Raw genomic sequence first — 144,179 nt, forward strand, 5'->3', positions numbered from 1 at the left:
CGACATCCACGATGAGCGCAGAGTCCCTGAGCGGCGCGGACCTGCAAACGTTCACCGCCGCCATCGCGGGCCTCGGCCAACCCGGGGAGAGGCCCGCGGAGGAAGAGACGCGGAGGCCGAGGAAGAGCCGCCACCCCCCGCAGGGTGACCGAGGCTCCGATCTGCGCGGAGACCTCGCGCGGATCCGTGCGGCCATCGCCCAGAAGGAGGAGGACATCGCCAGTCTGCCGAGGCTGCCTCCCGACACCGATAGGTGGCGTAGATGTTAACTACCTCGCCTGGTATACAGGCGGTGGTCGTGAACTTGACGGCTGTATATTCGGAGTTTGCATGTCTCTCTCTCCGTGGTCGCGCGGATTTTTACGCGGGTCCTACGGGGTTCCCCTCCACATTTAGAAACACGCTGCTGTAAATTTCCACGTGATAAGTCATTTCGTTGAGTTCATTTGTGGCCAGGTCGCTTCTTAAAAAAAAGAGCTATATAGCCGCATGGACCTTACCTGGTAAAATAAAAAAGAGAATAAAAAAAGAATAGCTTAATATTCTTTGGGTCTTTCGGTAAAGTCACGTAGATAGATTCAAAGAAAAGAACGATCGCTTGTGTTGTGATCGAAACGTCGTAGTTTTTTATTTTATTTGAACCTATCGACGCGAATTTACCGAAAGACCCAAATAACATGAATTCCTGCAGTCACGAAATCTCTAAGTCAAGATTTAATATCTTAATAGTTTAGTGACGAGTGACGGGACCGCCGCGAGAGATTACGTCGAAATTTGCCGACCGCTTCGCTGAGCGATGCCATCCGCCCATAGGTCACCACCACGAACCCCACGCTCACCCGGTGGGCCACCCTTACACGAGCGACGGCTTCCCGTCCACACGGGCAGGGCCGCCATGTGCAGGGCGCCTTGGGTCGAGTGACGCGCAATGACGTCACGTGGGCGTCACCGGCTCCGTCAGACGGCGTGCCGCGTGCCCCGCCCTGCTCGAGGTGACCTCGAAGGCTCCCGTTGTGGGTTTTTCTTCTTCTGTGCACGCTAAAAGTGGTTGGCTTTTGGACGCTAGCGACCCCAAATACATTTCAATTGCGCGGGTCCCCACCAGCACGTGTTGTCTGCGGAGTGGCGAGCTGGCGCACTCGCTCGTCGAGCCGCCGATGTGGGAAGTTTCACGGCGCGGGCTGTGTGTGTGTGCGTGTGTGAGCAAAAAAGATGGTTGCGTAACGCTGTGTGGAAGCTATCTGGTCCGTCTCTCTGCACGAAGCTTCAGGTCTTCTCGGCCACAGTCATTCCCTCCCTTCTCTACGCTTGCGAAACGTGGACCCCCCTAATGGAACATCTTCGCCGGTTAGAAACATTTAGGCTGGCCTGCCTACGATCCATCCTGGGTTTAACCAGGCTGGATTGTGTGAGGAGCTCACAAATCCTTGAAAGATCTGAACAAAGTCCCATCGGTGAGCTCCTCCGTCAGGCAAGGCTGCTTTGGCTGGGTCATGTAGCACGTATGCCCAGCCACCGCATGCCTAAACAGCTTCTGTTTGGCCGGATCGAGGGGGCTAAACGGGCGCGGCACAGGCTAGAGAAGAGATGAAGCGATCTGGTACAGGAGGACGTGGAGCTGAGTGGACTTGCCGATGACTGGGACCAGCGGTGTCAAGATCGGCCTACTAGTCAGTTGGAGGCAGTCGCCCTCCAACAACAACGGAAGGCGGAGGAGCGACGCTCACAACAATGAGCGGAGCGCCAGGTGGATAAAGCACAGCAAGTTAGCACAGTAGGGGGCACAGGTGGTGCATCAGCCAGTCATCTCAGTCAGTCGACCCTTGGCATTTGGGTCTGCCCCGTGACCTCGTGCCTGCGGGCGTTCGACACTTCACGTGGCCTCAACGTGCACATGGCCTGGCACAAGCGTCGTGGTGACGTCACCGCCACTTAGTGGCGAATGGCGGTTGCTGTTGTTGTTGCGTGTGAGCGGGAGAGCCGGTCGCTAGGCTTGAGTGGGGCTAAGCGCCGTTCGTCCTTTGCTCGTCTACCCGCCCGCCGTCGATGCGCACGTGTCGAGCCTTTTGATGTCCGTTGCGTAACGCAACTTGCTGTGGGCACGGGCGGCGATTCACCTCCCGAGCTGGAGGGCGGCGACGACAGTTGCCCAAGATCTGCGGTCCTCTAAATGTTAAGGCGTTACCAGGCCAAATTATCGAGTTCTTACACGTGCAAGGAAACCGGAACACCTGGAGAAAACCCGCGCGTGCGAGGGGGAAGCACTCTATCCCGTTCAGACGCAACTATGTAACAAACACAGAAATGGGAAAGAAAAAAAACATCGATTCTTGCGCGCCACGATTCATAGTATCGATCACGCCGTGAGCTTCAGCATTGCTCTTCGTAAATGAATCCGTACCACCGTTCCACCCGTCTCACTTGTCATAGGGAATCCGCCCTCCGACCAGCAGATGTCGCCGCAGCATTAAGTTGAACATTTACGGAACAACCCAACATCCAAAATCCAACATCATCAATGTGAAATTCTTGGTTTCGTGCCCGGGCGGCGTTATGACGTTCGTCACCTGTTTGTGTCGGTGGAGCCGGAAAATACTCTCGTATCCGGCACACCACATTCAGTACACCTCTCGCATCTGTTTTTTTTTTACACCTGTGCCAACACACCTGTGCCAACGCGCCTTCATGCACACACCTGTGTGAACAAAGACAAATATTCCCCATATAGCCTTAACAGACTGTAGAGGCAAGTGCTGTTAGCGAGCACCTATGAAGGCCTGTGTGAACACACCTTTATACACACACACCTGTGTGAACGCATCTTTATACACACACACATCTGTGTGAACACACCTTTATACACACCTGTGTCAACACACCTTTATGCACACACCTGTGTGAACGCACCTTCATGCATATACCTGTGTGAACGCACCTTTTCCACACACCTGTGTGAACGCACCTTTATAAACAAACCTGTGTGAACGCACCTTTAAACACACACCTGTGGGAACACACCTTTATGCCCACACCTGTGTGAACACACCTTTATACACACACCTGTGTGAACACACCTTTATACACACACCTGTGTGAACGCACCTTTATACACACACCTTTATGCACACACCTGTGTGAACACACCTGTGGGAACACCCCTTTATGCACACACCTGTGTGAACGCGCCTGTGTGAACGCGCTTGTGTGAACGCACCTCTGTGAACGAACCTTCATGCACACACCGTGTGAACGCACCTTTTCCACACATCTGTGTAAACGCGCCTTTATACTCATACGCCTGTGTGAACGCACCGTTATGCACACGCCTGTGTGCCACTCACCTGTGCAGCCTGCAGGTGGAGGAGCGCGAGATGTGGCTCCTGCAGGGCGAGATGGAGCTGCTCGATCTCAAGAAGGAGCTTCTCGGGGTTCGCTCGGCTCTGCAGCTCCGCAGGATCGCGGTGAGCTAAACACTCACCATAGATTATTATTATACACACTCGCGTCGAGTTACACACATAGATTATTATACATACTAGTGTGGAGTTACACACGTAGATTATTATACATACTAGTGTGGAGTTACACACATAGACTATACACACTAGCGTGGAGTTACACACGTAGATTATTATACACTCGCGTCGAGTTACACACGTAGATTATTATACACACTCGCGTCGAGTTACACACATAGATTATTATACACTAGCGTCGAGTTACACACATAGATTATTATACACACTAGCGTCGAGTTACACACATAGACTACACACACTAGTGTGGAGTTACACACATATACTATACACACTAGCGTGGAGTTACACATGTAGATTATTATACACACTCGCATCGAGTTACACACGTAGATTATTATACACACTAGCGTCGAGTTACACACGTAGATTATTATACACACTAGTGTGTATAATTAATCTATGGTGAGCTAAACACTCATAGATTATTATACACACTAGCGTCGCGTTACACACATAGACTACACACACTCGCGTGGAGTTACACACGTAGATTATTATACACACTCGCATGGAGTTACACACATAGACTACACACACTAGCGTGGTTCCAATGGTGAGGATACTTTTTAATGAACAGGATATTATAATTATTAATAAACAGAAGAGACGATATGAGATCTCCGTTCTGCCCCCTCCTCCAGGGTTAAATTGAGTTACACGCATGTTATAAACATTACCCATCTTAACTTAAAGCTTTCGTGACCCCAGGAATTCATATTCTTTGGATTTTTCGGTAAAGTCACCGCTTGTGTTGCGATCGATACGTCGTAGTTTTTTTTGTTATTTTCTTTGAACCTATCTACGTGACATTACCGAAACACCCAAAGAATGTTACTCATGTTACAGAGTTTTAAGTCACACATCACCACTTTGTTCATAACACTCGCTAGATATAGGCTTGGCAACATTTATTAGAATTAATAAATTATAATCTACAAGCCTTTATCCATCCACTGCTGCATGAAGGCCTCTTCACGCCTTCTCATGCCATGACCTCTTTTTTAACCATACTTCACCACGCCGGTCAACGCAGGTTGGTGAAGGTTTGAGCGAGCCCAGGGCCGGTTCAGCTATCACTCGCCACTGATGTTAGCCGTGATCGGTAATCAAACTCATTGTCCCCAGCTTTCACAGCGCACTTGCAATAAACCGCTGCGCCGCTGCTCCTGCCGATGACAAATGTAGCGATAACAGCCTCAATGTTTCGATTGAAAGCTTTCGTGACTGCAGGGATTCATCTTCTTGGTTCTTTCGGTAAAGTCACGTAGAATGGTAATAATAAAAATAAAACATAATAAAATAATTCTCACGACGTTTCGGCCACAACGCAAGCAGCCGTCCTCAGGTGAAAACCAGGTCTGTCGGGGAGACGGCGTCTGAATGAAAAGAGCTTTCAGACGCCGTCTCCCCGACAGACCTGGTCTTCACCTGAGGACGGCTGCTTGCGTTGTGGCCGAAACGTCGTGAGAATTATTTTATTATGTTTTATTTTTTATTATTCTATTATTTCCCTTCTACGTGACTTTACCGAAAGAACCAAGCTGAAGCCTCAATGTTTGTTTTTGCTGCAAAGAACACGCGGTCGAACCCTCACACAATGCGCCAGAGTCACATCACTCATGAAACAAACCATGGCGGCACATCGCCCATGCAATCTGCCCCATTCACGGTGATGGAGTCTGGCACCGTACTCTCGAGGAAATTGGACGGACGAGGCAAATGTTGGCGACTCACAGTTCAGAGACACTGAGCTGGCACTGCTGACACCCTTTGGGTAAAACGTTTGGATTTCAGCCGCCTCTGATTAAACTTGATTCTTGCGTGTAGCAAGTTGGATGATCTCAGCCCGGTCACTCATGGCCGCACAACCTTTGTAATTCAGTTTGGCACTTAATTTGGTAAATTTCTGGCTCCGAGAATGAACAATGTTTGGTTTGATTGTCATGGGATAAGCATCCATCTCATAGCAGATTGTTGTAACAGTGTGCCCCTCACTGAGGCACACCTACCTTCAATTTAATGATTGAGAAGATCAGATCGCAGCAAGAAGAAGATCGTCGTCATCAACAGTCAAGACTTTTCTAACGACCAAACATTGAGTTCTCCCTTTGGCAACCAAAGCAATCTTGGAAGTTGAACCAGCGGCATTGCCCAGGCTGACATTGAACTTGACTTCCTTCACTGCCATCCTGAGAAGATGCCTTTGAATGGGGGTCCTGCTGTTCATTGGGGGGGGGGGGGGGTGTTTGCACCCCCCTGCCATAGAATCACCACTGCTTGCTCTATTCCCTACCCCTTACCAGAGACAAGGTCGAACCTGGTTTTTCGAGCTTGACGGTCGGTGGTTCGTTGCATTTCTTGAGCGGCGGGGACGGTGCGTCCGTCTCTCTTGGCAGGAGGCGGCCCTGTCTGCGGGCTCCCGGAGCCACGTGACCACCTCGTGCTTGGAGCGTGAATGGGCGGCTGCCAGCCGCGCCGGAGAGACCATCACAGTGACACTCTAAGTCACGGCTGGGGTGTGGTGGGGGGGCTGTGTTCTTTCCCGAAGAGGACTTTCAATGACACCTTAGAGTCATCGAGTCTTCTTCTTCTTTTGTACGTCTGCTGATGTAGAGCAACAGCTACAATTTCACATTCAGGTGGTTAGGCCATAATAACCGCGTCTGAGCAGTGGGGTGTATCGCCGTAATGCAAGTGTAGTGACATAGAATGGGTCACTACGGTGCCTCGCGCCGGTTACTGATAGAGGGGGGAACTGGGAGTGTAGTAGCCCTCTCTGCCAGTGGGGCATGCAATGTCATGGAACGGGTCCTTAGGGGGCGTAGTTCTGGTGGCTGGCAGAGAGGGGGCATCTGAGGACGTAGCAGCCCGGTGGGCTGACAAGGGCACGTGACAGGACAGGGTAAGGATGTGGGCCTAAGGTGACAGAAGGGACACGTGGGGTATGGCCCTGAGCCTTCTGGTAGGTTCCAGAAGGGGGCGTGGCCGAGGGCGGAGCCAGGCCACGCTGGGGGGCATAAAAGGGAGGTCCCGAGGCTGGGTCGGGGCTGTCTGCTGGAATGGAGTCCTCCGTGCTGCGTCTTCCCCTGGGTCTTCGGTCTTCGTGCTCGGCATCGTGGGTCAGGCAGTGTGCCGACTGTCCTGACCCTGTTTATGTCGTTATCCCGTTGTGGTCCATAGAATAAACGTGTTGCCTCCTCAGTTAGTGTGGGTCTCTCAGTGAACCCACTACACAAGTAACAGTCATCAAGTAACTACGCGCAACAATAATTAGGCCCGTTTGTCCGAATGTACATTCGCCTAGGGTTAGAGAACCGTCCGCAGAAGGAGTTGTGATGGAACATCTTCTCAAGAGCCCGTTAGGTGATCTCCACTCTGTCGGCAATCACTCTCCCGCACACCCTGCTGCGGAAACGTGTCTGCCGAATGTAATGTGATGGGTTGTTTTTTTGTTATTCTTCTCGTGCCGCCGTTGGTGACCAAGGCTGAGCCCCCATCAACTCGCCGCACTTGAGATCCAGCGCGGCTGAAACATGAGGATTTCCAACCAGCGGTGCTAGTTCAGTGCTCTTACCCGAGCCACGAACCCCCACCTCTCCCAACCACCTCATAACAGCGTCACTTGCGATTTTTGGAACGCGAGTCGATCGTTCCTCTAACTACCGTGCCCACTTTTATGGGTGTCAGTCGCTTGGTGCTCCGTAAGATATTCTTCTGATGGATTGTCAGTCGCTCTGTGTCTGTAAGACATTCTTCAGATGAATTGTCAGTCTCTGAGTGCCCCTAAGATATTCTTCAGATGGGTGTCAGTCGCTCGGTGCACCCTAAGACTTTCTCCTTCGGAGTCACAACATAACAGAAGCACCGAGTGCTAAAATCAACACCACGGAGCGGTGTTGGGGGTTTTGTTCATTGGCGTCCACGACCAGGCGACTCGCAATCCCTGCGGGTCGCCGCGACGCGCAGGTTCATTTCTCTGCGCAAAGACAACGCGCAGGCGACTGGCGCAGCGCCGCTGCACGGAAACACTCGGCACAACGGGCCCGCTGGTCAACCCCCGGTTAAACGTGTGCTTTAGGCGCCATTACGAGCAACGGCCCCTTCATCAGGGCAATGGATGTGCTTGCAGTGTTATTGGTGAAAGTGTTTGAGTTGCATTTTTAGCGGTGCCTGCACACCGTCGCCAACTGTAATTGCAGTGATTGTGGAGCATATGGTCATGGGAGAGATTCATCATCGGGACGACGGCGAACATAAACATATTTTACAGTACGTGGATTTTTGAGCGTGTGCCCTGTGCGTCGAGTTCCGTTGCAGCAAAATAAACGTGGCAAGTTCTTTGGTTCTTTCGGTAAAGTCACGTAGATAGAAAACATTATTTTAAAAATAGAAAAAAATAAATTTTATTTTTTATAATTTTTTTTATTTGTATTTTCTATCTACGTAACTTTACGGAAACAAACAAAGAATATGAATTCCTGCAGTCACGACAGTTTCATGTCAAAATTTAAACGTGGCAAGATTTCCCGCATTCTTCTTCAATGACACGCGGTTCCAGTCGTAATTCACTCCGGGTTTACGTTAATAAGAGACGGATGGCCGTCCCCTTGTAGAGCCCTGGCACTGCGAGCGTTGGTGCCACGACCGCTCATTGCAGAATCTTCCAGACCGAGACGCGGTCAAAACACGGCCTCGCCACCGTCGGCCCTCATCGCCCCACGGCAGCTGCCCACGTGGCCTTTGATAATTCGGAGACCCGGGTCGTCCCATCATTTTCCTCCAACCCGAAGGCAAAATGGGCGACAACTATGGAATCAGTGCGGGAAAACAGAGATTTGGCAAAGTCTTAGGAGGCCCCTCGCTTACACGGCACGGTTGTGGATTGAGTTTAAACTATAACGATTGTATTTCACCAGGTAAGGCCCACTGAACTATGTAGCTCTTTTTCAGAAGCGATCTGGCCACAAATGATAGCCCAACGAAATGACATGAATTTGGAAATTCACAGCAGCCAACAACTCTAACACAGTTCAACGCTGAGGCTTTCGCTAACAATATTATCCATAAGAGGTTTTTTTGGGTTAGATTGCGTAAATATTAATGCGTCGTTAAACCCGTTCTTTCGGTAGAAAAATAAAAAAAAACATAATAATATCACGACGTTTCGATCGCAACACAAGCGGTCGTCGTCAGGCGGAAAAAATAGAACCCAGCAGTGTCACTGAATATGGGGAGGTTACGTCGATTGACAATCGCCTATAGCCCTCGTGTCACGGTGAGGTTATTCGAAGGCGGTTCAATTGCGGGAAGATAGCACTGAAGGCCTAGGTGTCAAATACACGGCCCGCCACTAGTGTCCCTTCACTTAGAATGGACGTTGTAGAGACAGCGCCACTTGTAATGTTCTATGCAAATCATCCTCGGTCATGTGAAGTTGACTTTGGCCACGCAAAAGCCTATGCCGACTTCTGCGTTAATCAGTCACAGCTTTCTGCCCTTTGCAAATAATCCTCAATACATTGACTTCGTGGGAGGAGGCTGCGGTGGCGGTGGTTAGCAACACAGCGCTTTACATCCAGCCCGAGATCGATTGCAGGGCTAACACCCCATTCACCACGCCACAACGACCACGCGTAGCCAATGCCACGTGCCTGAAGCGGGGTAGAAAGGTCTTCTTCTGACGAAGGGCTGTCAATAATTATTTTGGCTACCGTTAAGCGTGGACTCGACTGTCTTTGCGGCAAACGTGTGTCGGCCCTTCAAGCAACAACAAAAAACCCCCCACGAGAATCTTAATCGCTCGTTCACGATCGTCTGTCTGCACGTTGCGCTGGGTGGGACACGTGTGTGCAGGATGAGGGGGCCGATTGCCAAAGACCGGCATTGGAGTGAGTCTCCACGAGTCCGACGATTCGGGGAAAATACGAAGGAGGCATCACAGCGATGCAACCCCGCTGCTCCTGACGCGTGGTTACCTGCCCGTGAAATTGTAGTTGCTGCTCTGCATCTACAGCAGCAGCCGTACGACAAGAGGACGAGGCAGAGAGGACCTAGGGCCGGATGGTGGTGGTCGTGGTGGGGGGATACTGTGAGGGCAGGTCTTGGGGGGGGGGGGGGTCGCCGTGCGTCTACGGCGCAGCGGCTGTCGACTCTGGTGGAGAGAAGAATGCGATGCGCGGTGGCCACGATGACATCTTCGATCTTCATGTTGTTCATACGCGCAGCGATAACGCGGCTGGTTTAACACGCACACACCAGTGGATTCGTGAAGCGTCTTGCCACGTGGAGTCAATGGCGCGCCGCTCGCATCCACTTCGTTCACGACAGCTCCGAGTTGGCTTCTGCGTGGGACGCAGACGCGACCTCCTCCCGCTCGCGACCTCTGGGCGAATAGAATTGACGAGTCGGCCCGGAGCTGCTCGTGCAGCCAAGACGCGTGTCGTGTTTTTGTTTATTTATTAAAAGTACATAGCCGGTATTTGTTTTGTTGTTGTTGTACAGAGTCGTTATTAATACATCGCATCGCGCGGTGCTAGTTACACAACGCAGCTAATTTACATTCCGCGCACGGCATCCGCTCAAGCGAACGATCGCGACGCACCTCCCTAAACTCTCCCCGCGTCGCGACTCCCATCGTCACCAAGGTGGCTGGGGGTGGTGTCCGGGAATCCGGGGTTAGAGCTACGGCGAAGAGGCACCGGTGATCGAGTCCAAATGTCTCACGGTGCGATGGGACGGAAGGTTGCGGGCACCCTCTCCGTCGCCCGTCCTAGTAACGCGTGGACCGCAGAGCCAAACAAACAAAAGCTGAACACGTGTAGGGTTTTCGCGACCGGTATTACGAGGATTCACAATTGAGTTTTATTTTATTCTGGGGGTTAAAAGCACGTGTTGTAAAATGTCGCGTCGTTAACCCTCCGCCACCAGGCACAGCAAATTGATGAAGCTGTCGCGTGATGAACAAACGTGGCTCAATGTATTAACTTCGTCAGCACATCTGGTAGTGTTGGAAATTGCCTGATGATGCTGGTTGTAACTACCAGCGAAACGCCCATACTATCTAATTGTTCCATGTGTTCTGGGTCCACTGAACTATGTAGCTCTTCTTTAGAAGCGACCTGGCCACAAATGATAGCTCAACGAAGTGGCGTATCACGTGGGAATTTATAGCAGTCAATTACTCGAAACGCGTGTTGATTATTAATGTGGAGGGAATAACGTGCAAACTCGAAATATACAGCAGGCGCCAGGGTCGGGTTCGGACCCACGACCTCCTGTATACAAAGAGAGGGAGTTAACATCTCGCCACCCACTAATGGTGCTGCTGCTGTTGCGGCAGTAACAAATCGGCCACGTTTGTTTCACGCAACAACTTTAATAATAACTGGCCGCGTGGGGCGGGTGGCGGAGGGTGTACGACACAACATATTTCTTAGGTGGCGATCTGAACCCAACCCCCCCCCCCACAAATAAAAATCGATTATGAACCAAAATAAAAGCTGGACAGGAGGAAGAGAAAAAGGCAGAAACGATCGAGAAAAAAAATTACAACCCAAAAACAGCGACTAAAAAAAAGACAAACAAAAGACCGTAAGGTCTGCACCACAGGGCAGAGGCCACCACAAGAAACACACATATATCACGGCAGCGCATGCAAAGGTAAACTATACACGGCACAGCAACGTCTTCTGCGAATCTCTGCGCGCGTCAAAGTTTCGGCTGTCTTCTGTTAAAACCACTGATTGGGGTCGGTCGGTTGCCTCTGCGTGCCTCAAACGTCCCGATGAGGACGTGGGATGTTTTAACAAAAGTGAAGTCAAAGTGCCCCCCCCCCCCCGTTCCCCGACACCCCCACCGTACCTAACCACACGACGAACAGTGCTCAACTCTCGTTAGAAGTCTCGCGCACAGTAACAATTGAAATTCCACATTGCTATGTCGGGGACCAGTGTGGCTATAGGACAGTGATGGGGAGACCGTTGCTCTTTAACGAGGGCCGCGATAGACTTCCAAATACCTTTAGGCAGGCAAGCTCGCGGAACGCTCAACACGCATTGGCGTTGTCCAGTAATAATAATAATAATGCAAACATCAAGTTAGGTCACATCTACACAGAAATGATTGGGCGTTCGATTTGGGGTGGGGGGGATAAAATTACAAACAGCATTGGCAGGTTAAATAATACCCCTCTCACCATCCACCTGGAGTGCTCGATTAGTGTGGTTATGATTGCATTGCAGTAATGCCAACTGATTGATTGTGGTGCCATTTATCAGTGGTATGCCTCACGTGGTAGTGGTCCATACCACGTGGGATTCATGGGGCCACCAACTGTTGTGGACTGTAATTCACCCATCCCAGAGGGACGACGACGGGCCCAGTTGACCTCTGACCCAGGATTAATTTATAAAGTGGCAAAAATGATCCTCTGAACTAGGATTAATGTCTTCTTGGTTCTTTCGGTAAAGTCACGTAGAATGGAAGACTGAAAAGTCTGAAGACTCTGTCTTCTCGACAGACCTGTTCTGCACCTGAGGACGGCTGCTTGCGTTGTGGCCGAAACGTCGTGAGAATTATTTTATGTTTTATTTTATTATTTTATTATTTCCATTCTACGTGACTTTACCGAAAGAACCAAGAAGATGAATCCCTGCAGTCACGAAAGCTTTAAATCGAAATTTAAGATTAATGTATTAAAGTGGGATTTGATTTTTTTATATAACCGATTGGTGGAATGCATAGTGTGCCATTTGCTGAATACGAATGATACAGCTGTGAAGATTCATCACCTCCCTTCTCGGAATCGGGGGGGGGGGGGGGCTGGAGGAGGGGATCTAAACTTGAAATCCATTCTAATTTAAACACTTGGGGGGGCGGGGGGCCGGGGGGGAAGAGGGTGACTGTAGCGGCCTCTAGTGGTTGCAAGGGGTCATTTACGAACCGCGTTTACACGCAGCGCTATTCTATTCGAAGCGCAGTGATTCTTACGCACGCAGTTGCTGTCCGTCTGCTGTGTTTTTTTAGCAACGCTGCTGGCGCATAAACCACGCTCGCACGCGTGGCCCCAAAGAAGGCAAAACAAAACAGTTTGCCTTTAGAGGCTTAACCCCCTTTTCCTGATGACGACCGCTTGTGTTGTGATCGAAACGTCGTGGTTTTTATATTTATTATTTTTTCTATCTACGTGACTTTACCGATAGAACCAAAGAAGACGTATATTATAGGCAACGTTTTGGGCAAAGGCCTCGTGTAAATGAAGCACAGGCGACGTGCTATGCAGAAGCGTCATGGCCTGAAAAGCTGCCTATTAACGTCCGCTTCGCTTCCTTGTTGTTAGCTTCAGATCGACATCGACGCGTCGGTATAACCTCTGCTAATAGTTACGCCAAGAAACGGACAAATACGGTGAACAAGGCGCGCGACTTACACTTAGCACTGTACAAGAGTGGCAGTGATTTTGTTGAACTCTCAGAAAAAATAACGCGTGTGAACACACACGTCTGCAATTCATTAACCGTGAACCAAAAACTTGTTTTATTTTACCAGGTCCACTGAGCTATGTAGCACCTTTTCAGAAGCGACCTGGACACAAATGATAGCTCAACGAAGTGGCTTATCACGTGGAAGTGTATAGTAGCCACATACTCTAAACGCACGTTGATTCTAAATGTGGAAGGGAAAACCGGAGGACCCAGAGAAAAATCCACGCGACCACGGGGAGAACATGCCAACTCCAAATATACAGCAGGCGTCAGGGTCAGGATTGAACCCACGACCTCCCGTATACCAGGCGAGGTAGTTCACATCTCGCCACCGAATAAAAGAATTGCGAAGCAAACACACAAACACACAGAATCTCATCGCGCTCCCTGTTCGACAATATCTGCGAAAAAATATAATAATAATGCATTTATTTAATATATATCTGAAACGTATTAACTTGTTTGTGTTTTATTTTTAAATCTTCAATTACCGCACTTGATAACTATACAGACAGCAGGCAGCAGCGTGGTTTATGTCGTGTTTGGGAGTAATACAATTGCAATAACAACATCAACAATAATAATTCATAGGGATGCAGTCTTGGCATTTCATTCAAATAAAAGGGTTTGTTCTTTCAAAAAGTATTCGACTACCCACACACACACACCCATATACTGTACCAAGGTTAGAAAACCAACATTGCGTCGGGTTTCGTGGTCGCTGCTGCCGCATAGCTCGCCGTTGTGATTTTCAGGTTGCGCCGCGCGTAGTTCGCTGTGACGTCCGACGTTTCGCACCCACGTGCTGGGAGCTTCTTTCGGGAACGGGGCCCGCTTCGACTCGACTGAATACATTCGCCCGAATAGACTTGACAGAATCGACCCCCAATGCGATCGAATCAAGCCAACCGAACGAATGCAACAGATGAAATTCAACCGAATCAATTCAAATGAATCTTCAGTTCAAGTGACTCAATTCAAGTGAATCAATGACATTCCACCGAATCAATTCAGTTTCTATCAATAGAATCGATTAAAGCGAACAAAGTCCGTTTCCACCGATTCAGTTCGGTTACCGAAGGATCTGCCAGCTCAGCCAACACAGAACGCGTGGTGCCAGCTTCCGCAGGAAGCGGACTTATTTCCTGAAGGTAGCTCCTGGCGCGTGGGAGTGAAACGTAAGGACATCGAGCCCAACGACCCACGGTACGGACCTCGCAAGCGCGCCGGGCAGAGCTACATCCCAACATTAACAGCCACCTCCCCCCTCCACAACCCCGTGGACGAGCCGGCTGGAAACAAACAAAAAAACCCCCCCAGCGGATTTCGCTTCCGTTCGGAACCTTCCGTCGTTACCCCGGGGGCGGCGGCGGCGGGCGTCTCCGGCAGAGGTGGCGCCGGAAACCCCGTTTGGCTGCGCGTGTGTGCGTGCGTGCGTGACAGAGAGACAGAGAGAGAGAGAGAGCCGTGGGGCACTAGCGGCCGGGCAGCAGGGCCCACGGGATGGGCAGGCACTGGCTGCCCCGCTGCGACGCGATGAAGCCGGCGTCGCACGTGCACCGGAAGGAGCCGTCCGCGTTGACGCAGCGGCCGTTGGCGCAGGGTGCGGGGGCCTCCTCCTCGCACTCGTCGATGTCTGAAAGCAGAAGGGCGACGGGCGATGGGAGGGCATCATCATCGTCGTCGTCGTGGCACCTCCGATTAGCACGGTTGGTTACGTACGGTGTGAAAGAAGTCCTATCGTAGATTTATATAGCGCCTCCTCTGGCCACGAGTGGTTCGTAATCCGTGTGTTTTAATTCTGTTTCTCGATTAGAGGCCGACCGAAATTCGGTTTCGGTGCCGAAAGTTGGCAAATGGCCTCTTTCGGCATACTTTCGGTTTCGGCCGAAAGTAAATTTTTAACTTTCGGTCTGGTTTCAGTTTCGGCCGAAACTGATATTGACTTTCGGTCGTCATTCGTCAACCGAAGATCTATTTTTAGAATATAACGCTAGTGCTACGTCTATCACTCTGCCTATCGGCCGGTCAGTCGGCGCTAGGCAATCCTATGCGATAGGCTGCAAACACACACAGGTCAGCAGCAGCAGCAGCTTGGGAGCGAGGTTACAGCCGCAACCACGGTCTGCTAATGTAGATATGAATGCGGAAAAACTGTTGTTTCTTAACTACAACATTCTTTTGTTTGGATATAATTACTAAGTAAGTAACACCTAAAGATTTGATATTTAGCGACTCTTACTGCAGTCTCTGAATGATTAGTTCTAGATTTCTTTTTAATTAAAGTAGCATTGCATCATGACATATTTCATAAATCTTGTGTTCGGTAACTTCGGTTATATACCTTTCTGTTTCGGTCTCGGTCGAAAGTGGAGTTAAACTTTCGGCTCCGGTTTCGGCCGAAACCAGAAATTCAGTTTCGGTCGGTCTCTACTCTCGATGACATTCCAATTCAAGTGTGCATACTTCTTGCACTACTTCTTTTCTCGGCTTTCATTTCGCTTTCTTTGTCAACGGCAAATTAATTTTCGCCACGTACATCGCAGAGGGCGACATCCATTGAGTAGCACGTGAACACAAAACGGAGATCAGAAGTGGGTGCCACGGTGGCGAGATGTTCACTACCTCTCCAGGTATACAGAAGGTTTTGGGTTCGATCCCGACTCTGACGCCTGTTGCATATTTGGAGTTTGCGTGTCTCTCTCCACGTGGTCTCGTGGATCTTTCTCCGGGTCCTCTGGTTTTTTCCTCCACATTTAGAATCCATGTGCGTTCAGAGTATTTGGCTGCTATAAATTTCCACGTGATAAGCCGCTTCGTTGAGCTGTCATTTGCTCAGTGGGCTTTTACCTGGTAAAATAAATAGAGCTCATAGTTTTTTTTACTTTAGTTTAGGAGTGAGACAACACGAGGAGGAGGAGGGGGCTTCGGCGAATCCAGGGATTAACCCCAACTCGTGGTCGTCACGGCCGCGACGGAACGCGTCGGCGATCGCCGGCCAGCGAGCACCCACCGACGCAGACGACGCTGAGGTTGTCGAGCTTGTACCCCACGTAGCAGTCGCACGTGAAGCCCTCAGGGACTCGAACGCAGCGGCCGTTCTCGCAGCCGTGCGAGATGCCACACTCCTCTGCCTGGAGTCCCTCTCGGTACGGGTACGAGCCTGCTGCTGTCGCCGCCGCCACCGCCAGCACCGCCATCGTCACCGCCAGCACCGCCATCGTCACCGGCACCACCGCCACCGTCGGCACCGCCATCGTCCCCGCCACCACCGCCATCGTCACCGCCACCATCGTCACCACCACCACCGCCATCGTCACCACCACCACCGCGAGCATTCACACGCGGCACACGCAACGCAACCATTGCTCAACGCGAAGCAACCGCCGCTCAAATTATTTCTTTAAGATTAGTTAAAACTCACACCTCTATTAAATTGTCTGTTTATAGTTATTAGCAAACAATTGTTACTGGATATGTCAATGGGCTTTGGCTGGCGAAGAAAAATCTCGTCCTGGAACTTGGTTTCGCTTTACGCCGCTTTACTTCAAGTCGCACTTGATCCATAAAGTAACCACGACGTTAACCTAGGAGTGACCGTACTGGCAGGCATCAGGGTCGGAATCGAACCCACGATCTCCCGTATACCAGGCGACGTGGTTAACATCTCGCCACCTCTGCGCCCTATCTGTGAGCGACGGGGGAAGCTGCTTCCCTCTCTCCTCCGCACCTTCGTCGGGAAGGAAGATGGGGACGTTGTCCTCGTAGAAGCCCACGGAGGCACCGGCGGCGGCAGCTGCGGCACCGCGGTCCAGGAAGTTGGGCTCTGGCTCTGGCAGGTAGTGCGGGCCGGACGCGCCGTCACCGCCAATGCCGCCGTACGGCCCGGAATACCCAAAGGACGGGTCGAGCGAGTGGCCAAAGTTGTCCACGTCCGTCCTCATGCGGATGTTGCACAGCAGCGCGTAGTCGTCTGAGATGGGAGGGGGAGGTGGAGGGGCGCGGGGAGGGATTAGCGGCCAAGGAGAGCAAAGTGACGTTGGTCGAGTTCGTGGTAAGAGATAGGCGGGTGTAGAATATCGAGTTTCACGTTGAGTTTGTCTAGCCCGGGGGGTGGTAGTCGACACATGGGCACAGTCTCATGTGCAAGAGTGACACCTGGAGTCACCAAAATGACGGTTGGCTACGTGCGGCGTGAAAGAAGTTCAACACACGTCCGTGCATACAAAATGAGCGTTGCAACGAAATCAGGGCACCTGATTTCTATTCGCGATGTCAGCATCGTGGGACAGAGAGGGCATTTGGAAATCCGGCAGAGTAGGTAGTTGAATCCCGAAGGTGTAGCGCATATCTATGTATGTTGAACTTCTTTCATTAGTACAAGATTGCCTTTACAAAACATTTTCAGAAAGTTTCAGAAAAATTTATTTTTTATTAGACAATAGTCAGAGCACTCTTCTCGAGTTGCTGCTTTGGGATTGGTGTTTGTCGGATGACACCCAAACCGATATTTTCTTATCCATAATAGAGGTTTTTTTAGGGGTTAGATCGCGTAAATATATAAATGTGTCGTTTAAACCCTCCACCACCCGACACAGCCAACTCGTAAGGGTTGTCACGTAAACAGAACGTGGCCAATTCGTCACTAGTACAGCACACCAGTGTGTTGGAGAGCCAAGCGACAACATTTACAAACTGAGTACGACGTTTCGCCAGTAATTACAACTAGCTTCATCAGGAGAAGTCGAACTGTTTCGTTCCTTATATAGAGGCGTAGATGTGGTGACCACGCTTCTGCGCTTTTGCGTCACGTGGGGGGTGGGTGGGGGGGATTACTGAGGCAACGTCCATCATGCGAGCCCTTTAAACTTGGTTGTGAAAGCCTACGTGTTAAACTGATATTGTGTCATCCTTGGTGTTGGACTTCATCCTAATTAGGTGAAAACCGAAATTAAAACGCGATGATATTTTGCGCGCGGTTGTCGGTAACAGGCTGAGATAATCAACTCACCGCACTGGAGTGCCCAGCTGAATCATTGGGGACGGCCAAAACCCGGATTGGGTCCCAGGGATTCGGCGATGCCAGCTCAGCATCTCTAAGCTTGGCCGACGGCTCATAACTCCCAGAGAAGTTGAGGAATGTCCGCGCCAGCGGTCGGCGCCAGAAACGCACGAAGCGGTCGCACGCGACCGGGGGCTCTGGGTCGCTTCGCGGTGCTCGTCATCGCCGTACGGCACTGGTCATCGTTCGTCATCACCGGTGCAACACTCGTCACCGCCGGAAACGATACTTGCCATCGCCTATACGGTGCTCATCATGGCTCGTCATCACTCGTCATCACTCGTCATCACTGGTACGGTGCTCATCATGGCTCGTCATCACTCGTCATCTCTCGTCATCACCGGTACGGTGCTCATCATGGCTCGTCATCACTCGTCATCTCTCGTCATCACCGGTACAGTGCTCATCATGGCTCGTCATCACTCGTCATCACTCGTCATCACCGGTACGGTGCTCATCATGGCTCGTCATCACTCGTCATCACTCGCAATCGCCTATACGGTGCTCATCATGGCTCGTCATCACTCGTCATCACTCGTCATCACTGGTACGGTGCTCATCATGGCTCGTCATCACTCGTCATCACCGGTACGGTGCTCATCATGGCTCGTCATCACTCGTCATCACTCGTCATCACCGGTACGGTGCTCATCATGGCTCGTCATCACTCGTCATCACTCGTCATCACCGGTACGGTGCTCATCGCCGGTACGGCGCTCGTCATCGCGGACAAGAGTGAAGAATTCACGCGGCGGCGGTAGCGCGGACCGCTTCAATCGCCGGAGACCGAGAGACTAAGAGCGCCCGCCACACTTATGCGAGGAACAGACAGAGTCAGTTATGCTCAGCATGAATGTTTTTGTGTGCAGTCATATTTGGCGACCCGGCTAGAAGGCATCGATTCGCAACGCTCGTGCAGGCGGTTTAATCGCGGGCCCCGGCCGAAATCTGGATTCGAACCCAGGTCAGCGACTTGACCTTTTGCTGCCAACCCGGCCACCTGCAAAGCGTGGAATTTGAAGCGAAACCGAGGACTTAAAGGGCGCGAGGTTAAAAATAAGGAGAGGTCGGACGTATTTTGGAAAACTCTCCCGGGACGATGATAACGGGAGTGGCAGCGCCTCGAGGCAGCCGCGAGCCGCCGTCAAGTTTGCGGATCCTGGTGCAAGTGGAAGGGGGTGGGGCAGAGGGGGGTGGGTGGGTGGCCGTGACGACGACGGTGGCGTTTGATAACTTTCCCCGCCGGTACGATCGCGAGCGGAGCGAGATCCACGTGCGACGTGATCAAAGAGATGATCCGGATGAGGCCACTGGTGACGAGGTTTTAGAAAATAAAGGAAAAGGGGGCCGTGAGCGGTTGGGCAAACCGAAAAATCCAACATTCGTGTTTTGAAGAGAAAAAAATTAGACGTGATGCGGAATTTCCAAAAAATAATAATCCAACGTGAACTTTAAAAAAAAAGGCTTGACAAAAAGCTAAGTCTAAGTATCGCAATTTTAATAACGGGCCAAAAAAATATAATATGAGACAATCGCATCCTCTCTGTGCCGATTAGGGAATCGTGAAATAACATCAGATGTTTAAAATAACCTGAAGAGCGTCCTTGGAAGTTGTAGAAAGGAAATAAACAGATAAACGATGCGGCGAAAATTCCGACGTGCGGAAAACAACCGGCACGCTCAGCGGTGACGCGCTTCTTGGAAGTGCGTGACAAATGTCCCCACGAAGTGTGCTTTCAATTTCCTTTGTATCCGCTTCAAGAATGTTTTCTCGCCTTCAGTTGTCTCTGCCGCGCCTGGCGTTTAGGCGGTGCCAGCCCCCCGAACATCGGTGACGATTCCACAAAGTTATTCAAGACCAAGGGCAGCCACACCCCCCCCCCGCCGCCCCCCCACCCCCCCCCCCCACCCCCCCCCCCCGTGGCCACGGACGACGCCTCACAACAAACACCAAACACCAGCGAGCGACCTCTCGCAGATGACCTTTTGGCTTCGCGCAGCTGACTCGGGTGCAACTGAGAATTATTAGGAGCATTGCTGCTGCTGGTAGCAATTCCAAAAACAAATATTGCAACGCTTGCGTTGTTTTTCTTCCGACGGCTGTGTCCAGAGTTGGGATTTTGTGACTTCCTGTTTTCACGGTCAATGGTAAGCGAGAATGGCCACCAGTTAATTGTCCAGGAAAGCCTCGTCGTGCCTCGAGGCTGATTTGAGGAGGTGCCATTGCTACATTGGGATCTCGGGGCATTTGGCCAACTCCATTCATGGGCGGTTGATTTGACGTGGGAGGAAACGGGAAGACCCCGGAGAAAACTCACCGCCCTATACCAAAGAGGGTGACACTCAGCACTGCCATACCTCCCCCCCCCACCGCACCCTCCCCGTCACGCCTACAACACCTGGCAAGCCATGGTGGTGGTCACCCATCCAAGTACCGAGCAGGCACAAGCCTGCTTAGCTTCTCAGATCTGAGGACACTGCACGCGTTCAGGGTGAGGTCACCCTGGGACACTTCTGAGTGACTGCAAAGCAAGCGGCGATGGACGTGGATGCGCTGCCAGAAATGAAAATGCGACCGTACTGTATTTAATTTCAGATCCAAATGTGCGCGCTTTAAATTAATTTAGAGCAATTTCAATTTTACAATTAGAGACGAAATCCCACAGCTGCCCTTAACTCATAGAAGGCATGCAGAACAACCACACCCCGTCCCTCCCCCACCCAGCCCACCCACGAAACAGGGCCCGCGTGGCACAAAGTCACGGAATTCATTTCTTAAAAAAAAACCCAACGAAAATAGAATCTGTATCGCTCGAATAAATAGTTTTTTTTTTACAGAATAAAAAAAATTGGCCACGGTGGACCGCAGTAGGGGTAAAAAAAAAGAGCTAAAAGAATTCCACACTGCGGTCCGGAGCGGAATCTTCACGTCGCGTCGGCGCGGAGACTCGACGGCCCGATGACGATGTCAATGCGGGAACTTTCGCACCGCGTGCCGTTCGAGGTGAACGTGAATGAACCCCCATCCCCCTCCTCCCACCCAACATTGACGCCACCCATCGCCAATGTGAGAGAAGTTAATTCGCGGAAATACTGCCTGACGCTCGCCGTCGCAAAAACCAATTTTCGTTTGTTTTGAAACGTTTTAGAAAGCCGCGGGGGACGCACGCCAACCGCAGAAAGCTGGCTGGGGAACTCCATCAAGATACCGCGTGGAAATTCGTTCGGTTAACCGCGCGGCGCTCGTAGCATTGTCGGTGACGCGGTTCGAGTTCCCGAGCCAAGGGCCTGTTTATTCGACCCCCGGAATTCTCCGGCTTTCTCTGCCGGTTTGCCGCGTGACTCTTGAGGTGTGGAGGAACTCGGAGCGATTGGCTTCATGCGCTCGCGTCTGGGGGTTGCCAATTAAAACAATTACGGCGTTTCGCGTGTTATTTATGCAACCGCTCGGCGGGTTCGTCGACGGGTTTGGCCTTGGCGGTGTCGCAACGGCGAACGAGACTGACCCGCCACCCCCCCCTTCCCCCCACCCCCACCCACCCACCCCCTCTCCCCTCCACCCCCCCATCCCCAGCCCCCCCGTTCCATGGCACAAGGTCGAGTTTCCCAATGAAGTAATTTCCACCGTTCGACAAACGCTGGGCACCGCCAACTCTTCCGCGCAGCATCGTTAGCGAAACACGCCGGTCAAGGTGCCACTTGGGTGCACTCGCACAATGAGCAACATTTGGGTTGATAAAACAAAAACAAAAAATATATTAAACATGATTTTTGTTCTTCCACTTACAGGAAAGATACATATGTAATAACAAAAATATGTAACCAACTAGCCATCTAGCTAACCACTCACGAGCACTATCACTCCCTACTGACCGTCACCAAATAGCCATCTAGCTAATCATACAGCAGCATTTCCCACTAAACCCACCCAACCATCCAACGCAGCCATTAGCCAGAGCTCCCCCTCCCCTTCACACCCCCCCCCCCCCCGTTGGGAGTCTGCAGAGGCCGGCACCTGAGGACTTGGGGGGGCAGAAGGCGCACTCGGGGCCCCAGGCCTCGCCGTAGAGGCAGCAGCACTCCGTGTAGGTCGTCTGGCGCCCCACGGGCTTGCTGCACATGAAGGAGCGCGACAGCTCCGTCCAGCAGATGTCCACGTGGACGTTGTCCAGGTGCTCGTCTGCACGGGGGCGGGGGATGGGGGGGGGGTGCGGTGCGGTCACACACGGCCATCGGACATCCTTCCCGTAACGCAAACTCAACAGCAACACCGGTGTGTGAGACTCTAACAGTGAATATATACGCGTAAAATAGGTGACGTTTCGAGCAATGGCCCATCTTCAGACGTAGATCGCTAGGGTTTGCCGCCCGTCCCGGCTATCCCAGGATGATTGCCCGGCTTGGTCAGGTGGCTGTACTGGCCAATCTGTAAGTGTTCCCACTGACAAGTCCCGTTGTGGTTAGCTGCCTGCTGGTCGATTGGTACACTCATAAGGCAAAGGTCAGTCGAGAGCTACACGTTGCTCTCTTAGACTAAGCACATACGATCGTACGCCACTGCCCATCGTCAGCAAACCGAGTCATTTGCCTCTGGAGTGTGACGCTAACGTCGGGAGAAAGCCCCTCCCCTCCCACCCAGCGCAAGCCCTAAAGCAGATCGATCGACAGCGCTCGGCACGACCCCCGCGGGAGGGGGGGGGGGGTCTCTCTCTCCGATCCAAACCTCCTAAATCAGCGCGCCCGCCTCGGTTAGCGGGCAGCGGAGGAACGTCCACCGCGGCACGACGATGGGGTCCAAGCAGGGGGCTCAACGACGTGGGCTGAGTTGTCGAGAGCGGAGGGGCAGGGGGCAGGGGGTAGGGGGCAGGGGGTAGGGGGCAGGGGGCAGGGGGCAGGGGGCAGGGGCTTAACCTTGGGAGGGGTGGCTGAGGGGAGACATTGGGGGTTGCCGTGGGGGTGTTTGTGCCGGGGCGATGGTTAGGGCTAAGAATTCGGATCGGCGGGAGGACGAGTACTCGTGGCTGGATGGCTGGACGCCCTAGAAGGGTAGTGTTAGGGGTAAGGCACCTCCGACGAGCACGGTTGGCTACGTACGGTGCGAAAGAAGTTCGACAACACGTACGTGCAGCAGGCGATTGCATGGGTCGCGGTGGTTAAGCGTTTGGGTCAACGGGAGGGCTCGAGCCATTATTGACCTTCCTTTCTAAATCAATCCGACTCAAGGCTTGGCGCGTTCGATCGGCAACAGCTCCCCTCCATTCTGCTGCACCCCAACCCCCACCACCCCCCCCCCACCTCCCACGCCACCTCAACTTTGCGTCGCCGCTCGTCGCTTCTGGCGCGGAGCGCGTACCGGCGGGGCCGCTGCGGTTGACGCAGCGCTTGCCCGTGTCGTCCAGCACCAGCGGCGGCGTGCAGAAGCAGTTGTAGCTGCCCTCGCTGTTGTAGCACTGCCCGTCCAGGCAGCTCCCGGGGCTCTGGCACTCGTCGATGTCTGCGGAGGTCCGGGCCGCCCGCGCGCGGGGGGAGAGGGGCACAACAACAAATGTAATGGGGTCGCAGTCGAACTCGATCGCCGGCTCGCGTGGGTCTCCCCGTGAGAACTCCGCATTCATGTGGCGGGGGTGAGTCTGTCTGCAGGGCAACCACCGATGACTCCCCTCCTCCCCCCGCCCCCCACAAAGTGGTGCTCACAGAAGTCACGTGATTTACACGAGGCTCCAGCTGGTGTCGATAAAGAGATGAGCGGAGAAGATGTTAACCACCTTCAGATTTGATTTGTTGGTATCATAGTCGTTAAAACGTCCAATGGAAATTAACTACAAAAATTTATATGGAAGAGATTAACAAGGAAGGCTGCAAAAAGCAGGGATTGAGATCAAGTACGAGCAAAAACAAAAAGTCTCGTACGACGAGCCCACGAAACATCTCGAGGTATTGACAGGAGGAACACGACGGGAGGAACGCGGCAGGAGGAACGCGGCAGAGGAACAGGGCAGGAGGAACGCGGCAGGAGGAACGCCAGAGCCCAGCATGTGCACCTAGGGCAGCTACCGAAGGTGGAACCTGGGGATCAAAACGGTGAACCGTAGAGGTGGACGAGAGGAAGTTTGGGGTCGCTTTTGGAATAATAATGAAAAGCAACGTGCACGGTGTGCCCAGACACGCATAATCAGTGTGTGTTACCTACTACGACATGTGGATCAGAAACTGGACCACAGCTCACAGATGTACGTAATTGTATATTTCTATTAAATGTCGCAACAACAAAACATTTAAAGAATTCAAATCCATACCGTTTGCAAAAAAAAAGCCAAACCAAATGTGCAGTAAATATTCAATTAAACACGCGCATGGGATTATTTATTTTGACAGCGCGCTTTATTTATCGGACTCCTAGGAGATGAGCCCGGCTTTTAGCTCACGCAGCGCTGGCCCCTCGCTCGCTCGCTCGCCCACTTGCCCGCTCAGCCCCCTGGCAGGCGACAAATAAACCGGGGCCAAAGACAAGGTCGACGCATCGCCGCCCACGCCGCCCACGACGCCTCGACTCTCGCGGCCTCCGCGCCGTGCAGCGGGAGAATCGCGGGCGGCGCTTGTGGAGGAAGCTGACGGTGCGTGCCGACGACGGGACCTGTGGTTCTGTGGCCGGTGCGATGGTCGTTGAATGGAAAGGTGCAGCCATGAAATTATTGTTATTATTCGCTTGCACTGGCAGAAGTGATGGCCTCCGCTCGGGAGCTCTAGAAAGTACCACCCCCCCCCCACTTTCTCTAGAGTGTATTTGGCCTTCTCTTCCATGCCGGCCAGACATCTCGATAAAAGGTGGGAGACCCACACGCGACCTGCCGATGGACCGTCGACTGAGCGCGCGCCGCGACTCCGTCTAGACCACTGGGTGGACGAGTGCGGCGCGGGAGGATTGAAAGGAACTCGCTCCGTCGCCTGAACTGCGTCGTCAGGATATCAAATCGATGGAAGCGGCGACCTCTGGTTCCACAGTACCAGCGCGTCCCGACCGTTACGCCAAAGCAGCACAACGATGACACGCTCTGTGTGTGCTTTTTTAAAGACTCTTTACGGCTCCTGCTGGAGGTCCTGCCGAAAACAAACTCTCTGACCTTCCTCCTCCGGCATCTCCTGACCAACGCCATCCTTGCAACCCCCCACCGCGCCACCCCTGCCCCCCCACCCACGCCAACATCGCTCTTCCCACGTTAAGCCCGGGCGCATAGCACAGCGGCCGTAAAGCGTCGGGGCCGTGGCGCCAGCGAGCCCCCCGCCCCCCCCCTCTCTCTCTCTCGGTGGGGGTCTCTGTTGAGCGAAATCTTGAAGTGCAGACCCGGGGCCTCGAGGCGTTGACTCCGTGGCAGCCACGGCGCCGCCTATCCCCACCACCCACTCTCTCTCTCGCTGTTTGTTTTAACGGGCGCAGTGCGCGAGTCGCTTTCTGACTCAGGGATCCGCGCCCAGGCTTCCTTAAACGAGCCGTTAAATTGTTACGGGTCAATGTGTTTTTATTATATATATTAATTTTTTTTATTTTATTAAACGCTGGGATTCAATTGTAAAAAAAAAAATTGACGGCCGCGCGTATTGTTGTTGTGAAATCGCGTTTCCGATTCGTCGCGTTGTTGTTGAATTCGGGGGGGGGGGGGTGGAAATTGTCCGGCGATGTTTTTTGTTTTTGTAACCGCGGATGCTGGCTGGCTGGGAACGCCAAGCGCGCACAGCGAACACGCGACGGCGCTACTGAAGGCGCAATAGATAAGAGCGAGTGCGTTCATTGACCTGAGCGAGCTTATCGGAAGAACTCGAGGAGGAAGAGTTGAGCAGTGCGAGGGGGGGCAAGGCAGAAATAGAGGTTTTGTGACCTGCAGTGTGGTGAGCGAATGTTTGAGTGTGGTAAGCAAAGTGTCATGAGTGTGTATGTGCGTGTGTGTGTGAGTTGTGGTTGGCACAGTAGGGGGCAGAGGTGGAGCATCAGCCAGTCATCTCGGTCATCTTAGTCAGTCGACCCGTGGCACCTGGGTCTGCCCCGTGACCACCTGCCAGCGGGCGTTAAACACTTCACGTGGCCTCAACGTGCACCTAGCCTGTCACAAGCGCCGTGGTGACATCACCGCCACCTAGTAGCGAATAGCGGTTGTTGTTGTGTGTGAGTGTGTGGCCAAGTGCGTGGCCAAGTGTGTGGAGTGTGTGTGGGGAGCGGCGGCGTCGCGGTTAGCACACTGCGCTACGAACCCGGCGACTTCCGCTTACGGCTGCCACCAGTGACGATTATCTGAACCAGTTCTGGGCCTCCCCTTGATCGAGTCAGCCTCAAATGAGTACCTGGTGCGGTGTGTAAACATCGTCACTTGGGAGACAAAGGCTGCCGGGCATGGCACCCGGCCGAACAGCACTTGCCCTGACAGTCTATTCAAAAGGCTACATGGGGGATCTTTGTCTTTGTGTGAGTGACAACGAAGGCCGGCACGGCACAAGAGGAGGTGGGTGGCCAGCACCATGCTTGGCTGTCTCCCCAGTGGTAATGTTTACACACCACGCCAGGTCCTCAAGGAGGCCCAAAACCCATTCACATTCGTCGCTGGTGTTGGCCATGAGCGGGAAAACCAACTCCGGTCGGCAGGTTCATTTCGCAGTTCGCTAGCCACAACACTTTTGCTCCCCACAGTCACGTGCACACATACATACAAATAGAGACAAAGATCCCCGTTATAGCCTTAACAAGCTGTTGGGACAAGTGCTGTTAGCGAGCACCTATTAAGGTCGGCACGGCACACGAGGGGGTGGTTGGCCAGCACCACGCACGGCTGCTTTTGTCTCCTCAGTGGCGATTTTTTTTATACATCGCACCAGATATTCATTTCAGGCTGAGTCGACCTAGTGCAGGCCCAGGAAAATGTTTAAATAATCGTCACTGGTGTTGGTGGCCAGCGAGCGGGAATCAAATTCGTGTCGCCGGGTTCCTTCGTAGTGCAGGGCGCTAACCGTTGCGCCACCGTTCCCCAAAACAAAAACACGCACACACGCACACGCAAACGCACGCACACGCGCGTACACAGCCACGCGCGCGCGTGCGCTCGCGTGCACACACATAGCTTCACGGAACCGTGGAAAAACCAACACAATTACATGAATGGCGAAAATGTGCCGCGGGTAACGCGAGCCAAGACGCGTCCCCCGCGGGGAGGAAGCTGGCCCGGTGCTGGGTCCGGCAGCCTGGACCCCCCCCCCGTCCACGCCCGGCCCGGCCTGGCCAGGCCGGGCCGGAGCGTAGCTGCGGTTTGGTGAAAAAATGCGGCCGTGGAAGTCCGAGCCACGGAGGCCCCCCCACCTCCCCACCCCCTGAACGGTTTCAGATGGTGGCTGAAACGTCCCCCGCCGTGGGGAATGGGAGGTTAAAAAAAAAGAGGACTCGACTCCCCCCCCACCCCCCCACCCCCCCTCCTTGGTGGTTTCCAAGACTGAAATGTAACATTTCACTGAGGGTTACTCGATACGCTGTTAGAAACCCTATCCATCTGACAAGTCTTTGGCAGCGGTACGGTCAAATGTAAATTAACGATTCGAGCGAGGGCAAAACACAAAAAAACTACAATGTGCATGTTTAACGGGAGAAAAATGAGGGGCCCCATCTGCAATGCGCGACCAAACGCCGTAGGCGCGGAGAAAAAAAAACTGGATTTGAAATATTAAGTGAGACGATGATCGAGCGACCAACTGAAAAAAATAAAATCCATCCCTGCAAATGAAGTTGTCAGCGACATTTGGTTAAGCGACTCTTACCGTCGAATTCCTCGCTACTTTGTCCGAGAAAGAGCGAAAGAGAGCGAAGGAGAGAACGGGGGGGGGGGGAGGGGAGCAGCGATAGCGAGAACGGGAAACGAGAGACAGGGGAGCCGGAGAGGGTCAAATGGCGCAGAATGGGTGAGTGAGTGAAATCGTGGCGTACGCCGCCTGCAGAGCGTGTGGGAGCCGTGGAGTGAAAATGTGGGAGCAGAGGATGTGCGTGGCGGTGTGATGAGGATAATGATTTGCATCAATGAATCTCTTAAATGCCACAGCATCTCAAAGCAGATGTCGTAAATTTGCGGCCCTGTCAATCCAACGTTGGATGAAAGACTTCCCCAACGACGTATCGATGATAGTGGTCGTTTGAGCATACTTCACCACATTGGCAAGCGCCAGTTGGTGAAGGGACCGGCTTAAATGTCATTTGCAAAGTGACGTTAGCCGTGGATCGGTGGCGCGTTGACGCGACGTCGCGACGTCCGATGTTTTGCGCCGTGCGCGTGGTCGTGGAGCGATCGCGACAGCACCCCCCCCCCCCTCAAACCCCCGCGCCCTCGCCGGCTCACCGAGGCACTGCAGCTTCACGGCGTTGTAGAAGTAGCCGGGCTGGCACTGGCAGGTGTAGCCGGGTCGGGAGTTGGCGCAGCGTCCCATCTTGCAGATCTCGCGTCCGAATAGCGTGCACTCGTCGGCGTCTGCTCGCACGAGACAAAACGGCAAGACGGACGGCTTGGCCGGTTGCCAGCGGCGTCGCCGCGACAAAGTCGGCGAAACCACCGAGTTTCAGAATCGGCATCGTCGTCGTCGTCGTCGTCATCAGCAGCAGCAGCCAGCCATTGTCCAAATTTGCCCACTGTTGCAAAAGCTTGACGGGACTTTCCTGAAAAAGCGGTCACGAGAATACGGAAATGTAACGTGCGGAGCCATTGGTGACCGCGCCGAGACCATTCCCTCACCGCGCGTGGGAACCTGAAAGATTCCATCCCCGTTGGACGGCTGAAACCAGAATCACAAACCCGTGCCCTCATCCGTGCTGGCTCGGCGATCTCACCCCTGAGCCAAACCGGCAACCTCGCCGTGCAATGTATTGCTTTAATAAAATGATTAGATAATTATCTTCCACGTCTGTTCTCTTTCACGGTTGACCTATCCGTGCGTCCGTACTCTTGATGGTGGTAAACTTGTTTTCTTCTTCTTGCGTGCGTGCGTGTGGTTCAGGGCCATCAGTCAAAACATTGATCATGCGGCGTTTGTATCCCCCCTTAGCTTCGAGTTCAATTCCCTCAAAAGAAGCTCTCCAGCGATTGCGAAGCGGCTACACAGCTGGCAAAACGATGCTCGCACGTGCTTCCGCCGCGGCGATTATTTTGTTTCATTTGGTGGAAAAACATATAAAGCAATTATCAAGGAGGCTCCCGGGATTTAATAAACCCTCTCTCCGCTGGACAATCGGCTCGGGTTGCAGCAACAGCGGGCATGACGAGCTACGCGCGGAGATTTTCGCTCGAGCGTCTCCTCAACCGTCCGCCGAGAGGGAGCGAGAGAACGTCCGTGTACGCACGTGCGTACGTTGAACTTCTTTCGCACCGTACGTAGCCAGCCGCGCGAATCGGACGTGCGGAGGAAGGACAACGAGCAAAAACACAAAGTGCAATTCTAAAGAAGTTACTTTTCAATCTAGATGTGCACAGCTCCAGTGGCTTCTTTATATCCGAAGAGAGAGCGTTCGAGACGGCCGCAGAAGGGCGCATGAAAGCGCGCGACAAGGCGACCGTCTTTGTTCGATGGCCAGCCAAAAGCCGCCACCGCCGCTGCGAAGATGGACAGAGTTCGCGTGATGATTTGTGGCTTCTTGACGAAACCAGCAGCGAGGTATCGTGGTTCATGTGTGGGAAGCAGCGAGGCATCGTGGTTCATGTGTGGGAAGCAGCGAGGCATCGTGGTTCATGTGTGGGAAGCAGCGAGGCATCGTGGTTCATGTGTGGGAAGCAGCGAGGCATCGTGGTTCATGTGTGGGAAGCAGCGAGGCATCGTGGTTCATGTGTGGGAAGCAGCGAGGTATCGTGGTTCATGTGTGGGAAGCAGCGAGGCATCGTGGTTCATGTGTGGGAAGCAGCGAGGTATCGTGGTTCATGTGTGGGAAGCAGCGAGGCATCGTGGTTCATGTGTGGGAAGCAGCGAGGCATCGTGGTTCATGTGTGGGAAGCAGCGAGGCATCGTGGTTCATGTGTGGGAAGCAGCGAGGCATCGTGGTTCATGTGTGGGAAGCAGCGAGGCATCGTGGTTCATGTGTGGGAAGCAGCGAGGTATCTTGGTTCATGTGTGGGAAGCAGCGAGGCATCGTGGTTCATGTGTGGGAAGCAGCGAGGTATCGTGGTTCATGTGTGGGAAGCAGCGAGGTATCGTGGTTCATGTGTGGGAAGCAGCGAGGCATCGTGGTTCATGTGTGGGAAGCAGCGAGGTATCGTGGTTCATGTGTGGGAAGCAGCGAGGCATCGTGGTTCATGTGTGGGAAGCAGCGAGGCATCGTGGTTCATGTGTGGGAAGCAGCGAGGTATCTTGGTTCATGTGTGGGAAGCAGCGAGGCATCGTGGTTCATGTGTGGGAAGCAGCGAGGTATCGTGGTTCATGTGTGGGAAGCAGCGAGGTATCGTGGTTCATGTGTGGGAAGCAGCGAGGCATCGTGGTTCATGTGTGGGAAGCAGCGAGGCATCGTGGTTCATGTGTGGGAAGCAGCGAGGCATCGTGGTTCATGTGTGGGAAGCAGCGAGGCATCGTGGTTCATGTGTGGGAAGCAGCGAGGTATCGTGGTTCATGTGTGGGAAGCCGCGAGGTATCGTGGTTCATGTGTGGGAAGCCGCGAGGTATCGTGGTTCATGTGTGGGAAGCAGCGAGGCATCGTGGTTCATGTGTGGGAAGCAGCGAGGTTTCGTGGTTCATGTGTGGGAAGCAGCGAGGCATCGTGGTTCATGTGTGGGAAGCAGCGAGGTTTCGTGGTTCATGTGTGGGAAGCAGCGAGGCATCGTGGTTCATGTGTGGGAAGCAGCGAGGCATCGTGGTTCATGTGTGGGAAGCAGCGAGGTTTCGTGGTTCATGTGTGGGAAGCAGCGAGGCATCGTGGTTCATGTGTGGGAAGCAGCGAGGTTTCGTGGTTCATGTGTGGGAAGCAGCGAGGTATCGTGGTTCATGTGTGGGAAGCAGCGAGGTATCGTGGTTCATGTGTGGGAAGCAGCGAGGTATCGTGGTTCATGTGTGGGAAGCAGCGAGGTATCGTGGTTCATGTGTGGGAAGCAGCGAGGTATCGTGGTTCATGTGTGGGAAGCCGTGAGGTATCGTGGGGTTGGTTCACACCGACGTGGGTGCACGGTTCCGGCCAAAAAATATTAACGCGTGTAAAATTCTACATAGAAAGACAAAAATGTCATAATTATAATAATAATAACAATATGTAGACCTTTGTCATTTTGTTGTTGGATGCAGGCCGTCAAGCGTCACTGGGTGTTTTGGGTTGTGTGACCGTACTTCACCGCACTGGTCAGTACGGGTTGGTGCAGGAAGTGGGGTGTAGGGACACTTGCTGACATTCGCGGTGGCAGGGAATCGAACTCGGGTCCGCCGTGTTCACAGCGCGACACACTCACCACCCCCGTGGCCACCAGGATGCACATGAACGACCGTGTACCATATCGCGCACGCACCAATGAGGACGACAGCATGGACAAATCTTCTTGGTTCTTTCGGTAAAGTCACGTAGAAGGGAAGTAATACAATAATAAAACATAATAAAATAATTCTCACGACGTTTCGGCCACGACGCAAGCAGCCGAAACGTCGTGAGAATTATTTTATTATGTTTTATTTGTATTATTTTATTACTTCCCTTCTACGTGACTTTACCGAAAGAACCAAGAAGTTGAATCCCTGCAGTCACGAAAGCTTTAAATCGAGCATGGACAAAGTTACGATCGTGCGGCCGTTTGTCTACGCGGCCGGAGACCCCCGGGGGCTCGAGGGCGAACGGTGGCGGCCCCCCGCTCTTCGACCGCACTCGCCGCCGCGATCGAACCCTGTGCGGCTGCCGCCCCCGCACCTGTACCTGTGCAAGCGGAGCCTCGAGTTTGACATCTTACATCACCTCCCGCGGAGAGACGCTCACGTCATCGCCCGGTCGGGACCCCGCGAGCCGCAGTCGGATGTAAAACGAAGCCCCCTCCGGCGAGCTATCGTAGCCCAACGCGGAATTCCCTTCGGGGGCGCACGGCCGAATGTTAACGTGACCCGCTGGCTGAAGCGAAACTTAACGTTGGGCCCTTGACGATTCGCGAAGGCCCAGGGTCACGGCGGTACGATTCTGGCCGCTTGACGGCGAGCGCCGGAGGGGTTAATCGACGCGAGCTCGCCGGTTATTCGCACAATTTAGCGCCGGGAGCTTTTTGGTGCCGTTGCTGCAGCTTCGACGCTCGCCCCGTGACGCGCAGCGGCCGATGCCCTCCGTGCTTTTGCGCGAACACGAGCGTCGTGTTGGCGCATTGGCGCTCACGCTCGCGAGGGCTTCTCACCGTTACTCAGGGCCGAAACGACATCGAAAATATTGTTCGTTGTTATATATATTTCGATTTAAAGCTTTCGTGACTGCAGGGATTCATCTTCTTGGTTCTTTCTGTAAAGTCACGTAGAAGGGAAGTAATAAAATAATAAAAACTAAAACATAATAACATAATAATTTTTTATTATTATTTTATTACTTCCCTTCTACGTGACTTTACCGAAAGAACCAAGAAGAGGGTTATATATATTGTTGTTAAAACAAGACACAAATCGATGAAATAAATTAAATAAATAAAAGGGGTCGGTGGGGTTCATTATTTTCTATTCGATCTGTAAAATGAGCGGCAGCGACTCGGGTTAATCCGCCAAACGAAGAGGGAAGCCTTCGATTTTATTCTTTTAAATTGTACGGCTACGCAAAAACGACGACGTTTAATCGCGTGAAGCGGAGCTGGGAAGCGGTGGAGCCGTCAAAAGGTCGATTGCGCAAGCTCGGAGGGAGAAGAGAGAAGCAGAAACCCCTCCACATCATTAGCTGCGCTTGCAAAACTGTAACGCGACACTGCTGCCGAGCGGCGGAGTGTGAAGCCACGCTCGCAGAAGCCCAGGTCCTCGTTCGTTCGTTTTGTTGTTGTGCCCTTCCGCGAGCCCCCCAGCGCGCTCCATCAACATGTACACAAGGCCCCCGAGCGCCGCACAGATGCAAGTCATTAACACCAGTCGTGGCTTTCCTCCTCCACAGTGGCATACGAAACCAAGAAGTTAACAAATACATGACATACGCATTGCATGCACTATTGCATGCACATTGCATACGCAAAACACAGACAGATTCCCCCCACATAACCCGAACAGAGACGCTTTTTGTGTTTAGTTCGTTGTCCTCCCCACGCACATCCCATGAGCACGTTCGGTGAGAAAGAAGTTAAACGTTCATACAGACATTCGGGGCAAGTGCTGTTAGCGAGCACCTATGAAGGCCGGAACGGTACACGAGGAGGTGGGTGGTCAGCACCACGCCCGGCCACCCTTGTCTCCCGAGTCGCGATGTTTACACACTGCGCCAGGTACTCATTTGAGGCCGAGTCGACCTAAGGGAAGCTCAGGACTGGCTCAGATAATCATCACCGCTGTTGGCCGTGAGCGGGAATCCAATTCTGGTCCGCGGGCGCGTAGCGCAGCGTGCTAAGCGCTACACTACCGCTCCCCACACGCACACAAAAGACAAAGATGCCCCGTATAGCCTTAATAGACTGTAGGGGCAAGTGCTGTTTAGCGAGCACCTATGAAGGCCGGAACGGTACACGAAGAGGTGGGTGACCAGCACAACGCCCGACCGCCTTTGTCTCCCCAGTGGCGATGTTTACACACCGCACCAGGTTCTCATTTGAGGCCGAGTCGACCTAGGGGAGGCCCGGGACCGGTTCAGATAATCGTCACCTGTGTTGGCCGTGAGCGGGAATCGAACCCGGGTCGCAGGGTGCATAGCGCAGCGCGCTAACCGCTACACTACCGCTCCCCCTCACGCATACACACACACACGCATACTAACGCACCACTTCCATTCATCATGCGCACGCCAATTATTGCCTCATGGCAATTTGGCCCAAAGGGAACCGCAGCTTGCACGCTCGGCAGAGGGCTCTTCCCACCGCGCTTAGCACAAATGAGGAAATATTAAATTTGTTGCCGCGCACAATTTTTGTAATCGCGGGGCTATTATCAAATTTGTACAATTGGGGTCGTTGATAATGGCACAAAAGCCGGCCGAATGTGGTGACTAATCTGACCGGCGGGGAGAGACGTCCGCGCCTCCCGCACGCCGGTCGTTGTGCGGCGTCGACGCCGCAGAGAGGCGAGCCGGGGTGGCTCACAGGGCAGGTCCCGGCACGGCAAAGATCCGGAGGTCCAATCCGGGGCTTTCAGCCACCCGTGTTTAGACCCGGGTTCTCAAGCGTAGCAGAGTTTGACGGTCTCGGTGGCTGTTGTTTCACATTGCATGCGGTTAATTTGGCTACATTCCAGCTGTGAGAATGACAAATAACCCGTTCGACTGTCGCGTGACGAACGATCTAAGAGCGGAGTTAAACAAATTATCCGGAGATGCTGCTGCTGCTGCGCTGGCAGTGGTGCGCGCAAGCACAAATAACAAAAAACAACAACTCTGATTTTTGTTTTTCTATATATCTGTGCTACGAAGAAGGGCCATTGCCAAAAACGTCGCCTATTCCGCATGTTATTGTAAGGCCTCAGTAATGTTGTTACATTAGGAGAGCGTTGTTTGTGGGGAAGTCCACCACTCTGCCGTCTAAAGGGTAAAGAGGACGCATGAAGAATGCTTGAGAGGTGGCGGACCACGAGGGTCACGTGACATGTTCTGTACAGTGCATGCCTCGGTGTATTTTCCGTCGTGCGAATTCGAGGCTGTTCAGGAAAATCGCTACACAGATAAATTCACTTCAGCTTATGTTAATTACGCTTTTTTTCTCACACATAAATTGCCCAGTACGCAGTTTACATGGGGCGAGGATATGTTATTCTCCCTCGTCTGGTACGCATGAGGTTGTCGGTTCGATCAATGACCCCGGCGATGCCTGCTGTACATGTGGAGTTCACGTGTTGTATCTCTCTCTCTCTTGCCGACGTGGTGGCGTGGATTGTTCTCCGGGTTTCTCCGGTGTTGCCTTCCACATTTAGATTCAACGCGCGTCGAGATTATTTGGCTGCTGCTCCTAAGTTCCCGCGGGGGATGATGATGATGATATTAGCCACTCTGATGGATGAGCTCTCACGTGTGGCTAGGTCACCTCTGCGCAATAGCTCAAGTGGGCTTCATCCGCTAAGTAAAATAGTAATCGGTAATGAAGCAGTTTATAGCTGGAGATGCTGGAGACTATTAATCAAATTACAAGAGGGAAACCTCGAGTGGGTGAGGGGGAGGGGGGCGGGGGGGCATGGAGAGGGAGGGGGGGGCACGAGCGAAAATCATTGTACGGCAGCTCCCATCTACGTTCGTGCCCAGGGGCGTTAGGGTATGAATAAAAGAAGGGAAGCGAAGGAAGGCTGGCCAGGCGGGTGGTGTTAAACATCGCGTCGCGCCCGGCTCGCTTTCACAGCGGCGCAGGAAGAGAGCGGTTGCTTTCCCTTGGAAGCCGGCGGCGACCTCTCACTCAGCAACTGGCCGCGGCACGGCCGGAAACGTGCACCACCACCCGCCGCGTCGACGTGAAGCAACCTCACGGTGCCTCGCTGCTTGCCGCAATTGAAGCACGACATATTCTCAGGTTTTTTCGGTAAAGTCACGTAGGTAAAACATTAAAAGTAATGAAAGTAAAATAAAACAAAACAAAAATAAAAATAAAATTCACGACGTTTCGTGAATTTTACGTGACTTTACCGAAAAAACCTGAGAATATGAATCATTGCAGTCACGAAAGCTTCAAATCTAGAATTGAAGCACGACACCCCGCTGCTGATGTCGCCCAGGAGTCATAAACCAATACGCGGACTCCGGTCGTCCTCGCGGCGGCGACGGCGGCGGCTTTTGGCTGGCCGTGGAACAAAGGCGGTCACCTTGTCACGCGCTTTCATATGCGCTTCTGCGGCCGTCTGGAACGTTCTTCGTTCCGATAATAGGAAGCCACTGGAGCTATGCTCCAGATACATTTTTTTTTAGAACTGCTTTTTGCGTTGGGTTTATTGTCCTTCCCCCCGCACATCCGATTAACACGATTGTCAATGTACGGTGCGAAAGAAGTTCACCATACATATACACGTACACCGTGCCGACGTGAACCAACCCCGGCGATGAGAGGCGGGGGAACACGCGTAATGTGGAACATGGGGCGCAATGCCTCCTCCCTCCCCTCCCCCCCTCCCTCCCCTCCCTCCCTCGCCTTCACCACAAACCCCGCACCGCTTCCACTCATTAACGGTGGCGCAGCCGTTAACGAGATCCTTAGCAAACATCCGATTTTTACGGCCCGTTAATTAGACGAGTTCACTCACGACGTCAGAGGGGGAAGAAGGTGGGGGCGGGGGGGCAGCGGGGTTGGTCGGCTCAGAAGCCGGCGCTGCCTCCCCACTGAGACCGTTAAGAGAGCAGACGGCGGCGTTTCGCGGAGACGATGGGTTGGCTTCGCGCATATCCACGGCACATGTCGACGTGCTATGAAAAAGAAGGCTGCCGTTGCTTGAAATGTCGCCAATTTAACGTTTTTTTTCCTTTCAAGGCCACGGTGTTATTTACAAATTTGTTCAGTTTGTTTTCCTGCCACTTCCTCTTTAATTGTGTTTGTGCACCACTGCCAATGCAGCAGCAGCAGCCGCAGCACCCAATTATTCCTTCTATTTTTGTATAACTACTGAGATCGTCTTGAAAAAAAAAATGTCACAGGGACCCTGGGCATTGATCAAAATAACAATGTAATGAGTACCACTCACTGTGGGAGTGCTACTCACTGCGCGAGTCTGCGTGCCTCCCCCTTGCCGCTCACCTTGATAGACTCTCCTGCCGGCGACAGGGTCCTGGCTCGGAATGTTTCCTCTGCCTTCTGGACACAGCGACCGAAACTCCTCTGCAAAAACAAGAGATTCATGAGCTGACTCGCAGGGTGATCCATAGACTCACACGGAGATCCATAGACTCACGCGGAGATCCATAGACTCACACAGAGAGCCGTAGACTCACACGGAGAGCCACAGACTCACACGGAGATCCATAGACTCACACGGAGAGCCGTAGAGACTCACACAAAGAATGATAAACTCACACGTAGATCCATAGATTCACACAAAGAATCATAGACTCACACGTAGATCCATAGACTCACACAAAGAATCCTAGACTCACACGTAGATCCATAGACTCACACGGAAAGCCATAGGAGAAACCCACAACCACACACTTACATAGAGACACCCATAGACTCGCTTAGACACCCATATGCTCGCATGGGTACCCATATGGAGACCTATAGACTCACATGGGAACCCAATAACTAACTCACTTAGGAACCCGAAGTGTATGTATGTATGTATGTTGAACCTCTTTCCAACCGTACTCATTGGAGATGAGCATGGGTCAAAGGGAGTCTATGGGCTTCTATGTAAGTGTATGGGATCTGTATATGATGAGACCTATATACTCACATACAGACCCAGGCACTCAACAGGGACCCATAGACTCACACAGAGACCTATGACCGACTTCCTCTCACGATAAACACACCGTGTCTGCACAGTATCTTGAGATGTGGTGGCATTTATTGTACAGTATTATCTCACTCTCAAGAGAGAGAGAGAGACTGCGGTGCGAGGAAGAACCACAGACAAGCGGGGTAGGAAACCAGGCAGTGACCCAACACCAAATTCCCTCCCAAGCTCTGCAGTCCTCTACATATATATGAAGGCATTACCGGCCAATCAACGAGCGTTTACATGTGGGAGGAAACTGGTGTGCGCGGAGAAAACCCACGCGTGCACAAGTGGCCAACGCTCGACTCCGCTGAAATGGAAACGGGTGTGAAGTCCGCATCAGCTGTACGGCCCTTCTCCCGGCAAGCCGGGGTACACGGCTCCTCCACGACGCCCACGACAGCTGCGCGATGATCCGCCGACCCTCGCCGCTGCCTCCGTTGGTCAGTCGATTACCTGGCCACCTGCAAGCGTAGCCACCGCCACCACCGCCACCACCGCCATCACCGCCGCCGCAGCCGCCCGGCCAGCTCGCCGTGCCGCATCTCACGCGGTTGCTTATCGCGGAAAGGGGGTGGGGTGGGCGGTGGGGCGCTTGCGATTACCGGTGTCGGCGGGCGGGCAGGGCCGGATGGCGCAGTCGGCGCCCCAGCCGGCGCCCGCGGTGCAGCAACACTCGGCGCGGGTGGCGTTCCACGCGAGCACGTTGGAGCACGCGGTCTCTGAGTCCACGTCGTAGTAGCACTCCTTGCGCTCGTCACGGCCAGAGCTCCCCGTCCTCGCGGGCACCACGGCTGATGACCGACGGAAGAAGGGGGGGGGGGGCGCGACGAGGGGGGAGCGTCAAGGGGGGGGGGGGGGACAGGCACGGGAAGGAGGACGATGACGATGACGATAGCGATGATTATGATTCTGTTCGTGCCGATGGCAATTTGTTCCGTGGATCAATGCCAAAAGATGTCCGGATCTGCTGGCCAAGACGATGGGGCGTCAGGAGGTAAGAGTTCGTGCCATTTCGCTGCTCCTCAACCGCTGCTGATTGAGCGCAGACCACAGTGGTTTTCCGTGTGGTCGACAGTTTGGGCTGCATGGCCACAATCACACTATGGCATGTCGATAATTTGACGACACTGCGTCATCATCATCATAATCATACGTTTATGATTATACGATGTTTATGATGCGTAAGTAGATAGTAAAAAGGAGATCTATAAACTCCGGCTACGGACCATGGACCCCCCGACACTCACCCGGCCGCCGGTCGGAGCCTTCTGGGAAGACGACCGCGCCGTGCCTCTCCGTCGTTTCGGCAAAACCTGCGGCGGTGACGAGCGACGGTTTTACACACGGCACCAGCTACTCACTTTAGGCCGAGTCGACATAGGGGAGGCCCAGGAGCGGTTGAGATAATCGTCGCTCGGCGTCGGCCACGAGCGGGAATGGAACTCGGGCCGCCGGGTTCGTAGCGCAGCGCGCGATAACCGCCGCGCCCACTCTGACACTTGCATCGGATCGTACGCTTGAAAATCGATTATTTACGATTGTTGCAAACATTGCAACGGACATATTCGCGTGGCATTTTGGCTCACGGAGTGAACAAAACGATAAATAAGCAGGACAGGGAACAAACACCATCGGGACCAATACAAACGAGCAGGTAAATACGAGACAGATTCATGAAACAATTCCTCAATTGGCTGTATTAGGAACGCGAGCCCCCCAAATCGTGACAAATTCCTAAAATAGCTGTTGGGTTTTGATCGCGTGTTTGCGGCTGGAGGGATGTTCACGCACGCTGCCTCGGATGCCTCATTCCTGTTCTTGACGCCATATAAAGTGTACGCGACGTTCACGCAGCACGCACACTAATATCTTGTAGATTTAAACATGTTTGAACGCGTGTTATCACGTGTTTGCTATGTGTGCCGTCACCTGATACCCTGGACACCCCTGTGAAGTGAGGAGATTGCCCCGTCTGATCGCAAGGGATTATCCTCCAGGTATCCGAGCAATATATATTTGTCAAAACAAGAAATATACGAAGTACCTGGCCTCCACGCGAGGCCGGGCAGCGATCCCGTGGAGTGGAGATTGGGAACTCCGATGGCAGAATCTGGAACAACACAAAAAGTCAACTCATCCCTCTTCCTCCATCCCCTCCCCTCCTGTCGACAATTTCACAAAAAATAGACGACCTGCAGCAGCTGCTGCTCCTTGAGACGCAAAAGATGTAAGAATATTACATTTACATTATAAACATCACTCAATTTTAGTTGAGGTTTTTTTTTATGCGTACTTTAAAAATAAAATAAAATAATAGCAACAGGGAGGATTGGGTGGATGGGGGGGGGGTTCTCACCAGGCCGTGCCGGCGAGCCTGCGGGAGGATTGGCAGAGCCGGCCTGGCCGTGTCCCTCCGGGAGAGCTGTGCGGTGAAAATAAAACACGCGACCGTGAAATCCGCCGCACGGGAACTCCACTTGGAGCCGAGCCAGGCCAGCGCCGCGATGCCGCCGGCACGTGATATAAAGAAATATGATTTCAACACGTGGCATTTCGAAACTTTTTACATCGTCATTATTGTTATTTACGATCATGAAATAAATTTGAAGACCATTTTATGTTGGTTCTTTTGGCGAAAATAAACATTTCCGCAGTGGTGTTGGCGCGCGGCACATCGGCAGGAATCACGTTCACTCTGTCGACGTGACAAACGCCCCCCTCTCCCAACGGAATGCCGCCGCCGCCGCGATGTAGCGTTTAGCGCAATTGACTTGCAATCCAGAGGTCGCCGGTTCGTTTCGATCTCCCGGCAGGTGAGACAATCCCCCCCACCCCCCCCCCCCCCCTGCCCCACCACCCCCAAGATCCCTCCCTGGCAAGCATCTGTCCACACAGAAGTTGACATCCAAGTTAAACGATCAGCAAGTCGCGTGCAGTGGAGGGTTACTCCCATTCCTTCCAAGGCATCTGGCCGGCGTGGAAAAGTAGGCTGAAGAGGGGTGGAGGGGGCTCTACTTGAACAACGGCACGAGAAATAAACTGCAGGGCGTCACATCATGAAGCCAATAGGGGATCGATACCTGTGTGAACGCGTTGAGCCGTGTGAACAGCAGGTCCTCGCTGGCGATCATGATTCCCTTGAAAGAGAGCGGAGAAACGCGACCGTCATTCTCATCGAAGACGACGCCGTGGAGCGTATCCCTGCCGAGCAAACCTCAAGGCCAACGGTCGAGACAAATGACCGAATGTACGTACGTGTGCGTGTTGAACTTCGTTCGCACCGTACGTAGCCAACCGTGTTCAGGGGACGTGTCGGGGAAGGAAGATTAGCTGAATACAAAGAGCAGTTCTGAATATGAAAGTGAAGAATTAAGAATGGCAGTGAAGAGAGGGAGCCACGCCCGAGAGAGAGAGAGCAGGTTGCACTGCGGAGATTGGATCGATGAAAGCTGCCCGGGCGCTAGATTCGTTACATCGCAGGGCCGTGAGAGGTGGCGACGAATTTGGGGAGGCTTTCATCCAGAAGTGGATTGATCATATCTTCTGACGAATCAAATTTAATTGGGGGGGGGGGGGGGGGGGGCAATGATGGCACAGTGGTTAGTGCACTGCGCTTTGATTCACAAACTAACATTTTGTGACGATTCCTCGTTTTTCAGCAACGGCGATCGCGAGTGGCAACTGAATCACGGTATGGGGTGAACGAGCACACGCCGAGGTGAGGAAGTGTATCATCACAGGAAGCCGTCAGTCACGCAGCGCGGGGGGGAGGCCCTCATCCAGCAGTAGAATGACAAAGGGGCCGTAACGCAACTATGCGCTGACGACATCGTTCGGACGTCTTGGGATTTTGCGCAAAGCTCGCATTTTTTTATTTTATTTATTTTTCCTTCCCTCACGTGCACTCGGGGTTCGTGGCCCTGAGCCGGAATGGCACGCCGAGACGCCGCAGAATTTCCTGGCCTGAATAACAAAAAAAAATCATCACGTTTTTTTATTTATTTTCTTCCTCTCTGCTCCTCGTGCTTCAAGAAAATTTACACCATCCCTGGGACCATGTGGTGAAAAAAGAAAACAGGAGGTTTGTGCGCCCAGCCCTACGATATCAGATTGAGGGAGGACGAGGGAAGGGTGTTTTTGGCATGAGGTGTCTCCTGTGGAAAAAAGCAGCAGGGCCGACGGGAGGGCCTGCGGGAGGGCGATCGCCGCCAACGACGGCGCACAACGAGGGCGGCCGGAGGGGCCCGTGCAGAAATAAAATGACAAGTGTGTGTTCGCTCGTCGTGTTAAGGTCGCGCGGGGTTCACAGCGACCGTTCCCGTGAAGGATGTTCACGTGTTTAAACACAAAGCAACCGAAGGAGTTTCTCCAGGGTTCCACCCCTCCCCCGCCACCACCACCCGCAGCCCGCCCACTGTAGCTGCGCGTTTCAATGCAACGAAGAGAGGACGCGGAGGCCCGATCTGGCCGCCACTAACCCCGGGGCCCTCGCAACAACCCCCTCCGATGGGGCCGCTGCGCGATTCACAGCCAAGTTTTTTTTATTTTTAATCAGTCAGATCGGCGCGTAGGCACACCCCTCCGCCACCCGACACGCGGCCCATTCGTGAAGTTTGCCGCGCGAGCACCAGCGGCACATCGAGCGGCTCGGTAGCAAATCGTTAAACGTGCCGCGAAAACGTTTGCGGCCACGTTCAACATTACCAGGCTGTCCGGGTTCGCGGATCCTCTTCAACCGAAGGCAAGCCAAAGCCATCGCGCCTCCGCCGCCGTGTGCGACGCGTTGGGGAGGAGGGGGGGGCCGGCCGGGGGGAGTTACCGGGCCGCGGGTCCGGAGTGCGCGACGGTGATCCGTGCACCGGCTGCCCGTCCGTGTGCGAGCTGTGACCTGCAAGTGGGAAATGGAGAAAAACGTCAGCCTCATATTCCGAGTTCCGATCGCGTTCAATGGGCACGAAGGTTCGCTTTGTTGTTGTAGTTTTGTGTAAAAGTACAATTTACGATCAAACCCAAAAAAATATCGGCGCTTACCTGGTTGTGGCCTCGACGAAATCGGTGTCCGCTGACCTGCGGTTCAAAAAGGGTGCGGGGATTCCCGGATTAAACTTGAATCGAGGACACAATTTGCGATTTGTATGTCGTTATTTAGATGTCAAGATACTACAACCGGTCTCTCCGACAGAGGTCAAATTCACCCAAACCGACGACGCGACAAAATCTCGTGATTCCAGGTTGCAATTTGGTTCTCTATTCGACAATTTTCTTATCGTTTTTAGCGTCTCTTTAGTGTTGCTTAATTTTGTTATTGTATCCCGTCCCGTGCGGTTTTGTTCACTCCATCAGTCCAACACTGGGAGGACATTTCCATGCAACTTGCACGAACGCAAGCAACCTCTTCTGTCGCGTGCCGTTCGGTGCACGCAGCGTTAACGCAAGCCATTACACTTTTTAAGTGACGGAGTTATACACCGTTACGCAAGACAGATTTGCAAGATAACATTTCGTCAGGATTCCTCTGCACAAAACTGTGGCTGGGACCTGCTGCAAGAACGTTCGTTTCGGCTCTCGTTAGTTCGAACATTGCCACCCTGCGATGTCCTGGAACTGCCACCGCCACTGCCGACGGCCTTGGACTGAGGTCGTCCTGCCAACAGAGCTTTCTTGGCTCAATGGGCCTCACCGGCTGCAATAATAAAGTCGCACTCCGAGTCTATGAGTCCCGATGCAACTCTGTGGATCTCTATGCAGCTCTACGTAACAGCAACGTCCTGCAACTGCTGCCACCGCCCACGGCCTTGGAACGTGATCGTGTTTGCAAAAGAGCTGCTGGGCTCAAAGGGGCCTCACCAGTCGCAACAATAAAAGTCACAGTCCGAGTCTCTGTAGGACTCTGTGTGGATCTCTATCCTCAAGGTTACAGAGTTGAAGTCTGACGTACGTCTCCTCGAAACTTGGTGCTGCCCCATTGCACCCTCACACCCCGACGTCGCACGGCTCGGGCGAATGATAATTCGCGAACGTGAAACGTCTACGAAACTCTCCCTGCAGACCCCGGCAGCTTGTCAACAAACACGGCTCTGGATCGGATCCCCCCCCCAACCCCCCCCCCCCCCCTCTGATCCCACGCGGCTCCTCGGAATGATCACCCAGCGGCTCGTCAAACGCACGGAGCCTGGTGGGCCCGGCCGAACAAAATTTGTTTACTGGTTTTTTTTTTATTCTTCAATGTAATCTGCTTTAATAAATTCCTGCGAAAATTAATTGTTTAGACCGGCCGGATATGATTTCAATTCACCGTAAAAAGTTGTTGGGATAATCATGAAAAAAAAATTGTCAAAGAAAATAAGTTCATAATATAGGTCTTTTTTTGGGGTTAGACCACGTAAATATAAATGTGTCGACAAACCCGCCACCACCTGACACAGCCAATTAGTAGGGTTTGTCACATAAACAGAACATTCGTTGCTCGTACAGCACACCGGTGTGTTGGAGAGCAAATCCACAACATTGACAATCTGAGCACGACGTTTCACCAGTAATTACAACTGGCATCATCAGGCCTCACGTTCGCACGATCCTGGCATCGTGACAAAGAAAGCAAAACAACACAAAACGTAATTGCGTCCGCTCACTATGATTGAACGCAAATATTCGGACCACCTGTTGACTTTCCGAGGGCCCTGTTGTGCAACAGGAAACGCAGGGTGATCCATTTATACGAAGGGGTGGGTAGCCAGCACCACGCCCAGACGCCTGTGTCTCCCCAGTGGCGATGTTTACGCACCGCACCGGGTACTCATTTGAGGCTGAGTCGAGCTAGGGGAGGCCCAGGACCGCTTCAGATAATCGCCACTGCTATTGGTGGCCGTGAATGGGAATCGAACTCGGGTCTTTCGGCTCGTATGTAGCGCAGCGCGCTAACCGCCAGACTCGCGCACATGCACGGAACAACCAAAAAAAGCGATGGTAGAGTGTGTTTTTGTGCTGGCATCGCTGTATATTATTTCTTCACGAAACTCTCAATACATCGCAAAACACGTGCTTGCATCCCAACGGGATGAGGCCGTGATCAATAAAACAAAAGGCCACTTGCGTCCGATTTGGCCACGTCTGCCACTCACCTGCGCCGCCAGGCTGTTGCTGCTGCCTCTGCGTGCCTGGAAGCTGTCCAACGTCCGTCGTCTCGTGGGAGCCTTCATCGAGCGGCGGCAACATCCCAAGACAAATTTCAGCGGCGGTTATTTGGCGTGTCGCGAAACCGGATCCGGTTACGTTCGCTTTTGCGCGCGCGCGCGGCTCGCCGTCAGCTGGGAGCCGTGAGCGACGGACACTTCCCCCGAGCCGCCGTGCGAGCGCTCGCGAAGGAAACGCGACGATCGCGCGGAATGAGCGGCGGTGCCATCCGCGCAACGGGCGCACAGGGGCAGCGCTTAGCGCGTAGCTCACGGACGCGGTTTGGCGGTCGTGCCGCGCGTTCGTGCCCGAGCGAGCGCCGTACCGCACGACGTCCGGGGGGCGGGGGGGGTTGCTCCGAGTCCTGGCAGATGCTTCGGGAGCTCCCGGTCACGTGGAGCGAGCGAAACAACGCGCGGTACGACCCAAAAACACTAAAACGCGCCGGAGAGCCAAAGCGGTGGTGTTCGTCTGTGTGGGTGTACGTGTGGGTGTCTCTCTGAGTGTTTTTGTTTTGTCTGATCCAAACACCTGGTCGAGTGCCTGGCTGGGCAGCTTGGCTGTGCAGGTTCATTGGCTCGTTGAATTCTGCAATGATAAAATAAGCACACACACACACAAAGACAAAGGTTCCCGTATAGCCGTGATTGTAGGGGCAAGTGCTGTCAGCGAGCACCTTGTGATGGCAGGCGCAGCGGACGAAGGGGTGGTGTGGCCGGTATTACGTCTACCCATCTTTGCATCCCCTGGGGCTGATTTCAGGAGGAACAGGTGGAAGGATGGAGAAGGAAGATCACATGGAAGGAAAGAAGGAAGGGACAAGCGGAGAGATGGAAGGAGGAACAGGTGGAAGGAGGAGCAGGTTGAGGGAATGAAAAAAGCAACAAGCAGAGAGATTGAAGGAGGATCGAAATGAAGGAGGAATGGGTGGAAGGAGGAACAGGTTGAGGGAATGAAAGAAGCAACAAGCAGAGAGATTGAAGGAAGATCGAATTGAAGGAGGAATGGGTGGAAGGAGGAATAGGTTGAGGGAATGAAAGAAGCAACAAGCAAAGAGATTGAAGTAGGATCCGGTGAAAGGAGGAACAGGCAGAAAGAGTGAAGGAGAAATGGATGGAAGGAGGAACAGGTGGAGGGAATAAAAGAAGCAACAAGCATAGAAATTGAAGGAGGATCGCATTGAAAGAGGAATGCGTGAAAGGAGGAACAGGTTGAGGGAATGAAAGAAGCAACAAGCAAAGGGATTGAAGTAGGATCCGGTGAAAGGAGGAACAGGCAGAAAGAGTGAACGAGGAAGGAACAACGGGATAGCAGGAGGAACAGGTAGAAGGCGGAGAGGGGGAGAGGCAGAGGGGTGGGGCGAGCACCTGCGGACGAGCGAGGCCGACAGCGCCCCAGCGTGTGGTCGTAGTCGTCGCCCTCACTGTCGCACACGCAGAAGAAGGTCCCCTCGACGTTCTCGCACAGCGCCTCGCCGCACACGCCGACCACCAGCTCACACTCGTTCACGTCTGTGTCGCAAACGAAGACGAAGATCCCCCCCCACACCCACCGCGTAGCCTTAACAGACCGCTGGGGCAAGTGGTGTTAGCGAGTGGCGCCCACGAAGGCCGGCAGGTGGTGCGGCCAGCAACGCGCCAGGACGCCTTTGAGCGATGTTTACACACCACACCGAGTGCTCGTTTGGGGGCCGAGTCGACCGAGGGGAGGCCCAGGACCGGTTCAACTCGCCGGGTGCGATGGGGCCGTCACGCGTCACGCGGACGTTCCGTTGCTCCTTGACAGCCCACGGTGGAAGGCTTCAAAGCTTCATAGCTCGTCGGATTCCTTAAGTCTAAATAGAAATTCTGATTCCGAAGGACCCCGCGGTTTCCGCTCCTCGAGCCGTGGAGCTCGTCAGCCGTAAACGTGCGATTCCCGAATAGAGGTTTTTTTTGGGTTAGATCGCGTAAATATATAAACGTGTCGTTAAAACCCGCCACCACCCGATACAGCCAACTAGTAAGGGTTGTCACGTAAACAGAACGTTGCCAATTCGTCACTAGTACAACACTAGTGTGTAGTGTATAGTGTAGTGTATAGTGTAGTGTACTACTACAGCACACCGGTGTGTAGTGTATAGTATAGTGTATAGTGTAGTATATAGTGTAGTGTGTTGTGTAGTGTATAGTGTAGTATAGAGTGTAGTGTATAGTGTAGTATACTAGTACAGCAACACCGGTGTGTTGAAGAGCCAAGCCACAACATTTACAATGTTGAGTACGACGTTTCGCCAGTAGCGCGTCGCGAGTGAGCGATTCACCCCCCCCCCTCCCCACCTTAACGAGCGTCACGAAACAAACCGTGGCCTGAGAAACGACTGCGTCAGTGGCCATTCCTCACCTACGCATCCCTTGCCTTCCTCGGCGCTCTGGAAGCCCTGGTCGCACAGGCAGGAGTAGGATCCGTGGGAATTGACGCAGTACTGGTGTGGCCAGCACACGGCGTCAGCATCCTCCTCGCACTCGTCCGCGTCTGTGGAGGCACACAGAGAGCGATCGCCACCGTGAGGCTCTGGGCGTTGAGTCGACCGTCGTCGTGGTGATCGCGGCCGCGACCCCGGCGCGAGCGCGTCGCGAGCGAGCAAGCGAGACAGCGACGCTCGACCGAGTAGTTCAGCGGCGCACCGGCTTCTCCGACTCGCTATTCGCACGTGCCGCGAACAAGGCGCGCGCCTAAACGCGTTCTCTCTCCCCGCTGCTGGATACGGACGTGCGTGTGTTGAACTTCTTTCGCACCGTACGTAGACAACCCGCGCTTAATCGGAGGTGCCGGGGGAAGGACAAAAATTATTGAACACAAAAAGCGGTTCTACAGAAATGAGTTTTCAATCCAAATCATTTAGAAGTGCACAGCTCCAGCGGCTTCCTAATAGCAAGGCCTCTCCGCGCCGGCCGTGTGGAAGTCGAGGTGGACGCTCGACCGTATTTGACCGCGCCGCTCGAGGAGCGGGTTGGAAAAGAGGCGCGAGAGCACAGAACACAACCACAATGGATGTTGTCCCACTGCCCTCTGCGTGCCCACAACATAGCCCCACAGAAGCCGACAGCAAGCTGCTTATACTGGTAGGAACCTCCTGGTTACACCAGCCCACAGGGGATTATTGCGTCCGTCGTGCAGGGAGGGGCTGGGTGGGGAGGGAGGGGCTGGGTGGGGAGGGTGGGGCTGGGTGGGAAGGGGAGGGTGGGGAGAGGCTGGGTGGGGAGGGGCTGGGTGGGGAGGGCGGGGAGGGGCTGGGTGGGGGGTGTGAGGGGTGGGGCTGGGTGGGGAGGGGCTGGTCACCCCGTGGTGCCCTTATAAAACTCAACGTTTAACCTACTCACGCCGGCTTGTGCCCGCCCTCACAGTCGGGCATATTTGCGGAATACACCACGCCGCCGATGACCCTGGCCATTGACCGAGCAACCCAACGTTCCTACCAGCTCCCTCCGCAGGAATGTGTTATAGAGGTTCAACCCACGGTGTGAGCGTTGTTACCACTACAGACGGATTCAGGAATATGTTGCTTTCGTTTGATAGCGCTGAGTTGTCTGTCCATACTTCACCACACTGGTCAATGCAGGTTGGTGAAGCTGTGGGGGTACGACGGGGGGGGGGCGGGACGGGTCCAAATCTCACTCGCCACTGATGGTAGCCGTGGCCGGGATTCACCCTTAAGAGTCACCGCACTCGGTTTTGCCTTCATGCGCTAACCACTGAGCCACTGCTCCCTTATTTGGGAAACTCGGACTGTTTACACAAAGTGCCAGGAATACGTTAGATTTCACTATGGCCTCAACAAACTGTTGAGGAAAGTGCTGTTAGCACGGCACACCAGGGGGTGGTTTGCCAACACCACGCCCGGCCGCCTTTGTCTCCCGAAAGGCGATATTTACACATCGCAACAGGTACTCACTTGAGGCTGAGTCAACCTAGCGGAGGCCCAGAACTGGTTTCAGATAACCGTCACTGGGTGTTGGCCGTGAGCGGGAATCGAACTCGGGTCGCCGGGTTCGGAGCGCAGCGTGGCGCTTAACCGCTACTACGTTACCACAAAGACAAAGATCCCCCGTATAGCCTTAACAGACTGTGGGGGCAAGTTCTGTTAGCGAGCACCTACGAAGGCCGGCACGGCACACGAGGGGGTGGCCAACACCGCGCCCGGCCGCCTTTGTCTCCCTAGCAGCAACGTTTGCACATCGCACTGGGTACTCATTTGAGGCTGAGTCGACCTAGGGGATGCCCAGGACCGGTTTCAGATAATCATCACTGGTGTTGTCCGCGAGCGGCAATCGAACCCGGGTCGCCTGGTTCGTAGCGCAGCGCGCTAACCGCTACACCACCGCTCCCACACGCAGCACACGCACATTGCGCTCGAATGAGGCCCCCCCCCCATTCCACCGCGCCCCGTCTCACATCAACTCGCTCGCACGAACGCCGCCGCCGTCGCCGCTCAGTCTCAGAAAGCGTCGACGCGGGGAAGCGGCGCGCGACGACCCAAACAGTCCCAAATCACGAGAACCGCCTGCAACATCGCCCGCCGCGCGCGGGGCACCAGGGGTCAAGTTCACAGACAGCGAGCAACTCCCGGCTCGCGTGCGAGTTCTAGACGGGCCACTCCGACACTGCGCGGAGAGATGGGAGATGGTGCGGGGGTGGGGGGGAGTGTGGAGTCCGTGGTGTTGTTATTGTGGAGAGCCCAGTTTCGCCAAAAAAAATACCGAGTAACTAAACTTTTTTTTTATGTAGTGAGATTAATTGTGGACGAAAACAAATACCGACGAGTGGTAAAATGAAAAGGTATGTAAACAGACACGCGACGAGAGAGATGCGTGAAGCATTTTCACTTTAATGGTGTTGCTATGTCGTTTATCAGGACGTGAACTTGAGGATGAAATTCGATGAATCCGTATTTTTTTTTCTCTCTCTCTCTCTATAAATCAGGGCTCTCCTTGAGCTGCTTGGGGCCCTGAGCAAAAGGCTGGGGAAGAGGGGGGAGGGGAGGGGAAAGACCGAGGGAATGAGACTCGGGCGGGGGGGGGGCTCACTTTCATCCACCGTTCACCACCGATTCTCCCCGAGGAGGCCGGCAATAAATGCCCACGTGTCCTGAATGTGGCCGAAACCCGCGTGGGATTCCTTCAGTCGTCAGACAGAAAGAGAGAGAGAGCCCTGTGGCTCTCCGCCGGTGCTTCTGCTGCTGCTGCTGCTCCGCATGCCGCGAAAGCGATATCTCTCAGCCTGGACCGCGGGACGATGAAAACAGCCGAAGGCTAGCACGGCATTCAGCAATAAGCCGTTGATTTACTGCTGCCCCACAGCGTGAGATGTATTGTGGTAATAATAATAAAAGTAAATATGCAGCCCCGCAAGTACCTGCTCGTGCCAGCGCTGGAGGGATGGCCTACCACAATGGAGATTGAGAGCGCTCTAGAAAACAACAACAAGGGACGGTTGCGGGAACACAACGTCGGAGGGATGTATACGGGCTCGCTTCAGATGAGACTGCGAAGGTGAAAGGTGGAATGGACAGCTGCAGGGATACTCTCTCCAAGCGCGAGCTGGTCTTCAGTGGAATGGGGTGGGTGAGGTGGGGTGGGGGGGGGCAGCATTTTCCTTGCGGGGTTCTGTCACTCAAACAAAGCTGTAATTACCGCACAATTCAAGCGTGGACTTCACAGCAGGGGTGAAGGATGAGGCGGTGCAGGGTTCGTTGGGAAGGCACATACCGGGAGTTACGTCAATGCAACGACAGACTAAAGCCGGGCACGTGACCGCGCGCCACGCTCGTGCTGGGCTTATCGGGATCTAGCGGCGGAGTAAGCGGTGAGCGCAACGCAAACTCGATTCTTGGTCACCTCGTAATATTTGAACCGGTCCCGGACCTCCACCACCAACCCAAACGTCTCGATGCGAGTCTTACGAGTCTTTGTGCGAGTCTGTGTGTAGCTATGTGAGTTTATGGGTCTTTGTGTGAGTCTTATGGGTCTATGTGTGAGTCTGTGGGTCTCTGAGAGTCTATGGGTGAATTTATGGGTGTTTGTGTGAGTATGGCTCTCTATGTGAGTCTATGGGTCTCTATGTGAGTCTATGGGTCTCTATGTGAGTATGGATCTCTACGTGAGTCTATGGGTTTCTATGTGAGTCTATGGGTATCTGTGTGAGTTTCTGAGTCTCTTAGTGAAGTGCAAACCCATCACTCTCATCAGCAATCATTGCTCACCACGGGATGCTGCAGGAGGTACAAATGTAATCCATCTGGCGACCCCAGATTCCACTTGAATCGCTTCTCCAAACCCAATGACACTCCCTTGCTTTTCAAATGTCATGATCGCGAAAGACAAGCGCGCGTCTGGAATTTAGCTTGGTTGTAGGAACTTGTGGGCAAGAAAGTTGATGTGGAGAGAGTATGAACGTCAGGCATTGCTGACGACGGGGAAATGTCCTGCCAGAACAAATCCTTGAGCGTTCGCGTTCGGGCAAATCCTCGGCAAGCAATGGCACGGTCTCCCCACTCACATTTCGATGAATTGGGGCTCACAATTCATTTTAAGAGATGATTAATTATTATTCTTGCGTTCGGTCTCGTTGGCAAATGTTTCATTTGTACTCTTTGGTTCTTTCGGTAAAGTCACGTAGTTAGGAATAAAATAAAATAAATCACGAAGTTTTTATCGCAACACAAAGCGGTCGTCATCAGGCAAAGGAGTCAGCCTCTAAAGGCAACTGTTTATAAGGGTTTGGGGATGGGGGTGGGCGTTTGGCATTGTTGCTGCATTGGCATTGTTGCTGCTTGGCATTGTTGCTACATTGGCATTGTTGCTGCATTGGCATTGTTGCTACATTGGCATTGTTGCTGCATTGGCATTGTTGCTGCATTGGCAATGTTGCTGCATTGGCATTGCTGCTGCATTGGCATTGTTGCTACATTGGCATTGCTGCTGCATTGGCATTGTTGCTGCATTGGCATTGCTGCTGCATTGGCAATGTTGCTGCATTGGCATTGCTGCTGCATTGGCATTGTTGCTACATTGGCATTGCTGCTGCATTGGCATTGTTGCTGCATTGGCATTGTTGCTGCATTGGCATTGCTGCTGCATTGGCATTGTTGCTGCATTGGCAATGTTGCTGCATTGGCATTGCTGCTGCATTGGCATTGTTGCTGCATTGGCATTGCTGCTGCATTGGCATTGCTGCTGCATTGGCACTCGTGCACCACTCGTGCTTCTGGCGTTGTTGTTGATACACTTGGGCTACGCCCATCCACAAACCTTTATAAACAGTTTGCCTTTAGAGGCTGACTCCTTTGCCTGATGACGACCGCTTATGTTGCGATAGAAACGTCGTGATTTATTTTATTTTATTTCTACCTACGTGACTTTACCGAAAGAACCAAATAGTATGGATTCCTGCAGTCACAAAAGCTTCAAATCAAGATAGACTCATTTGTATTATTTCCCCTTCTTTTTTTTCCTGGCTGTTTCGGTCCGACCTTCTAACATTGTTCTTATCAAACCCGCCGGGTGTGTAGACATGCTGAACCTCTTTCGCACCGTGCGCATCCAAGCGTGCTCATCCAAGCATCTCGATGCACGCGCCTTGCAAGTTAACGTTCGCACGCGACACGCGCAAAACGCTCACGCGACTCGATCGCGACTCGCGTTTGCGGCGAACGCTCGCCAATGTCGACTTGAACGTCGACGAGTCGGACAAAATCCAAGTTAAAGCGCAATGTGCGCGTGCACGAGCCATCACGGCGAGAGCGGGTTCCGTGCGGACCGCTGTAACCTTACCCGTGCCCTTCTGCTTAGCGCCGCGTCATCGCCGCGACACCCGCGGGACGTCGTCGTCGCCCCCCCCCACGCCCCGCTGCCCCCCCCCCCCACCTCCCCCCAGCTGTCAAAACACCGCTTCGACTTGGGGCTCGCTCCGAGTCTGCCCGGTTCATGGGCAGCCAGCCGCGGAGCAAAATATAGACTCCTCCTGTACCCCCCATCCCCCCAAACCACCCCCCCCCTACCACTATTCCTCCCCTGTGCGGAATGTACATTTTGAAGCCTTACTTAGGCGTGTTGTTGCAGTATGGGACCGGCCTCGGCAGTTGTTCGTGATTGACGTTGTACAAATCGCTTGGCGCTACGAGTCCTTTCGCGGGTCACTTCTGCGCGGTAAAGTGCACACGCCCGTGCATTGTGCTTTTGTGCGCGCGTAAGTACGCACGACGTGGTTACATCTCGTGACCTACACGCCCAGTAAACATTCAGACGCTGGCCCAATGCTGCACCTTTTCCTGGGCACGAAGTTCATCTGCCAGGGGGCTGTCGTAAAGTTTCCGCCGATCGTGTGATTCGATGAGTCGGGCATGATTCAGGATCTCGATTTGATTTAAAAAATCTCTTTCCTCGGAGTCCGGGTGAAATTAGCGGGTCCCTGGTTGCCGCAGAGGTCAGGTGAACGCATCAAAAGCACGTGCGATTGGATTTGAGCGTATGACGAACTTTCCGACGAATCGACGACGCATCGGTGTAATACACACACAGCCCCGTGTCTCCCAAACGGCGCATCAGTAATGGAAACAGTTTGACCATACTTCACCACGCGGGTCAGCGTCGGTTGGTGAAGTGTGGGGGCGGGGCCCCCTGGGATTGACTCAGACAGCACACTGATGTTAGCCGTGGGCCAGGAATCGAACTCAGGTGGCCAGGTTCAGAGCGAGCTAATGCTCCGCTGTCCTGCCGTATTAATAACACTATGTAACACAATTTTTGTTCCTGGGTACTAAGTGTTATTTTTTTATTCCTTATGCCTATAAAGTATAGAAAATGGTTATTATTCCCCACAAAATTTGCTTTTGTGACCAGGACTATATGTGAACGAAAGACACAAATGCACACGTTTTCTCATTGAAAATAGGCAGATTTCAAAATATCAATGTCCTGGTCACAGAAGCAAAGTTTGTGGGGAATAATAGCCATTTCCTGTAATTAGGAAATAACACGTACTACCCAGGAACAACATTTGTTGTTGTTACACATTGTTATACACACTAACCACTGTGCCTTTCTCTCCATCCCTGGATGGATAAGGGGCCTCCCCACACTGCACGCAGTGGGGGTTATTTGACCCATACTTCACCACGCTGCTCGCTACGCATTGGTGAAGGCGGGCAGGCGTAGATGTGAGAGTGTGGAAAGTACGGTACAGAAAACGGATTTTTGTGGAATGCTCTCTGCTGCGCACGACGTAGCACCCCAACACCTCCATACAGCAAACCGTTCGTTATTCGCGAGGTATACGTTCGAGAGATGCTCGTGAACGGCACGTTTCATGGATGATATTGGCCTACGAAATTAATTACCTTAAATAAACACGTAAATAAGCTATTAAATACATGAACGTTATCATAATAACACAGCAGCAACAACATTTGGTTGTTTGCTATAAACAGACGCGATTCGCGGACAGCCAAATTATCGCGGAGAGCAAATTTCGTGCACAACGAGGGAACGCCGCACTGCATGAATACGCGAGGCACACACTGCAGGACAGGCGAGCGCTAAGGCCCCGGGGGAGCCCACAACGGTAACCGGCGAAATGCAACTACGAAACGGGGCAGGGGGGGGGGTGGAGGGAGGGGAGCACGCGACTCGACGGCCCGGCTTTTGGCCTGGAGAAGCAACGGCGAGGGAACACCAAATCCCCCACGCGAGAGCGGCTCGTTTCGGTTTTGTCCTGCGCATGGCATTTTAAACAACGCGAAGGTCACATGGCACGGCGAGTATAAACATTTGCGGAAAAAACGGGAAAAAATGGCTATAAATGAGATAAACAAACAAGATTTTGAGTTTTTTTTCTCGTTCACCGCCGTCGTCGCCATCATCGTCTCTCTCTCTGCGAGCCGACATGAGGCGGGCTGCAACAACGTTCCTCCCCAATGCTCGTACATCATCCGTTCGTGCGTATAAACAGACGTTGGCCATGAGTCAGATTTTGTGGCCTTTTGCGTTCATTTAAGAACAGCCAGATGGCTTAATAGCAGCTTCGTGGGAATATTTTTTTAAAATAAAACAATAATAAAAAAACGAAGCCCTGAGCTCGACGCGAAACGTGCCACGCTCTTGCTGCAAATCGTGTTTGGCGCAAAGTTTATTCAAACGTCATCCGGTCCAATGATCATTCGCATCCAGACACAACAAACATCTAATTCCCTTCGCGAAAGCTTACCCGTTAAATTTTCTAATTATCCACATATAATTCTGTAAATACTTAACTGCAGTAATTTATAATTATAATATTGAGACCTCTGTAAATCTACTGTTAGATGAGTATCTCCTGCACGTGACGTGTCGGTAAGGGGGGCAATGATTGACCATACTTTCCCACGTGGGTCAGCGCGTGTTGGTGGGGAATTACCGCAGGACTGGTGCAGATATCACTCACTACCGACTGGAGTTAGCCGTGGCCAGGACTCGAACTTGGGTCACCAGGTTCATAGCGCAGTGCACTAACCCACTACTCCGCTGAGCGACCATGTGAATTAGCACATGTACAAATTCTTTTGATTACTATCGCTATAATGTGGATCATACCACTTTCACTCGTGATGTGCAATTAAAGATAATTGAACGTGAAGTCCCATTCAAAAGTAATAATATTCCTGCCTTTTATAAACATATATAAATACCGTAAAGAAACTACACTTTTGCTTTCAATATCCCCACCGCTTTTAAATCGTTTGTGCGCAATCCGAGAATTTGTACAAACACCGGAATTTAAAATAACAAGTCGCATTTGATAATATCACCAACACGATAAAACGATAATATTGTCGCATCGAATTAGACGCCCGCTTTATTCAGACGCGAGCGCTCGGAGGGAAGGGTGGGGGGGCCGTGGGGGGGGGGCGATGTGGGGGGGGCGGTGTTGGGGGGGTTAACCCATGGCGGGGGGTTTGCTCTCATCGTTTAAGGCCCCTCGTGCTTATTAAAAGCACATGACGCCACCGTCAACTCCCGGCCGTAATCCGCCACACATCTGCGTCGGGTCTCAAAAGCCCCGCACAAAGAGATCCCTCCCCGTCCCCCCCCCGCGTCTTTGAGGTATCAAAGGCTTCCAGACCTACAGAGCAGCTTCATTAAGAAGGCTCGCCGCTTAAACACGGCCCCCGCGCAAGTGGTCCCCGGTCGCATTCCCGCGCCCGCCCCATTGATGCCAGGGCTAGGGTCGGGGAGAGCGTCGGGAGTCAGGGAGGGTCGGGGATAGCGTCGGGGGTCAACTGGGGGGGGGGGGGTCGGGGTTAGAGTTGGGGGTCGGGGGGGTCAACCCCCTTGACGCTACGAGAGAGCGGCGCCACCTGCCACAATCTGTGCGCCACGAGACCTTCGCGGGAGGCCTTCGAGGGAGGCCTTCACGGGAGGCCTTCGCGGCAGGCCTTCGCAAGAGGCCTTCACTTGAGGCCTTCGAGGGAGGCCTTCGCGAGAGGCCTTCACTTGAGGCCTTTGCGAGAGGCCTTCACTTGAGGCCTTTGCGAGAGGCCTTTACTTGAGGCCTTCGCGAGAGGCCTTCGCGGGAGACCTTCACGGGAGGCCTTCGCGGGAGGCCTTCACGGGAGGCCTCCCGGGGGGCTGGGCCGGCGAGCGGCGGCACGTACGTACGTACACGCAGGTCGGTACTTACCGACGCACTGGTCAGAGCCTGGCACCGTGCGGAAGCCACTTGGGCAGGAGCAGTGGAACGAGCCGGGAGTGTTGATGCAGGTGCCGTCGCCGCCGCCGCCGTGGCCGCGGCACGCTCGCCCGCCCGCACACTCGTCCACATCTGCGAGCACAAACGACGACGACGACAGCGGCGACGAGGGTTAGGTCGACATCGACAACGACGACAGCAATAACAACAGCAGCATGCGCAATATCAATGATGACAATAACAACGTAACCAACTACAACGACACCAACAGCATCAAAAACGATGATCGCGACAACAATAACAACATTGCCAACATTAATGACAGTAATAATAACGTAACAACATCAACAACAGAAATAACAATGGCAATAACACCAACAATGATATCAACAACATAGTCAAAGTCAACATTAATAATAATAAAGGTAGGACAAGTGGTCGACAAATAAAAAAATGGTGGACTACTTGGGATCCTTTAAAATTGGCGGCCGCCCCTCACATCCTGCCTCCCGAAGGCTGGAAACCCCACATAAGCCACGCCCATTGTGACGCAGCTGCTGCTGATGATGTTGATGACGACACCATGGCCCACCCGTCACCTCCCAGCCAGTGGCACATGTCTTTGCTCACTCTCCATGAGACGGAACGACTCAAAGGAACGAGGAGGAACCACAGACGAGCAGGAAAGCCAAAAGCGAGGCGTGAACCGGCGCCAAATTATCACCATTCACCCCCCAAAGCTCTACGGTCCTCTATATATTAAGTTGTTATTGGCCAATGAATTGGTGTTTACATGTGGGAAGAACCCGAAGCATCCAGAGAAAACCCACGTGTGCGAGGGGGAAACACTCTATCCCATACGGTGGAATCCACATGTGCTGTGCCGCCTTAGCCGAGGCACGGCTCCTCCTCGACGCCCACGTATAAGGGAGTTTCACAACATTTGTGCGGTGATCAACCGACCCTCGCGTGCACAGCCGCGTGCATAGCCACCACCGCCCGGCAAATGACAGTTGAGTCATCGATTTACTCAAGTATTTAGATGACAGCCCAGCTCTGGGGATGTGGTCACGCGCGGAAGTGAAGGCCAGCTCCAGTGTGGATGTGCCGAGCAGTGGGATACGATGGCGGTGAGATATTAACTATTTCACCTGGTATACAAGAGGTCATGGGTTCGATCCCGACCCTGACACATGTATATTTGGAGTTTGCATGTCTCTTTCTCCCCGTGGTCGTGTGGATTTTTCTCCTGGTCCTCCGGTTTTTCCCTCCACATTTAGAATCATGCGCTTAGAGCGTATGGCTGATATACATTTCCAAATGATAAACCATTTCGTTGAGCTATCATTTGTGCCTAGGTCGCTTCTGACAAAGCTCAGTGGGCTTTACCTGGTCAAAAATAAATCAACGGTGGCTCGAATTTGGCGGCTGTCACCAGGCATGTGACTCAGAGAGCAGGAATCTACTTTGGTGGACTGCAGCAGTGAGAGTGGACGATGACTCTCACCGATTAACTCGGTATAAATACTCGTCTAATAATAAGAATAATTTACAGCTGTTTGTCGGGCCGTCGCTGGTTGTTTGACCATACTTAGTGCGGGTTGGCGTCGCCGCTTTCGTCCGCTGCAAACATTTTTCAAGGGAGAAAATGTCCTGCAACAAATATTACTCACGCAAATTACGGAGTTCGTGCGGGGACGAAATGAAACGGAATGGATGCCGTTCGCAATTGTAAGCGTTGACAGTGAGCAAATTAGCAACACAAATAAATCCTCCGTAAACGTGCGTCCGTTTTGCGAGCGCCGCGATCGATCGCGAGTAATGAGCAACGAGGCGATGGCTTTTATTTTTCTGGGCGTCGAAGCGTTTTACGTACGAGCGGTGCTGTTGCTTTAACAAAAATATTTTGGCGAGAAAAAAGACCCGAGTTGGTCGCGATAAACAGCCGTAAATCTCTATTCCCCCACGAAGCGGACGTTCGGCCTGGCCCACACGCGGCGGGGAAAGCTGACCACGGCCAATGCTGGCCGTGAAACCGTTTGGCAATGGGAGATTGTGAATCAGGACAACTTTTCGTGGGTTTTATTGAGTTTTTTTCTTTCTCTTTAGCCATTTTTAATCTCGCTGAATATCAGCATAGAATGACATCACTGCGTCCCCGTTACCTTATTCGGCGTGGCCACGGCGAAACGGCGAAACGCGACATCGGACGACAGAGAGATACGCCAGAATGCGCAAATCTTCAAAAGCATGTTTTTTTGTTTTTTTACTTTTTTGTCAAAAGCGGCTTTGGCGAGCTCTACAGTGGGAATGTCAAAGCCGCTGCACTGACCATATCTTTCGGATGTCCTCTACGAGATTTGCCCCGTGCACAGCAACGCTGCTTTAAAGGAATTTCTGCTCTTTTTTGTTAATCGGCTCTCTCCTGTGGCCGATCCATTCCGAGGTAGAGAAATTTCTGAGAATTAGATAATAATAATAATAATCGACAGAGACTCGCAATTATTCACGACTAGTCCACGGGCACACACCAGATGTTTCTCATGTCGGTGCCACCTGAAGTGGCGTCACTCGAGCGGTTCCGATTTCTCCGTGTGGCCAATAACAGTGAATTATGCGATAACAACTTGACACGAGTGGGGTTACATAGTAATTCACTCTTATTGGCCATGTAGATCACGTTTTGTTACTTATTGACGCTGCCAATTTCTGCTCTGGCTCATGGACTCTATCTGACAACGTTTGCAAGCGGGGTGGGAGTGGTGGCACAAAGACTAGCGCGCTGGTCTGTGGTTCCGGTGCAGTTGCACCGCCTGCACACTACGCTGGAGGGGCCGTCTTCCCCTGCATATGGGAGGGGGGGCCTTCCCACCAGGATCCACAGCTACCGCTGAAAGAGAATTGCCACGGTTTTTCCCATTTCTCTCTCTCTCTGAAAGGTGTGTAATCGGTGCGTTTGCACCGCCTGCGTTGCTCGTCGTCGCGAGAACTCACCGCGACACCGCGTGCTATCGACGGCCACGTAGCCCGCCGAGCAGCGGCACGTGTAGGAGCCGGCGACATTCAGGCACTCGCCGCCCTGGCACCGACCGCCCTCTCCGCACTCGTCGATGTCTGCACGAGGCAAAACGATAGCGACAACAACGACGACGACGGCGATGATGACCACCACCACCGCTGCCACAATGGCGGCAACATGAGCCGGTCGCCCACGCACACGCAGACGGTTTATACTCCGTCTGACGGACTTTGTACGAATGTAATAACTCGTGCTCGTCTCCTGCTCCTGATTTGACGAATCGTCACAGTCGATTCGGTCTCACGTGAGTACCTGGTGCGATGTGTGAACATCGCCACTGGGGAGACAAAGGCGGCCGGGCCTGGCGCTAGCCACCCGCCCCCTCGTGTGCTGCGCCGGCCTTCATAGGTGCTCGCTAACAGCACTTGCCCCAAAAGTATGTTAAGGATATACAGGGGATCTTTGTCTTCATAAGTGCTTTGAGTGCTTGTGCACTCTGCTCATGAGAAGGTGGATTCAAACTCAACAGCCTGCGATGAGTAAGTGCAGCAGAATGTAAATACTACGACAAGTTTCTGTGGAAAGCAGTGTTTTGTTTTCTGTGTTTAACCATAGCCGCAGTTGAACACACGTGTGTTCACATGAACACACGTGTGTTCACATGCACACGTGTGTTCACATGTAAATAATGTACAGCCTTTCGGTAGTCTACTGCCGGACGTTGACCTCCCGCACACCGCGTTGTTCGAGTGAGTAGTTGGACCATACGTCACCGTGCTGGTCGGTGGGAGTGAGGGGGTTGCGACACATTATCGGTCCAAATATATCACCCACGCCGATGTTAGCCGTGGCTGGAAGTCGAACTCGGGTCGCCAGATTCAGAGCGCAGAGTGCTAGCCAACCGCACTTAGCGTTCATCCCAAAAAAAATGGCCGTTTATAATGAGTGTTATTTATATTCTACATGATTAAGCAATCAACACTTGCGGTGATATGCCTGTGACGGCTCCCCGTCATGAACATATGACGCGCGTTCCACCGTGACTGCTGCCGCCCCTGCCGCCGCTGCGAACGGGAACGCACGTGTATGTATCGACTTATGTTGAACTTAACCCACCGTGATAATCGGAGGTGCGGGGGGGGGAATCTAATTTCTTTAACATCAATAGATACACACACATGCATTCCCATTGCCGTTCGCAACAAACTAAACACAAAAAGCAGTTTTAAAGAAGTGAGTTTTCAATCTAGATTTAAAAGTGCACAGCTCCAGTGGCTTCCTAACAACGATTTTGTCCCGCAGGACGGAGCTTTTCAGAACGTGGGAGACGAAAAACTCCACTTGAAATCTGGCACAGAGTCAGCATTCGACATCGCCCGCCCAGCTCAGTGAGTCGAGTGGTTTTTTTGGGCTCCCTCCGACCGGACCCAATTCGCTCGTCGCGCGGAGGCAAAGCCCGCGAGGCTACGGCTCGTAAACGGTGGCGGGAAGGCACTCGCGAGGTTTTTTTCATTCGCAATGACGTGACAGAGACGTGGGAGCGGTGGAGGATCGGCGCTCAGAGGGTTTGGCAAACAGCCCGCGCCTCTGCGGGCGGGCGGGCGGGCACAGGGTTCGACCCCCGGTGCAGACTAAAACGAGGGCTTCCCCAGGTGCCCAGGAGATGCCAGTGCAGCGATACCATGAATCTATCTGCGCGGAATTTAGAGGTTTTTTTTCCCACATAGTCTGCAAACCGCGTCACCGTTGGATCCCCGTTGGCTCCCGCTGGATCCCCGAAGCTAAGCGGGTTTGAGCCCGGCCGGTACTTGGTGAACACGTCACCTTCGCACTGGTCGCCGCTGCCGCTCAGCCTGAATCCCGGGCGGCACTCGCAGCGGAAGGAGCCGTCCGAGTTGAGGCAGGCGCCGCCGCCGCACACGATCCCGTTGGCGCACTCGTCCACGTCTGGAAATCACGAGCAACAACGACAACGAAGACGATGACGACGGAGACGACGGAGACGTCTGTTTATCAGCGCGTGAGAGCCCCTTTGGTGGATTATAGTGGGAGTGAGCACGCCGAGTCGAGCCCTCAGCGGCGTCGACCTTTTCTTAAGATTTGGGGAACGAAGTAAAAGAGAGGTAAGACTAGGACAGAAAACGACTTCCGAAGTGATATATTCTTGAGTGAAGTGTGAGATCACGATGAGCTCGATTTACATCAAAACAAATCCGCTTGTGGTGACTGCCCAGTGGCCGCACGCTGTAGCGGCACTTTTCGAAAACGGCGCCCACCCCTAATGCCTCGCCGTTTCCGCAGAGGAGGAATCAACGGCAGTGAACGCGGGCTGCTGCGGGACAAAATGCGTCTCACGCCGGCGACTCGCCCATTTCGACCTCTGGCCCTGCCTCAAACACACTGGCGACGACGTCACAGTCGTGGTCCAGGGGTCAGCAAACGAAAACAACGAGAAGAGACATTTTTTTAAATGGAATTCGGTGTAAAAAAGAAGAAAAATCAACATTTCAAGAGCAGCAACGCACGTTGTGAAGACGAGGACGGTGGGTCCTCAATAAATAACGGCCACGAAGCGGTCCTTTACAGAGCCGCACGCGGCTACGGAGCAGCAGGTAGCTGACCCCTGGTCATGGCTCAAGCATCCAGACGCAGTGCCGGCGGTGGGGGGTGGCGGGGGGTGGGGGCTGACGGGCGGGGGGTGGGGGAGGGGCCGGCGGTGGGGAGGGGGGGGGTCAGGCGGCTGGCGGGGGGTGAAGGGGGTCGAGTGGGATGAAGCTGGGAGGGAACTTGAGCCATGGATCGGTCGCTGGGCAAAAGAACACAACAAGCAGAAGGAGCGGAAAAAGCAGTCGCGGGAGAGGAAGAAGGAAGAGGAGGGGGAGCAGCAGCGGGAAGAGGAGCAGGAGAGGGGCCGCAGGAGGAGGAGGAGACAGTAGGAGGATGAGGAAGAACAGCGGCCAGGAGGAGGAGCTGGAAGCAGGAGGAGGAGCAACAGGAGGAGGAGAAGAGGCGCAGCAGGAGGAGCAGCAGGAGGAGGAGAGAAAGAAGCAGCAGGAGCAGGAGGAAGAGGAGCATCAGGAGGAGGAGGAAGAGGAGAGGAGTGGCAGGAGGAGGAGCTGGAAGCAGGAGGAGGAGGAGGAGCAACAGAAGGAGTAGGTAGAGGAGGAGAAGGAGACAGTAGGAGGATGAGTAAGAAGAGCGGCAAGGAGGAGGGAGGAGGGGAAGACGAGCCGCCCACCTTTGCACGCCTTGCCGTCGGGCGCCAGTTGGTAGCCGGAGCCGCAAGGCACGCAGGTGAAGGAGCCCGGGGAGTTGCGGCACATGGAGTCACGGCACGGTCGCCCCACGCCGCACTCGTCCACATCTCAACAAGACAGCAACGACAAGAGCGCCATCGATGAACACCACGTGAACATTGACGACGGTTCAAACACACCGACGTTGCACCGGTTGAATACATCTTGACGGTCGGCGTAAAACTGATCGAGCGACTGTGATACCAATAGTGGCGACGTTCTCGATGGGCGAGGAAACTGCAATTGGTACACACTGAGTCGGGGATACATTTTTTTCGGCAGCAGAGGCCCATGCAGCAAAACGGATTGTTGTACAATACTTCTAGGCTCCCGCTGCGTGTACGTTTCCGTCCTTGACCAGCGCGGGCAAATACACCGCTTGGCACACACGGCGTGAGGAGAGGGCTGGCGTCCAACGATGGACTGAGAAATCTGCCGAACGTGTACACACATTGCATCTGAATGGATCGCTTGTCCAATCAACGGCAGAAGTGGAAAAGCACTCGGCGTTATGCTTGTTATTCAACTTGATTTTACAGGAAAAGGCTCACGACTCTATTTGTCAGGAGGGTCCCGCCAAGTTTTTCGCAGCAGGCAGTGTTGCTTTGTGTGTAATCCAAATGGAGTAATTTTTCAGCATTGGGATTTTTGCCCAATACAAGTTTCATTTAATGTTTTTTTTTTAGCTTTTTACCCATGGGGAGAAACCAGAGAACCCGGAGCAAATCACAAACGGATGCACTCGGTGACACCCAAACACCCTCTCTGCAAAACAGGAGAACGTACAGACTCCGCACAATCACATACATTCACTCATTCGCTCACACGCTCAAATCACGCACACGCACTCTCACGCACTGCAGAACAGGCGGACATGTGAACTCCACGCAGAAAGGTGTCCGAGTGGGGAGTCGAACCCAGGCTCTCCTCGCTTTGATGCGCGAGCTTTGCTGCTGCGTTGCCTCCCTGCCACCTCTTGAAGGGGAACTCGTGAAACGCAGCTCTTAGGGAAGTTTCGCAATGCAGCTCAATTTCTCGATCCCATGGTCCACAGCTCTTTCGCAATCACTCTCCGGTTTTATTAACCTCACGCTCACACACACACACGCACCAGCCCGGCAAACGCACGCACGTGCGTTCGCTCACCGCTCGTGTGTGAATGCTTGCTGTGGTTTAGTACCTCTAACACGCAGGCTTTTCACACGTGAATTTTCATTCACAGACGATTTCTGGGTCAGATCGCCGCTTGAGTACATTGCCAAGGTGTGTCGCACACCGCCCGCCACCCACCCAGAATCCTGCCAGATGATGCTGGCGATTTCATGATGATGCTGGTTGCAACTACCAGCCAAGCTTCGTAACAAATTTGTTCAATGTGTGGTGGATTGTTCTCCGAAATACCGGGTGGTGTGCTGATGCAAATAATACATTGGCAGCGTTTGTTCACGAGACAACCTTATTTAGTTGGCCGTGTCGGGAGGAGGACGGGTGCATGACGCACATTGGCGTTTTACTCACGTGGCGATCTGACCCAAACAAAAAACGAATCAATGAATCATCGTAGTTACCTCCATCGCTACTTCCAGCTGTGCGGCGGTGGCGCCAGCCTGTAATTCGGCACTGAAGGCGAGGGTTGGTGGATCGTACAAATGTTGTGCGACTACCTTCCCGTGGGCGTTGAGGTGTCATGTACCCTGGCTCGCCAGAGGGAAAGCAATGCAGCGCGCGTGGACCCCGCCTGTTCCGTCTGTGTGGGATAATAGCGTGTCTCCCTGGCACGCGTGGGTTTTCATCGGGTGCTCAGGTTACATTCCCACGTGAAACCCATTAATTGGCCAATAACACCTGAATATGTATACTCTACAGAGAGGACCACAGAGCTTGGGCGAGTGTTGGCGCCGGCTCCTCAGCGCGTGGCTGCTGCCCCTCCCCGCTCGTCCGCAGATTCTCCTCGTGCCTCTGAGTTGCCATCTCTCTCTCTCTTCGAGAGCGAGCATTACGAGTTGAAATCATCATCATCATCATCGTCGTCGCCGTAACCCATATGAAATAAAACTACGCGTGGCCTCCGTATGTGTGTTGAACTTCCTTCGCACCGTACGCAGCCCACCCGTGCTAGCCGGGAGGCGCTAAACGGAGGGTGTAAACACCGTCGCGTACCCAGGCAGCTCTTCCCGTCGGGCGCCGTCGTGAACCCCCGTCCGCAGGAGCAGCGGAACGACCCCTGGAGGTTGACGCAGCGGCCGTGCTGACACACCGTCGTGCTGCTCAAACACTCGTTCTCGTCTGCGGAGGGGAAAGGCGGCAGACGACGGGCGGCAAGCGGGCGTGACGGTGTAATTTTGCGCCGTCGCGGCGTTTACATCGTCGCGTGAAGCCGCCGGGGCACCGGGCGGCACTCCAACGAGCCCAGCGACTTGACTGCGCTCCTCCCCGCTCGGGGGCACGGCGCGGGGACTTGAGCACTTTCGTGTTTTGGGAACGGCAACCGATAATCAGAGAGAGCCAGAGGGGCGCGGCGATGGAGAACCGCCCGTCAAAAATTAAGGGATGTCAGAGAGAGCGAGGCGGGGGGGGGGGGGGGGGCGCGGGGGGGGGGGCTTAGTCAGGACGCGCCGCTGGAGGGGGCGATGGAGGCGATGGCCAATGGTCGAGACTAGCGACGGAGTGGCAGCCAAAGGTGGGGAAATACCGCCAAGAGATGCAGGTCCACCGAGGAGATGGAGTGTGGCGATGGCTTGGGGAGGCCCTCATCTGGCAGTGGATAGATCGTGGCTGCTGATGATAATGAAAACCCCGAACGAGTGGTAAAAGCTGATATGCACTCTATCTTGAGGCGCATTAGCCAAGGGTAGAAAAAAAAATGTAAGCAGCAACCCTTCACCAGATATCAACAGAGATACTTTGAAGGCTTACAGAGCTTCAGCAGGCCACGCATAGAGGTACTAGATCATTAAAAAAAACCGCGATAAACAGGCCTGCGAAACACTGCTCACTTTGAGAGTATCCTCATGCACAGGTCTGCCATCGCACGACACAGAGCCGTGGGCACGACTGGAACACGAGCGCGACATTTATTTACAAAAAACGACCACGTTTAAACAAATATGTTACACAGTAGTGGTCATCTTCGAGAGACATTCCCTCCCCCCCCTGCGCACGGGGTGGTGCACTGCTAGCTGCGGGAGCGGCCCTCGCGGGCAGGAGGCCGTACCGACGCAGCGTCCTCCGGAGCCCGTGAAGCCGGCAGGGCACGGGCGGCACTCGAATGAGCCCAGTGAGTTGACACACTCCCCGCTGGGGCACGCGCCGGGGCTTGCGCACTCGTCCACGTCTGCAGGGTGGTGGGGAAGAGGCGGGCAAGGAATGGTGGGGGGTTGCGTGGCGGCGAGGGTGGGTTGGAGAGGGGGAGGAGTACGAGAGAGGTGAAAATAAACGAGTATGCGACACGTTCCAACGAAGCGTTTCTGCCCGCGGAAGTGGATAATTGGCAGTTTGGCAGCCGACGAATAAGAGGCTGTCGGGGACAAACTGCATCTGCAACATTGCAAGTGAGTCTTCCTTTTCGCCGCGGGCAATCGTTTGACCGATGCGGTCAGTTTCCCATAGATGTGCCGGAATTTTAATTGGCGTCATGAAAAGTGACCCAAAAAACTCACCAAAAACGGATCATATTGGTGCGAGGGTTACCCAAAATGAAATAAAAAAAATCTGTTGCTCTTAGGGACGCGAATTTTTTGTTTTAATTTGGAGAGGGGGGGGGGGGGGCGACGGGGTTAGCGGTTAGCGGCGGCGGTACAGCGAACGCGGCGAAGGGACGGGAATGAGCGTGGGCAACGACCCCGCGGGCCGGAAAAGCAATACCGCTGTAAAGCTGTCAAGAGTGGGCGAGGATCAAAAGCCCTGAGAGCAGAAAAAAACGCGGCGACACAAAATATACGTGGCGATGCAGCTAATACCAATTCCGCGCGTTCCAACATCTGTTTCGAGTTCCGCCGTATGAATCATAATTTGGCAGCTTCACGGCCGCAGCGCGATTGTTGTAATTGCCTCCTGCCTTCGCGCTACCACCCACAGCAGCAGCCAACCCCCACCCACCCACCCACTCACCCCCCCACCCCACCCACCCCACCCACTCACGACACCCACTCCGCCCGCTCACCCCCCACCCCACCCACCCCCCCACCTCGAGCCGGCCCTGGCGCGAGACGGAGGCGCCCGGTGTGACTCTCCGGGGTCACCTCGAGGGCAGTGACCTCATCAACGCGCCCGGTGCGAAGAGCCGGGCACAGAGGAGAAGGATTGAGGAGGAGGAGGAAAGTGAGGGGGGTGGAGATCTTTGGAGGCACGAGAGGGGGAGGGTCACGATTCACGCCACCACAGCGAGTTGACGGCTCGTCGCAATCGTGGGGCGTGATTGGTTGTGATCAAGATTTCGTTCTTTTATATCTCAGTTTCCTATCACGTCCGTTGTGCTGTTTGTCTGCTCGAGTAGCCGACTTGTAACATGAGGATGCCACTGCGTTTCATCCGATGGCTGCTTCAGTGAATGTATGCACACACACACACACAACAACAACAGTGGGCGGAGCGGTGGCGAAGAGATTAGCGCACTGCGCTATTCACTGGGCTGACCAGAGTTAAATTCCCCGCCGTGGCTGACATCAGTGCTGAGCGAGATCTAAATAATCGGCAATGATCTATCCACTGCTGGACGAAGACTAGGAGAGGAGGGGGGGTGTGGGAGTCGAGCATCGTAGGGGATCCTGTTTGTAACTTGACCAATAACCAGCAGGAACCGTTCACTCACCGGGCTCCCCAACCTCCCAGCACCATGACCCTCTCTCCTAACCACCGCCCCCCACCCCCCTCCCATTTCTCATCTCAATCAAATAAAAAAATTGCCGTCGCGGGCAGGCGGCTGAGCCGACGGCTGAGTGACGGCCCAAGGAGCGAACGGTGACCCCGAAGAGGCGCCGGCCTCCCCGTGCGGCCTTGCAAGGGGCTCAGTAAGCGCGAAATAACGGCCTGAGATCGCGTGGGGGAGGGGGGGGTCGAGGGTTTTGGGGTCAAAGTGTCGGGTAGGGCAGCCCAAGCGTTGGTCGGTGGTGGAGACCACCCAGCCGGGGGGAGGGGGGGGGGCGCATGGGGGTTGCCCCCGTTACGGCTCTGCGCACAGGTAGCGGACGGTCGCGGTGGGTGGGCTGGGATAATGACCGCGGCGCGCCCCCCTCCCTCCTCCGCACCGGTCGCTTCACACCGCTCTCGGTGGCGGGGAGTTGTGGGAAAGCGCTGCCCCCCTACTGTGCGCGGACCAGAGGTCACTTGAAGGGGGTCTCAGAGTGTAGCTCTGTGATATTCGCTTCCGTGGGTCCCGTTCTCTAACCCGGGGGGGTTTGCAACTGCTCCGCGAGAGATCCGAACGCCAAACTTCGTCTCGAGAGCACAATCCCGGTGCAATAGGGGCTGAAAGATGAAGGAATTAATAAATAGAAACACAAGTCGTCGGACGAATGAATGTAGAGCAATAATGGGCGACGACACGACGAGCAAAGAGCTTTGGGCCTGTGCTCATCATGTACATTCGTGCAACAATAACAAGCACCGTGGGCAGTTTAACGATCCGCGGAGGGCACGGCGACTGCGAAGATGACGGCGCATTCAAGAAACCGGGCCGCTCACCCTCGCACTGTCCGCGCCGGCCGGCACGGTAACCGGGCTGGCACGGCTGGCAGTGGAAAGACCCCGGCGTGTTGACGCAGCGGCCCGTCCGGCACGCGCTTGGGTCCTTGCACTCGTTCACGTCTGCGCGCCGCACGCCAAACAAAGAGAAAAACCAACGACGACGCCTCTCGATCGGCCACTCGCTCGGCGAGTCGGTGAGCCGGTGGTGAGTCGGACGGTTGGTAACGTGTGGGCAGTCGATTAGCACGGTTGGCTACGTACGGTGCGAAAGAAGTCCAACGTACGTACGTGTCACGTCGACACAGACTCGGGTGGGGGAGGGTCAATGAAAGCAAAAAAAAATCCGATTTGAACGGTAAAACATTTGGTTGCCTTTTGTAGCAGAGTAAGAAGGCACACGAATATTTCTTACTCCGCGTTGATGTTTGATCATTTTGCCTCCGCAGTCCGCGAGCTGCCGCTTGCCACTTTAGCGAGGCGGCAGCCGGAAAATTGTTGCGAACATAAATGCTTGTGGATAGTTTATTTTTACGTGGATAGACGGACATCTATCTGCTTTGTTATTCATAATTTTATTATCAACCCAAGTGTTGAGTTTTAAACATATGGAGTCAACAAAGGCCTTCCAAAACTCGCATCTCAAGTGGCATTAGCCAGGAATATGTGTGTGTATTTTTTTTGCATAGGTGCTCGCTGACATCACTTGCTCCTACAGTATGTTAAGGCTATACGGGGGATCTTTGTCTTGTTTTTTTTGCAGTTGCACAGCAATGGCATGAAGACCAGTAACAAAACGTGGCCCAGAAAAGGCAGAGCTGACCGCAGCACTCATGACAGGCACAGCAGATGAGGGCTCCCAGGTTTTCTACAGAAACTCGCGAGCAGAGATTGTGGGACAGAGCTCTGCGGGCAATCGACAGGGGGAACTAATAATGATAGCAGATAAAATGACACATTCGTGGAATTTAGCGAGGATAGAAGACGTCGGCGACTGTGGAAGGCGGTTCCACAAGTCGAGCGATGCGTAGAGAGCATGGGGAAGAGAAATGCCGTTGCCTGTTCTGCAATATCGCGGTTCACCACAGAGTGGATGAGAGGAAACGGCCAATCTAAGGCCACTCAATGGACAGGCACCGGATTACTTGTCAGAGTTATTCTCTCCCTATCAGCCTCGGCGAGCGTTGAGTTCAGCTGGCAGTCGTGACCCCTGCTCTGCAGTGGGAGGGTCGGAGTCTGTGTTCGGGAGGCTGCCACCGTGGAAATCTGCCCGACCGGGTCAGGAGGTCCGCCCCACAGTGGCGACTTTTACATCAAGGCTTGAGGCCTAGCCCGATAATTCAGCCCTCTGAATGTATTCGGGCATCTCACGAGATTACAAAAGGCGCCCTATGAATAAAGATGTGTTTGTGCTGTTATTGTGAGCGAGGAGAACGAGCCTTTTTGCGATCGACGGAGGCATGTGGGCACAAGGTTCATGGTAACACATTTTAAACGAAACAATTTTTTATTTTACCAGGTAAGGCCCAACTGAGCTATACAGATATTTTTCAGAAGCCACCTGGCCACAAATGATAGCTCATCGCAGTGTGGTTGATCGTGTGTAAATTTATAGCGGACAAATACTCTAAACGCACATTTCCTAAATGTGGAGGGAAAATCCGAAGGACCCGGAGAAAAATCCACGCGATCAAAGGGAGAACATGCAAACTCCAAATATGCAGGCGTCAGGTTCGTAATTGAACCCACGACCTCCTGTATACCAGGCGAGGGATATAACATCTTGCCATCGTAGGCAGATGGATGAGCGAGGAGGTATGTAGGCAGGTAGATGTTATCTTCCCACGGTGGCAAGATGTTATCTGGATGTTATCTTTCCACGGTGGCGAGATGTTAAATGACAAGGCTTGGGTGACAATTAAGGGCAGGACAGGCGCTGATTACCGACACACTGGGGGCTGCCGGGGCTGGCAGCGTAACCCGCGGAACAGACGCAGCGGAAGCTTCCGGCCGTGTTGTCGCATTGCCCGTTTGCACAGAGGCCCGCGCTCTTCTGACATTCGTCTACATCTGTGGTCGGAGGGGGAGGGGGGGTTGTGGACAGAGGGGTTTGGGGGGAGTGGAGGTTGGGGGGGGGAGTGGCGGGGCGGGGGTGGTCACGATAAGAACAACACATATTTCAGATCCAGTCCTGTTAATACAACCAAGAGAAACATTGTGTTTGTTGAGATGTCGCCATTCGATTGATTAATACATTCAATTTGTGCTGTTGGTAGGTGGGTCAGTAGGTAGGTTAATAGATTGGCGAATAAGTAGGTAAGTTGATGAGTGAGTAAGTCGGTGGGCACACGGGTGGGTGGGTATATCGGTAGATACGTGGGTAGGTGGATGAGCAGGTAGGTGGGTGAGTGGGTATGCAGGTAGGTAGATGGGTGGGTCCATTGGTAGGTGATTAGATGGGTGGGTAGGTAGATTGGTAGGCAGGTTGGCAGATGCATTGATTGACAGATGGATGGTCGAGTAGGTATGTAGGTAGGTAGATGGGTGGGTACATTGGTAGGTGGTTAGATGGGTGGATAGGTAGGTTGGTAGGCAGGTTGGCAGATGCATTGATTGACAGATGGATGGTCGAGTAGGTATGTAGGTAGATAGATGGGTGGGTCCATTGGTAGGTGGTTAGATGGGTGGGTAGGTAGGTTGGTAGGCAGGTTGGCAGATGCATTGATTGACAGATGGATGGTCGAGTAGGTATGTAGGTAGATAGATGGGTGGGTCCATTGGTAGGTGGTTATATGGGTGGGTAGGTAGGTTGGTAGACAGGTTGGCAGATGCATTGATTGACAGATGGATGGACGAGTTGGTAGGAATCCCTTTATGTAATCCGGACGGGAGCCAGTTGGACTGAGAGCCATCTTATCAGCCACTCAATCGTTTGCATCCAGCGTACTCTGGTGCAGCGGAGGTGATGGCAATCGAAGCCGAGGGAGGCTTACCGACACATCGCGTTTTTTGGCCGTTCGCTTGGAATCCCGGCTCGCACGAGCAGCTGTACCCCACTGCCAAACTCACGCACTGGCCCCGGCCACAGATGTTTGGATTTTGGAGGCAGATGTTCGTCACCGCTGTGAACAAAACACCCCATAAATAGTGTACAAATATAAATAAATATGCACGTAAATATGGCTCGAGATTTATTTTGATTCGCGTTCGGCGCTCGTTTTACACGACTGCCCAGACCATAACAAAGTCCGCGCTCGAATGACAAGAAAAGATTCTCTCTTTTGTCGACGTAAACACGAGCGGAAGAAAGCAAATGGATCGGGGGGGGGGGGGGGGCTTTGAAGCAACGCTGGAGACGCGGAGCGACGCGTTGCGTAACTCTGCGAAAGACAAAACAGCTGACTCGGAGCAGCAGGCGTCAAACGCACGTGGGAATTCTTTTGCACCGTACTTAGCCAACCGTGCAAATCGTACGTTCGGGGGAAGGACAACAAACGCGAATTCACACTTAACCCCCCCCCCCCCTTGCTCCCCTCTGCCACAAACACTGACGTCGTATGGACGGCACTGACCGGCATCATCTCAAAATACGACGCAGTTTCATCGCGAGCCGCTGAAACCCAGACTCAGACACGGGCTCTCGGTCCCCTCTTCGCCAACTCCCTGCCGTGCCAAACTCGTGGAATTTTTGCCCCCCCCCCCCCCCCCAGCTTCCCCCTTTCTTGTCCTGTTATTGGTGCTGTGTACTGGGATCGCGTCGAGTTGAAATACAAACACAAAAACATAAAAACACACGATGTTGGCAGTGCCGGTCTAATGCGCTGGCACGCGAGCCACCGCTCCGCCGCCGCAACGAGCCGAGCTCCACCGCACGTCGTCACGGCGGGCACGGCCACTCGACGGGCTCCGGTCGGTCAGTCGATCTTTCTTAAGACGCCAGACCCCCCCCACCCCACCGCCCCATACACGCGGATAACGCAGCACCAGTCCCGGTGCGGGGGGCAGCGGGACCCCACGCTGGCCTGGCAGCTGACGGCGCTAAAGCCTGCGCTAATCCGCGATGGCGCTACTGGCACCGCAGATAAAACTAGCGCAGACGCACGCGGGACTGGCGCGGGGCGGACCCGGCGCTTGCGCGGAGCGGAGACCACAATCAACTGTGGAGTCTCTTCAAAGTGGCCGGCCGGAGAGCAGACAGGCACGGCTGGTGCCACGGGGAGCGGGCGGGTCAAAGAGCTGACGGCAGACGCGGCATCTGATTCAACTTTCTGGGGATCCGGCCGATCTGGCTTTCAGGCGAAGTGCTGGAAATTGTTTTAATGCCACGTGTGGCGGTAATTTTTTCTTAAAACAGTTTTTTTTTTACTTTTACACATCACAGCCCGTTGTGTTTGATGGAAATGAATGCAAGAAGCGATAATAAAGGTCAAAGCGAGAAGTTGTTTTCGTGAAGATCAAAACGGCTGAAGAGAAAGAAGTATTTCATTGATTCAACATTTTCCTCTGTTCCGCCAAACGCGCGATCCGCGAGAAATACATTCCAAATCCTATTTCTGTCACAGTCAACAATCCCCAATCAGACGCAGCTTGCGCAACCGTCCATTCACATTCATTCCTGCGACTCATTCGATAGCCAGCGCAATGCGCAGCATCAAATAAATGCGGTTTAAGATCCTCGTGCAATGCTCGTCTGACGCTGCCTTTTTTCATCTTTTACCGTGAAACACAATTTGACCGGAATCAACCTCCGGCGCCGCGTTCCGTATAATGTGGCTGCTCGCAGCGGACCGCGGTCCCAAGATGGTTCTCATTTAGCGTCTCATGCGTAAACAAGCCCTTTCCTCGCACGCAGCATGGGGCGCCTATGCACTCTGCGATCCCTCAACGGTTCCCTGGTATAAGCCTTTTTCCACTTGCACATGCGAGCCGTGCCGGTAAGGGCCAGCACTGGGCCGGCACGGCACGGGTGGTTTTCCACTGGTATTTTACCGAGACGTGCTGCGCTGGCCTCACCGGATGACATCTGAATCTGGCTCGGGGCCGAGCAGGGCCAGGGGGCGCGGCACGACTCAGACACAGTGTCGCCGCGTCATCTGCCTGTGTCTTGGCGTCACATGTAGCACGTGACGTCCCTGGCACGGCTTGGCTTGTGCAGTGGAAAAGCAACCCGTGCTTCCTGACCCAAACCCCACTAATTGATGATGATGAACACGATGATGAAAAAACTGATAATGCTCACAATTACAATGAGGAAAATGATGTGATGACGATGATGACAATGATTAGGGTCGTACTTTGGATTCTCTTTGTCGAGTCTCTGTCGGGGGGGACGGCACCAGCTCCTCCTCCTGGCTGTCTCACCACGGTGCCCGGAGATTCACGCGAGGTACCAACTGCAGGAGAAGATAACGATGATGATGATGATGATATAAGTGATTATGACGAAGAAGACACTGATCACAATGACCATCATCATCATGAATAACCATAATGACAATGATGATGACGATGACAATGATAGAGAAGATAACTGGAATATCTATAATGGCAAAGCTAAAAATCGTAATTATGATCATTACGAAGGCTATAATGATGATGACAATGATGATGATGATGGTGACAATAATGATCACGACAATGACAATTATGACGACAATAATGATGACGATGATGATAATGACAATGATGATGACAATGATGATGACGGAGACAATAATGATCACGACAATGACAATTATGACAACAATGATGATGATGATGATGGTCATACTCTGGATTCTCTTGGGGGGCTCCCTGTCGGACGAGATGGCGCCGACCGCTCCTGCCACGGGCTGTCTCACGCCGCCACCGCCACCACCGCCACCGCCGCCACCGCCGCCTCCGTGTGTCCCTCTCCCCGCGGCCGCTCCAGGAGGAGGCTCCACCAGGGCTGGACGTTGCAGCCTCTGCGAGATCTCTTCCCCGGCCAAACCAAGCCAACAGCGGCACAGCGCAGTGCACACACGCAGCACACCCATATTGGCTTCCTGCATTCTGAGCAGTTTACTCCGGGGGGGTCCTCGCACACGTGAAGGCTCATTAATTGGCCGTTAACAACTGAATACATAGAGGGCTGCAGAGATTGGACAGGAATTTGGCTACTGATTAACCACGTGATTGGCGCGTGCGTGTGGGGAGCTGTGGCGCAGCGGTTAGCGTGCTACGTTAAGAACCCGGCAGCCCGAGTTCGATTCCCGCTCACGGCCAACACCAGTGACGAATATCTGAACTGGTCCTCGGCCTCCCCTAGGTCAACTCAGCCTCAAAGAGCAGTACCTGGTGTGGTGTATAAACATCGCCACTGGGAAGACAAAAGCGGTCGGGCATGGTGCTGGCCAACCAGCCCTCGTGTGCCGTGCCATCCCTCATCGGTGGTGCTCGCTAAAAGCACTTGCCCCAACAGTCTGTTAAGGCTCTACGGGGGATCTTTGTCTTTGTTACGCGGCGGGAGGCCCCAGAACAACACGGCGTTTGCACGAAGGTGATCACTGTCGTTCGTCTCCCAAGGGACGCCAAGCAAACTCCAAATAAACGGAGAGGCACGGCCGTTTATTTTGTTTAATCACTGCCAAGTGGCGCGCGAGCCTCTTTAGAGGAAGGACTTCGAAACGATTATTTAGCCAAGTGTCAAGGACTCCGCCGGGATAACGGACGATATAAATACGAGACTTTATACATGCGGCACACATATAAATATCAGATGTGTTATGACTCAGGCCGCCTCTTCCCACGGTGGTTCAGCTGAGTGGCCGTAATTTTGGGTTGTGATTCAATTCAAGAGTGTGCGTGCATTATTATACCCATTGCAGTAAATGGTGGCAGCACCTCTAGCGGCTGCGTTGCAGAGGTGGGACAAAGTCATTGTTATGCAAGTCCAAGTCGAGTCGCAAGTCATCAAATTCATGACTCGAGTCTGACTCGAGTCCAAGTCACATGACTCGAGTCCACATCTCAGAGGTGGGACAAAGTCATTGTTATGCAAGTCCAAGTCGAGTCGCAAGTCATCAAATTCATGACTCGAGTCTGACTCGAGTCCAAGTCACATGACTCGAGTCCACACCTCTGCTGCGTTGTAGGTGACACGAACCAATTACACAATCTCTCTCCGTCACCCTCCACGACACCTCCTGGAGTGGTGGCACAGTGGTTAGTACATTGTGCCATGAATCGGGCAACCCGTGCTCGATTCCCAGCCACGGCTACCATCAGCGACCAGCCCCAAACGTCCACCAACCTGCCCTCACCAGTCTGGTGAAGTATGGTCTAACATCCCCCGAGACCGACACGGCTTCGGGAGGCTTTCATTCAGCAGTGGATTGACAAAGGGCTGGACATTAACATCATTATTATTAGTAATAACTTATTGAGACCAGAATAATATATTTCAAGGGAATTGGTGGATTAATGTAATTGATTGTATGCTGAACTTGTTTCGCACCGCACGTAGCCAACCGTGCTGATCGGTCGTGGCAAGTGTTTCCTGACAGAGTGCAAATCAGTGGCCCTTGCTCTGCACGAGTTTTTTGTTGCCGTACCTTGGAAACTCCGTTGTCCATCTTGGAACTGAGCGATAATCTGCAGAGGAAATTATAATTGAGTTATTTCCATACCCCTCTTTAAGAGCGACGTACCTTAGTGTCACACATTTTTGAAAATGATTTGATGCGCATGAACACGGCACGCAAAGTGTCAACTCAAACACAAGGCATTTACATGGGCACGACACATCAATGTCAGAAGGGATGATGATGATGATGGTTGACGGATAAGACTGGTGACGGAATGGCAGCCAAAGGCGAGAGCATGCCTGAGAGGAGGCCCACAGCGGAGATGGAGCGATGAGATCAATTTGCGTGCAGGAAGAAAAGATGGATTGTGGCATTCCAAGGCAGAGAGATGATGAGGGCATGGGAGAGCTTTGATCCAGCAGTGGATAAAAAAACAGCTGATGATGATAACGATGATGTGCTAATAGATAAATAAAAATAGTTTCTTACCTGCTGACCTTCCAAAATATCATCTGCAAAAAAAAACCCCATTTGAAAAACATTATTATGATGCCCGTTTATTACGAAACTATCATCGAAGCACTACTGCAACGCTGCTAGACACGAGGTCTCTTTGTGCTGAAACAATCTCAGTCAAAACAAATCATCCGACCTCTGTCCAGCCAGCGGTGTAACTGATTTCACCACAGTCTGCCAATTGGCGGCGTGTAAAAGGAGACCAAAATAGCCTCCGCTAGAGGGGCTCCCTAGAGCTCCATCTAGCGAGCGAGCGCGGTCATCCCAGGGCTGCGTCTTCACCTGTGCCGACTGCCTGACGAGTGACCGTGCGAACTGCGCGTAGAATTGACGAGAGAGGGGGAACCTGTGAGCACATCGAAGGTGGCCGTGCTGGAAACACGATATTCACAACAGATGCGACGCGCGGCTGCCCAGAATCTGCACATCGATTGACATGTGGTACATTTCCCCATAGGGGCAGTTTAGTACAGCCGCTGCTGCTGCTGCCTCTGTCGAAGTGTTTACTGGGCCCACTGTGTAAAATCAACACTCTTGTAATTACACCAATACAACATGATTAACAGTGGCTCCACTGTTAATCAGGTAAGGCCCATTGAGCTATATAGCTCTTTTTCAGAAGCGACCTGGCCACAAATGATAGCTCAACAAAATGTATCATCACGTCGAAATTTATAGTAGCCAAATGATCTAAACGCGTGCTTCTAAATGTGTAAGGAAAAACCAGAGAAAAATCCACACGACCACGGGGACAACAAGCACACTCCAAATTTCCAGGCCCCAGGGTCGGGATCGAACCCACGATCTCCTGTATACCAGGCGAGGTAGTTAACATCTCGCCACCTTGCCTCGCTTTGCCGCGCAGCCGGAAGTGTGCACAGAAGAATGATCCCAAAACCTGCTCACCTCAAAAGCTACTGCATTTTTGGGAGGCTCAACCGAGCACACGTGGTGGTGAGCTGGCGGCAACCTCCCTCTGTTAGCCCCGCCCAGTTCTACATAACCACGCCCACTCAACCACTATCCCCGCCCACACGGTGAGTGGTCTTCTCACTCTGTCCGATGATGGCCTCCGAAGGTGGCTCAACCCAGGGCGTAATTTCTCACTCGATATTTACCGGAACGCTGCCAGGCTGGCTCAGAGTCTGGATTATGGGTGTAGGGTACTAGCCATACATCTATTCATAATAATCCTATATTATTGTACCCTATATTCCTACAATGCTATTAACAGGTTTATACAATTTCTGAGGACAAAATACGGCGACATGGATGAATGTGGTGTGCCAAAGTAACACCCGGAAAAAAAGTTCTGGACTGTTCGGTCTTATGTTAATCACTGGCCCTACGAGACTGTTTCACGTCATCCACACTGAGGTTAACCACCACCACCACCAACCCTGCAGGTCACAAACATCTCTCTCTCTCTGCTTCATCCCTCGCACTGCTCCACCCTGGAATTCATCCCATTGCCTCTCCCAAACTCTTACATTGCTCTTGCTCAATTCAATTAGCGTGTTGACCTCTCGTCTATGACAACTTCGACAGTGCTGTTTCTTGCTGGCCGCTTGACGTTTTAACCCTTTGGTCCCTGTGCTCAACAACCGCGTTGATAAAAAACACCGATTCAGCTCACAACGCGCCGTATAGTACCCGCTCGCGAAGACAAAGGACAACTCACCCCAAGCCCTGCGGTCCTCTATGTATCAAGGTGCTCCATCTGGACAAGAAGCCGGAGCCCACAGAGAAAACCCCACACGCGCGGGGGGACAACGCTCTATCCCGTACAGACGGAACAGGTCGGCATTTTTTACTGATACCGCCTGCTCCTGTAGAGCCAGGGGTACGGGCTCTTCCTCGACGCCCACCCACCCTTCCACGCGGTAGAGAGATCCACCACCCCCCCCACCACCCCCCACATGCGCTGGTGCTACGGAGCCACGTGCCCATAGCACCCCCGCCACTCCCCGCCCCCACCTCGACCGCCACTCACAGTCGTCGAGTCCGCGGAGCAGCGCGGCGTCGTCCCCGTCGGCCGGCGTGGGCAGCGGGCGTCCGGCCGGCTCGCGCCCGCGCTGCGCCACCTCGTCCTCCGTGAGCTTGCGGATCTTGTACTTGACCTCGGACATGGGGAAGTGGTAGCCCATGCCGGCCGGGCACGTCTCCCGGAACGCGGCTGCGGGCGCGGACACACCAGGGGCGCACGGCACGCGCTCGTCACTCTCGCGGCCCGGCACTCCCTCCCCACGTGGCCCGGTGTATCGTGCACGTGGAGCAGCACTCACTGTGTCCCTCCGGGGGGCAAGGCTCGCAGTTCTTTCCCCAGGCCTTGCCCACGCTGCAGCAGCAGATGTGCTTGGTGAGGGGGATGGCGATGGGCAGCGAGCAGGAGCGGCCGTCGGTGGCGCGGTAGCACAGTCCCGTCTTGCCCGAGAGCAGCTTGTCGGCTGGGACGACGGTTCGTTCGACGGAGCGTGCGTAGGGGTGGCACAGGGTGGGGAGGGGTAGCAGCAGCAGCGTTGTCACCATCATCATCATCATCACCACCATCATGGTCATCGTCGCCGTGGGCATTGCTATCATCACTGGCATCGTCAGCGTCATCACGGTCGTGATCATTGCTATCGTCATTGGATTCGTCGTTAATATTAATTGATGATTTGGTTTTGATATAAAAAAAACCTCAATTTAATTTATGTGTGCCATGAAATAGGGCCATTACGCCAATTATATATTGTATTGCTAAGGCCACACACCACACAGTGTTGAGATTGACAACAGCTAGCTCCATCCCAAGGGCAGCTGTACCTGCGTGGCACAAGATGACTCAGCACCTGACCTGCAAAAAAGGAGCAGTAGGGGCCGATGCTTGCCACGTTTAGGCTCAATTGAGTCACTTGGTTGTCACGATCGTTTCCATTCGTTATGATCAACGTCGTGATCTCATCGTTTGGTAGCGCACTGTGTTACGAGCCCGGAGTGTGCGAGTAACTGAACCCGGTCCTGGGCCTCGCCTAGCTCGACTCAGCCTTAAATGAGTGACTGGTGCAGTGTGTAAACATCAATGCTTGGGAGACAAAGGCGGCCGGGCGTGGTAGTGACGGCCAAACCACCCCCCTCGTGTGTCGTGCCGGTCTTCATAAGTGTTTGCTCACAGCACTTGCTCCAATAGTCTGTTTAAGGCGACACGGGGGGATCTTCGTATGGGTGTTGGTGAGAGATAATGTTGCTCACAGATGCACTGGTGGCTCGTGGAGTCGAAGACGTAGCCGATGAAGCAACTGCAGGTGTAGCTGCCCGGGCTGTTGAGGCACGTGGAGTTGGGGCAGACTCCGCGAAGCTGACACTCGTTAATATCTGCACAATCGGAGCGCACAAACCCCCCCCCCCACCACCCCTCCGTCAGCGTGCAAATATTGGGCAAACGCCAACCCACATTCGCATATTCTTTAGTTCTTTCGGTAAAGTCACGTAGGTATAAAATTAAATGAATCACGACGTTTCGGGTGCAACACAAGCGTCCGTCAGCAGGTGGGAAAGCAATTTTATACCCACGTGACTTTACCGAAAGAACCAAAGAGTATGGATTCCTGCAGTCATGAAAACTTCAAATCAAGATTTAAAGTTTGCATGTTTACCGGGAGGGAATCACGCCCGCTCGGACAACCGGGTTGAGCGCCAGCCACAGCTTGCACGCGACGGAAAAGGTGCAGCCCTGCAATTGCTCGCTCATGCCACCGTGGGCAGAAGGGCCGCCACTGAACGATGCTACGGAGAGATCCATCTAGAGGGTCTTTTTTGGCCTACTCTTCCATGCTGGGAAGAAAACTTGGCAAGGGTGCGAGTACACGATTTACCCCACCACACCAAACCTGCCGGTCGACTCACTGTGGCTTGTCACCCATTCCTACTGCTGGGCGGACAGAGAGGATTTCAGAAACCCCCTTCTATTGTTTCAACTGCCACGACGTCTAACCGGCGGCATCGGGGTCGCAAGTTCCGGCGTGTTGATCACTCCGCTGCCGCCGTCCGGGGCAGGCCACGAGTTGAAAGCCGCAGCGCGACCCTGCCCTGTTATTTTAGTCGGGAGCGTGCGCGGGTTTAAAAAAAATTGGGACTGTTTTTGCTTTGCGTTAAACCCGAAGGTTAAGTCAATAGCGTCGGAGTGGCGATTAGCCCCGCGATTGCCCGGGTGCCAGGTGCCGCTCACGCTCCTGCCCACCATCGCCCCCCCCCACCAACCTACCCCGTTTCGCATTGCTGCCCCAAACAAGAAGAAGAAGCCGCCCACAAATTAGACTTCGTTTCCGACCGAAGGTGGGCTAATGTTTTGACCCAGACATCGCACGGACCCGTCTGTGCCGTGGCGTGTGCACAGCACCTGGCTGCCCCCCCGCCTCGCCCCCCCCCTAAATCCCACCGGCCCCGCCCCCCCTCGCAAGCCCTCGTTGGTGCAGAGGGCTTTCATCTGCGCCGAGTTATTTAACATCCCCAGCCATGGAGGAAGCGCGCTAACGCGCCGCAGATGTGGGGACACGGGCGGTCCTGCTGGCGGGACGGTGAGCGGTGAGTCGAGGAGGAGGAGGAGGGCACTTCACGCCTGGGCTCGGTAAGTGACCAAGGATTCCAGAGGCCTCCACGATGACCACAATGAGGATGATAACGATGATGAAGGCACGCGAGGATGCACGTCAATTCTGGCCCATGAGGATCGGGAGTGCTGCAGCGATGCGAATTGAAGGTCATTCAACAGTCCCCTTTGTCACTCCACCGCGCTGTTCGCAGCCCAAACGCGCGAGCGTGGGAATTGAGACACCGACGTTCATCCGTTGCGATGAACGGCCAAAGCTTGTCACCCCAACAAAACGCTGCCCTGCTAACGATAACGACAGAGATTACAATGTAGATACAATTCATTCGCATTAATAATATTAATTTAAAGGCCTTTGTCAATACGTTGCTGGATGAAGGCCTCCTTATGTCCTGGTGGTTATGAGGACAGCAATGGGTTGTTGAATCTATCTGCCCTGGGCTCTGACCCCATTCTAAGGTTTCCACCTGTCCTGGTTATCCCAGGATCACCCAATTTTTTCCCCTATGGAAATCGATACTTATTGCAGGAACATTACAAGTTATGGTTGTCAGTTATCAAATATTACACGATTTACATTGGCGTGGAATTCTCCCCCTTCTTCTGGCATTGTCGGATATTCTTCTTCCCACGATAAGTCCTGTTTTTTGTTTTGTTTTTCATAACCCAGAGGTGCCAACCCCCCTGACCCCGTGCTGCCTGACACCGGCCGGCGACTCTTCCTAGCGGGACGCTTACAGCCACGACCGCCTCCCACCGTTTGCTCGCCCGCGCGGCGATTGTTATTCCTTCCCAGCCGCCGGGAAATACCTATTTAAAAAAGTATTTAAAAAAACCCGCGGCAAACTGCCAAGCCTCTGCTGATCAAAGGCGAATGTAAAAACAGCGGGGGGGGGGGGGGGGGAGAAGAAGCGGGGATTATAAAATGAAGAGCAGGCCCCGCGGTCATTCGTCAAATTGGGCGAGCTCTGGGATAAAACCATCGCGTCCCAGCCCATCGCAGCCTGCAGGGCCGCCACAGGAGCGTCGGTCGGCCGTTCACCTCCGTCGCGTTGTGCGCAACCCAGCCGGCGTCAATGTACCCATTCATAGGCGGTGGGTAATAAAATATTAATTCTTGGAAAGGGGCCTGACATTTTTTTTTCATCATAAGTTTCAACGTATTGTTTTTACAGAAATTCAATATTTGTTTAAGTTAATGATCGGTCATTTTTTTTTTCCATCTGACAAGGAAAGCGAGAAAGCGCCAGGTCGTCCACGAGCAGGGCCGCAGGGGTGGGACTGGCGGCGCGTCCAAGGGGCCGGCCTCTGGACCACGGTCGCTCTCCGCCACAGCCCGGTGCGGCGTCGTGGACGGTTCCACGCCTGGAGGCTGCGTGAGCACGCTCGGACTGCCCAATAGGGCTGAGGGGCTAAGCCCTGGAAGTTCTCGAAGAAGCCCTAGCCATCCGTCACCTTACGAATATTCCACCATGGCTTCCTGCCCGTTAGGTGAGCAGAGATGCATCGACTCATTGATTAAAATCAATTCGTAGGCGAAAAATCCACACGTAGCAATACACGCTAACAATTGTGCACCTCCGATTAGCACAGGTGGCTACATACGGTGCGAAAGAAGTTCTACATATAAACATACAGCTGAGAATATCTTGCGTGTGTGTGAGAAAATTTTTTGTTTTGTAATTGTTGAATATAAATGGTGTGGACTTTTTACTTATTTATTTTTGACCATGTAAGGGCCACTGAGCGATATAGCTCATTTGTGGCCAAGTGACCTGGCCACAAATGATAGCTGAATGAAGTGGCTTATCACGTGGACATTTATGGCAGCCAAATACTCTAAACCCATGTTTCGAAACGTGGAGGGAGAAACCGCAGGATCCGGAGAAAAATCGTCGCGACCACGTGGAGACATAAAAACTCCACATATACAGCAGGCGTCAGGGTCGGGATCGAACCCACGCCCTCCTGTATACTAGGCGAGGTAGTAAACATCTCGCCACCGTGGCGCCCAATGACAATGACTCCATGCTCCATTCGCCATCTTTGAAAGCCGCCCTTACACAATCATGGAATCAGGTCTCGGTGCGCGCCGCTGCACGTTTCACGACTATTATTGTTATCGTTTCGAGACGGTGCCAAAGAATGAAGTGAGAGGAGTAGGGTTCATTTTAGCCACAAGCACTTTGCGGAATGCGTCCCTGCGTCAACACCTTCGTATTATCCCACGGAAACACTTTCACTTTTCAATAATGTAACCACCTCTTGGATTACGCTGGCATCTCGTGAAGACGGTGAGCAGGGAATGTATGTATGTATGTTGAACTGCTTTTGCACCGTACGTAGCCAAGCGTACTAATCGGAGGTACGGGGGAAGGACACCAAATTAAACACAAACAGCAGTTCTGAAGAAATTAGTTTTCAATCTAGATTGAAAAGTGGCTTCCTCATATCGTTTCTCTCTTGTCTCTCTCTCTCTCTCTTTGACTCTGTCAAAAATGTTTCGCAAAAAAAGCCTGCGAACATTTCTAAGGTTCAATCCATCTTCTGTTTTATGAGCAACCCGCAGATGGACGGACCACGGTGAGCATTTTTTTACGAATATTTCTCGCAGGAAGCATGAGGCCGTGAATATACTGCGTCTATAAATGCCCCTGAGAAACGGTGCACCATTCATGCTGAGATGGGTAGCTTTCCCCAGCCTTTAATAAGACGAGGATGAATAATAAACGTTGAGACAAACGACCAGCCAGTGCTATTGCCAGCCCACTGGGGGCCCTAAGCAGAAAATATTTGTTGGGGTGCATCACGATACGAACAGACTCAGACACATTTGTGGTAACGAAGTTAAAATTCTTATTGTGATAATAAACGATGATATTGTTTGTATGTTTACAAGGATCTGATTTCCACTTGGTGGGGTCATATTTTTTTCTACGTGAATCTGGGCCCCTGCTTTCTTGAGCTTCTCTGATGCCCTACGACCTTTTGCTTCGTTTGCTTTCGCCCCCCCCCCCGTCCTGGCGACTACCAACCCAGAGACCGGCGAATTCGCGGGCACGGCGCGACAGCGCGCCCCCTTAAATTTCTCCGAATTCCGTCGTAGTGGTCGCCGCCTAATCCTTTAATGTGCCCAAGACCACATAATTACAGCTTGCAGGCCAAAACCTATTTTCCCAAACTTCCTGCATTTTAGGATGCCCCTAACCCCCTTTTTTTTGGCAAACACGTTGATTTAAACGAGGTGAGGGGGGGGCGGCGTGGGTGAGGAGAAGGATTAGCGAAGCCTTAAAAGCCCGAAACGGTGGCGCTTGCCGAATCGTTTTTTTCCCCCCCCCCGGCGTACACAATCGAGGAAAGGGCCGCCCAGGCTATCGTGTTTAAGGGCGGTTGGAGGTGAGCGGTGGTGATGGCTTTTTTTAATTATTGCTCCCGTCTGGAAAAAAAAAGAACGCCAAGTGCTTTGTTCCCGTTTTAAACATCAAACGCATCAAAGGGCAGGTGTGTGCGTGCGTGCGTGCGTGCGCGCGCGCGCCACTGTGCTACGACAGCCTTAGCTGCTCTGCATTTGGCCGTCTGACCGCGGCCAGCCGAGTGCCGTGCGGCTGGCCTTAAAAGGCGCACATTTTCCCGCAACTGGAGAGATTCGTCGGAGCGCGCCAAACCCGAGCGAAGGTCGCGTACGGCGAGTGGCGGCGGGCGTTGAACACGTTTGGCTTCACACCGCAGGTCTTCCTGGCAAGATAAACTTCTATCAGAATGGTCACGAGTTCGCCTCCCTGCACTGGGTAAAGCTTTTGTCGGGGGGGGGGGGGGCGCTGGGGTATAAATAGGGAGGGGTTGCCACTGTCTGGGTTCGACCCGGGGAGTCTGGAAATTGGCTTTTGGTGCTCGGGTGGCAGAAATCCGTTCGCGTCGAGATCTGGCGCCGGTATCGCGCTGAACTTCGTTTCGGTCGAGTGCACACTTTCGACGAACATACCCAGAGTGCTGACTGAGAAACGCGTGTGGGGTTAGGTCCGCGGTGGGAAACGGTGGGCGGCTCTAAGTGCTAGTCGCGCTACCGGGTGGGTGGGGGTGGGGCGGTTCCCGTGGGTTACCTTTGCAGTGCGTCGAGTTCTCCCTGCGGAAGCCGTGGGGGCACTCCACCAGCTCGCCGTTCACCATGATGGGCTGCCCTGTAGCGGACAGAGAACGAGAGGGGGGAGGAGGAACAGTCGAGGGGGCCGTTAGTGGGCCGCGTGCCTCCGCCCGGCGCCGCGGCGTGAAAACCGCGCGTTCGCCCTCTCTCTTTCCACACCGAGGGCCCGGGAAAGCCGTGGCCGCTGGCCGGTGAGCTTCCCCTCCGCGGAGGCAACCCACCGCCGTTTGGAACGCGGCTACCGTGGGTCCCCTTCCGCTGCATAATCGCAGCGGCGGCGGCGGTCAGTCCACGCCGACTTTTGAGAGACGCTTTGAGGCTCCCCCGAACTGTGTCAGGCAGCGCTCGGGCGATACTGGGGGTCTTGGCTCGCGCGTGTTACAAATCGCATTCTTGTTTTGTTATTGTTGTCATTGACCCCGCCCCCCACCCCACACGACGGGAGTCACGTCGAGGAAGATACGTGAATAATACCTGTGTAGACGTGACACGCAGTACGGTGAACTTCTTTCGCACCGTACGTAGCCAACCGTGGTTATTAGAGGTGCGGGGGGGGATAAACTGAATACAAAAAAGCGGTTCGAAAGAAATGAGTTTTCAATCTAAATGATTTAAAAGTGCATAGCTGCAGTGGCTTCTTAATATCGGAAGGGGTGGTGCAGGGTCAACGGCAAGAATTTGGCATAAAACTACCACGTGGCCTAACCAAAAACCAGACGTGGAATCTATGGGACCCTTTTTCCAGCATCAAGATCATGAGAAGAATAACAATAGGCTTGACCCTTTACGGCAATAATACAGGAGGTGTTAAGATGTTCAAACATCAAAATAAGCACCGATTGCATCAACCAAACATGCTTGTGGCAAAACAGGCAAACAAACACGCATTGACAATGCACGCGTTGTCTTTGAAACTGATTGGCCCTGACGGCTTCGTCTCTACAGTGTACGACCAGAGAATGGCAAAAGGCGAACAGCGCAAACGCAATGCACAATTATCAAAGCATTAATCGCTTGGGTTGAGCAATCATTGCGCTGGCTACGGGGACCGACGTTTGAAGTGATGCCCTCGCTAAAAGTGTAGCAGCCACCACGTGGTGGCCCCTACCGTGTCCCAGACCCTCTCGTCAACCCTGTCACGAACGGTCAGCCAAGCCGTCAGCCAACGGCGCTCTTCCTCACCCGATCAGCATCCCAATCGACGAAAAAAAACATCCTCATTCCTCACCCGATCCTGAAACAAATCCCGATCGCTAATCCCAAACCTATCGCCGACACTCTTCCTAACCCCCAACCATGTTCCAATCATCTTCTTGGTTCTTTCGGTAAAGTCACGTAGAATGGAAATAATAAAATAATAAAATAAAACATAATAAAATAATTCTCACGACGTTTCGGTGACAACGCAAGCAGCGTCTCCCCGACAGACCTGGTCTTCACCTGAGGACGGCTGCTTGCGTTGTGGCCGAAACGTCGTGAGAATTATTTTATTATTTTTTATCTTATTCTTTTATTATTTCCATTCTACGTGACTTTACCGAAAGAACTAAGAAGATGAATCCCTGCAGTCACGAAAGCTTTAAATCGAAACATGTTCCAATCCCCACGCTACCGTCCCCCCACGAGCACAACACCGCATCGCCACGAGTGCCAACGCCAAACGAGGACCGAAGGCTGCACAGTGCCCGTAGGAGAACCGATGGGCCGTGGATCTTCTCTCTCGGTGAGAGGGGGCGAGCGACTCGGGGTTAGGGGTGGCTGGGACGCGGGGGGGGGGCTGCCACCATGAGAGCTTTCTCTGGTCGGGGATTGGGGGGTGGGGGAGGTGAGAGAAGGTGGTTGGGGGGGGGGGTGCAGCTACTCAGCGTCCACACGGGGAAACCCTTCAACCGCACGTCCCGCGCTCGCCGCTTGACCACCCATTCTGCCGGCGACCTCTGACCAATTGCGAAACGACCCAAAAGCCGTTTAACTTAATTGCTCAGAGCTATCAGACCGGCTAATTGCCTATCCGCCCCGCCCCGCCTCCCACCCCCAACTCAAGTACCTTCTCCTAATTGAAACAGAGGCTCGCGCAGCCCGCGGCGCCCGCTCTTGCCGTGGCGCTGTGGCCTGGACGTCGGGCATCGCGGGCCGGAGACACGCCACGTCTTCCTCGTTCGTCCACGTGCGCCGCGGTGGCGAGATGTTAACTGCCTCGCCTGGTATGCAGGAGGCCGTGGGTTCAACCCTGACACCTGTATATTTGGAGTTTGCATGTCTTTTTCTCTCTCCGTGGTCGTGTGGATTTTTCTCCGGGTCCTCCAGCTTTTCCCTCCACATTTTAAATCAAAGCGCGTTCAGAGCGTTTGGCTGCTATACATTTGCAATTGATGATGAAAACCACTTCGTTGGGCTGTCATTTGTGACAGCCAGGTCGCTTCGGATTAAGAGCTACAAAGCTCGGTGGGCCTTACCTGCTTCACAAAAAATAGTTCCATAACTTTTAGTTTGCAAACAACCCGTGGCGTCGTCGTCGGTAGTTTGAAAAAAAAAAAACGCAAAATTCTCGTCTCGAGCGCAGTCCCGGCTCCACGGACGACGCGACCCACAAGGTGGGGGGGGGGGGACCCCCCTCCGAGTGTGTTGAGAAATGAAGGGGGGGGGGGGTGTGTTGGGGGTGGGATCAGGAGCCTTTCTGGTACAAATTAAAATTCTTCGCGTTTCGCCGGTGTAAAGTCACACCGGAGCGCCCGAGGAACGGCGTACACACACACACACGAGGCGACGCTCGTGAGGGCCGGCGGTTGAGGCACAGCGCTGGCCCCTCGTAATGAAAACTCTCCACGTGTTTTACGCGACGGCGGTAATATACGTTCTTTTCGGATTATCTGGGTAATGTATATTGGACGCCGCATATGGCTGGAAGCGAAAGGGAAAAAAAGTGAGATTGAAGATATTCCATGTGGCGGTGTTATGTCTCCCCGCGATCTCATGCCATCTCCGCCTCCCTCTCTTGCAAAGCTCGTAAGAGTCCATCGAGATCGTGGGTCCGATTCCGGGTTTCAGCCGCCTGTGATTAAACTCCCCCGGGGTTCCCAAGTGCAGCGAGATGTTGGTCTTAGCCCGATCTCCGATAACTGCACGAGAAAGAAAAAAATCCGCAATATTTCATTTAGTCCTGCACTTAATTTGGATACATTTCAGCTCTAAGTAATTAAAAAAAATTTCGTTTGACTATCACAAGACGAGCATTGCTCTCGTACACTGGGTGGGGAGACGCTACCCTCAACGGTGTGGACCGCAGGTTGTTTGAAGAGATCTCAACGGTAGCTCTGTGACATCCACTTCCGCGAGGCATTCTCTCGCGCTGTTCCGCGAGAGCTCTGAATGACACGTGACGACAGCAGCGCGATCCGGATAAAATTGTCGAATGATGATAACAAGAGCGAACACATCTCGAGAGGACAGTTTTTTTTTCTCTCCCCCCGCCGCGGACGCGAAACAGCGCAACGAGTCGCGGCGGCGTCTGCAAGTGATAAGTTCCGTCAATAAAGTTGTAGGAGAGCGTTGGGAAATTAATGTTGAGTCTGCTGACCGGCGCTGTGAAAGCAGAGATCCATCAGATCACTTCAAAAGCTGCTGGACTTGTTCTGAGCAAAGAGCAAAGAGCCTGGGGCCCTTCGGTAAGACTGCGGGCATGGGAAGTGGTACAGTCTGCGTCTGCTGGGAATTTATTATTAAAAGATGTGCCAGATGTCCCCCTCTCTCTCTCTCTCTCGCTCGCTCGCTCGTTCCGACGTGTTCGTACGAAATCATCTTTTTCTTATTTTTTCTTTAACTTTGTTATCGTTTCTCAAAAGTATTATTGTTTCACGGGACACAGGACCAGCCCAAAGTGCGTCCCCCCCCACTCCCTCCCCCCCCTCCCCATTCATAACGAGCATGTGGCAGTGATCATCTGCTATATATGTTGTGGTAAACTAGCGGCATAAATTCCACATTCCCATAACAGGGGCGAGTATATCCATAGCACAACCACTGTGTGACTTTCCCCACCAATGTCCAAGTCGATCCTCGACCGGGATTCGAACTGCGACCTTCTTCGCTGTGAGTTGATCACTCGAGCTGCGTTCCCCCCTCCCCCCCCCCCCATTTCACGCCCCACGGGAAGGGATACCCAACCGTCTATTTTTGAAAGCGGCGAATTCGAACGCAAACTTTCAACAATCCAAACACAAGCAAGTATGTCTCGTGAAGTCATCCGTGCGGCGCTTTGAGTGCTGTCCCCCTTGTGATCTTGATAGGTTTTCGCCTGGTGACTTCGTTTCACTGCCACGTGCATGCGAAAGCGCTCGTTAAAGCATTCCACGTTCATTTCGTTATTTCGTTCAGGATAATTCTCATTAACAAGTGCGACCCGGGCCACTAGTCTTCCAGCAGAGGTAGATGACTGCTTTGTACAATCTCAATTCGGGCATTTTTCTAATTTGGCAAATGTGGAGGCTGTTGCCGGAACACGATGGCTTACTCTCAGGTCGCCGGGTTCATCACGCCTCCGATTAGCACGGTTGCTTTACGTACGGTGCGAAAGTCAGTTCAACGTACACACACGCATAGCGCACTGTGCTCACCACTGTGCCATCGCTCCCGACAATAACACAATAAGTGCACACACACAACTATGACAGCCGGAGAATGAACTCGCAAAATAAATGAAATGACACTCAGATGTTTCGATTGAAAGCTTTCGTGACTGCAGGGATTCATATTATCGATTCTTTAGGTAAAGTCACGTAGAAGGGAAATAATAAAATAATAAAAATAAAACATAATAAAAATTCTCACGACGTTTCGATTGCAACACAAGCAATCATCATCAGGTGTGAAAACGACAGCAATCTTCACTTCAGCTAAAATTTTCTTGCTGTAGTTTTCACACCTGATGATGATTGCTTGTGTTGCAATCGAAACGTCGTGAGAATTTTCATAATGTTTTATTTTTATTATTTTATTATTTCCCTTCTACGTGACTTTACCGAAAGAACCAAGAATATGACACTCAGATGCCCTGCGCGGCAGACCGAGGTTATTTGGGGCTGCGTGCCGCCTGAAGGTTGCCCACTTGGCAGCGTCTGTGCGAGACGTCGGCGCAGCAGGAGGGCCAATCAATTAACGCACTTTTACCGTCGTTCGTTAGCAGCGGGGTCACCGATCTCCGACCACTGGACCACATCGTAACGCCGCTGCACGCCACATGAGGACGTGCGTTGAACTCCTTTCGCTAAACCGTACGTAGCCGACTGTGCTAATCGAAGGACAAACAATTGCCGGCAGCGTCTCAGGAATTCACCAGGCTCCTCCTAAAGCCGTCCACTGGCTCACTCGCTGACATCGACATGAATATATAAACATTGCCGATCAACTCTCCACCAGACGGAATAAGGAGTGTCTATTTGAGTCGATGGATGTCCGTGTGAGTCTATGGTGGGTCTCGATCTATGACTATGTTTCCCTACGCGAGTCGATGATGTGCCCTAAACATCGTCTGTCTCACCTCTTCCCGACTGAACAACCGCGTCCAGAGGGATCAACCATTACTGCAGCGGAAACAAACATGAAAGTCAAATAATTGAATTTGGGACCTGGAATGTCAGGACCCTCATGGACAACGCTAAAAGCGAACCGCAATCGTGGCCCCGGGAACTCAGACGACACGACATTGACGTGGCTGCCCTGAGCGAGACTCGGCGGGCAGGGGAGGGGCAGCTCAAGGCACAAGGAGGTGGCTGTACCCTCATCTGGACAGGCAGACAGGAAGAACAACGGCGGATGCACGGAGTTGGTTTCGCCATCGACAATTAACTCATCAGTCAGCTTGACGAGTTGCCTATCGGAGTCAGTGAGTGCCTCTGCGTCTCAAGCTGGTGTGGGGGAGCCAATAAGCCACCGTCATCAGCGGATATGCCCCGACCCTTGACGCCGACGATGAAACTAAAGCAGAATTCTACGCCAGCCTTGACCAGGTCCTTTCTACCGTTCCTGTGGGAGACAAACTTCTTCTTCTCGGTGATTTTAATGCCAGAGTTGGAACCTCTGGAATAGAACCATCGGCAAGGAAGGAGTCGGAAAAGTGAATTCCATCGGCATCCTGCTCGTGACTAAATGCACGGAACATGGACTCATCGTCACCAACAACACCCTGTTGCACTAGGAAAAATAATGATACAAAACATCATTGGAACATCCGCGATCTAAGCATTGGCACTTGATCGATTACGTCATTGTCCGTGCCCGGGATGACACAAATGTATGATTCACCCAGGCTGTTCGAGCAGCTGATGATTGCTGACGGATCATCATCGACTCATCTGCTCAACCATGTCCATTAAGCTGGCTCCTAAACGTCGACGGTCTCAAGGACTCGATTAAGCAAGACCTCTTCCGCCAATGTCCCAATGGGAAACTGTCAAACTTGAATCACCACCAGTGGGAGAATGTGGGCAGCGCTTGGGATGTCTTTAAGTCCACCATCATTGACACCTGTAAAGAAGAGACACTTGGAGTCTCTACCAAGAAACATCAATGGGTGCACCACCACAGTTTAGTCCACCGGCAGGTCACTCGTGGTGGGGTATTGTGGGTAATTCCCACCTCTTCCAATAGACCTGACGTGGAAGAGTAGGCTAAAAATAGACGACGTACTGTGCACGAAGGGTATTTACTGTTCATGTATTGTTTTGTCCCATTCGATCCGCTCGTGAAAATGCAACATTGGCATATATTTTGTATGCATTTGTAATCATCGATTCTTGCACGTGTGTATCAATACATGTGTCACGAGAGTAAGAATCACTTTTAATCAATGTATCGATATCCGCCATGATCTCTCCACTGCTGGATGAAGCTCAACCAACATGAATCTATTAACGGATGCATTGTTTCATTCCCGAATGGCTCATGCAATTCTCACACCGAACATTAGACTGGCGACCTGGTCGGTGGTGCCGTCACAGTCCACCTTCTGCTTCATCATTCCAGACACTCAGACCGATAGAACACCACGGCACAGCCCCATCACGGCGGTCACGACTCCAAGTGTGGTCCAACTGTGAGCGGCTATCCCCCTCGTCTAAGCGTGTCACACGGCCCAGAAATAGATTAGCCACACGGGCCCCAGATCGAGCTCGCAGACTGCCTCGGCAACCCTGGCTTGGCCCAATCTTCAGGTCAGCGAAGCGACCAAATGGGCTATTGTGTGGCCGTGGAAACGCCGCATTAGTGCCACGCAAACTGCCCACCGGGGAAGAGGCAGCACGGACAGATGCACGCGACCCTCTGTAGCTGAACCCAAGCTGCCCAGTTATAATGGATGACGCGACGTGTGCGATGCGCCGTTAAACTGTGAATGGGGTTAACGGCAGCCCCTCGACGCTTTAAAGTGGATGTCTGTTCCAGATGTGCCCGTTGAATAATTCAAACCCATCTGCCACCCGGCAATCGCTGCTGTGCCACCCAGACACTTCCCATTCCGTGCAGCGCACCTCCTCCTTCTCCTCCCGCACTCGCAACAAAACCCCCAATTGTTGTGGCCGAGTGGGTTGGTCCCAGCGACTGGATCACTCACAGCAGGGGACGAAACCCAAGTAACGACCCTCGGCACATCAGCTGGCATCGCGGGCATAACTCACAAATGGCACCGACTCGGCTCGATTGATTCTATTATCCACGTTTACCTGTGGCCTTTAGCTCCTGAACATATTGCCATACGAAAGAATAGGACAGAATCTGTGGACATTAATTGTGGTACCTGTGCGGCTACTTGTGGGAAATAGAATGAATTTTCTGTCACTTCTGGTTACTCGAATCAGCAGAAAGCCACGGAGAACAATATATCTCGGGCGACAAGATAAGTGCGACCCTTTGTGTTGGAGAAGGGCCCATGGGAGTGGATATCGCAGAGCTAACTTCTGAGTTATCCACAGAATAAGGGGCAGCACCTGGATTCGAACCCAGCGCAATGACCTCTGACTCACACGGCCACCTCACGTGTTTCCTGTTTAAAAAAAAAAAACACATATATTTTGTGTTTTGTCAGATTGTTCCGACGACCATCAGTAAAGAAAATGTTGTTGTGTTTTTCATAGCACCGCTTTGGTATTCCGAGCGGAGAGAAAGTCAAACGGTATACATCAAAGAGATCTTCGGCAAAAGCAATTACACTGTTACTCTGTAATTTATGCTCTTCCTTTTTTCTCCGAAGGAGTCAGTCGATTTCTGATCGCCAGGTGTCCAAACAAAGTGGAAATTACTCTCCATGAACCCGTTTCACATCGGATGACGGCGCACGCGACCATGGGTGTCTTTTTTTGGCAAGGTCTCGTAGCAAACCGACAGGGAGGGCAATGCAAACAACTTGGCTTAACTGTCGCGCTCAATTGACCGTGCTTCAAATGAAGTAAAACCCCAAGACAATCATATTTAGCGATCTGGTATCATACCGGTCAACCCATACGATTTACTCCGTATTCTTATACAGGGAAATAGAGTTTTCAGGTCCATACGGCATACAGCCATTTCAATACGGGCAAAACATATGTCTGTTTGTTTGTGTTTCTCCCTTGTGATGGGACCTTGTAGGATGAACGTTGAGGTTTATAAGGGCACGGGGTGACCAATAAGGTTTGTATTAAGGTAGGCACTGATAAGGGGTTGACAGGTATGTGGTATACGAAAATTAAGTGCATACTTGCCAATAGAAAGGAGCTCCATCAAATGACGATAAACAATGGAAATATTATAATTTACAGCTTTTATTTCAGCCTATTCGCTGGATCAAGGTATCACCATGCTCCGTTGGTCGTGGGGGATTGTCAGGCTGTGTGGGAACGCTAGAGCTGGAAAAATAGAATGCAGGGCCTTGTTAGGCCGAAGCAATCCACTGCCTGTGGCCACAAGTACCCCTGTAGGCTGGCACAGTGCCAGTAATAACGTCGCTATTTAAGTCCAAATCCATGGCGGGAGGTAAATTTGCCACCTGCCTTGGTTTTCCAAGGATGTCCTGTTGTTGACAAGGTAGAAGCTGCCCTGGGAAATCTGTAAGTCTTTTTGGGACATGAAAAGTCCTGACTTTTTTTTGTTGCATAATAAGTGTAGTGACATCGCGGATGTCACTGTATAATGCTGGCTTTAGAGAGGCACGGCGTGCGATGTATTGACATCGCGGGCACCACATATATGTGGATGCAGTACCGGCCCTAGAGGGGCTCGGTGAGCGCTGACTGACAGCGCTGGATGGCACCAGGCTCTGCGTGCAGTGCCTACCCCGACAGGATGGGGTGTCAGGGTGACAGCCACGGGAATGGGGTTACTATAGGCCATGGCACTCTGGTTGACCCTAGAGGACACGTGACCGGTAAAGTCTACACAGGGCCCCCAGGTGGGGGCTAGGGGTGGTCACGTGTTAGGGCCGAGATCCTGCTCGAGGGTTCTCGAAGGTGGATATAAGCCGGGTCCCCGAGAGGGACCGGCTGCTGTTGTTCATCCTGAAGAAATCTACGTTTTATGTTTTATGTCCTACAAGAGTCACCAACACGTGGACCTGGATCCAAGCTGGGGTCCGGTCCGTCGTAGCTAGTTCCAGTGTAATTACTGTAGTTAGCCTGGTGGTCCACCACCATAGGTTGTTATCTTGATAAGGGGTAGTACCCCGTGTGTTGGTTTTAATAAATGTGTTGCCTCCAAGAAGTGCGTCTGCGACTTAGTTGAACCCACTACAATAGTGATAGACCAAATTTCGATTTAAAGCTTTCGTGACTGCAGGGATTCATCTTATTGGTTCTTTCGGTAAAGTCATGTAGAAGGGAAATAATAAAATAATAACATAATAAAAATAAAACATAATAAAATAATTCTCACGATGTTTCGGCTACAACGCAAGCAGCCGTCTTCAGCTTGCGTTGTAGCCGAAACGTCGTGAAAATTATTTTATTATGTTTTATTTTTCATTATTTTATTACTTCCCTTCTACGTGACTTTACCGAAAGAACCAAGAAAAGAAAAAAAAAAGTGATAGACCACTCAAGACTGCCCATTCTTGCCCTACCGCACCTCCGATTAGCACGGTTGGCTACATTATGGTGCGAAAGAATCTCAAACATCATACATACAAGGCAAAGCATTTACATGTAGTTCTCCCCACTTCCAGTATTGTCAGATATTATTCTTTCCATGAAGGTTCTTTGGCATGTAAGCTGGTCGGAGGGTGCGACGCTTACCCAGCTTCTCCGGACATCGGTTGCACCGGTCAAGGCCCCAAGCTGCCCCGACGCTCCCACAGCACACCTCCTGCCTCGTGAGGCCTGGCAGAGGCTTCACACACTGTATCAACAACAACAACAACAAAGTGTTTGCATTTAGCTATTGCTACATTTCTGCCCTGCCCTGCTTCTACACATATGTTTAGAACTTTGTCGCGATTCAGCTGAAATGTAATGCAATGGGGTATTTTGTGTGTGTGTGTAAAGTCATTGTTGACCGTCCAAGCCCATTAATACGCTACGACTTGACAACCCAATTTTCAATCGTGCGCGGCTGAACACCGGATTTGAACCCGGGTTCCCAGCGGTGCTGCTCCAGTGCTCTGACAGCGCCGTCAAGACCCCCACCTTGTTGTCTTTGATGTCCACGTAGCATCGTCCCAGCATGGGCGCACGGGCTAGTATCCTGGGCTGAGAAGGATCAGCTCCACCCACAATGGCCTGGTCCCTCTCCTTGTCCCGCTGCTGCTGTTGATGCTGGTGCCCACCCAGCGCGGCGAGCGGGCGGATGCGAGGGCTCGGCAGGGGGTGTGGCGGCCGGTGGGCCTGGTGGTGCGAGATGTTGAGGCCGTCCATGAGGCGGGCCACCTGGTGGATCTGCACCGTGGCCTCGGGCGGGTGCTTCACGTGGACGTTCACCAGGTCCGGGTAGCTGGGCAGGGACCCCGGCGCGGACACTGCCAGAGCGGCACGCGGCGAGAGAGAACGGGCGGCGACGCACCGTCAGCCGAGACAGAAGGTAACGGGCACGCGCAGAGTTTGTGTTGCTCGCAGACAGCGGGGGAGGCGCAAACTTCCATCTATATGCCTCGTGACAGCGCGTTGTGTGACCACCACATGACAGAAGAACAAGGCCGAAGAAATGTTGTACAAGCAATGCACATCTGTGTGTGTTGTTTGACCGTTACATTGCATGTACACTGCTGTGTAAGCTTTGTCTAGACCACCAACTCAATTGGGATTAAAAGTATTTGGCCATCCCCTTCTGATGGCAATGAGACCGAGAGTCAACCAAGAGCACGGTCTATGTGGTGGTCTCATGGCACGCACACACGGGATACGAATTAGAGTCGTGCCCCCCTTGCTGTTGGTGAGGATGAGCACTCCTTTGCTCGTTGTTATTTCTCATTAATTCCAGGCAACACACATTCGCCTGTGTTGGTAGCATCTCTCGTCATTTGCAGAAAGTGTTGGATTCGAATTCCTCGGCCAAGGTTCATCTGAATTCCAGGTGCGGTTGGCGCTGAGACTTTACAAATTTGGGAGTGAGGGAGGGATGAATGATATCGTGGGGGTGGTGTGGCATGCGGGTGGGCGGGGGAGTAGCAGAGCTGGGAGGGGGGGGACACGTAGTTGAGGCGACGTCAAAGATGTCTCGTCAGCTGAGGAGATAAACTGAACTGAAGCTAAACTATTTTTATTTTACCAGGTAAGGCCCACTGAGCTAGAAAGCTCTTTTTCAGAAACGACCTGGCCATGATTATGTATAGCTCAACGAAGTGGTTTATCATCATGTGGAAATGTGTAGCAACCAAACACTCTAAATGCATGTTGATTCTAAATGTGGAGAGAAAACCGGGAGGACCCGGGTAAAAATCTACACGCCCACAGGGAGAACATGCAAACTCCAAATATACAGCAGGCGTCAGGGGTGGGGATCGAACCCACGACCTCATGTATACCAGGCGAGGTAATTAACATATCAACCCCCTTGGCGCCCATGATGAACACGGCCCTCACCCTGCGTCGAGTTGCCGATGGTCGACAGCGGGAACATGTAGACGGAGTGACTGGGCTGACTGGGGCGACGGCCGCCAGAGGCCGCCTGGGCCTCGCTCCCCGTGGCGGCCTGCCCGTTCACATCGTTGGTGAGCGCCGGGATTTGGCAAAACTTTCCCGTGAAGTTGGGCGGGCACCAGCACTTCTCCCTGGCAGCGCACCGCCCGCCGTTGTGGCATGGGATTCCGCAGATCACTGAGGGTGGGAAAGAGATCATCGGTGGCAGGTGGAGGTTTTCATTTCACAGCAAATCGTGGCATCGTTATCATGATGATAATTATTATAAAAGACCATGCCCTGTATATACCGAAGGAAGTCGTACCGAGTTTCATCACGGCGTTTGGCCAATTGAATTGAGGTGAGTTTGGCTCCATGTGGGAGGATACTGGAGTACATAGAGAACACCCACGATGCTTGAGGGGTAACACTCAAGGATTCCTGCTGTTGTTGATGCTGATGCCCACCTTGCAGCCCCGAACCTATAAGGCCTGGTATTCCCAGATAGTCTCCCAACCCCACTGATATTCCAAGATCTGATACGATCAGTACCATTCATGTTGATTTGGTCAAAACGACAGATTGATTTTTCGGATCGAACAATCATTCGAGCAAAAAGTTTATTTGAAAAGGCAGGTGTTATCATTGCAAATGCTACCCCTGGCACTGAGCGCCGAAAAAGAACATTTATGAAGCGATGGCACCATGGGGGAATTGGCGCAGCTGCTACCTCCTCCAATGCAACAGCGAGCGTCCATTGCCGTTCGCTTTTTGGCTCAGAAAATCGGCCGCCGTGTGCGCGCACGCCCGTGTGTGTGGGCTGCCGATGCGGCTGCCAAGATGCGAGATTGCTAGGGGGGGTGGGGCGGGGGTGGAGTGATACGGGGCCAGAAAGATAACACTGCCGCGTGCGTTCATGTCACATGCAGAATAAATTGGCCTGCTACCCCAAAGGTGTCCCCCAAGGTGGGTGGCGGGGTGGTGGGGGGGGGGACGTACGGTTGGACGTTGTGCGTGCCCGCCAAGAGAAATGGGCTCAAGGTCATTTGGGCTTGAGATTTTCACATGCGATGCTCTGCGACGCATCTCGGGCATGCGCGATCCTTCAAGTGCCACGGAGATCTGCCGCTACGTAAACAACTACCGTTGTGTGGACTTCCTGCCAGCAGGCGCGACACGGCCGAGGTTTAAGATTTCACCGTTCAGCGTGAGCGCAACGTGCAACGTCTCCGCACTGCCTGCGAATTAAAATCCAGCACGTGCCACTTAGAAATAAAAAAAGAAAGTTAAATAAATAATCCGCCAGCGGTAAATGACACGGTGAAATTCTGTACCGCCACTGGGGTGGTCTGGATGCGGTTCACTACCCAATGAACAAGCAAAATGAAAAAGAATAACCCTTTGGAGCCCCCGTAACAATTATTAATATTCGCCCAGGAAAGCCTCACTGAGCCTCAAGTTTCTTTTCCAGGACAGTTCTGCATTGGGATGTTAGGGTAATTCCATTATTGAGTGAAAAAACCAAAGCACCCGGAGAAACTTCACTACCCTTACAAGGAGATTACATTAAAATGTCTGCACAGTTTAAAGAGTCTACTGCTGTACTGCCAACCTCCTGACCACATCGCATCCCAAGCCTACAACACCCGTTACTCCCAGCAAGTGTCCTATCCAAGCGCCTGTAACTCAGGTTTAAACCTTGAATCGCTTCTAAAGTTCCGACGATAGCTTTACAGGACATTCCCCACTTGAGTCTACCGTAGTACTGGCCGACGGGGGTCGCCGACGAAACCTGGGCAGTGACCGGCAATGAGTTCCGTGCAGATGTGCCGAGCACGGCAAAGCTGTATGGGCCGTGGGCTCACACACCGACGCGGAAGCCGGATCCGTGCTGCGGGAAGATAGTCTGGCCGTCCTCGGCGATGATGGTGGTGACGTTGCCCTTGGAGCAGGAGGTCTTGCACACAGAGCCGGCGCAGTCCAGCTTGCAGATCGTCGGCGTGAACACGACCTTGATGCGCTTGGGGACTGGGACCGAGTAATTTCCTGGCAAAAGGCAGAGGGATGATCTTTGTCACCAATATCAGCATCATCATCGTCGTCGTCAACGTCATTCCACCAAAATTCATCATATATCCATCATGATCAGCTATGATCATCCACTGCCAGGTAAAGGTCTTCCCAAGAAGTTTCCATTTCTAATTGTCTCGTGATGCAGCAATGTATGTGGCTCCTGGGCTGATTTCATAGATCCATCTCAGTCGTGGAAGTCCACTCGGGCACGTTCCCTCCTGAGTCTCAACCATTTGCCATCATCTGTGCTCGCGACCTGCCGACCATGCCCACTTATTTTTTACTAACAGTCAAAATGAGGATCCCTCTAACTTGCGTAACAACGAAAATCAGCATGCCGACATGTTCACCCACCCGCCAGGCAGTGAGTTTTTTTATGCATCTCAGACCGACGCCATGACCTCAAAAACTCCTCACCGTTCTCGTCACCGGGCCTGGGCACGTACTGCAGACCCAGGGGGTCCCCATGGCTCAGGCGTCCACTGCCCCGGCCACTCAATAAGCGGTTCAGCGCCTGCCGCCCGATGATCCTCTGCCTCACCAGCCTCTGCTGGGGACCCAGGTGAGGAGGTGCTCCACCCTGAGCTGCCTGCCCTTGGCTGGGTCAAGAGGGAAATACAAACGCAAGTTACTAAACTAAAACTTGTATTTTACCAGGTAAGGCCCACTGAGCTCTGTAGCTCTTTTCAGAAGCGATCTGGCCACGATTGATAGCTTAATGAAGTGGCTTGTCTAAACGCATGTCGATTCTAAATATGGAGGGAAAAACCGAAGGACCCGGAGAAAAATCCGTGCGACCACGGGGAGAAAGAGAGACTTGCAAACTCCAAACGTACAAAATGCGGTAGGGCCGTGATCGAACCCACGACCTCCTGCATACCAGGCGAGATTTTTTTTATTGAGGCAATACGCGGGCCCGTTACATCGCATTGTGATGCAAGTATATACCGTCAACATAAACTAAACCGGTTATATAAAGCAGAGGATAGACAGATGAGGAATGGACCCGCTGCCCCAAACCAGGCGGGGTCCCACCGGAAGAGGTACCAGGCGAGGTATTTAACAACTTGCCACCACGACGCCCCCTCGAGTTAGACCAGGGGTGGGTAACCTATGGCCTGTGACTTCATTTTCACATGGCGTACGGCCACGTGAAACCTACCAGTTCAAAACGGTGCCCTCCCCCCCGCCGAGCGATATTTATGGGGACCCCATCTTGAGGGTGAGACTGTCTCGGCCAGGGGTCGGCAACCTGCGGCTCTTTAAGGACTGCCTCATAAAGTTATTTATTTATGACCGCCGTCTTGTGCTCACAACGTGCATTGCGGCTCTTGAAATATTGAGGTGTTTTTTTCACCGAATTCGAAAAAAATGCCTCTTGTTATATTAATTTAGTTTCCGACTCCCTGGTCGAGGAGGAATGAGGCGGGACGTCTTAAATGAGGTTGGGGAAGATTGTGTCCAGCATCACCGAAAAGGACAGTGACCCAGAATCCTGCACGGAGAACCTAGGAGACCTGCCTGGAGAAATGAGAAAACGTTGGAGATGCTTGCGAACCTTTTTAGAGCCCCTCCGCTGACTCTGCCTGGTGAGGCCTGTGAGGCCTAGTGCCTCGTACTCAGCCTCACGCTTGCCTGTAACTGCATACAGATGCTTAATCTCTTTCCATCAACCAAGTGCGACCTTGCTAGGTGCGCACCAACTCGTTTAGTACAGTGCCAGTGCCTGGAGAGGCCTGCGAGTAGATCTTAGTACAAGGTTGCAATTCCAGCAACGGGAGAAAGCCTGGGAGCCTATCCCGAGTGCCACTGAGCCTCACAACCTCACCACCTCAGTGACCCTGCTCAGCTTGTGCTCCCCAGACCTTCAAACCCTGCCAGCTGCACAACTCTGCTTGGTCTGTGCCGAGACCACCTTCGAACCCTGCAACCTTACCACCTCCACACGCCGTTGGGCTTGTGACAATACCCCGCAAAGTCTGTGACCTGTGCAGTCTTACTTGACCCCGTGCCCGAGACCTGTGACATTCAGATCACAACCCTTCTTTCATGACTGTGCATCGGCATCTGCTGGACTTTGATCATTAGCCATTAGGACCGTGTTGATCTGGTTGCAACCTAACCGAGAACCTTTGCTGTTTAAAGTTGATCTTGTCTAATTGACGAATGTTGTATTGTATTGCCCTGCAACGCCCAGAAAGCCTTGAATATGTCCCTCGTGTTGCTCGTTGCGAACCCCAGTATTTTATTTGCTTGGACTATCGTCCTGGCAGCCCTGCAGTTTGAGATGAAAGCAACCGAGACTTTGTTTGTTTAACTTGCACTTTTGCTTACTTTCATTTGGAACGGTGAGAATTCTCGTGTTCGTTGGTTGCTGTTTGATGTGTCTGCTGACTCCATCTCGTGTTCATCGGTGGCTGTTTGCTGTGTCTGCTCTCATGGACCCCCTGCTGACTCCATCTCGTGTGAGTTTGGGCTTTTCGGAGTTTCTCCAATTTGAGCCTTTTAGAGGCGACAGCCTCAAAACCTGATTCGACCCTCACATGGATGTACACTCAGATCACTGCAGACAAAATAGTGGAATATTTATAGGTGAACGAATGATTGAGCAAATATTTAGGAAAGCGTTTGTTTTATTTTACTATGACCACATCAACAATGAGATTCTGGAAGAGACTAATGCGAATAAAATGTACCATTATGCCGGACTTTTTGACCGAGCAGAATTTCATGAAGTTGCCCGAGCTCTCACTAATAAATACACAGATATAATAAAAGCACAGGACATTACATTAAAACAGATGTAAAGCGGCGTGAGCGGGCACGTCGTGTTTATTTGTTACTCGTCACCCGGGCTCAAGTTAGCAGCGGTGGTTAAAACCTTTTTTAAAATTACATTCCTGGCACCGGGGAAGGTTCCAACTTCATCAAAGTGGCGATCTCAGCTTCCAGAGCCATGATGGCTTGAGAACAACATTCTTGTCTCCATAAATCAACACTGAACACTCGGTTAAGCAAAACACCCGCTCGCGTGTGCTCGCACAAACGGGTTCATCTTTAAACGTTACATCCTGGAGCTGGCTGGAGCGCGACAAATAAAAAAAGAAGGGGGGGCTAATGTTTACAGAAATTAAGCCACCGCTTCGGGGCTGACACTAACAAGGCTAATAGCCTCAAAGCGAATGTGGAAAAATGCACACTGTGTGTGGAAAGCGTCAACACATGGCACGCACGCTGCCAAAGTACACCCCCGTAATGCCTTCTCGGTGGCGGTGACAATGAAACAATAACGCGAGCTGTCTCAGCCCAACGGGGTCAGAATGATGCAGGGGAAAAAGCTTGCGAAAGAAACAATTGAATTACCCCCGACGATTAAAAACGCGACGAGCAAAACGACGACAAACGACAGCGACGGGGGGCGATTGCGATCTTTGAAGTCCGACGTTTGCGCTCGTGGCCATCGCGCATTCTCTGCTTGCCCCCTTTGAAACGGAATCAAGAAAGGGGACACTTAGCATAGTTTCACCGAGAGAGTGCCGAGCCTCAGCACGCGGAAACACGGCTCGGGCAATCAACATGCCAGAAGCTGGAGAGCTGCTGTGAAGTGAATAATCCCGGCACGTTCAAGCTTCAAGTGCGTCAACATCGGAAGCACGCCGGGGTGCGGTGGGGGGGGGTGCTGCACGCACACCAGGAGCGTGGCGCATAATGGTTTATTTTTCTCGACACATACACACACGAACATCAACTTCATGTTTCCGCAGTTATTTTAATGCCGAGTGAAGCGATCGGCCCCCCTCCCCCACCCTCCAAAAGGAGCCTTCTTCACACCTTGATTATAGTTACATAGCCGTAGAAAAAGTTATAACGAGCCGTTGGCAGGCTTTGCCCTCGGACAATCACGTTTAGGATTCAGTGTACCGTATTTTTTATGGGGTGAGGGCAGTGAGAATGTTTTTAAAATGCGGCATCAAGGAAACTACCACTTGCCTTGGTGTTCGAATCAAATGATTGACAGACTGACACGCCTACCCAATTGCTGTGAAGGTCATTCATGGGGGTTGTTTGACCAGACATCACCATGCTAGTATGAGTTTTGTTGAAGACGAGAAGGCCCGTGAATGGTTTAGATGCGACTTGCCATCGATATTAGCCGTGGCAAGGAATCAAACTCAGATGGCAGAGCTCGTTGCACGGTGTATCTGCTCGTGCGTCACTGCTCACCCCAACTTCCACTTCAATGTTAGGATTGTTATCAAGGTCCACCAGGGAACCATTGCAGAAAAGAGGAATCAATTGAGTCTTTCCTTTGGGGTGGCCCATTTATCGATACACCATTAATTTCTAATGACCCTGATTTACTTCTAAACAGGCGATTGAATAGTTTGATAGCGATGGCTCCGTTATTCTACAGAGGAGATCACTGAAAATGTGAACATGTGTATCAAGATTGGAGGGAGACGTGTACATGGAGTTAGATGCTTTGAAATACAATGTTGATTTCTCTGTAATTACACACTCATTTTGGTGGGATATCTATAAATGGACAAATTTGGCTTCCAGCATAAATAGGCAGACAATTACGCCTCCTTCCCATATATGTCTCCCCGCGTAAAAGGGTTAATTCCCTTATCATTGAGACGGGTCGGAGATGTGTAAGGAAGCTTGTGAAATAAACAAAATGCAGTTTTCTTCATCATTTATTCCTATAGTTTTTTTTCCACGGCGTATCTATCGGATCACCCTGTTATCTAATTACGGAAAGATGTCAACTGCTGCGAAGCAATTCAAAGCGGCCGTTCGTTATCCTGAACCAAGTTTTATCGGCTGCCACTCTCTCTCGTTTGCTCAAGCATTTGGGCTTCCAGGCAAAGTTGTCCACTCAAGCAGCACCCCCCCCCCGCCCCGCGCGTGCACTCTGCGGTTATCGGACACAGCGAAGTTAACAAACTTTGTTTGTCAGTGTGCCCCAGACTCGTTTCTGCGGGTGAATAACGACCGCCGCGAGCGACGCCCCGCTACGGGAGGAACTTTGCGACGGCGGAGAATCTGGAGAGCGTCAATCGGGCCCAATTATCTAACCGCCTCTACGAGTGCAACATCTGTCAAGCTCACGAGAGCTCAGTGTGGGTGCTTAGCTAATTGCCGCTGAGCCTGTGGCCGATTGCCGATAAGGCCACTTCACCGCCTCCGTCGCTGCCGCCACCCTATCTGGGGATCAACAGCCCAGGGGGGGATGTACTTTACAAGGTGCGCGTGTTTCACGTGGATGTGTTGTTAACAGAAGCACTCGCGCGGCCGCCGTTCCAGATCGAGCACAAAAACCTCACCCACCCGACTCCCCCCACCCCGTGGTCGTCGACAGGGGCTAAACAAAACTCCGCAGAGCCAGGGCGAGCACGCCGGCACTTACCGCGCTCGAATCGAGTTTATTTATTGAACACATTTACCCAGGAATGCGCTCTTTAAGGCGTCTTAAACGTCCCGTTTCACAAAAGGTGTCCCCGGGGCAGCGAAAACAAGAGCTGTGCGAGGCCCCGCGTAGGTCTCGGCGTGTCTGCGACCAAGCTAAGCGCGCGCACGTGGGCACAGCTCGCTCGGTGCGTGCCTGCGGTCATGCACCCCGCGCGTGTGTTGCCGTTCGTCCCGACGTTTCGCTCCGCGTGCCGGGAGCGAAAACGTCGGACATTGTTGGCGAAGAACGCGGGCGGTCACGACCGACCTGAGCAACACGCCGGTGAGCTGTGCAGCAGCAGCAGCAGCTCTGATTGGCAAGGCTAGCTTACGTACGGTGCCGAAGAAGTTCAAAGTACGTGCACGCAAGCCGCCAAGGCACAGGCAGTCGCTAACATTTGGGGCAAACGTCTTGGGTCAGAGCAGAGAGATGAGTCATGCTACGACAGCCAACTACCGGGGCATCGCAATTGCTGAATCACAGCCCACGTGCTATGGGCTGCTTTACAAATTCGGCAACATCATCATTCGCATCAGTCATCGTCTACCCACTGCTGGATGAAGGCCTCCCTCCCCAAGCCGTTATCTTCCCTGATGGGTCGAACGATACAATAATCGATGTGGCGGTGTGTACTGTGCGCAAGCTGATTTCATCGCTCCATCTAATCGATCGAATTACGCGTTAGTTGGGTTTCATCATCATCATCATCACTCCATGCATTGCGGTCGCTGCCATTCCATGATAAGTCTCGTCCATAGGCCAACATCAAACTATTCAAAGTCTTCCGATTAATACATATCATCGTCATTGTATATAGTTGTATAAACTATGGTTTATTTACGGAATAAGTGATTGGTTTGAGCACGTCAGACCTCGTGGTATTTTATGAGATTTTCTCTCGAGGCAAGAAAGGTGGACACACTTTTGAAATATATGTGTGTTGAACTTCCTTCGCACCGTACGCAGCTAACCGTGTTAGCCGGAGGTGCGGGATATATCTGAACCACAGTCCAATAAAACGACGTCGTGATTATCCGAACGATCGCCCCACGATCTTTCAAGTGTCTGAAGCGTGCGTCTGCGGTCGTGGAACTTGCCCATAGACGCCACCAGGGGAGAATCGTTGCCCTGACACGTGACGCGCACCATCTGCATGAAATTACCAGCGTCCTCAATGCTGCGAACTCCTCTGTTGATTGTTGACGGATTGCGCGCGTGCGTATGTACGCACGCGCGGGTGTGTGATTTTAATGGCCTGTCAACGATCCCATTGGCCCTACGCGGGGCAATTGGAAGTTCCACTGGAGAAAAACCATTTTCAGCCAATTGCCAAAAATGTTTTTGTTTGAACGAAGGGAGGGAGGGCGGGAAAAAAAATAGACGCCAGGGTGCCGCTAGCTTCTGGTCACAACCCTGGAGCTCGCAAGGAACAGCTGCTGTGCGGTTTGACACTCGAATAGCGACGATGACTTCATTCCGCAAGACTGCCCCTCGGCAGCGCCTGAACGTCACGGCATCGAGACCAAACGCTCGCACACACGCAACTGACGGCTGTGTCGCACGAAGCGACCGATTTCCTGAAAACATCAAAATCTGAATATTTATGAATACGTGGTAGGCCCCAAGCCCCCGACGTGAGGCCAGCAGTATTAATTCGTGGCTGTTGAAAAAAAAAAAGGTTCCAATTTGGCGAAACATGCGTCAATTTCACATGTTGTTTTTCTTGGCTTCACAACAAGCGAAAGGAAATGGTGAAAGCTTTGTGGCCTCTGTCGTACGACAGCCAAGGGTAGGCCGAGATTCAGCCAACGGCGCCAGCTCGCAGGCTTTGGCGAGGAACGCCGCTGCGGGTCGTGCCGTCGTTTGGCAAACTGCGCGGCCGAGACGCCCTCACCGCGCAAGTTACCTCATCCCGAGCGAGAGACGGGCCCTCCGCATGAGTTCAGATCGCCGAGGCGATGGCTCGTCGATTACGCGGAGCGGAGACGGCTCAAGAAGGAAGCGGGGGAAGACAGCGGAGCGAGACGAGCTCACAGAGGTCGGAGGTCACGTGCTGGAGAGGAGCGACTTTATTAATGGAAGAAATGTTTGGGAGCCCTTTGATGCGGGGCAACAGCGATACGTTTACACGCAGTTGGTTGCGCCAGATAATTGCATCAGGAGTGGCGGAGGGACGAATTATCGCTGTCACGATGCCTCCTTCGAATTTGTGAATCGGGCATTGAGTCGTTCCATGTTCTACGGTTGTGTTCTGGGCGACCACAGCAGCACTCTGGCCAGAGAGTTTTCCATTTTACATTTGCGCATCAAGCATCTGCCATGGTTTGTGTGCGGATGGGGTCGTGGCCCCAAAAGCTTAGCGAAAAATCTAAGCCAGGGATTGGCAGTAGATGTATCACGGCTGCTGCTGCTGATGATGATGATCTTGTACTGCCATGTGGCAGGAGCAATACATAGACCCAGTAAACATGGAACGTCGGACCAACGTTAAAGCCAACGCTGGTGCAATGGTTCCAACCCACATTCTAACGTTGATACAACGTTGGCATGTTTACTGGGAGGAGGCCGTCCATACAAGAGGCTGCCTGACAGCCTAATGGAGGAGAAAGTTAACGAAGAAAAATGTACGTCGACGGGAAGCAATCACCATGACCGAGGAATGGAAAAAGTTCATCCAGTCTCATCGCGAGCCGCCATGTGATGACAGAAGAGGCGAGAGAGAGAGAAAGAGTGACTTGACCTGGAGAGCAGGCAAAATCGTTTTAATCGAGATAACTAACAGCTGGGCGACCACCGCCTCACTGCCATCTGCGAGTCGCATGAGTTGTACGTGCTGTGACAATGAGACTGCACCAAAGGCACCAGCAAAACTACGAGAGGGATTTGTAGACAAAGATCCCCTGTACGGCGTACACAAGCTGTAGGAGGGGCAAGTGCTGTGGAGAGCACCGAAGAAGGCTGACACAGCGCACAGACGGGTGGTGTGGCTAGGACCATGCCCGGTCGACGTTGTCTCCCCCAGTGCTGATGTCGAAACACGCAGCACCAAATAGTCACGTAAGGCTGAGCAGAACTCGGGGAGGCCCAGGATGTGTTGGTAAAATTCTCACTGATATTGGTCATTGAGCGGGCATGGAACTCGGCTCCGCTGGATTGGTCGCGCAGCGTGCTAACCACTGCACTACCGCTCCCCCGATACAAACACACACACAACAACAACAACCGCCATTCGCCATTAAGTGGCGGTGACGTCACCACGACGCTTGTGCCAGGCCTGGCAAACACACAAATCAAGATACACACACACATCAAGATACACACACACACATCAAGACACACACACACATCAAGATACACACACATCAAGATACACACACACATCAAGATACACACACACACGAGTTAATTACGACATCCCTCACCGGTGGGACGTAAAACACGCGCTGCTGAAAAGCTAAAGCTGTTGGCAGCCTTTGCAATGCAATACCTCTTCTTGGTTCTTTCGGTAAAGTCACGTAGAAGCGAAGTAATCAAATAATAAAAATAAAACATAATAAAATAATTTATTTTTATTAGTAATAAAATAATAAAAATAAAACATAATAAAATAATTTATTTTTATTATTGTATTACTTCCCTTCTACGTGACTTTACCGAAAGAACCAAGAAGATGAATCCCTGCAGTCACGAAAGCTTTACATCGAAATGCAATACCTTCCCAACGCTCACAGTACTGTAACACAAACACAAAGTGTCACCATAAAGCCTCTAAAGAGGCCGCTGGGGCAAGTGCTGTTCGTGAGCTTCAATGAAGGTCGACGCGACATGCGAGGGAGCTGGGTGGATGGCCAGCAACCACGCGCGGGCCGCCTTTGTCTCCCCTCAACAAAGCTGATGTTTACACACCGCATCCAGGTACTCGTTTTAAGGCTGAGTCGACCTAGAGGAGGTGCAGCACCGGCTCAAAAATTCGTCACCGATGTTAAAACCGTGAGCGGGAATCGAACGCGGGTGGCCGAGGTTCGTGGCGCAGCGCGCTAACCACTACACGAAGGCTCTGCACGGTAGAGAGCGACACGAATACATACAAACACGCTCACTGACACACAAACCCTCACACACTCGCAACACGTTCCCTCTTTCGCAAAAGCTCCCACACACACACGCGCGCGGCCGTGCGCGAGCGCACACACACAGGCACAAAGATCCCCCTAATAGCCTTGAACTGATTGAGAGCAAGTGCTGTCAGCGTCCACCTATGAAGGCGGGCACGGCACACGAGGGCCAGGCTAACACCACCCCCGGCCACTTTGTCTCCCCAAGCGACGATGTTAACACGCCACACCGGGTTACTTCTTTGAGGCTGAGTCGACCAAGGGGTTGGTGGCCGTGAGCGCTAACCGCTGCGCCACCACTCCCCACAACGGTGCGGGCAGCACCCGTGGCTGCCCACGTGTTCGCACTCGAGCCAGGATGAATTTGGGTGGATTATCCTGCTGCCCGCTGCTGCTGCTGCCCACTGCCACCGTGCGAACGATGAAGCCATCGCTTCCAAAAAAAATGTCGGTTCATCTGCCTCCCATCTCATGAGAGATTCAATAGCAATTGACACATTGTTACATATGAATCACCCTATAGCTGTTCAATGTCCAATGTCTCCGTAACCCTAATTTTGTCATTTGTATTGTGATCAATCTAAAAAGAACCTGCCTCGAGCCGATTTGTGCTGCAGGGAATTAAAAATTAAACTTTTAATTAATACTTATTTATGTTCATGAAATATGTTTGACTCATCACGTGATACAGTTGTTTTTGTTGTGATTTCCGCTTGCTGCACTGTACTTCATCTCATTGTATGAACTGCTTTTGTAATTTTGATGACCGAAGTTACTTTCGCAGATTGACACTCACCCCGGTCTCTTGAGTCCTCAGCCGATTCAACAAACGAACTTGAACTCGGAGCAGCAAGGGCCTCGGTACGATTCCCAAATCGGGCGCCTCTGGGTGTGGAGTTTGTATGATCTCCCCCTGCTCTGCATGGGTTCTCTGATTTCCTCCCATTGCGAATAAAAAAAACGATATCACATCCCGACGCGAAAAACCACCCTGCAAATCACTCGATTGGGATCACACGCGGCAATAACATCGCTTCCCTGACTGCGAAACCTTGGCAGGACCCTCCTGAAAAAGAGTTTTGGGACTCTGTGAGGTATTCCTGGGCAAACACGCATAGCAGCAGTAGGAATAATACGAGTAACACATAACCCAAGTCCCCGGGGTCACAGCGACTTCTGGCTCGGGTCCTGGCTCTTCTCCCTCTACCGATGACTGACTCTGTGTATCAACAACACACAAAGACGTATTAATGCCCTCAGCCTTATCCAGACCACCTGCTCAAAAGGAACTGAACAGCGTACGCCATTGTGTCGTTCAGAAATCACCGACTCACAGGGTTGAAGCCGACGTGGGCCGTCCCAGCGACTGGCAGCAGTGAAACAAAGACACACGCGCAGCCGTTCTTCCCGTTTCGACCTCGTCAGCACTCATCACCAGGACTGTGCCACCAGTCATCGATGTTGGCCGCTGCCACGCGCCTCTGGGAGCCCCCCAATATACGGAGAGGGCTTGTGCCCCGACTCTATGGGGACTCGTTAGCTCTCGCCGAAAGGCAACAATAACTCGACTGTGTGGAACCAGAGACCTGTCTCCCCCCTCCCTCTTTCTATTTAATGTCCTCAACGTACGCTTCGACCTATCACCCCCACTTATCTGAAGATAACCAAACTCCCCCCCCCCCCATCCCGTCATCTTTGCCTAGATCCCCTGATTTGTATAAAACATACTCTCTCGGTCTGTCGGTCACAGCCACTCACTTGAGTAATTTCTCTTGCACAGAGACGGGCACGGGGGTGATTCTGACCGCAAGGAACCAGGGACCTATCGTTTTAATAATGGGCCATGCGATGCCTATGACCTTTGACCTGCGTAAGATATCAAACGGTACGCTGCCCGTACAATGTGTTGGGTACCGTGTCAGCTTGTTTCGCAGCAAGGGGGCAGAGCAAAAAACGTTGGGCGCGACTAACACGGCCACTACTGTCTCCCTCCTGGATCCCTCTCCATGGTGACCTTCACCGTGACCTCCATGGTGCAATTTGATAAACGAGCCTCCCTAAGGTCACGGCTCTGAGAGCCCAAAGGTTGACGTCTTGGGAAGACATTAGTGGAGTCTCCAACGCACGTTGTCATTCGAGTAAGTGTACAACGGTGAGTTTATTCTCCTAGAAATGTCTTGCAAGATCGATGCGATGGATTAAACATCATAAGTGGGTTTATAAAAAGAAGAGGATAAAACAAATATCTAAAGCTGTGTTGAGCCGACATCTTTTTGTGTTTGTGAAAAGCCGGCATGTGTTTGCGTGTGTGCGCATGTTCGTTGCCCGTGGGCTAAGCACCAGGTGTTATGGGTTAGCGGAGCGGGCTGGATGGTCCGTGCACTACCTGTGCTTCTCCCTTGCACCCTCCCCCGTGCACACGACCCAACCTCAATTCATTTCCAAGAGGCTTGTGATACGGAGCCAGTGACACGGGGGCGGTAAAATCGCTCGGTTTTTTTTGACTATCCATTTCCAACCAAAAATTATGACTCTATAACGTTAATCATGGCAACAATATGAATCAGAATGACCCAGACACTCACGGTGACCTCCCGGCCGCTGCGTGGCTGCGGTTTGGGTTCCGGTTCAGTGACGCCACGCCGCTTGGAACGCCACCACCATCACCGCTTGGCTCCGGCTGCTGCTGCTGCTGCTTCTGCTGGCTGTCGCCGGGCTGCAGCAGGGAGGCTGTCGGCTTCTTGACGGCGCCGTGCGGCTGCAACTGCACGGGAGCCCTCACCACCTCGCACGCCTGTCCGGCGAATCCCGGCTTGCAGAGGCATAGCTGTGGTCGCAGGCACATGCCCTCGTTCTGGCAGGCAGGGGTGCAGATGGCTGGGTGCAGTGGGTGGGGGGAGGGGTGCAAGGGGGGGGGGGGCAGTGATGATTGGTCACCTACTTTCTCACACAAGCTTAAACTTGTATTTAGGGATGGCATCATTATAATCATCGCGATCCATGTGCAGATTACCCGTCGGTGTTCACTGCACATTTTGTCAATGGTACAAAATGTAGGTGTTTAGTTTTGTATTTATGTTTCCAGCAGCCGTGTAGAACGAGAGAGAGAGAGAAAAACAAGGAACCCCAAGTATGCGTCTTCCAAATGACCGGCGCCTTCTGAGTGTAATCGTAGCGACAATCCTCAGATGTGATGTGGGGAGCCAGAGAAAGCGAGAGAGAGACATGGACAAAAATATCGAAGGAATACGAGTGTGTAAAGAAGAGACAGGGAGAAGAGTGACTAGCGGAAAAAGACGCGACGGGATGAACGGAGGAATATCAGGAGCGAAGCAACGCAAGAGAGAGAGACCAAAGTCCGTCTTATAATCCACGAGAGAGAAAGAGAGAAAGATCCCTGCGAGAGGGCTTCCCAAATAGAAATAAACCGGGACATATCACGGGAAGAAGACGAAGCAAATCTCACAAATTCAGAGAAGCTGGGAGCTAATCGTCAATCCACTGTCTTGTCAAAGTCAATCCAAGTATTGAAGTGGTGGTCATCTCCCTGCTTACAGCTCTAAGCCAGTGGTGGAAATTCCACATTCCCACCGCGCTTGGTTGAGTCTATCCATAGAACAACTACGATTTACTTCGCAACAAAGTTGTAGTAATTTTATCGACCAAGAATGGATGATGGGTTAAGTCAACGCCAGCCAGGATTCAAATGTCAATCTCATGATTACCAGTCCACTCTTTCTGCCGCTGAACCATTGCGCCGAAAACATCGTCTTGAGTGGGGGGGGGGCATTATTACACCGGTACTGACAAAGACCGCCACTGTTAATGTTCCAAGCTTTCAAAATTTCCGAGGACAGCTACCAACAGAACAAGAGAACAATCCTGGGAAAACCAGGCCAGGTGGCAACCCAACGCGACCCGTCCCATGTGCACGGGGCATTAAAGCAGTGGAAATGCTTCTAAAGTGACTTCACATGCCCTCTATTGATCACACTTGTCGTGCACCACCGCGCGTACGCGGCTGTCCGTATGTACACTCACGGCACAGTACATCATTGCATAAGGCTCAACTTGGCAAGTTACCTGTGACAGAGACAGAGAGAGAAACAGAGCGCTGCTGTGGCATTGGCTCGTGTCGGTGAAACTCTCTCTCTCTGTCTGCGTCGTTCACGTTATTTTGGAAATCGCGTGGGCTTCAGTCGTCAAAGTGAGAGCGCGCGAATGATCGGTGTTACTTCAGAGGTCAACGCATTCCACGTGGCCACGCTGACACGATGTGTGGACTTTGAAGACGTCTACGACAGCGGAGGTTAACGGGCAAATAACTCGCCACCGTGACCCGCGCGGCGTGCAGCGAACCCTCATCCAGCAGAAGAATGGCAAAGCGGGCTCTGCGCGTGCATTATTCGTAATGAGATAATTGGGGGAATTGGAATCTGCAAGTCGATTAATCTGGCCTGGGCGTATACTGCACTCACAATCCCCCCCACCACCACCCCACCCCTATCCACACTGCCAGATGTATAAACACAACACATGGCATAGCTAGGATCACTCGTTAATAGGCTCCCACATGGCTGTTGTTTTTTTTAGAATACCACAAATGTGCATATGACCAAATTACTGGGAATGCGCCCCATCATGTCAGATCTCTGGAGTTGAGCTGGGGATTCGGGCCTAGATACTCACGACTCCTACTCGGATACTACTACCGCTGGATTCTACCTTCATTTATTTGGATGGGTGGACTTCCAGTGACATCCAAGTAATATACAAACAGGCGATGTAGGCTAATGTTGCAAGGACTGCCCGGTCAGCACACGGCACAATCTCATTCCGTGACTGCACTACTCTCCAGCTGCCGGCTTTCGTGATCCCGCACCTCCCCAGTGTGGGTGAAGTATGGCCAAAAAAATCTCCACGATTCACATTGTAAACGAACATCACAGCTACCGAAACAGCGTTGGCACACATCTCGGCCATTTAACACTTTAACAGTTTATTAGACATCCAGTGCCAAAGAAAACCCCACACCGCGTTAAACAACCAATTCTCCCTGTTCGAAGTGGTCAATGCGAGCAACGCCCATCTCCATTGAGTGTCGCGAGCCTTTGGTGGAAATTCCACAGTCCCGGGACGGGGGCAGTTGGGGGAGGGGCAGCCGTGCCATGTAACGTCCGCTGTCGACTTCGCACAGAGTGGGACTCATCTCGCTCATCACGACGCGATGGGGCCGCAGCCAACCCGCTATTTGACACGCGAGATGTTTCACCCACAGCGGAGGGGAGACTGCAGTTGTCAAGTCTGCAATGTCCCCACGTGTTTGGGTGCAACGAGGCGATGGTGAGGCGCGGCGCGGTGTGGTGTGGCAGCGCTGGACGGCACGGACAGGAAGGGAGTGAATGGCACTGAGAGCCCTGCGGAGGGCTTTACATAACAGCTCATCTCAAGACATTTGAAGCCCCCCCCCCTTCACCCCCCCCCCAGTGGCAGCTGTCCCTGTGCGGCACAAGGTGACTCGGCACCTGGCCTGTGCGCGGGCAATTGGATGCCACTAGGGGGGGAGGGCGATGATTGCTGCTGTTTGTGTGCAACCCCAATAACGCAGCTCTCTGTACCCGTGCGCTGCACCCACCTGTCCACGACAGATTGCCGAGCTCGTCGGCATTAAAACTAAAAACAAACTACTCAGATAGAGGGGAGGGGGAGAAAGGGGCATTCTGCTTGCGGGGAGAGACCTTGAATGGGGGTTGTGTGGGCTGTGTGGGGTGTGTGTATGTGTGTGTGTATTCGGGTATGTGTGTGTGGGGAGGGGTAGTGTAGCGGTTAGCGCCGCTGCGCTACGAACCCGGCGATCCGAGTTCGATTTCCTGCTCACGGCCAACACCAGTGACGATTATCTGAAACGGTCCTGGGCCTCCCCTAGGTCAACTCAGCCTCAAATGAGTGCCGGGCGTGGTGCTGGCCACCCACCCCCTCGTGTGCCTTCATCGCTGCTCGCTAACAGCACTTGTCCCTACAGTCGGTTGAGGCTATACGGGGGATCTTTGTCTTTATACGTGTATTGGAGTGGATCGGTGGCTTAGAGCACTGAGCTATGAAACCCCGGCGACACGAGTTCGATTTGGCACTGAATTAAATAGCAAAAGCGAGGGGTATACTGGATGTCGTGTTCCGGGTGTGCGGAAAACTGAGCCCTGGTTCGATCGCGACGGCAGTGACTTAGCCACAGGCTTGGCTCGCGTCGTACTCACGTTTGGTGCATTTCTGAAGTCCGGGACTCAGCCTCCAACCCGGGCAGCATTGCCCACCGCAGACATTGAGTCTGGAGAAACCGCGGCACGCGATATGGTCACAACACATTCTGGATTGCCCAACACGTCCAAGGGCAAGACCACAAGTACGAACTGGGGAACGCATTCGCCCACTCATTCTGAAGTTAATTCGGGCCCGTGCTGATTGTCCGTAGAGTATATCGCCAATGGCCTCTGTAGGCAATCAGAAACACGCGTTTTGAGAATTCGGCTGCTGTACATTTCCACATGATAAGCCACTTCGTTGAGCAATCATTTGTGGTCAGGTCGCTTTTGAAAAAGAAGCGAAATAGCTCAGTGGGGTTTTGCCTAGTAAGGTAAAAAAACATAGTTTGTATATTTGTTTAAGTGATTTGTTAACTTTTTTTAAATATACTTTGCACTCCTATCGTGTTTTTGTTTTGTATTAATTGTTGTTGTAACGTTCAGACCCGCCCCGACTGCACATCTGTGAAAGAGCTTCGTAGCTCATCGGATTCCTCCAGTCTAAAGAAATATCCTGATTCTGATATATGATGCTGCCGTGGTGTTGAATGGTTAGCGCACCGGTTTTGCAATGCAGAGGTTGCCGATTATTTCTATCTCCCGACTCGGCAGTCTAAACAATCGTTGCAAGTTTCTTAAGCCCCCGTCCACACCGCGCCTACCCCCCCCACCTCCTCCCCCTTGCTCTGTGCTCCCGGCAAATATGAATATGAGCACGCAGATTGACAGTCGTTCAGGCAGGTCGCGTGTGGCGGGGGGTAAAGTGTGGGTCATCCCACCTCGTCCAAGAGGTCTGGGCGAGCGTGGAAGAGTAGGCCAAGTGCTCCTCTTAACAGACCTGAACCTTTGCCTTGGCTATTACGCAGGTGATCCATTTGTCGACGCCCCACTGATTTACGGTGATGCTCTCTCTTCTTCGCAGGTCGTAGAACTGTGTGCATCAAGCGACGGCCTCGTATCGTACAGCGGAAAATGTTAACAAAGGCCACTAAGCACATTGAGATTGGTGAAATACGTGCAGAGGCTTTGATATAAAACATAGGTTTTTTAAAATTATTTCTGTTGGGTATCTATAAGTGGATCACACTGCATAATCATTTTTACTAATTGTGGCGCGTACATTAACAAAGTCATTCTTTAGTACAAGGCCTCCCTCCCTACGCCGTCGTTCTCATGCGGGTCGTTTTGACCATACTTCACCACGTTGGTCAGTGCGGGTCGGCGAAGGGGCAATGGGCGCTCAGGACTGGTTCAGGAATCACGCGCCACTGATGCCAGCCGTGGTGGTCGGGAATGGAACTCGTGTAGCGCGTCACGCCAACTCCTGCAGAGTCGCTCCACTCTACACTCTAATGTTTCTAATAGCCCTATCCCCCAATGGAGCTGTGTGGGAAACATCTCACGTTACCTGTTCTTACGCTGCAGGGACAGGCAACATTAGCCTTCGAGCAATAACAGCGAGTGGATTCCGCATTCCATCTGTGCGGAGCTTTCAGTGTTAACCCCCCCCCCCCACCTCGTTCGAATGGTGGGTTTGTTTTCCTCCCACAGGAAATTCAATCGCTCATTAATTTGAATGATAATCGATCGATCGAACTGTTCCTGGGCACCCCCCCACCCCCCTGCTCAACTTGATGAATCCGCACCGACCTGCGTGGTGAAGTATGGTCAAACAATACCCATGGAGTGGAGGAGGGATGGGGGGGTGCTTGAATGCAGCGGTTGACCGACAAAGTGGTGTACACTTTAAACATTAATATATTTCAACTACCATTTTCCGGATTATAAGACGCAACTCCCCCCTCCGCCTTCTACATCCACGCCATTTAAAGCAAGTTTCGAGTGCGTCTTATAATCCGGTGCGCGCGCGCGTGCGTGCGTGCGCGCGCGCGCGCGTGTGTACGACCAGATTTGTACAACGTTATTGACACCGGGTACCAGTTTTTTGGATGCGTCTTACTTTCCGGCCGCGTCTTATAATCCGGAGAATGTTCGTGTGGGGTGGGGGGGAGTGTGGTTGTAATGAGTTACCCTGTGAGCGCTGTGGCTGAGTTGACCTGGGTACGGGCGGGGCCGGGCACGCCTGGTCGCGGGTTCGCACCGAGTGCGGTGGCCACCACCACTCCTCCTCCCGCTCCTCTCCCGTGGCCACCGGCAGCGCCACCTTCGACGGCCCGCGCCCTCGTCCTCCCGGCCTGATATCCGTCGACGCGTCCAGCCGAACTCGTGGTGGTGGTGGTGGCGCCGTGAGCGTCTCCCTGATGCCCAAAGCGAGTCCCTTGACCGCGTAGTCTCGTTTGCACGGGTGCCACGATCACCGCCGATGCCCCTGCTGCTGATGCTGCTGCTGATTGGTGGGCAAGTCTTTGCGCCACAAGAGGGGTTCGAACAGGAGTCCGCTGCTGCTGCTGTTGCTGTTGTTGATGATGGTGCTGTTGGGACCTCCGGGGCTGTGTGTTCGGCTGTGTTGCTCCAAGCGCAAGTAAAGTCGCCATCGTGATAGCGAGAAGAGACATCGTAGAAGATGACAACGCCACACCTCTGAGACGAGGCATCATCTTCATCATCATCATCGTAGCGCGCAGTCTCACTCACGTCATGTAAGATTGCAAGCAGGTAGCCGGGTCAGAGCCGCATTAGATTTAGCGGGCACTTCGCACGGTCCGTGTCGCATGCACCTACCTTCATATACAACACATACAAACGCCTCAACCCAATAAACGCTATACACAGATAAGTACAAACACGTCTAAGAACGAAGCAGTGGCTCGCGTGACACGCAGATAACTCGTGGCGCCAATTAAAGACCGGACGAGAAATCTGACTTCAGTTTGCGCAAGCGGCTGATCATCGCCGCATTTATTTACTCATTAACAAAAACAAAAAAAAAGTCAGAGCCTCTCTGCGGACAATCGGTTGAGTCGCTCGACTGTAGCAATGCGCATTACTCGGGGCGTTCGAGGAGGTTGTGATGAGTGGTGGCAGCGGCGGCGGCGGTCACAGGCGCGCCTCCTCTGCCAGACGCGGCGCTCGGATTTGCTCCACGAATCTTCAGGGTCGCTCGCGAAGAGCTCCTACGCCCCTCCTCCCTTCCCCTCTGTGATGATGGTGATGACGCTCGCGTGTGTGTGTGTGTTGGAGGGTGGGTGGGGGTGTGGAATAGAAAGGGGGGGGGAGTAGGGGAGGAGAGTAGGGGAGAGTCGGGAGGAGTGGGGGCAACTGTGCATCAGAGAACAGAGAGGGAGAGACGAGTGAGGGAGTAGGCGGCACGGCGAGGGGGCTTGATTTGTGTTGTTGTTGTTAACTCTGAAAAGTGAGAAGCCGTACAACTCAAATCGCGCTCAATGCGAGACAGACAAGCTCAGGAGCGAAGCAGATTGGTTAAGCATGTGGATGGGAGACTCGTTGGGAATACCATACACACCATCGTGCATGGGCTGCAAGGTGGTCACGAGAGGCAACGGATCATTGGATCTATCTATGCGCGGCTTTGAGTGACACCCTCTCGTGCGCGCGGGTGGCTTTTTCTCCCCGTACTCTGGTTTCCACCCACGTGCGACTCATTGATGGAATTGGGCCACGTGGAGCAGAGGCTTCCTGAAAAATACATTTTGAGACTCGGTGAGGCTTTTCTGGCGACAATGAAAGGCATTATTGACACGCCTTCCATCCATGTTCGCGTGCGTTGTGGGGCAAAAAGTGTGGCGTAGCGATTAATCTAAACACAAACTTGTCCAACAGCGTTTGTTTTAATAGACCACACCTAAACTGATTAAACTCAGAAAGTCTAAACCTGTGCCAGATTTTGTGCCTGAAATGTTGCTGGAAAATATTTGGTCTTGATTTTCTTTTGTTGATATCAGTCATTATGCAAGATATTTACACCCCTTCCAAGTGCATTTTGCACTTAAATAAAATTATTTTCGGTAATTTATTTACCTTGGAACGCGCCAATCGAATGGCGGAGGAAGAACTGCCGCGCCCCGGAGGAGCGGTGATTTGGACGAGGGCTCACTTTCATGAATCCGGAAAGATAAGTTCACAGCCACCTCAAGCTGGATTAAAAAGCCTCCCGATGCCATGTCGGTCGTGGGGGCGGGAGAGGGGTGCTTTTGACCATACTTCACCACGCTGGTCGGTACAGGTTGCTACAAGTCGAGGAGACCCCATGACAGTTTTATTTTTTCGGATTTCACTCGCCACCCACTGATGTCAGCCGCGTCTGGGACTCCTCGAGTCGCCCCCGTTCATACAGCGCAGTGCTCTAACCGATGCGCCACCGCTCCCACCGCCCCCCCCCCCTTCTTGCTGTACTGCCTCTTAAAATAAGCTCTTGACAGGGCGACTGCACAATCTCAAAATAGCCGAGCACCCTCCCCTCCACCCCGCAAAACGCACAACAGCTCATAACGGAACGGTGCTTCCTGCTCACAGTAAGGGATAAAGGCGCGGCCCTGCAATCGCTGCTGGGGCCTCCACTAGAGGCGCGCTCTTCGAGGCAACCCCTTTGTAGAGGGTGTTCGGCCTACTCTTCCACGCTGGCCAGACGTCTTGGGAAAGGTTCGGAGCACCCAGACTTGACCCCGCCCGCGCGTGGACCAGCCGATCGACGAACTGTGGTGGCGCCCATTCCTACTGCTCAGTGGACGGAGATTCGGGTGGCCCGGGGTTGGGTGGGTGGGTGGGTGGAGATGTAAGATCAACGTGTCCCATTATTTCAACTGCCGCGCCAGGAGATAGAACAGGGGAGGCGCCGCGGGCAGCACGTGCGCTGCCGCCGTTGCGGGAAATCCGGCCGGGGATGGCCTCGCGGTGGAGCGAGCGCCTCCTCGCAATGCCACGTTGGGATTCGACTCCAGCCCATCGTACCTCCAGGTGGGTAGACAAAATAGATACCACTTAGTGGGACGGGGGGGACGGGGGGACGTCAACGGCGTTTGTTTATATGGATAGGCTCACCGTACCTCCGATTGACACGGGTTGGCTACGTACGGTGCGAAGGAAGTTCAACCCACATACCAGTGGAATGTGGCATCTCCCACCGCGGGCTCCGCAGGGACGTCAACGGCAGTTGGGCACCGGTGACGTCTCAATGCCTCAAGCCGCAGGAGACCACCTTGACCTCTTGTGGCTTCGCGAGAGGAAACGTTTGGCCACGGCGAGGTTTGAACCCCCCACCACCACCCCCCCGCTTCCCCCGTACCCCCCCTCCACGTGCCCCCCTGTGCTCTCCCCCCCCCCCTTCGTGCCCCCCGCCCGACGGATCACGACGACCTCCGGCCAGCCTCGCGTTTTTATTCCCGCCCCCCCCCCCATCCCATGGACCTGAACACGACACCCGCGAGCAACCTCGTACAAGCGGGGTCAGGGGTCAACGACGCGCGCGCGTGAACAACTCGCACGCGTTACTCGGAGACGCTCGCTGCTTCTCTCCGCCCTCATTTCCCCAAGATGTTACAAAGCGAAGGCTTCAATATCCCTGGACCCAGGACGAGGCGAGGGGAGCTCACAGGGGCTGGAAGTTGGCAGGACATCAGTCGGCAGATCGCCGGTTGTCCTGAGATTTTCTACACGAACCACCCCTCCTCTCTTTCCTCCACACTGCCACCCCCCCTCCTTTCCGCCACGGCGCCGGTCTCACTCCGGCAGTCAAGCGCTAACGTTTGGCCGGGATTAGGGGGGGGGGGTGTAGAGGCGTGCATTTGTATTTGTGGTGATCGGCGTACGGTGGGGGGGGGGGGGATTGGTCACGGCCGCGTGAATCACAACTCTCAGCTCGGGGTCCCCCCCTGTCAACAAAAAAGCCAAAAGTGATTTAGATTTTCTGCTCAAATGAGCGTCGGTAGCGGAGCAGCCTTGAGCCGTTGATGGAAATTCCACATTCCTACGACAGGGGCGAGGCTATTGACTTCCCCAAGAAGTGGTAGTCACATCCATGGTATCGACCCTGCAGGAATGATGATGATGATGGACAGGCTGGGTTTATCCCCCCAGTCAGAATTTCAACTCGCAACCTTTTCGATTCTACCGCGGAGCCGCATGGTCGGACCCCGTTTCCCGTGCCATCACGTGAGGGACATAGCAGCTCTTTAGGGTGCCCGCAGCCTCCCTGGAGCGTCGTAGGATGCCTATTGGGCCCCCCCAGCCCGCTTGCATTTGTTTGCTGGTGACTGTGTATTGCCTCCAGTGCTTTTTGCTGCTGGCGGCAATAAAAGTTGTTTAAAAGTCAAAGTCTCTGGCTCTCTCTCTGTGGTTCTCTCTCTGTGGCTCTCTCTCTTTGGGGCTCTCTTCTCGAGCCACACCCCCCCTACAGCCTCTCCCATCCTCCCAACACACAGACTTCCCAAAAGTACACTACGCAGGTCCCATGTCATTCGAGGCTATTCTCGCCGACTAAAATTAAATCATACGTGACATTTTTATTTTCTGCGGTCGGCTGCCAAGCAACAAAGCCCCCTGCAGTTATGAAAAGAATCTTGTCTTGTGCGGTATTTCCTCCACTTCGAATTTTTCGAGCCGTTTCATTATATATATATTTTTGTACCAAGAAAATCTGGGTCCGTGAAAATGGGGGCCTAAATCAACCGGGATGATATATCACGTTACGTTCAGATTGCCCTGTTGCAATTCATTGCAGTTATAATAAAGGATCGCTTTACATTTTCAAATAAGTTGAGCCTCCGGCGTGTGGATTCGCTCTGCATTAACTCCAGCGGAGCTCGTCATATAGACGATCGTAAATAAGTCTCTCCACACATTTTTTTGGGGGGGCTTCGGAGCAAGTCCACTGGGACAATTTTTTTTTCCGGAATTTCGTGTCGTTGTTGGTTTTCTAGTCTCTACGGCAATTCGTATCGCGCTGTGAGCACGGGAATTTCTCACGGGGAGGCCGTGAGTGTTCAAACGTCCTAGATTTGAAGCTTTCGTGACTGCAAGGATTCATATTCTTAGGTTTTTTCGGTAAAGTCAGGTAGGTGAAAAATTAAAATTGTAATTAATAAAAGTTAAATAAAAATAAAATAAAAATCACGACGTTTCGGAGGCAACACAGGCTTCCGTCTTCAGGTGGAACCGTCACAGCACGATAGCTGTATCAAGTGATGCGTCGTGATTTTTATTTTATTTTTTATTTTACTTTGATTAATTTAATTTTAATTTTTCACCTACGTGACATTACCGAAAAAAACCTAAGAATATGTTCAAACGTCGCATCTGCCCTTACGAAACTGTCAACCGAGTCCATGTTAATCGTGGTGGGTTTTATTTCTATTGTTATTTATTAGTGTCTCTGTAACGCACGACCAATAACAACAACAACAACAAACGCGAGAAGGTCCGTCAGTTTCCGAAAATCAGACCCTTGCTGAGAGCCTGCTGCAGTCCCTGACTCTTGCGAGAAGGTGCATCTGATCGTCGGCAAGGAGCGGCTGAGCATGGGCACTGGCAGCGGTGATCGTTCGTGGCAGTGTTTTTTTTTTGGACACGTTCAAAACTTGGTCCTAATCAAGGCTCGTACCCCTCCACCCAACCCCCGACTGCAAAGCTGGAATCCATACGCCGTGATTGCAATCTCATCCACATTGTGCTGCATTTTCTCAATTTTTTTTAAAATACCATACTATATGTGCATATAACGAAAGACTCATTCATAGTTTGAGTCAAAGTGAGAAACCCCCCCCCCCTGCACCTCTTCATAGTGGGCTCTCAGTCATCATCAGCATCAACTAGGTTCTATCCACTGGTGGATGAAGGAGTACCCAAGCAGACGTCCATCAAATAACAAAAGAGCATCCGCCAGCCCCCGAGCACGCAAGTCGTCTCGCTCCGTGTCCGCGACGAACTCCGTCTCGGGTGCGCTCCCTCCTTTGACTGCCACTCCATCCGTCGCTAGTCTCCATTGCTTGCCGTCGGCCCTTCCAGCGACGCGTCCTGCCAAAAGCCCGCTTCTTATCATTCACCGACGCGATGCCTGGAACGTGTGCTTGTTCTCTCTGATGCCACGCGTTCTTCTGCCTCTAGGTTCCAATTGCAAGCCCGCGCTTCTCCATGCTTCGTGGCGGAAATCGTCTTAGTCAATGCTCCATGTTTCTGATCCACACGTCATAGCAGCCCGTGTACACTTCAAGCAGTGGGCTCTTATCTGGACCTAAAGGGCAAATATTGCTTCATTGAAATGAGCAATGGGGATGGCGTTTTCATTTTCATTGCACTGAGCAAGAGTAGGACATTCCACATTCCCATTGTGGAAACCAGTGCGGTTTATATATCGTTGACAGCCAGTGTTGCCTTCTCACAAAGTGGTATCAACTTTATCGACCCTGCGAGTGTATGGTAAGTCGACCCCCCCTACCGCCCGCACCCTCCCCCCTCCCACCCCACCCACCCAAAAAAATGTTGTGCCCGTCATGGAGTTATCTGACTATACTTCACCACTCTGGTCGTCGCGGGTTCGTGGCGTGGAGAGCGGGGCCCCAAGACCGGTTCAGACACCGCTCGCCGCTGACGTTGGCCGTGACCCCGGATCGAACCCGTCGACCTTTGCCACTGGGTTTCGTGCGAGCGGCGCGATGCTAATCACCGCGCCGTCGCTCCGCGTGCGTGGTTTGCGTGTTCCGTACATTCCGCGTGCAGGTTCGTCGGCGTCTCCGACTCGTCGACGGGAGGCTCATTACCCTTCAGCAGAGAGGGCTCATTTGTGCACCACGTGTCGAGCAGCTGGCCCCACGCGCAGCTCAGAGATGTAATTTGGGGCGGGCGAAAGGATTTGTTTTCTTTTATTAAAAGGCGCTTTATCTTCCGCAATGAAACTCTTCCGAGTTATTGTTTGTCTGGGCACGGTTCCCGGCCGGATTGCATCTCGTTTCCTTTCAAAGCACCCCAAAAAACCCAACAACAACAACTTACCGGACACGAGAAACGCGATCATTAATTACCGCCACCGTCGCGTACGGCGCATGGCAAGACGTTGTCACGGCTCTTCGTCCGTGAGCGCATTGTAATGTTCTATGAATGCACTGGGGCATGGATATGTATATTTTAACAAATGCTTGGTTTCTACTCAAAGTGTTATTCCAATTGTGCGTTCGCCGTCGACTGATGAAGCGTTCTTCATTTGGAATTTTCGCAATGTTCGTGATCGATCGCCCAGTGTTTATGTTAAACGACTGGCCTGCGGAAGCAGATATCTCGCAGAGCGCTTTTTGAGATCCCTCAAAGTGACTTTGTTTTTATCCCTTCCCCCGCTACAGAAAGAAATGTTCATCGCGTGGCAGTGAAACTAATGTTTTAAACTTTCAAAGCTGGCGTTTTGCCAAATTAGGCGAAAAACAACATTTGATCGTTTTTTACGTGATCATTGATGGCCGGGCGAAGACCATTAACTCACTAAAACTTGAGACCCACGTGTAATCAATCACAAGTAACTAAAACCTGGCTCTCAGCGATGCCAGCTCAGTGCTGTGACACCTGAGATGCACGACCACCTACAAATCCTGGCCTTCAACCCGGTTACCGACCGAGCCGGTGGCTTACTGGCGTCACGCTTAAAGTCCCATCACCAGCGGGCAAACACCCATCAACGTGGTCTCACACTGATGTACCCTCCTCCCCCCTTCTTCTGCCCCAGAAATCAATCTAAATCGCGTGCTGTTGGGTGATTTTATCGAGTGCCCCGGAAGAGCATGCCCCCCCTCCCCTAACGAACAGCAGTGCCCCCCCTCTAACGAACAGCGTTGCCCCCCGCTAGCTCATCGGAGCTCATCGGAGTGTCCGAGGGGGCACTTGGGTTCAAGGTCAAGAGGTCATCATGGCCATTGGCCGTTAAAGCCCCCAAAACCGTGCCGTTGCTTCCTTCCTACTTCCAGATCTCGCAGCAGTTGCACGGTCAGCACCTGGCCTCCCAAGATCTGTTTTGTTATGGTACGGTCTTCCACTTAATGACACAGGGTGATGCACTGCTAGCTGCAACAGGTCGAAATGGAAATGTGTTTATCTCGGAGCGCGGTGCCGATAGCACCAACGGAGTGTAATTGGAAGGGAAAAAAAAAGCTAAACTATTTTTTATTTCGAGACGATAACTTTGGGAGGCGTGGAGAATTTGTTTTTTTGTCAGGATAATTAATTAATCAACATGCCGGGGTTGCATTTGACCTTTCCTGCAACCTTTATCAAATTTGACAAACATTGGCTTAATGATCTCACTGCCCCAGAGATTGCGCAAAACATGAGCATAATTACTCCGATGTTTGTGCGTGTTTTTACGTAATGTTTTAATAACCATGGCTCTCTGAAAATGCGAGGACTGAGTTACCACCGTCATCAGCCATGATTAATCCACTGCTGGATGACGACCCCCCACCCCTCCCCCCGTATCTGTCGCCAGCTCTTTCACGGTTCACGCGATGTAACAATCCACCCACCTCCCGCAAACGAGCTGAATGCATCGCTCCATCTCACCGGTCGACGTACTTTCGAACACGGTTCCGTTCCTCTACGGAGAGTCATTAAAGTGCAATTTTGAGTAGTCGGAGTTGCTTTTCAACTCCAGCGCGCACACGGGGGGGGGGGGCGGTTCGCATCTCCCTTTGTTTTACAGATATATAACCCTGTGGATGTAACTCTACATTCCTATGGCAGGGATGAGTATGCTCACTGGGCAAGCAACCGTTGACTTCTCTGGAAAATCCGGTACCTATTTTATCGACTCACAAAGGACGGTTGGGATGAGTTGGACCCCCCCGACCGACATTTGAACTTGGAAACCTTTTTCGATTTGGCGATCCCGTTGCAGGCTCTAACCTCCACCGCGTGACCTTTGCAGGATTATGTATTTTTCTGTACATGAGAGCAAGATAAATAAATAAATAGAGTTTAAGCAAACATTTGAAACTATATATATTACATTTCGGACTTAAAACGTAAATACTCGTATGAAATACCTCTTGCACTTTAATACCCATTAGGGCAGTGTTTCTTTGATATTAACACCGCATTCCAGCGACTAAGTCTGTCATTAGCGTGGGATTATATCCAGAGAAATACTTTTCGGAGTGCCATAACAGCCCCTTAATCTGACCTTCTGACTCGCCACAAGCCGTGCTCCCCAATGCCTTTAGGATCGTGGCGACACGGGCCCAGCGAGTATCACAGGGCCTGTCGCTGCCACCGTTGCTCGAGCTTCAGGCAAATACTGAAAGCGTTGTTTGTAATGCCGCATGTTCCTAACATATACGTTGAAAACTACTCTGAGCATAATATCACCCACGGGGCTGGAAGAAATGATGGTATCATAATAATAAATAGACACTAAGCAAAATCAGTTTTAGTTTTTTTACAATTGTTAAAACATTTCGCATCGTTTTAAATTCGGTTTCAATTCGTTTCGAAAGATTGTGCCAGCGCTTTGTTGAGGTCAGACATGTATTTTTTTTGCAAAGGGTGACCTGGCTTGAAAATTAATAACCAAGGAAATATCTTGATTTATGAATAAAAACAATTTCAATCTGCGACGATCACTTGCGACGACCCATTGCGACGATCAATTGCGACGATCCATTGCTGAGTGAAGGTGTGCGTGCGTGTGTGTGTGTGGGGGGCGAGTGTGGGAGACACCTGTCACCTGCATTGCCCAGCATGCACAGCGCCCTGCTGCCTGTGTCTGCCGCCCTCCTAAACCCAGCGGGGAATTTTATTCCTTCAGCTGCCCCCCTCCGAACCCACTTCGTGGCCGTGTTCACCGCTGCACGAAGGAAAGTTTCGCAACCTTCACCCCGCCTCCGCCACTCCAAAATTCCGTAAACGCCGCCGCACAGCTGCAAAGCCGTACGATGCACGCGAAATGCACTTTCGTGAACGTGACATTGCGGTTGCTGCTATCGGCCCGATCGCTTGTTCTACTGGCCGAGGTCACCGTTCGCCTCGCTATTTAATTAGCAAGCCAACGGGTTTGTGTTACGTCTCTCTATATATATTATTTAAATGTACATTTGGCGCGCAGAATTCTAGCGCCAGACGCAGCCCCCAATCAGCCGGGTGCGTCGGCCCGGTCACTTTTCTGTCCCCAAGGTGTTCAGCCACCGTCAAAGTAAAGTCGTTATCAGCCGGCGTGCGGATCTCCTAACACGGCTTCTGTAGTAACGAGGGGGGGGAGAAGCAATAGTTGGAAGGGCGCCTTAGCAATGCGTGATCGAGTCATGTGCTAATTATGTCAAATAACAACATGTGCAAGGGCTTAACGACTGGACCGAGTGGTAGTCATTTCGTTATCACAATGGCAATCTAATTGCTCGTAATGGCAAGCCGCTGTAACCGCGCTACGGCTGTTTATTATTGTGTTACGGGGGCTTGATGCATGGATTTGTTCCTCCGTGTCGCCCGCAGTCACTCCCGCTGGAGTCACCGGGGACCTACCAGCGATTAAATTCACGTATTTTTCTCGCCCTTAATTGCGGTTAGAAATTTTATGAAGTTTCAGAGCCCGGTTTCTTCTCCACCCCCACGCCCCCGACCCGCACCACCCCTACTCGGCGAACACGTGTGGCTGGCTGCACGAGGTCGCGATGGAGAATGTTCGGCTTCATTCGAGAGGGGAAGGGGCTATGGGGGTGTGGGGGTGGTCGGTTTCCATCGAGCGTCGTGTGCCACCTCGATCGCGTCTCCGACAGCCACAGTGATACACTCAGCTGGTCGTGGCGCGGTTATCTGGCCTGCATATTTGGAGTTTGCATGTCTCTCTGTCTCTCTCCCAGTGGTCCCGTAGATTTTGTGTTGTTGTTGTTATTCGGGTCTTCCAGTTTTCCCCTCCACATTTACAAGCGATATGCGTCTAGATTATATCGATTATTTAGCTGTTGTGGATTTCAACGCGATAAGCCACTTTCGTTGAGCCATCATTTGTGTTCATTCTAGATTTGAAGCTTTTGTGACTGCAAGGATTCATACTATTAGGTTTTTTCGGTAAAGTCACGTAGGTAAAAATATAATATAAATATAATAATAAATGAAAATCAACGAATCAAATCACGACGTTTCGGAGGCAACACAAGTCTCCGTCTTCAGGTGGGACCGTCACAGCTAAATTTACTGTATCATTTGTGGCCAGGTCGCTTCTGTAAAAGTAAGCTAATAGCTCGGTGGACTTTACCTGCCAGGATAGAAAAAAGTTTCGTTTTTTTGTATTTATTTTAAAGTGATTTGTTTACTTTGCATATAATACGCACGCTTGTCGTGTATTTGTATTGTTTGTTGGTGGAGCGTTCTTACCCGCCCCGACTGGACATCTGCGAAAAAGAGCTTCATAGCTCATCGGATTCCTCCAGTGTCAATACATATTCTGATTCTGAATGTGAAATGGTAGTTCTGCATTTACATCAGCCACACGAAGGAAGGGAGCGAGGATCCGGATCTGCAAGGTGTGTCACTAACCCGCCATTAACACATTGGTGAATGTATGAAACGTTAAAGGTTTTACACTTTCTGGCAATAAAACAGGCGTATAGATGTTCGAACACCAAATAGAAACCTTTTGCAAGGAATCAAGACTACATTAATCACACGAACTTGTAGTGAACATGTAACAAACACGCCCTGATAATATCTGCAGTCTTTGAAACTGATTGGCCTACACCAGAGACAGCCTTATTGATGGCCTCGTCTCACCAGTGTCAGAGCAGAGAACGCTAATAAGCGGACAGTACAAAGACCATGCACGCATTCGATTATATAATCATTCAAAGCTCGGGGTGAGCAGCAATATCATTGGATAGTTTTTTTTGCCAGGATCAAAGTATTTTTCATACATTTTTACCAGCATGGGACCTTTTTTTTCCTGTTCTAGAGTTTGGTAATGTTCAAGTCTGAGACGCAGCGATAATATAATCACGGACGCATTTGAACGATACAACTCCTCTGATACGTCTGTATGTATCGCCGCTTCCTTTCCATTTCTACGTTGAGTATCCGCATCTGCTTGCGCGCGGAGGCAGTTGAAGCCGCGTGGCTTGTCGTGTGGAAGATCGAATTTGGTGATTGTCTGCGTGGTTGGGGGGGGGGGGTCTTTCACGAGGAGTTCGTGACTCCGTGTGAACTCGAGCACACAGACACCCCCCCCCCCTCGCACAACGTCTACGCAGGAAGTCGTTTCGTAAAGGCGCACCTGGGGATAATGCGACCGGTTTTTTTTTAAGAAAAATACCACAGTGACAGGATTTGATTTGAAAAAATGGGCACACATGGAAAAAAGTATTGCGAAAAAAAAAATCTCAAACTGGACACGCAATAAGATGGTCCGAACCTCTCTTTTTTTTCCTCCACGAAGTCTGTTTTTGCCGGAGCAATTTTACGTTCCATATTGCGAGCTAATTTCTCTCGTTCCTGTCCCTCGGGAAAAGTGGAACCACATGGGGAGGCAGGCGCGGCTGAAGCTAAGAGGCGCGCACCGCTCATCTGGGGACGCGAAGACGGACGCTGATTTAGATGTCTCGGGGTCCTGTAAACACTTCATCTCGAACTCCTCAACGGGGACCCCTCCCCCCCCCACCCCACGGCTGCCAGATGCCGTGGATGACCACAAACAACGTTGCCATACGACGTGTAACAACGCAACGTCCGATCCGCAAATGCGAAGGAGACATCGCGGCGACGATACAGCCGCCGCTACGCCTGCTCACGCGGTTATCTGGCGTGACCACCTCCACGTGGCATTGCAGAGTTGTTGCCCTGCATCGACACGCGCCGTGCGGCAACAAGAACAGCAGCACACACGTTTGAGCTTCTCTCTGTTTACTTTAATTTAACGAGGATAATCCCTTGAGAGCTGCACCTCGTTAACCGAGCGGTTCTAATTAATCACCGTTTACTCACTGATCGATATCCTTTAAATTAGCAGGTAAGAGCGTAATGAGACTTGCAATTCATCAGTATCACCACCAGCCATGATCGATCGACAAATATGGGTGAAAGCCTTCCCCCCTCCCCAAAAAAAAACTGTTGTCATCTCGCAACAGAAATAACATAACGTTTTCAGACACCGCAACTATAATTCGTTAACATTAAATGCGAACATAAATACGATCTGGCACAGAGTGGTTGTACAACATCTAAAAAAAAAATGTACCGCTTATTTGGGACCCGACGAATAGCTGGGCATTTAAACGAGGGCTCGCAAATCGTCTCGGGAGGGGGTAACGAAGTAAATTAAAGTGCCCTTAACGAGCACGTCTGCAAACGGTTAAATTGCGGCCGCGATACAATGGCATTTCCAATGGTGCGCTATTGGAATTGCTGGAATGAAAAATAATGACGCTCGTCTGGAGCGCATTAAGCGAAGCGGCGGGTCTTTTTTTTTTCTTCTTCCATTCTCCATTTCTCTCCAGTGACGAGCGCGCGCGTGTGGCACCGCTGCGGCCTTAGCTGCCACCGCACGCTGCTTCACCCACCCTCGTTGTACCACCCCCCCCCCCCCCCAACTTCGCTTCTTCTCATCGGCCTCGTCAGCCATGTGCGGACACGGACCCGGACACCACACGCCCCCCCCCCCCCCGAATTGGTCTGGTCCCGAGGCTCCACGGTAGAGCGAGCGCGGCTCACAATCGGAACAGTTTGGAGAGTTCAAATTCTCACTTGGGGGTGGGAGTGGGGGGATTGACTCCGCCCATAATTCCTCAAGGGTCGGTAAAGTAGGTACCACTTTCTGGGGAAGTCAGCGGCCGGGTTGTCCCTATACGCAGACGAGCCCATAGGCATATGGCATGTTCCCAACAACATAAAAAACGGTTCCCTAATTACTTTGGCCGAATTAAATCTGAGCAGCTGTGAAGATGAAATACTGCATATTTGTTTGGTGGTCATGTGACGCAAATCTATCTCTGTAGCAAGGCGTGTGGTAGAGTTCTGTCCCCTCGTGTGTTCAGAGGCCACTCTGAGATATTCTAGAAGTAGCTCTGTGACATCTCTTTCTACCATTCTCGCACGCACGGGGCGATCAGTTAAAATTCCTGAGGTTCACAAATCCGGATTAAGGCATCCTTAAAGATGAATTCGATTCAGTTGGTCATACCTGAGGCTTATATAGAGCCAGACTAAGACACATTTAGGATCCTTAGCGGGGGGGGAGGGGGGGGGCTAACATTTATTGCGTGAGAAATCGAGATTTGAGAACGAGCAGAGCTGTGGGAACCCATACCAGTTTGCCACATACGAATAGGAAATGTTTAAAAGTGAAAAGTCACCGTTGGAATGTTCGTGGTGTCGTTTTAAAATGTATCTTCGAGTGCGAATTGATTGCCGATGTTAATACTCGCCAGCTAAAATGTCCGAACACGTCAATTGCAAAAAAATGCTCTCAGAGTTAACGCATTTAAAAAATGTTAATGGACTCGGTAATTAATTGGACAAATAGTGTAATTGACAGCGCAGTGCATACCTCGGGTTTGAAATAATTATCGTAAAATAAGGGCAGAAAAAAAACCAACGCCAAAGTTCGTCGGCATTTCCCGTGCTCACACTTTTTGTTTTCATTGCGATAAAAAAAGAGAAAGCCTTTAGTTTTTTGATATGTGCTCAAGAAGTCCGATTACAAGAGACACGACAACCAAATCGTACATTGTACTATGTGCATGCACATTTGAATGACATCTCTTTATCACAATAGCGTTACAAACCTACTTGTGGACATGCCCAGTGGTGCTCCACCGTCATTTCAACAACAACAAATAAATCACGGGGAAGGCAAGAACATGAACAAAAGTGCAAGGAAAAATCTCAACAAGTCACTCTGCCGCCCATCGCGGCGCGTGTCGAGAAACGGGGCTCGGCTGTGGGTAGCGGCGAACTCCGAGCGATGATCTCAGGCGGAGTTCATGCGACGAGCGCGTTGCTGCAACAACAACGACGAGGAGGGGCGCGTTGCTTCAACCACGACAAGCGCGTTGCTGCAACAATCACGACTAGGAGGGGCGCGTTGCTGCAGGAGTCAACGTCTCTCCTCGCAGCACCCGCAGCGAGCAGTGGCCCTGTAACCGAACACGACGAATCATCTTCTTCTTCTATCGTGTGGCTGATGACCGCGTGATGAGTATCGGAGTGTATCGCTGCGATGTTCTCCCTCGTGTTCGTGGATCGGGCATTGCGTCGTTACCCGTTGCACGGTCTGTTCTGGATGACCGGAGTCACGCAATTGATAACTTCTCAATGTTTCCATTTGCGCATCAGGTGTCCGCATACGTCATCGTTTGTGCAGTGGATGCGGTTTAAGGTGGACCATGAGCCTCGTGGAAGATACAACCTCAGGGATCTTCTGCGTTGGGTCTTTCTGCGTTGAGAGTGGAAGGTGGCGGTAGCCTTCGCGCGACCCCACTCTGTTCAGTGACGAATCGCGACGAATGCCATCACCGCGGCGACCGAACATCGATCATCGATGATGAATGACGATGTATTATTGTGCGAATGCTCAGGGCAGCCAATGGTCGTGATTGAGCGCGTCCTCGAGCATTGTGATCGAGCTTTGGGTCGTTTTTTTTTGCTGTCACTGCTGCTGCTCAATAATCGGTATCGTTTCTGACGGTTCCCAGTCCAATATTCATGATTTGGGAGAGAACAACACCAACCCCCCCCCCCCCCCCACTTCCAATTATCCCATATATGGGCTTGATAATTTACCACAAATTATCGTTCATTCTGTCGTGGCATTTATTCTCTTCCGTTACAGCGCACACCCTGTCAAACATATCAGACAGAACGAGGGAGGAGGGGGGGGGGAACAATTTGGTTGCGTATGAGTTTGGGTTTTGACTGCACAGAATGAAGGAGAGGGCCTGAGTCCCCCACTGGTCAATGCGGTGCCAGTGAACCCAGGGGGGACTCGAGTTCTAGGGACTAAAGCTCTCGGGACTAAAGCTCTTGGGACTAAAGCTCTTGGGACTAAAGCTCTTGGGACTAAAGTTCTTGGGACTAAGGCTCTAGGGACTAAAGTTCTAGGGACTAAAGCTCTTGAGACTAAAGCTCTCGGGACTAAAGCTCTTGGGACTAAAGCTCTTGAGACTAAAGCTCTAGGGACTAAAGTTCTTGGGACTAAAGCTCTTGGGACTAAAGCTCTTGAGACTAAAGCTCTCGGGACTAAAGCTCTTGGGACTAAAGTTCTTGAGACTAAAGCTCTTGGGACTAAAGTTCTAGGGACTAAAGCTCTTGAGACTAAAGCTCTCGGGACTAAAGCTCTTGGGACTAAAGTTATTGAGACTAAAGCTCTTGGGACTAAAGTTCTCGGGACTAAAGCTCTTGAGACTAAAGTTCTTGGGACTAAAGTTCTAGGGACTTAAGCTCTTGAGACTAAAGTTCTAGGGACTAAAGCTCTTGAGACTAAAGTTCTTGGGACTAAAGTTCTAGGGACTAAAGCTCTTGAGACTAAAGTTCTTGGGACTAAAGCTCTCGGGACTAAAGCTCTTGGGACTAAAGCTCTTGGGACTAAAGTTCTTGGGACTAAAGCTCTCGGGACTAAAGCTCTTGGGACTAAAGCTCTTGGGACTAAAGCTCTTGGGACTAAAGCTCTTGGGACTAAAGTTCTTGGGACTAAGGCTCTAGGGACTAAAGTTCTAGGGACTAAAGCTCTTGAGACTAAAGCTCTCGGGACTAAAGCTCTTGGGACTAAAGCTCTTGAGACTAAAGCTCTTGGGACTAAAGTTCTTGGGACTAAAGTTCTTGGGACTAAAGCTCTTGGGACTAAAGCTCTTGGGACTAAAGTTCTTGGGACTAAAGCTCTTGGGACTAAAGTTCTAGGGACTAAAGTTCTAGGGACTAAAGTTTTTGGGACTAAAGTTCTTGGGACTAAAGTTCTTGGGACTAAAGTTCTTGGGACTAAAGCTCTTGGGTCTAAAGTTCTAGGGACTAAAGTTCTAGGGACTAAAGTTCTAGGGACTAAAGTTCTAGGGACTAAAGCTCTTGGGACTAAAGTTCTTGGGACTAAAGCTCTTGGGACTAAAGTTCTTGGGACTAAAGCTCTCGGGACTAAAGCTCTTGGGACTAAAGCTCTTGGGACTAAAGCTCTTGGTACTAAAGCTCTTGGGACTAAAGTTCTTGGGACTAAAGCTCTTGGGACTAAAGTTCTTGGGACTAAAGCTCTTGGGACTAAAGCTCTTGGGACTAAAGCTCTCGGGACTAAAGCTCTTGGGACTAAAGTTCTTGGGACTAAAGCTCTTGGGACTAAAGCTCTTGGTACTAAAGCTCTTGGGACTAAATCTCTCAGGACTAAAGTTCTTGGGACTAAAGTTCTTGGGACTAAAGTTCTAGGGACTAAAGTTCTTGGGACTAAAGTTCTAGGGACTAAAGTTCTTGGGACTAAAGCTCTTGGGACTAAAGTTCTAGGGACTAAAGTTCTAGGGACTAAAGTTCTTGGGACTAAAGTTCTTGGGACTAAAGTTTTGGGACTAAAGCTCTTGGGTCTAAAGTTCTAGGGACTAAAGTTCTAGGGACTAAAGTTCTTGGGACTAAAGTTCTTGGGACTAAAGTTTTGGGACTAAAGCTCTTGGGTCTAAAGTTCTAGGGACTAAAGTTCTAGGGACTAAAGTTCTAGGGACTAAAGTTCTAGGGACTAAAGCTCTTGGGACTAAAGTTCTTGGGACTAAAGCTCTTGGGACTAAAGTTCTTGGGACTAAAGCTCTCGGGACTAAAGCTCTTGGGACTAAAGCTCTTGGGACTAAAGCTCTTGGTACTAAAGCTCTTGGGACTAAAGTTCTTGGGACTAAAGCTCTTGGGACTAAAGTTCTTGGGACTAAAGCTCTTGGGACTAAAGCTCTTGGGACTAAAGCTCTCGGGACTAAAGCTCTTGGGACTAAAGTTCTTGGGACTAAAGCTCTTGGGACTAAAGCTCTTGGTACTAAAGCTCTTGGGACTAAAGCTCTCGGGACTAAAGCTCTTGGGACTAAAGTTCTTGGGACTAAAGCTCTTGGGACTAAAGTTCTAGGGACTAAAGCTCTTGGGACTAAAGTTCTTGGGACTAAAGCTCTTGGGACTAAAGCTCTTGGTACTAAAGCTCTTGGTACTAAAGCTCTTGGTACTAAAGCTCTTGGGACTAAAGCCTTTGGGTCTAAAGCTCTCGGGTCTACACCTCTCACTCCTCTCGCTCGGCTTCTGGAATCCTGAGTTTGTTCTCCCCCTGGCCAATGATGTATTTATGTTTGTTATCCGTAAAGTGCTTTGGGGACTGAGCAGAAACAGGTAACTTATAGTTGTTATCGTTACAGCTATTCATTAATTTACAAACGTTACATTTCGGAGAGAAAAAGCCATTGCAGAAGCAGTCTGCCACATGCGACGGGGGTCTTGTTCATGCATGCAAACAATCCACACGACACCTCTTCACTTGTTCGTGCAGGCAACGCGTCCCACAGGAACAACTCTCCACGTGTTCGTGCAGGCAACGCGTCCCACAGGAACAACTCTCCACTTGTTCGTGCAGGCAACGCGTCACACACGACACCTCTCCACGTGATCGTGCAGGCAACGCATCCCACACGACACCTCTCCACGTGTTCGTGCAGGCAACGCATCCCACAGGAACAACTCTCCACGTGTTCGTGCAGGCAACGCATCCCACAGGAACAACTCTCCACGTGTTCGTGCAGGCAACGCATCCCACAGGAACAACGCTCCACTTGTTCGTGCAGGCAACGCGTCACACACGACACCTCTCCACGTGTTCGTGCAGGCAACGCATCACACACGACACCTCTCCACTTGTTCGTGCAGGCAACGCATCCCACAGGAACAACTCTCCACGTGTTCGTGCAGGCAACGCATCCCACAGGAACAACTCTCCACTTGTTCGTGCAGGCAACGCATCCCACAGGAACAACTCTCCACGTGTTCGTGCAGGCAACGCATCCCACAGGAACAACTCTCCACGTGTTCGTGCAGGCAACGCATCCCACAGGAACAACTCTCCACGTGTTCGTGCAGGCAACGCGTCCCACAGGAACAACTCTCCACGTGTTCGTGCAGGCAACGCGTCACACACGACACCTCTCCACGTGTTCGTGCAGGCAACGCGTCACACACGACACCTCTACCACTCCACTGCAGAGAATTGAAGGGCCGCAAAACCACTACCGTCCACATGCAACGTTCCCACACGAAACTAAAGCAAGGAAAAAAATCCCTCCAATTCGATAACAATCACTCATGGCAGTTAAGGCTAACCCAAACATTGCATGCAAGTCTAGCACTAATGCCCCCCCTCCCGACCCCTGCAATAACAATACTTTAAATAAAACACAATGAAAACCCTATCGAGAGAAGAGAGGCATGAGCTTGTTGTAATTACAACGGCTGATCGTTTTTTGGTTGCCGCTAAAGAAACAGCGGTCTCGGATCTCACGGTTCTATTCACTTGAGCCGCAGTAGTAATAATAATAATAACCGCGGCGATGTGAAAACTTTGATCCTGCCAAGGTAAACACTTCCCAACACTTGCGCCGGGTCATCCGGGTCCATGTTGAAGACGGTAGTCATCATCATCCGTCGTGATCTATCCACTGCTGAATGAAGGACTCCCGAGATAACCACTTCTAACTCTTACAGTCCTGTGATGTAACAATCCATCCAGCTAAAAAACAAACATTCAATATGCTGTTTGGGACATGAGATTTAATATCTAAACAACTATAGGTACATTTATAAAACTCAACACAGTCGTGAACAACGCTGTGGCTTTAAAGGAAAATATATAAGAGGTGACATGATGGATATGGCTATATACAGGTCACGTGTGGTGGGGTAAAGTATGGGTAACTCCCACATCTTCCTATACATCTGTGCAGCGTGGTCCTCTTCAACCTCCTTTCGTTCCTCTCTCAAAGCCTCGCCACGTCTTCTCCATCGCCCATTCCCTTCCTCTTCCCTTCCCTCGCCACTTCACTCCGTCCCATCCCTCCCCTGTGGCCCTTCGTGACCCCCCCCCCACCACCACGTGACCTATGTTGCGTTCACTCATCCCTCGGCCCTTGCACTGCCCCTGCCATCAAAATCACTCTATTTCTGTTACCGCTGTTTTAATCTACGTCAAGCGCCTTGAGCTAAGGCGCTCTATAAATATAAAATTAGATAAGATGCGGGTAACTCGGTGCACGAATGATAATTGAAGACTCTCTGGTGCGCGGGGATTGTGGGCGCCCAGTACAGAAGCGTGGAACATGGATAACGACTCAATAACGACTCAAGGACGACTCAATTACGACTCAATAACGACTCCATGTATAACGGCTCAATAACGACTCGATAACGACTCCATGTATAACGACTCGATAACGACTCCATGTATACCGACTCAATGTATACCGACTCAATGCATAACGACTCAATAACGACTCCATGTATACCGACTCAATGTACAACGACTCAATAACGACTCCATGTATACCGACTCAATGTATACCGACTCAATGCATAACGACTCAATAACGACTCCATGTATACGACTCAATGTATAACGACTCAATAACAACTCCATGTATAACGACTCGAAAACGACTCCATGTATACCGACTCAATGTATAACGACTCAATAACGACTCAATGTATAACGACTTAATAACGACTCAACAATGTACAACGACTTATCGCTCGAGTGTCAAGCGCGACGGAGGGGGCACCAAACACAGCAGCGATTGGCCACTGCGCGCCACTCCCGGCGCAAAAAATCATCTGGCGCGTTAGCCGCATCGGTGTCGAATGAAAGTTGTTGCCCCACCAAGGATAATCGGGCATGGGGCGGAGAGGAGATTGTGGTTGTACGTGGTGCTGGGACAGTTTTAGTTGCGTGTGGAGGAGAGGCCATTGTGGTTGTACGTGGTGCTGGGACAGTTTTAGTTGCGTGTGGAGGAGAGGCAATTGTGGTTGTACGTGGTGTTGGGACAGTTTTAGTTGCGTGTGGAGGAGAGGCAATTGTGGTTGTACGTGGTGCTGGGGCAGTTTTAGTTGCGTGTGGAGGAGAGGCCATTGTGGTTGTACGTGGTGTTGGGACAGTTTTAGTTGCGTGTGGAGGAGAGGCAATTGTGGTTGTACGTGGTGCTGGGGCAGTTTTAGTTGCGTGTGAAGGAGAGGCCATTGTGGTTGTACGTGGTGCTGGGGCAGTTTTAGTTGCGTGTGAAGGAGAGGCCATTGTGGTTGTACGTGGTGCTGGGGCAGTTTTAGTTGCGTGTGAAGGAGAGGCCATTGTGGTTGTACGTGGTGCTGGGGCAGTTTTAGTTGCGTGTGAAGGAGAGGCCATTGTGGTTGTACGTGGTGCTGGGACAGTTTTAGTTGCGTGTGAAGGAGAGGCCATTGTGGTTGTACGTGGTGCTGGGACAGTTTTAGTTGCGTGTGGAGGAAAGGCCATTGTGGTTGTACGTGGTGCTGGGGCAGTTTTAGTTGCGTGTGGAGGAGAGGCAATTGTGGTTGTACGTGGTGCTGGGACAGTTTTAGTTGCGTGTGGAGGAGAGGCCATTGTGGTTGTACGTGGTGCTGGGGCAGTTTTAGTTGCGTGTGGAGGAGAGGCCATTGTGGTTGTACGTGGTGCTGGGACAGTTTTAGTTGCGTGTGGAGGAGAGGCAATTGTGGTTGTACGTGGTGCTGGGGCAGTTTTAGTTGCGTGTGGAGGAGAGGCCATTGTGGTTGTACGTGGTGCTGGGACAGTTTTAGTTGCGTGTGGAGGAGAGGCAATTGTGGTTGTACGTGGTGCTGGGGCAGTTTTAGTTGCGTGTGGAGGAGAGGCCATTGTGGTTGTACGTGGTGCTGGGACAGTTTTAGTTGCGTGTGGAGGAGAGGCAATTGTGGTTGTACGTGGTGCTGGGGCAGTTTTAGTTGCGTGTGGAGGAGAGGCCATTGTGGTTGTACGTGGTGCTGGGGCAGTTTTAGTTGCGTGTGGAGGAGAGGCCATTGTGGGTGTACGTGGTGCTGGGGCAGTTTTAGTTACGTGTGGAGGAGGCAATTGTGGTTGTACGTGGTGCTGGGGCAGTTTTAGTTGCGTGTGGAGGAGAGGCAATTGTGGTTGTACGTGGTGCTGGGGCAGTTTTAGTTGCGTGTGGAGGAGAGGCAATTGTGGTTGTACGTGGTGCTGGGGCAGTTTTAGTTGCGTGTGGAGGAGAGGCCATTGTGGTTGTACGTGGTGCTGGGGCAGTTTTAGTTGCGTGTGAAGGAGGCAATTGTGGTTGTACGTGGTGCTGGGGCAGTTTTAGTTGCGTGTGGAGGAGAGGCAATTGTGGTTGTACGTGGTGCTGGGGCAGTTTTAGTTACGTGTGGAGGAGGCAATTGTGGTTGTACGTGGTGCTGGGGCAGTTTTAGTTGCGTGTGGAGGAGAGGCAATTGTGGTTGTACGTGGTGCTGGGGCAGTTTTAGTTGCGTGTGGAGGAGAGGCCATTGTGGTTGTACGTGGTGCTGGGGCAGTTTTAGTTGCGTGTGAAGGAGGCAATTGTGGTTGTACGTGGTGCTGGGGCAGTTTTAGTTGCGTGTGGAGGAGAGGCAATTGTGGTTGTACGTGGTGCTGGGGCAGTTTTAGTTACGTGTGGAGGAGGCAATTGTGGTTGTACGTGGTGCTGGGGCAGTTTTAGTTGCGTGTGGAGGAGAGGCAATTGTGGTTGTACGTGGTGCTGGGGCAGTTTTAGTTGCGTGTGGAGGAGAGGCCATTGTGGTTGTACGTGGTGCTGGGACAGTTTTAGTTGCGTGTGGAGGAGAGGCCATTGTGGTTGTACGTGGTGCTGGGGCAGTTTTAGTTGCGTGTGGAGGAGAGGCCATTGTGGTTGTACGTGGTGCTGGGACAGTTTTAGTTGCGTGTGGAGGAGAGGCCATTGTGGTTGTACGTGGTGCTGGGGCAGTTTTAGTTGCGTGTGGAGGAGAGGCCATTGTGGTTGTACGTGGTGCTGGGGCAGTTTTAGTTGCGTGTGGAGGAGAGGCAATTGTGGTTGTACGTGGTGCTGGGACAGTTTTAGTTGCGTGTGGAGGAAAGGCCATTGTGGTTGTACGTGGTGCTGGGGCAGTTTTAGTTGCGTGTGGAGGAGAGGCAATTGTGGTTGTACGTGGCGCTGGGACAGTTTTAGTTGCGTGTGGAGGAGAGGCCATTGTGGTTGTACGTGGTGCTGGGACAGTTTTAGTTGCGTGTGGAGGAGAGGCCATTGTGGTTGTACGTGGTGCTGGGGCAGTTTTAGTTGCGTGTGGAGGAGAGGCAATTGTGGTTGTACGTGGTGCTGGGGCAGTTTTAGTTGCGTGTGGAGGAGAGGCCATTGTGGTTGTACGTGGTGCTGGGACAGTTTTAGTTGCGTGTGGAGGAGAGGCAATTGTGGTTGTACGTGGTGCTGGGGCAGTTTTAGTTGCGTGTGGAGGAGAGGCCATTGTGGTTGTACGTGGTGCTGGGACAGTTTTAGTTGCGTGTGGAGGAGAGGCAATTGTGGTTGTACGTGGTGCTGGGGCAGTTTTAGTTGCGTGTGGAGGAGAGGCCATTGTGGTTGTACGTGGTGCTGGGGCAGTTTTAGTTGCGTGTGGAGGAGAGGCCATTGTGGGTGTACGTGGTGCTGGGGCAGTTTTAGTTACGTGTGGAGGAGGCAATTGTGGTTGTACGTGGTGCTGGGGCAGTTTTAGTTGCGTGTGGAGGAGAGGCAATTGTGGTTGTACGTGGTGCTGGGGCAGTTTTAGTTGCGTGTGGAGGAGAGGCAATTGTGGTTGTACGTGGTGCTGGGGCAGTTTTAGTTGCGTGTGGAGGAGAGGCCATTGTGGTTGTACGTGGTGCTGGGGCAGTTTTAGTTGCGTGTGAAGGAGGCAATTGTGGTTGTACGTGGTGCTGGGGCAGTTTTAGTTGCGTGTGGAGGAGAGGCAATTGTGGTTGTACGTGGTGCTGGGGCAGTTTTAGTTACGTGTGGAGGAGGCAATTGTGGTTGTACGTGGTGCTGGGGCAGTTTTAGTTGCGTGTGGAGGAGAGGCAATTGTGGTTGTACGTGGTGCTGGGGCAGTTTTAGTTGCGTGTGGAGGAGAGGCCATTGTGGTTGTACGTGGTGCTGGGGCAGTTTTAGTTGCGTGTGAAGGAGGCAATTGTGGTTGTACGTGGTGCTGGGGCAGTTTTAGTTGCGTGTGGAGGAGAGGCAATTGTGGTTGTACGTGGTGCTGGGGCAGTTTTAGTTACGTGTGGAGGAGGCAATTGTGGTTGTACGTGGTGCTGGGGCAGTTTTAGTTGCGTGTGGAGGAGAGGCAATTGTGGTTGTACGTGGTGCTGGGGCAGTTTTAGTTGCGTGTGGAGGAGAGGCCATTGTGGTTGTACGTGGTGCTGGGACAGTTTTAGTTGCGTGTGGAGGAGAGGCCATTGTGGTTGTACGTGGTGCTGGGGCAGTTTTAGTTGCGTGTGGAGGAGAGGCCATTGTGGTTGTACGTGGTGCTGGGACAGTTTTAGTTGCGTGTGGAGGAGAGGCCATTGTGGTTGTACGTGGTGCTGGGGCAGTTTTAGTTGCGTGTGGAGGAGAGGCCATTGTGGTTGTACGTGGTGCTGGGGCAGTTTTAGTTGCGTGTGGAGGAGAGGCAATTGTGGTTGTACGTGGTGCTGGGACAGTTTTAGTTGCGTGTGGAGGAAAGGCCATTGTGGTTGTACGTGGTGCTGGGGCAGTTTTAGTTGCGTGTGGAGGAGAGGCAATTGTGGTTGTACGTGGCGCTGGGACAGTTTTAGTTGCGTGTGGAGGAGAGGCCATTGTGGTTGTACGTGGTGCTGGGACAGTTTTAGTTGCGTGTGGAGGAGAGGCCATTGTGGTTGTACGTGGTGCTGGGGCAGTTTTAGTTGCGTGTGGAGGAGAGGCAATTGTGGTTGTACGTGGTGCTGGGGCAGTTTTAGTTGCGTGTGGAGGAGAGGCCATTGTGGTTGTACGTGGTGCTGGGACAGTTTTAGTTGCGTGTGGAGGAGAGGCAATTGTGGTTGTACGTGGTGCTGGGGCAGTTTTAGTTGCGTGTGGAGGAGAGGCCATTGTGGTTGTACGTGGTGCTGGGACAGTTTTAGTTGCGTGTGGAGGAGAGGCAATTGTGGTTGTACGTGGTGCTGGGGCAGTTTTAGTTGCGTGTGGAGGAGAGGCCATTGTGGTTGTACGTGGTGCTGGGGCAGTTTTAGTTGCGTGTGGAGGAGAGGCCATTGTGGGTGTACGTGGTGCTGGGGCAGTTTTAGTTACGTGTGGAGGAGGCAATTGTGGTTGTACGTGGTGCTGGGGCAGTTTTAGTTGCGTGTGGAGGAGAGGCAATTGTGGTTGTACGTGGTGCTGGGGCAGTTTTAGTTGCGTGTGGAGGAGAGGCAATTGTGGTTGTACGTGGTGCTGGGGCAGTTTTAGTTGCGTGTGGAGGAGAGGCAATTGTGGTTGTACGTGGTGCTGGGGCAGTTTTAGTTGCGTGTGGAGGAGAGGCAATTGTGGTTGTACGTGGTGCTGGGGCAGTTTTAGTTGCGTGTGGAGGAGAGGCAATTGTGGTTGCACGTGGCGCTGGGACAATTTTAGTTGCGTGTGGAGGAGAGGCAATTGTGGTTGCACGTGGCGCTGGGACAATTTTAGTTGCGTGTGGAGGAGAGGCAATTGTGGTTGTACGTGGTGCTGGGGCAGTTTTAGTTGCGTGTGGAGGAGAGGCAATTGTGGTTGCACGTGGCGCTGGGACAATTTTAGTTGCGTGTGGAGGAGAGGCAATTGTGGTTGCACGTGGCGCTGGGACAATTTTAGTTGCGTGTGGAGGAGAGGCAATTGTGGTTGCACGTGGCGCTGGGACAATTTTAGTTGCGTGTGGCGGAGAGGCAATTGTGGTTGCACGTGGCGCTGGGACAATTTTAGTTGCGTGTGGAGGAGAGGCAATTGAGGTTGTACGTGGTGCTGGGGCAGTTTTAGTTGCGTGTGGAGGAGAGGCAATTGTGGTTGCACGTGGCGCTGGGACAATTTTAGTTGCGTGTGGAGGAGAGGCAATTGTGGTTGCACGTGGCGCTGGGACAATTTTAGTTGCGTGTGGAGGAGAGGCAATTGTGGTTGCACGTGGCGCTGGGACAATTTTAGTTGCGTGTGGCGGAGAGGCAATTGTGGTTGCACGTGGCGCTGGGACAATTTTAGTTGCGTGTGGAGGAGAGGCAATTGTGGTTGCACGTGGCGCTGGGACAATTTTAGTTGCGTGTGGAGGAGAGGCAATTGTGGTTGCACGTGGCGCTGGGACAATTTTAGTTGCGTGTGGAGGAGAGGCAATTGTGGTTGTACGTGGTGCTGGGGCAGTTTTAGTTGCGTGTGGAGGAGAGGCCATTGTGGTTGTACGTGGTGCTGGGGCAGTTTTAGTTGCGTGTGGAGGAGAGGCCATTGTGGGTGTACGTGGTGCTGGGGCAGTTTTAGTTACGTGTGGAGGAGGCAATTGTGGTTGTACGTGGTGCTGGGGCAGTTTTAGTTGCGTGTGGAGGAGAGGCAATTGTGGTTGTACGTGGTGCTGGGGCAGTTTTAGTTGCGTGTGGAGGAGAGGCAATTGTGGTTGTACGTGGTGCTGGGGCAGTTTTAGTTGCGTGTGGAGGAGAGGCAATTGTGGTTGTACGTGGTGCTGGGGCAGTTTTAGTTGCGTGTGGAGGAGAGGCAATTGTGGTTGTACGTGGTGCTGGGGCAGTTTTAGTTGCGTGTGGAGGAGAGGCAATTGTGGTTGCACGTGGCGCTGGGACAATTTTAGTTGCGTGTGGAGGAGAGGCAATTGTGGTTGCACGTGGCGCTGGGACAATTTTAGTTGCGTGTGGAGGAGAGGCAATTGTGGTTGTACGTGGTGCTGGGGCAGTTTTAGTTGCGTGTGGAGGAGAGGCAATTGTGGTTGCACGTGGCGCTGGGACAATTTTAGTTGCGTGTGGAGGAGAGGCAATTGTGGTTGCACGTGGCGCTGG

General features: G+C 52.4%; 1 protein-coding gene across 1 annotated transcript; it reads right to left on the reverse strand.

Annotated features, from left to right (window-relative positions):
• Nucleotides 1-12,473: 12,473 nt before the first annotated feature.
• Nucleotides 12,474-118,039, reverse strand: LOC144943176 (latent-transforming growth factor beta-binding protein 1-like). Its single transcript, XM_078870418.1, has 43 exons — nucleotides 117,344-118,039; nucleotides 115,268-115,338; nucleotides 111,599-111,890; nucleotides 99,861-100,042; nucleotides 99,240-99,416; nucleotides 97,335-97,568; nucleotides 95,943-96,271; nucleotides 95,553-95,655; nucleotides 85,256-85,333; nucleotides 79,799-79,921; nucleotides 78,850-79,011; nucleotides 78,558-78,740; nucleotides 76,538-76,560; nucleotides 76,076-76,115; nucleotides 74,272-74,457; nucleotides 73,796-73,894; nucleotides 71,495-71,623; nucleotides 70,446-70,571; nucleotides 68,502-68,624; nucleotides 66,034-66,153; nucleotides 64,980-65,105; nucleotides 62,762-62,887; nucleotides 61,348-61,470; nucleotides 59,499-59,618; nucleotides 56,496-56,636; nucleotides 47,184-47,315; nucleotides 46,169-46,312; nucleotides 45,333-45,389; nucleotides 44,750-44,821; nucleotides 42,660-42,695; nucleotides 42,448-42,516; nucleotides 40,709-40,765; nucleotides 39,985-40,050; nucleotides 39,673-39,738; nucleotides 38,876-38,941; nucleotides 38,231-38,419; nucleotides 36,926-37,006; nucleotides 28,448-28,576; nucleotides 23,437-23,577; nucleotides 22,099-22,263; nucleotides 16,752-16,994; nucleotides 16,035-16,190; nucleotides 12,474-14,657 (listed from the first exon to the last, which is right to left on the reverse strand). Exons 1-43 carry the CDS (start codon nucleotides 117,883-117,885, stop codon nucleotides 14,497-14,499), a joined length of 5,988 nt encoding a protein of 1,995 aa, XP_078726544.1. The 5' UTR covers nucleotides 117,886-118,039; the 3' UTR covers nucleotides 12,474-14,496.
• Between the last annotated feature and the right edge of the window lie 26,140 nt (nucleotides 118,040-144,179).

The sequence above is a fragment of the Lampetra fluviatilis genome, chromosome 30 (genome assembly GCF_964198595.1).
Source record: "Lampetra fluviatilis chromosome 30, kcLamFluv1.1, whole genome shotgun sequence".
Lineage (NCBI taxonomy): Eukaryota > Metazoa > Chordata > Hyperoartia > Petromyzontiformes > Petromyzontidae > Lampetra > Lampetra fluviatilis.

Coding starts and splice junctions, on each gene's coding strand:
- LOC144943176 (XM_078870418.1), bottom strand. CDS start 117,885: ATGATGATGATGAAGATGATGCCTCGTCTCAGAGGTGTGGCGTTGTCA. Junction 74,458..76,075: donor TGGACAACGGAGTTTCCAAG/GTACGGCAACAA, acceptor TGGCCGGGGAAG/AGATCTCGCAGAGGCTGCAA. Junction 59,619..61,347: donor CAGCGGCGACCAGTGCGAAG/GTGACGTGTTCA, acceptor TGCCTCGTGCAG/ACATCGACGAGTGCGGAGAG.